The sequence below is a fragment of the Pseudopipra pipra genome, chromosome 15 (assembly GCF_036250125.1).
Source record: "Pseudopipra pipra isolate bDixPip1 chromosome 15, bDixPip1.hap1, whole genome shotgun sequence".
Lineage (NCBI taxonomy): Eukaryota > Metazoa > Chordata > Aves > Passeriformes > Pipridae > Pseudopipra > Pseudopipra pipra.
Genome location: NC_087563.1, coordinates 1,431,390 through 1,566,947, shown reverse-complemented (window position 1 = coordinate 1,566,947; position 135,558 = coordinate 1,431,390). Strand labels below are relative to the sequence as shown.

The 135,558-nt window shown below is 52.1% G+C and overlaps 2 protein-coding genes and 1 non-coding gene across 3 annotated transcripts; all 3 read left to right on the top strand.

The window, feature by feature from the left end:
* Positions 1-79,434: 79,434 nt before the first annotated feature.
* HSPA9 (heat shock protein family A (Hsp70) member 9) lies at positions 79,435-101,714 on the top strand. The gene is made up of 17 exons (XM_064671409.1): positions 79,435-79,590; positions 80,893-80,951; positions 82,485-82,572; positions 82,661-82,842; positions 83,423-83,547; positions 85,397-85,470; positions 85,553-85,659; positions 86,456-86,618; positions 87,250-87,342; positions 89,001-89,210; positions 91,539-91,766; positions 92,566-92,670; positions 93,747-93,864; positions 96,144-96,238; positions 98,025-98,117; positions 99,946-100,086; positions 100,947-101,714. The coding sequence occupies exons 1-17, from the start codon at positions 79,510-79,512 to the stop codon at positions 101,004-101,006; spliced, it is 2,022 nt and encodes a 673-aa protein (XP_064527479.1). The 5' UTR covers positions 79,435-79,509; the 3' UTR covers positions 101,007-101,714.
* Positions 92,015-92,086, top strand: LOC135422838 (small nucleolar RNA SNORD63). The gene has a single exon (XR_010434606.1). It is a non-coding gene; the product is annotated as a small nucleolar RNA SNORD63 (small nucleolar RNA).
* A 5,755-nt stretch (positions 101,715-107,469) lies between the features above and the next one.
* Positions 107,470-134,790, top strand: ETF1 (eukaryotic translation termination factor 1). The gene is made up of 10 exons (XM_064671407.1): positions 107,470-107,729; positions 122,520-122,695; positions 123,449-123,588; positions 126,903-127,041; positions 127,886-128,076; positions 128,593-128,722; positions 129,077-129,232; positions 129,789-129,853; positions 131,012-131,159; positions 132,761-134,790. The coding sequence occupies exons 1-10, from the start codon at positions 107,644-107,646 to the stop codon at positions 132,841-132,843; spliced, it is 1,314 nt and encodes a 437-aa protein (XP_064527477.1). The 5' UTR covers positions 107,470-107,643; the 3' UTR covers positions 132,844-134,790.
* Positions 134,791-135,558: the final 768 nt, after the last annotated feature.

Genomic DNA, 135,558 nt, shown 5'->3' with positions numbered 1-135,558 from the left:
ACTCCCTCCTGCCTGCCCCACGGGAGGGGATGTGGGACGAGGGCAGAGCCTCGGGGCTGTGGCAGGACCTGCCACCGGGCTGCTCAGGTGGCTTTGTCCCCTCGGTGCCGCTCATTGTCACTCGGAGTCTCTTGGTAAGCAGTTTCCACAGCAATGCTGGCCCTTCCCATTGCACTGTGGAGTCCAGTCCATGGCCAGGCTGCACCAGACTCTGTGTCCAACAGCAGCCCCCCAGGGTTTACACTGTGAATCCTCCCTCCTGGCACGCTGTCTGCATGTTGTCCTCCTCCCTGGCTGGATGTGCTGCTCCCCTCCACTGCTCCCAACAAGGCAGTGCTTCCCCAGCCCATCCTGTTAGGATCCCTGAGCACCCTGTCCCCAGCCAGCAACAGGAACAGCAGCAGCTGAAATATGTCCTCAGGCACAGGGAGTGCTGCTGGTCCCCAAGCCACCTCCACTGGCGGTGTCTCCAAGCTCTCCTGAGGTGCCAGAAAGCCCTACACAGGCTCTCAGGGCCTTTGGGGTGTCCTGGAGAACTGTATCTCTGGGAGCCCCTGTGGCAAGGATTTGCAGCTGATGGCAGCTTCACCAAAGCAGTGCCTAAAGTCTTTTCCCATCCTTCAAACATCTCTGCCTGAGGCCAACACCTGCCCTAGTGCCTACATGGAGATCATATCCCAAAACTGCTGGCAAAGGGGAGACAGGAGGGTTGGCAGGGAGCAGGGTAGCAGGCATGGGCAGCTCTGCATGGGGTGAGAGATTGTAAACCTCATTCTCCACCAAATAAAGGTACCAAAAGGGCAGCCCTTCCCTCCTGGATATCACCTGACTTATCTACTTTGCACCTGAGCTCCCCTCTCAGCCCCAGCCAGGCTCTGTGACAGGTGTGGGGGTCTCAGGGCTGCCTGGGTGCTGGAAGGGCTGACCCAAGCAGAGCTTCCTCTTGGGTTGGACAAGGAGCATTTTACTTTTCCTGCCCCATTTAGTCCCTCTTGGTCCAATAGCTGCAGGTGTTGATTTGTGTGGCTCCATCCTGCCGTGCCCTCTGCCTCCATTCTGTGTTCTGGGTGCTCTGGGAGGTGCTGTGTGGTGATTGCAGCAGTCATGCTACTTGTGAGGCACTTGTGTTACTGGGATGGCAGAGGGCTGGGGCTGGGACCTCTCCTGCAGTTTAGGATCTTCTTAAGATCAGCTCCAGTGTGGAAGTAGGATGGTACCCACTGCATCCCTGCTGTGGGTGATGCTCACCCTCAACCCAGCATCTCACATGGGGAGGGGGGGGGGGGAAACACCTGCAAGGTCCTGGCAGATGCTGTCACCCTGCTGGGCCTCTCCTGATGTCAACCACTGTGTTAGTCATTGTCATGGAAACCAGGAGCTGGTAATAAACAACACAAACCATCCCCAAAAAACACCAGGACAGGCCACCTGGGGAGAGGTGACTCAGGGTGAGATAGGTTGGACCTTTGTGGAAAAACAGCCCAGCAGCTTCCCTTGGAGTAAATTCCTGTCAGTGCCAAGGGACAAGCAAGGAAGAGTGATGACCTCAATGGATCACCTTGTCATGCAACAGCTCACACGGGCATGGAGCCACCAGTGAAACCCCAAGACCATGTCACCCCTCCCCACGGGGTCCAAAGGCTCCCCTGCGTCAGCTGTACCTTGTGCTGCAGCTGGCATTCCCAGAGCTGCTCCACAGGGACGTGGCTGGGACCCTGGAGCCACTGCCAGCCCCAGGAACCTGCTCTGCCACCACCACGTGGCCAAAACCTCAGAGCCTCAGGACAAGGTGTGTGCCAAACCCAACCTCTTTGTGTCATCTGCAGCCTCTGGGAGGTGAAACCCCACCAAACCTCCTTCAAGGGTAAAGGGACACTGTCAGTGACGGGGGGGGGGGCAGCTCTGCCAGTCCCCATCAGGGTGTCACAGACAGGGTGACACAGGGAGGGGTGGGTAGGACTGCTGACACCGAGCCAGGCTGCACGTGTTGGGGGGGGGAAGCAATGCCAGGCAGGAATCTGTCTTTGGCTTTATGTTTTGCCTTGATTTAGCAAGTGGAGATGGAGCAAGGGAAACCACTCAACAGCTCTGCTTGGGCAGAAAGAGGCAATGAGGACACTGTCACCCTCACAGCAAACCACTCCCACCAGGGATTCACATCCTGCCTTGTTTTCAACATTTCAGAAACCTCCAGGTTGGGTTTCCTGACGCCTTCCACAGGGTTTCGGGGTAGAAAGGAAGAACATCTTCCCTGTCAGGCACTCAGGAGTCTGCACCACATCCCCAGGCTCCACATCCATGAGCCCATGAGTGTGGTGCAAGGAAAGTTTTCTTGCAGAAACTCTTTTTCCACATCAACTTTTAGTATTTGTTTTTTTACTAAGAGCCCAAATCTCCTGCTCGTCCCTCTTAACTTCTACTGAGTTTCTTTGTGTTGTCATTTCAGAGGCAGTTTCAAGGTTAGAGCAAACTCCTCATGCTGCAGTGACTGCAGCTCTCTGGGGGAAGGTTAAAGGATGCAAATTGTTGACAGAGGGCTTTTCAATTTAGCATGCAAAGATCTGATGGTTGAAAGGTGAAGCCAGACAAATCCAGGGAACAGGATGGGTGATCGGCAATGGGAACAGTTTGCCAAGGCTGGTGATGGATTCCCCTTCACTGGTGATTTTAAAATTAAGGTTGGATGTTTTCTAAATGATGTGGTCATGTTCAAAAAGCATTAATTCATGGAAATGCCTCAGAGGAGCTCAGGCTGGTCCTACCTATGCAGCCACAAGCCCTGAATCCCTCTTGGGCTTTTCCGTATCACCTTTCTCAGCCTTGATCATACAGTTGTGTGGGGCTGCCACAGCCAACTGGCAGAGGCTTGCTCACCTTGCTGGTGCCTCTGGATGGCCTGGAGTGGTCCCAGCCTGTTTCTTCAGCCCCCACCCTGCCTCCCACTGCCCTGAGTCAGTGCCACTGTCACACCACAGAGCCACCCCCGGTGTGGTGCCTCCCCAGCTCCTCCTGCCTTGCCAGTGCCTGCTGCTGCCAAAGCTCCAGGAACGCCGGCTCTGCTGGGCAGGGTGAGAGCTTCGGGAGCCCACTGTGCTCATCAGAGGTGTCTCGCCTCTGCCTGGAGCTGTTCCCAGCTTCAAATGATGTATGGCAGCTCTGCCAGGGTCCCTCTCCTGGTCTCATCTGCTCTCCTGAAGTGCCAGCAGCAAGCACCAGCATTCCCCGTGGGGATATCTCTGTGTGGGAGGACAGTGCAGAACATTTTGGCTCAGCAGCCCTGGTGCACGTCGCTGGCAGCCTCCCCCCTGCTCACTCACACTCAACACTACGAGGAACTCGGGGACTTCTTACCTGGTTTTTATTGCTCAGTGTTTTCAGTGCTTGGGCTCCACAATGACTGTCCCCTTCCCTCCACTGTAACTCAGATGTGCCTCCTGGGCTCACTTAAACACTTTGCCTCGCTCTTTCATTTCTTTTTTCTGCTGGAATTCAGGGTCCAGCTGACAGATCTTGCAAAAAGCCTCCAGTGCTCCATCCTTCCAACAGTGCCTGTCCTGCTGCCTGTGGCCTGACGCCCTGCCCAGCCCAGAGCCACCACTCCAGGGGGAAAATGTGTTCCTCCTCATTTATCACTTCTATTTTTGTCTTTCCTACCTGCCTGGGTTCTTAGCATTAGTGAACACTGATTCTCCATGCTTGAAAATCAGCAGGACAACCACATCTAGTAAGTGTTGTTGTTATTTATTAGCAATAATTGCACATTACAATGTGCAATTGGCATCACCAATTGAACATCGGCATCACCTGCCAGGCAGTTCAGCCACTCCTGCAGGTGTGGCCAGCTGAGCTCTGACAAATGACCTCACATGAAATGCAACAGCCAGGGAGTGAGGATCTTTTTTCTATTTCTTCATTTTCTTGCATTTCATTTAGTGTGAAGCTGTGTCTCTCCTAATGCTCAGACCAACCACTGTGTAGCCTTCTTGGGCATTCTGATCTGAGAGATCTGAGATCCTTGTTTGGGCCATGTGCATGGAAATAAAATATGAATGTCTCTAGTTTAATGGTCTAAAAGTCTTTCTTGCTCTGCAAAAACCCAGCATCCCCAAATCCATTTTCATTTATAACACTATGAGTAATTCTACTGGCAGCAGTTTTTCTTTCCCATATATATTTATTAGAGGGAGAAATTCTCCATCCTGAAATGATGTTCTTACTTGGATCAAATAGTTTTCAAACTCAAACTCTGTGCTTAACCCTTTTGTTGCTTCCCATGTGCTATTTTATCCCATACTGTGAGGGGCAGTGTTCCTTTCAGAGAAGGCAACCCCCAGAATGCAGGAAGCAGAAAACAAAATTGGAGCAGTTTCAGAACAAGCTGTGTCATTTTTTCAAGAGCAGGAAGCCACAGGGACTTGCACCCCTCTCCCCAAAGAGCAGAGATCAACTGAGGACCATCAGGTTGCCATCAGGGTATTCCATGTGCACACAGACACCCTGAGCTCAGCTGGGCTGCTGTGGGACAGGGCTGAGCATCTGAGCCCAGCTGAGGGGACTCTGCAGGGTGGGATGAAGGTACCTCTGAGCTTTTTTGGACCTCAGTGTGGTGGTGGTTACAGGGTGGTTCACAGCTTCAATGCACAAGAGTCCATAGCTCCTGAGATCAAGTCCTCTGCAGAGGAGCCCCTCTAAAGGAGGGGATCCCCTTTGTTTTCTGATAAAATATTGTGACATCTATTTCTGGCAACATGGAGAGGGAGAGGAGTGGGTGTTGCCCAAAGGAGGAGAGTGAGGCCACCACGGTCGGGGGGGAGACACCTCAGCAGTGGTGGTGCCCTGTGGTGGTGCCCTCAGGCCGTGTGTTGGTGACTGGGGGCACTGTCTCCTCATGAGCAGGGGATTTTTCATCGTGTCGGTGACAAATGGCTCTCGGTTGAGTAGAAAAATGGTTTATTGATTAGCTGGCAGAGGTGCAGGCAGGGACTGCTCTGCCAGCTGCTCTCTGCGGGGAGGGGGGCCTGGCGAGGGTGGCCTCCTCCTCCTCCTCCTCTTCCTCCTCCTCCTCTTCCTCCTCCCGGGGCCGTGGGTGCTGCAGGGGGGCTGTGGGGCTGGGGGCAGCCTCGTCCTGCTCCTTGCTCTGCTTCCCTTCTGGGGCTTGCTAAGAAAGGACATGTCACTGTCCCCAAGGCAGAGGGGGCTTCCAGGGACTGTTGGTGACCGTCACCACCACACACAGGACCACCTTCAGGGGTTGCCTCTTGGCAGTCAATCACTCAGCTTTCCCATGTTTCTCCTTTCTGTGTCCCCCATCCAAACCCAGCTCCAGCAGAGCACTCAAACCCTGGGTTTAAAACAGGCAGCAGTGCTGCTGGACTTGGTTGGTCTGCTCCAGCCTGGTGTGTTTGGATGCTGCAGGGTAGGAAGCCACCCCAGTTTCAAAACTGCCTTTTCCGGTTTTGAAGGATTTTTGCCTTTTTAGAGCTTCATTGCTGGAAAAAAACAGCCCAGTTACTTTGTTTGGCTTTTTTTTTTTCTGCTTTAGCCTCTGTGTATCTACCCACAGCACACCTTGAGCAGGCTGAGCATAATTAATCACAGTTTGCTTCCCCGTGTTCGCATGGGATTCCTAATCCGCAGTAAATCCTTTGGGGAACAGATGCAATTATGAAAGAAATGCTTGTTAAAAAGAACGATATGTGCCATAAAAAAATGTCAGGACAATTGTCCTTTAGTTGTTTGTACTGTTGTCAGCTATAATATACACTCCCAGTGCCACGTCCCAGCTGTCCCTGTCCCCTGGAACAGCGGCTGCACTGACGGCTCGTGCTGGATTCTCTGGGCAGCTGCACCAAGCCTCTGGATTTCAGCTGTTCCCTCTCTCCCCATCCTGCAGGCACCTATTCCCAGCAAAATCCCATCACAGCAAGCACTGGATTTGATCTCTCCTGAGTAAAATGGATGATGAGCTGCCTGGAATTAGTATCTTCTGCACGTGTCAATGTGACCAGCCCCTGGAAGAAGATCTGTTTGACAGTGATTTGTTGGTGTGACTGGCTTGGCAGAAGACAGACCCCAACAACTGAGCTGCAAGTGTGTACTACACTTTTCCATTTTTTTCGCCTGGCAAAGAGTGAAGAAGGAGGTTACAACCAGAATCCATGTGTTGGGACCTTGTTCAACATTCCTGGGGTGACCGAGTCTAAGGAAATGAGGACTCTGAGGTTGTGCTCTTGGATTTGGTCAATCATTTTTTCACTCAATGGCTCAGCCTTTTCCCCAGAGGACTGGTGAAGTGCTGCCAGTCCACTTCTGTAGAGACTTTGAAGGAGCAGCCAAACAAGTATGGACAAAGAGATCTCCAGGAAAGCTCTTTAATGGCACAGTTGGGGAGCCCATGACTGGGCCAACTGATCCATGTGCATGGGATGGTGTTGGGAGAGGGAGTAACTTGTCTTGGAAGAAGAAACAGAGGACAAGGGAGATGGTTTTGCTGCATGTGTTAAGAATGTCCATGCTTTCTGAGAGCCCAAGAGACCAAGGGGATGTGGGACCTACTGACGAACTCGGGGTGGTTGGTAAATATGGTCACAGGGTGAGGCTGCTGATCTACGTGTCTGATCGGGGAACCATGGGGTCATTTAGGCTGGAAAAACCCTCTAGAATTCTTCGAGCCCAACTGCTCCCCCAGCAGTGCCAAGGCCACCACTAAACTGTGTCCGTAAGTGCCACATCCACATGCATTTTAAATCCCTCCAGGGATGGGAACTCCACCACTGCCCTGGGCACCCTGTGCCAGCCCTTTCAGTGAAGAAATTGTTCCTAATATCCAAAGGTCTAAAGGTGAAGGAAGTCTTATTGTGGGCAAATAGAACCATCCAAACCTTAGGAAATAGGACAGGAGCAGTAGCAGGGGCTACCTAAGTTCAGTTCTAACTCCTCACTGACCTTTAGGAGAGGAGGAAAAACTGCAAGAGCTAAAATCCAGGTCACATTGCCAAGGCAGGAGCAGGAAGGGACAAAACCAGGCAACTCAGTGTGTGAAATGCTGTGCCATCAACAGGGATAAAGGGCAACAAGGATCAGTTGCAGATAAGTATTTTCAAACTGACCAAAGCCAAAACTTTATCCTTGCTTAGTCAAGGAGTGGGCAGAAGCCATCTGGGCTGTTACGGTGCTCCAGGAGATTGGCAGAGGCAAAGGTAAATCTGTGTTTACAGAGAGATGAAAGGAGTAGACACAGAGGATCATTACTGGCATTATAATCTGACTGGTTTAAACTCAGGTCCCAGAAAAATATCACTTCTAAATTATATTTTCTAAATGAAAAAAAGAGAAGGATCCTCCCCAAAAGAGAAAGCCAATCTGATTTCCCTTTTTTGACGAGACTAAATATTTTGGATTGAGAAGAAGCCAGAGATGTCAGAAGCCTTGGCTTTGCTAGGATTTTGCTGTGTTTCACATGACATTCCTTTTAGCAAGGTTGGTAAGCAGGTCTCCCTAACACTGCTGTGGGAGAGGTGCAAAACACGGTTGGAAACCAGACAAGAGAAATCAATAACTTGCTGTCAAACGAGAGGATGGATTGAGTGACTTTCTGCAGGAATCCATCCTCGCTCTAATAGGAGTCAGTATTTTCCCTGACGATCGGAATGATGGAATATTCGCTGCTCATCTGCAGAGGTTCAAGATGGGAATTAGTGCTGCAATTGCAGGAAAGGCAATTTCTGGTCGTGTAACAGGAAGGACAATTAAGAGCTGGGTTGTTTTGCCTGGGGAAGGCTGTGGAGTTTCTGTCGTTAGAAGTGTTTAAGAAGAGTTTGGAGAAACATCTCCTGGGTTTAATAGACAGCTAACCCTACCCTGAGGCAGGGCAACCCCAGGATCCATTCCAGCACTATTTTCTGTGATTCTGCGTCATTCCAAAAGCAGTGTTGCATCTCCTGTGGCTTTTAGGGAAAAGTGTGAAAAATACCACAAAAATCTGAAAATACGTGATGAGTTTTAAAATAAAGCATTGTGCTTTTGTTTACCAAAATCCCAATATTTTAATCCAGTTCTTCAAACAGAAAATCAAGTAGCCAGGCTTCTAAGCCTCGTTGTCTGCAGGTCTGCTGGAGCACCTTCTGCTTCCTCCACCCTCCATTTGGAAAGCCTGGCTCAGAAGGTCTTACCACGGTGGAGAAGCATTGGATTTCTGAAACTGAAACACGAGCAAGGGTATTTACATGAAATGGGAATGAATATTTTTTTATTCCATCAGTTCCTCTGGCAAAGACAGCTGGGCATTTGGAGTGATGGTGTTTGAAATGCAAAATGCACCTCATTGGAGAGTTGTTTCATGCAATTCATCTTCAGAGTACACTCTTAGTGCTTGTTTGCGCTGTGCAGCCATAAACCAGTGCTGGTTGGCTCAGGGTGAGCAAGAGGGGAAGGATGGCGATATCAGGCATTTCAATCCCCACTGCAGCCTACATTGCTCAAAGCAAGATGACTTGCAAACATCTAACAGAAATGAGGAAGATGAATCGTATGCAAGGTCAGGCGCAATGCCAGGAAACCGATAGAGGCAAAAGCAGTTAATTGCTTTAGATTCCAACAACCCCAAAACGTGCCCTGTGTACAGACAGCCATTCCTTGCACGGCAGTGGACCTCACTGTCCAAGCCAGCAAATGAAATAGGCAATGGAGGTGCTTGTCATGATTTTTAATGTCAAAATTAGATTCACGGATGCCTTATGGTCTCTGTAATTACTAGACATCACTCATCATTTTTCCCAGCTCAAGGGATACTCTGTTATTGACCTCACTGGGAAGATATAAATACATTACTGAATGGAAATATCACCATTTACTATTGTGGAAAGGTCTACACCATAGCTCAAAGGACTCAGAAATCTTTCTCTCAGTGTACCTACAGCAGAGGAGAATGCCTGATACTGTTGATACGAAGCCAAACTGCTGCTACTAAAGTCTTACCTTAGTGAGAGAAACCTATTACAGGTTATTAAAGGAGAGCAATAACAGCAAACTACAAGTTCAAAGGAATTTACTCCAGTCAAACAGCTAAAAATACCTTGTTGGGCCAGCATGGAGCTGCCAGAGATGGAGTGCCCAGAGGCCATGGTGGCCTCACTGGTCCCAAGCTGGTGGGGCCTCAGAATTTCTTGGGAGCATGTCAGGACCACAGAGAGCCACAGAAGATAAAAGAATGTTCCATCTCCTGAACGTGATGAGGACTGAATGCAGGGAGAGGCCAGCGAGGTGCTCTTGTGAAGCCTCGTGTGGATCACGGTGGTGGTGAGGAGCTCCCGTGCACGGAGCATCGTGGTGATGTGCTCTGTGGGTCACCCCGAGGCTGCCTGGGGGAGATGAGTTACTCACCAGCTGGTGTTTGTCACTCCAGAGCCTGTGCTGGGAATGCTCTGCCCTTGTGTCCCTGATGGTGGCAGCCCCGGGGGTCTGGCAGTGCTACCTGAACCAGGACCCCTCCTGTCTTCTGGGGCCAGGAGCCTCTTAGAGACCATCTCCTCCTCGAAGGACAAGGTCATTGCAAAGGTGGTGTGTGCCACGGGGTGCCAGCTCTCACCAGGGAGGCTGCCAGTGCTCCCTGGGACCTGCTGGGTGAGGCCATTGCCCACTCTGAGCCCCCATTGCCCATCTCAGCCCTAACAAATCTAGGTAGGGATCTCTGGAGGAGATCAGCTGTCCTCATCCATGGGAGTCACACACTTTTGCTTTCTTGTCTTTGGGCAGCTGCAGAGTAGGTGTCTGTGCAGGCAGAGCACGTGTTCAGCAGGGCACACCTTCCTCCCCGTGCTCTGCAGCACCCTTCAAATGAGAAATCATGACTGATGATGCTCAGAGCTGAGGAGGTGTCTTTGGTTTAGTCCCCAGGAGCAGCTCCCCCATCCCTGCCCGTGACACCCCTGGCAGGGATCTTGCCCCCCTGGCTCAGCTCTCAGCCCGGTGCCTCTGGGATGAGGAGCAGAGCTGCCCTGCCCCAGGCAGCCCGTGCTGATCCACACGATCCAGGAGCCCCCAGCAGCAGGGCCGGGCTGTGGGAGCCAGCTGGCCTTGCCGAGCCCGGCTGACGCGCCAGGAGCTGCAGGGCTGTCAGCAGAGCCTCGCTGGGGCAGGGCTGGCACAGCTCCCTCACGGCTCCCAGGCTCTGTAAGAGGCCCCACAAAGCCCCATGCGTTTTGCAGGGGCAGTGGCTCTTTGCAGACAGGCAGGGCAGTGACAAAGCAGGGATGGGATCCACAGACTCTTGCAGGGACTCAGCAGCTGTTTGGTTGTTGCTGGTTTTCCAGAGGTTCATAGCTGTCATCCAGGAAAGATCAGTAGCTATGTGTGCTGGGCTAAAGTGGGTCCTGGCTGACAAGGACAGTGGAACTTGACAGAAAACAAATTTTTAATTTAATTTCATTTAATTTCTAGTGGCTTGGGTTGGAAGGGACCTTAAAGCTCATCTCATTCCACCCCCTGCCATGGGCAGGGACACCTTCCACTAGCCCAGGTTGCTCCAAGCCCCATCCAGCCTGGCCTTGGACACTTCCAGGGATCCAGGGGCAGCCACAGCTTCTCTGGGCAACCTGTGCAAGGGCCTTCCCACCCTCACAGGGGAGAATTTAATTTCAGTATCTAATCTAAATCTACTCCCTGTCAGTGTGAAGCCATTCCCCCTTGTCCTGTCACTCCATGCCCTTGTTTGGGTTTTTTTATGGTGCTTTATGATAGAACCAACCACGACTGAGCCCTTTGCACTATGATTGAGCATCTCTGGTGTGGGGAGCTGTAAACTGGAAGTTTCTCAGCTTTGGGCAGGGACAGATGACATGGAGCAGACTCTGGGATGTGGCAGGGCCCATTCTCCAGCCTGCAGCAGTGGTGGGGAGAGGAGCAGGACACCTCTGGAGAGCCACTCCAGGGCCAGGCTCCCTCTTCCCATCCTTGATGGACCAGGATGGGGGGATGCCAACCAGATCCCAGCCAACCCTGCATCTCATGGGGAGAGCTGGCCCTGCAAATTACAGCTTCTCTGCCTGCAAGTGCTCATTATAGTTTATTGAGCTAGGGAGGCCTCTCTGCTTTCTATTTTGGGCCAAGCTCCCCTTGTATTTATTTACAATCAGCAGAGAAGCTTGTAGCCACTGAAGTTGAAGAAAATTGCTGTGAAAAGCAGGAAATTGGCTTCTCACCTTACGAGAGTGGGGGTGGCTGTGCCCAGAGCTGTGTCTGCCCGAGGGTCCCCTGCCCGGCCCTGCCCGTCTGCAGCACGGGTGCCCTGTGCCATGAGGTGGCCCACAGTGTTGGCACCTTCTCTTGGTCCCTCTGGATTCAGGTCTCACAGGTGTGCCCAAAGCAACCTCCAGTGCTGGCTTGAGGGGATGTGGCAGCAAAGCTGCCCTGGGTGGTTGTTGCTGCATCTCACCCCTGGACACACGTTAGTAACCACAGTGGCAGCTCAAACGTGGCTTTGGCAGGTACCTCAAGTCTTTCAACAGGGCAGTAATTCTCAGGGATACTCCTTGGGAGGTGGAAGGAGCGGGGAAAGCCTCCAGAGAGGTCTGTGGGATGCACAACCCCATGTTCTGTGGGGTTCTGGGCTCTCCTGTGCCGCCAACTGCCCTTGCTGGTGCTCCCCACCAGCCCAGGCACCACTGCTCCTAAAGGCATTGCAGTTTCCCAGCTGGGAGATGAGAAAGCTGCTGTGTTCTGGGGTGGCACCCCCAAAAACCCCTGCATTCCCTCCAGTTTAGGGAAGGAATCACTTATTTGGCATCCCCATGCCAGTGGGGTGCTGGGCACACAGCCTTCCAGCAAAGCCCAGCTCCAAAAGCAGAGGGGCTCAGCCTGGCTCTGGCTGTCCCCAGCATAATCAAGTTCCTTGGAAGAGGAAACACTTGTGAGTGCCTGTGCAGCATCTCTCCCTGGCCCTGTTGTATCCACCATGGCAGTGCCTATAAGTGGTCTAACATATTAAAGATCAGGCAGCAAGGGGAAGGATGACCTTTTGCATTTTGCCCAGAGCAGGCACGGGGAATGTAATTATAATTTCATATAATTCATCTCCTGACACTGTAATAGCTGAGCTTCCTTGGCCAAATCAGGAATGGAGGGGAGAGGGACAGGAGGAGGGGAGCACCCCAGCCCCCAGCTGGGACAGCCTCCCCCAGGCAGAGCCCTCCACTCCCACAGGGCTCAGCTGCCATCACAGGGGTCCTCAGCCTGGCCTGGGTGCAGATGGAGCCTCTCTTCCCTGCAGGAAGCTGCCAGGGCCCTTAGCTCAAAGCTACTGTGTTTGCAGGCCAGCAGCTACAACACTGCCCAGCCTGGGGGAGCAGCTGACACAGGTGAGGCCACTTGCTCTGCTAGCCTCAGTCTGCTCCTCTGCCTGCTTTAAGCCCTGCCCTTCCCTTCCCTTCCCTTCCCAAACTTTCTCAAACCTTCCCAAATCTTCCCTTCCCAAACCTTCCCAAACCTTCCCTTCCTAAACCTTCCCTTCCCTTCTCAAACCTTCCAAAAACTTCCCAAACCTTCCCTTCCTAAACCTTCCCTTCCCTTCTCAAACCTTCCCAAAACTTCCCAAACCTTCCCTTCCCAAACCTTCCCAAACCTTCCCAAACCTTCCCAAACCTTCCCTTCCCAAACCTTCCCAAACCTTCCCAAACTTTCCCAAACCTTTCCATCATGGTTTCTGGGGTTGTGCTTTTGGAATACACCAAGCACAAAACCTCTCTGGCAGTGGGGGGAGATAAAGGGTTTTGTCCTCCAAGTCCTAGAGGATGGAGCAAATCCACTGCCAACGAAAACCAGCCACACTGGTTTTACTCTTGTCCAAACCTGAAGCCCTTGTTAATATTCTGGGCTGTCCCTGGGCTGGACCAGTTCACTGGGATCTGCTCTGCCTTGTCCTTAGGGAATGGAGGGATGGACCAGGGCACTCACAGCCCCTCTGAGGGGTGCAGGGTTAGCAGGTCGTGTCTGCAGGATGGTTTGTGAGCAGAGCAGGTACCGTGTTTTCAGAAAGAACATTACACCTGTTTAAAAGCTGCTGCCACCTGAAATCTATTTTTCAGCACTAACTGATTCAATTCTGCTAGCTGGAGTTTCTATCCTGGAGAAATCCTCCAGGAAGCTCTAATAGCAGAGTCAATCTTTATAACATCGGGGACAATAAAACAAGAGGCCTCGTTGTGCCGCAGGTTTTATCTGCAGGTGTGTGGTGCCGACCAACCCCATTATCATCCCAGCACCCAACAGGAGTCATTAAATATTTATTGAAAAGGTTTTCATTCCTGAACAGTGAAATACAAACCAGCAACAATTAAATGGGCTTGTTTAGATAAACAGTTTGGAGGAGGGAGCACTGTGTCGTGTAGCCCAGGGGACCAGGTAGTGGGGTGCAGGGGCTGGGGCTGGATGCTGTGTCCTTCCACGCTGCTCCAGGGAAGATCCCAAGGCAGCATTGGATAAATTAACCATGGGCTTTCATTACTGGATGAATATGAATATGAGCTGTGGGAGGAGCTGTGATAAGGGGACCTGGTACTCAGCACTTGTAGTGTGACAGCCATGGTTTGCTGTGGCCATTTGCCATGGGAGAAAGAAGCAAGGATACTGGTTAGGGAATTTTTGTCCTTGAGATTGTGGCACTCTGGACTCTCAATGGCCAGAAACATGCCCCAGTCCAGCTGCCACAAAAAACCCACCTTCATCAGCATAGAGCTGCTTGGGCAGTGCTGCAACAAAGGCTCCACCACCGGAAACAATCTCATCAGTATCAGCCTCTAATTCATCTCCCACCTAACCCCATGTGCCTCCTGCAGATCTGTCACAATAGTCATCTTGAAGCTCTCAGTAAATGTATTTTTTCATATTAAAAATGACCCTGACCTCAGTTAGATGAGAGATTTGCCAGCATTTCCCACCCTGCGCATGCTCCAGGTTTGCCTTCCTGGTGGCAGGGCGGGACATCCCCATTTTACAAGTTCTCCAGGCCCTGCATTAAAAAGCCTTTTATGTCTCTTAAAAAGACCCTGATGGGCTGCCCTCCTCCTCCAGCTTTCCTGTAACAGCAGCTCCAAGGGGCAGTAGACCCATGTGGGTGAAAGGGGCCCTGCCTTGGCACTGGGGTTTGGCAACTTTGGTGCTGTTGTGGGAATTGGATTCGCACCGGGAGGTTGGAAAGTGGGCACCCCATCCTTTCTGCCAGGAGGAGCTTCTGAGTTACACCCCAGTCTTTACCGACCCGTAGAAAAGCAGGCTGGTGTTGGGGTGGGCTCTGGCAGGTTCAGCACTGCTGAAGCAGGAACCAGCCCCAACCTGTTTGCACTCCCCCCCTCCCACCCCAAGCCCCTTTAAATGCAAAAACAGAAGCTCATGTTTCCCACCTTGCTGCTGACAGTTGAACTGATTTGCCTTTCCAAATCTATATTTGGCTTTTATCAGGAATTTTTTCTTTGTTTGAGTAGGCTAAAGGTGAAAGCATAGTGATTGAAACAACATAGTTCCTCCCATCCATGGATTGGATATAATACTTACCCTATTGCTTTGTAGCATTAAAAAAGGAAGTGTCTGACTTATTTTTGAAGTATAGATTTTTCTGGATGATGAATGGGAAGGAGTTCTTTTGGTCGATGTGATTTAATTATGCTACAAAACACTGAAGAGCTGAGCTGCCCTCCCTTGCCTTCCTGCTGCCCGCAGCTCACTGGGGAGGACGGAGCACACAGGCCAGTTTATTACCCTAAACACTTCTCTCCCCTGCTTGAGGTTCTCCAATTTCTTCCTTGTTGCAATTTAGAAAACATTTTGCCAAATGCCCTTGATCCCCCAGCCGAGCCCTCATGTCCCACAGAGCTGATCCAGTTCCCTGCGGGCATTTGATCCCCTGTGGCCACCACAGCCACGGCAATTTGAGCAGCTGAGTCCCACGTGGGTGGGACTCCCCAGTTCCCTCCTGAGCTGATTCCTCTGTCTGATGTAGGAGCCTGACCCTCTCATCCCAGCAGGACATTGGTCCCAGCTGTCAGGGACCATGAAGAGCCTGAAGCCCGTTTAACCTCCAGCAGGACCAGCAGTGCTGGCACCAGTGATGCACACACCAGAATCAAAGGGTGCTTTGAATGCCTCAGAGCATTTGCATTCAAAAGTTTTCGAAAGGTTTGGGATTTATCTCCATCCTGGGAGGGAGCCTTATTAGTGGCTTTTGGGTACACTGCTCCTGAATAATGAGGACAATCCTGTCTCGGGAAGATAAATCCCCATATAATGATGCCATTGTCTTTCCTTATTATAACTCTCAGTCAGCCCCTCATTTAACTGCTGGTTTACCCAAAGATTTTGACAGGCTGTTTTAGCACAGGAAGATAATACAACACTTTTTAATTGCCACCCAATCTAAAATTAGCCCTTTCTTCTTTGGCAAATGAGCCACAGCGCAGTCCCTTGGGGACCACGGTTTGAGCGTGGCTGGTTGTGTTTCCTCATCCTCTTTCTTGAGCATTCTGGATCTCCCACTGTTCTCCATGTCCCGCCAGGTCCAACACGTAACCCAACCCACCACAGCAGTGGATGCTCTCTGCTCGAATCCCTCTTTTCCTGTGCCTGCCTGCTGTGCATGGGAACAGTAATCCATGGGGAAAGGTTCTTTCAGCTTTGCAAATTCTCCTACAATTATCACATGAAAGAGGGTGGTTGAGAGAAACAACCTCGGGACAGAAATTCTGCTTGGAAATACATTTGTGCCGTGAGAGGCCCAGGGAGCGCCGGAGCCGGACTGAACAGGCGGGAGGCTCGTGGGTCATTATGAGTTCGACTCAGTTACCAGGGGGATGCAGAGGCAGACGGAGATGGATGTATTGTAAGAAGGTTTTCTGGACATGATTTGAGCAATTTCAGCTCACTGCCATAGTTGGGATCGACTTGGAAGTTTCCTAATGAATTTCTTTGTCAAGAGGAAATTGGGCTGTTGAGTGGAGGAACACTCAGAATAGAAAAGCAGGCTCTTTCTGTTGAAAACCCACCAGTGAAAAATCCAACTAAAGCTAAAATTCCTTAACCTCTTGGTGTGGATCCTCTGGGAGCTGTAGTTTGTCGTCTGTAATTCTCCTTGGGCACTCGAGGCAGCAGCAGGAGGAGCAGTGGGATGTGAGGGCAGAAACCTGCCCCAGCTCAGTGCAGAGGTGTGGAGGGAGCTGGGTCTGGAAACCACTACCATGCTGGGATGTGCAGGACACAGCCTGGGTTTTCCTCTGCATGGGGCATCCCCAAGACCTTTATCCCCGGGGTAACAGGCCAGTGACACGCTCACCTGGCCAGCAGCATCCCTGAGCTGAGGGCTCTCGGTTCCCAGGCACTACACCTGCAGTGCTCAGCTCACAGCTGAAAAGCCATGTGTCCCTGAGGAAATTTTGGAGAGTAATTTCAGTTTTCCAGAGGTCTGCAATCAGTGGTCAGCAGAAGCCTGTGCCCTACGAGCTGTCCCTGTGGGGAGTGTGGAGGAGCACTCACAGATGTTGGACCAGTATCCAGAAAGGGCCCGAACGCTGGTTCCCTCCCCTCTAATGTGATGTGCTGGTTTCATTTTGGTTTTTCCCAAGAGATTGGTGTCCCAGTGGAGGAGATTCAGAGCAGCCTTGCAGGGATTCACACCTTTCCCAGGAATGTGTCTTCAACTCACCAATGAGGTACAGCCCCGAAACCAGCTGATAGGAGTGCTGAGGTTATTGCTGCTGTGTGTGCAACCTCCTGGTCTCACAGGAAGAAAAGCCATGACCTGGCTTCTTGGTGTTGGAGTCCAAAACCTGCTGACCCTTTGGAAAGGGTTGTATGCAAATTGTGTGCTTTGGATTGGGATGGTAGTTGGTTAAAGGAAGACCCCTTGAGATTCTGAGCCACCTTCTGTATTTAGTGCAGCTTTAGTGCTTTCAAAGCACTTCAAAGACACTGTTTTCCTACTTGTGTCTCCACAATCCGTGGTCAGCAGGGATGGGTGATCAGAGAATGCCGCTTGCCTGGCGATGGCTTTGCTGTGCAGACACTCACAGAGCAGGGGTTTGTGGCACCTCTCTCGTACAGAGGCCCCATAAATCAGTTTAAGCAGTGTGATAATCTCTGTACCTTGGTGTGGAAGGTAACGGAGCCAATGGTGCATCCATGGGATGCTGTTAGTGTGTGGGAGGGTCCCTGCTGCTGTGGGAAGGTTGGGATGGACCCCATGATCCGGTGTCTGGCCCGGTCCGTGCCCGGCCTGTCCTGTCTGTGCCACGAGTGCCGAGCCCAGGAGAGCAGGTGTGATCCCTGCTCAGGGTGACGGGATCCAGGTGCTGAGGAAGGTGAGGAGCAGCCCTGTACCCACACCCTGCCTGTCTCCCTGCCCTGCTCACTGGCAGATGGAAGGGCTGCCAGACACCGGCAGGATGAGTTCACGGGAAGGAGTAGAAGTTTGTCCTCAGGATGCAGGGACAGCCTGGAGGCTCCTTCTGCCTCTTTCCCCCTCTAGTGTGATGCTCTATGAATCTTGCAATGAACACAGCTATGAAAAAAGAAAACTCATATATTTATGAGGCTATTTGATTTCGTCAGAAATGCCTCATCTAGCAGTCCCCCTCCATTAGAAACCCTCTGAAGCTGTGCAAGAAAAAAACATGGCTTATTATTTAAATTAATAAAGCAGCTGCAAATTTTTGCTTCATTTTAAAATATTACCATAGAAAATATTCTTCCATGGATCATTTTTTCAGTGGTTTTCTTCCTGAATATTCCTAATTACGGCCATAATTAATTTTAACGAGTCATCCACCATCAATTCCATCATAACTTGTAAGTGTCCTGCAGCTGACTTAAAAAAAAAAATTCCAAGCACTGCCTTCCTCCGGCTGCCTCTGTAATGAAACCTGGGATTACTTAAGGAATTGGCACTTGGCCCCAGCAATGCAAAATTGCCTGGTCCTCAGTCAGAGCTGCTGCTGTCCACCCGCTGATGGATGGCATCATTCAGAGCTTTTATAGGCCCAGCAAAAGAGGCCAATCTGTCCAAACTGATAAATCTAAATCTTCTGTAATATTTCACAGTTCTACCAGACATATGTATGAAGCCAAAGTGATGCTTCATTTTCCCAGGAAAACAGCTTCTCCCAGGCCAGTGGCCAACACCAAAGTCCTTGGACAAACTCTGATCTCTGGGGAAGGACATTGGGAAGGTCTGGGAAGGACATTGGGAAGGTCCAGATGGAGGTTGGGAAGGAGGTTGGAGGGTCTGGGAGGGAGGTTGGGAAGGTCTGGAATGAGGTGGGGAAGGAGGCTGGGAGGGTCTGGATGGAGGAGGTGGATGGAGAAGAGTGGAACAGTGAATGCTATGGAGCCTCATCTCCATCTCCCACACCAGGATCCCATCAGATATCTCTACAAGAAGAGATTCCAGCTGCTTGTAGACACTCGAGAGCATCTCAAAGTGCACCTGAGACTAAACTTCACCATATTGGTCTCATAAGAGCAAGGAAATAAAGTGAAATACCAAAGTCAACAGAATTTCGGAGCAGGGCTGGCAGGGTACAAAAGGGAAGGGAGGGGTCTGCAGAGCCATCTCACATCTTCCCGAGGACAGCTGCAGTGGAGAGCCCCGTGATGGCCCCACTGCCCAGGCTCCACTCCGTGCCAGGGCCTGGGGCACCCTTCCCTCGGCAGTGCTGCCTTCAGCCGTTTGTTTTACTAAAGAGCATGGCTGATGGCCTCGTTAGAGCCTCGAGCCCACAGCGAGGGCTGCAGGCCAGCAGTGCCTGCCCGCTCCCGGGGCTGGCTGCTGACATTTCCCAGCTAATCAGCCCTGCTGCCTCCAGCCAGGGCTTTGACACGGCAAATAAAAAACCAGGTAGCAACAAGATCCTCCGTATTATGGCATGGCTGGGGGCCAGGCCTCTCTTTAATTCCTGTACAAGTGTATTCCTGGCGTTACTCTCCTTTGATTTCCTTGCAAGCACAGCCAGTAAAGGTGGCCACACGTTTGGGCCTGTGGCTGTAGAGTTTGGGATGTGTTCATGCTTGGACCCACAGATCCAAGCTTGGGCTGTTGCCACAGGATGCTGCTGCTGGGAAAATGAATTCTTCCTGCTGAAGTGTTGCTGTGATCCTCCTGTGATCCTTGTTTGATCCCCACTACAGCCAAGCTGGGGGTGATCCCAGGTCTAACCACAGGAGCAGGACTGTGCTGGTAGAGCCATGAAGTTCTGCAGGAAGGTGGAGCTGGGAGGTGAATGGAAAATCCTGACCTCTTACGGCAGCTGTGCCAGCCATCCCTGTTAGAGCCTCTGGGAAAGCACTTATTGCTGGGTCTTAATCTTCAGGAGCTACAGAAAGGATAATGTGTCTGTCTGAGGGAGCACCAGGAGGCTTATCAGTGTTTACAAAGAGCAGCACAGAAAGAGAAAGGGTTCAGAAACCCTGTGCCTGTCCCTGGTGTTCAAGGGACTGGCTTGAAAATTGTGAAAATGTTGAAATATGATCTGTTTTTTATCTCCTGGTCCTCTGCTGCCAACTGTACAGGTCGTGTTTGCAGAGCGCTGTGCGCAACCAAAATGTTCCTGGCTGCTTCCAAATGACGTGCTGAGGTTTCTCTGCACTCATGGCCGTCATCCTGGGGAAACACTTGTCTCTCCTCTTGGGTTATGTCTGATACAGGTGCCTCAGGATGGCAACAGTTCCTGAAGGACAAATACCCGGGTTTACACTGGGAGATCAGAAGTAAAAGGGGACCCAGAGCCATAATTTCACTTCAAATGCTTGATTTGCACCACGTTTGATGTCTGCCGAGGCCTCCGATGCCCGTCTCAGTGGCATTGTGCCCAACTCCCAAGCACAGGGCAGTGCATGCTTTAGCATCACGAGCAAGGAAAGCAGGGGAGGGACCACATTAGAAGCATTCAATTGACTGCAAAGCCCACGAGGATGTGAAATACGCTCTTTACATACACAAGGTTTAGCAATGATAGCACAAAACAGTGAAAAACACATTTCCTCTTTACTGCAGCTTGAAAGGGTGAAATACGGGCTGACCAGCAGCCACGGCAACCGCTTTATCCTCCAATTTACTGCTCTCACTTCCAGGCTGGCCCCGAGAGCCCAGCTCCCTTTGTACCGTTTTTCTATTACGGGTTTTATTTGTGGCCGGGAGCTTTGTACTCGCAGAGCAGAGCCCGTCTTTGCTCCCAGAGCATCCTGCCTGGGCACCGCTCCAAGGCCCCGCGCCGGGGCTGGGAGAGCTGCGGTACCTGGTGGGGTGGTGCTGGGTGGTGTGACCATGGGAACTCTGCCAGGTTACAGTGCAGGGTTGAGCAGGGTTGAGCCATGGGGAGGTTTATGTTGTACCGTCATACCAAGAATAGGTCAAGGAAAGCAACTGGGTCCAGCAGTGCCTCAATTTCCCCATCCTGATTACCTGCCCCTGGAGGCATCCCGGGTTGAGGAGGGGTGCGAGAGGCTCAGAGACCCCATGCTCTGGCATGGCCACCCAGGAGGCACCCCACCAGCCCAGGGCACCCCGGGGCACCTGGGGAAATCCTCGTTTTCAGACAAGCTCATTTTTCCAACAGGCTCTGGTGAGATTTGCTGGAGGTACCAGACTTATCTCTAAGCATCGTATTCCAGCCTTTGCCTGACCTGGGGTCTTCTGCTCCTTTCCCTGGCCTCATTCCCAGTCCTCCCATTCCACACAGAACAAACCCAGTTGAAGTTGCCTTGTGCTTGGCTGAAGGCATTTAATCACTGTCTCGACGTGATGGAAATATGAGCTACTCCTGTGCCAGTCAGGACACGCTCCTCTTGCACAGGCGAAGATGAGCAAGTAGCCATCCGAGCATGAAATAGTTGTCAGGCTTCCAGAGGGTCACAAGATATATGGATTATGAAGTAGAGACTCCCACAGATCTCAGATTATCAAACACAAAGACTGCAGAAGATTGCTTCAACGTGTTAGATCGCAGGAGTGCTGTCCTGAATTTAGAGCTGGGCTGGAGCAGCAGCCCAGGGGCTGCCTGAGTCCATGGGGCTCTGGCTTTGGATTCATCCCAAATTCAGCCATCCCCGCACAAAACTCCTCAGTCATCAGAATCACCTTGTGGTTGTTTCTATCTGCAGCTCACAGGAACGGGTGGGTTTTGGGCATGGGTGTGCTGCGTGGAGCAGAAGCCACCCAAAGGTTAGAGCACTTGAAGGACTGGAAACTGGAGTTAAGCAGGACACTTTAGGAACAGAAATGAGCAGGATTAGCCGTGTTAGGTTCAGTGGGAGCCCTGTGGTGCGTGTGGATCAAGTGCCTGTGGAACAGGCAGTCACCAGGGGAAACCTGGCGGAGATGGGGAGCCCTGTGTGCCTGAGATCCGAGGGGATGTTGCTCAGGGAGGACACCTCTGTGCCCCTGAGCCTCTTTCCTAAGCCCAGAGCTAAGGAGTAGTGATGCCACCACAGGTGTTGGTGCGCAGAGGCTGAGGAGGCCTCCTTGGGATTTATCACAGCACTTGGCTCTGAGCCATGTAATGGCCTCTTATGGGTGACCACTGCCCCATCCCCCTTTTCCTATAACCTTCTCCAGGTTACAGGAGATTCAGTTGAGTGTCACCTCCCTGCCCTTGTGTCTCTCAGTGCCCCATGTGCATCACATGGCCGGGAGCATGGCCTTGGCCAGTAAAGCCACGGCTCGCTGGGCCGCTTTCCCCACTGACACAGATGGTGCCTGTGAGGTGCCAGGGATGCAAGAGTAGGGCTTGGTGACCCAGGAGGTCCCTCCCAGCCACGGATCCATTTGTCCCTGATGGCCAAATCCTGAGGTGACCCTCAGGCAGTCCCTGTTCCAGATTTGGGGGAAACAGAGGAAAGGCTGGATGTAAGCCGAGGAGCCAACAGAGAGGTGCAAGCATGTCTCCCTCTCCCTGACTCTGTTCTGCCCGTGCCCCTCTCTTTATTCCTCCAGCCCTCCCTAAAGCTGAGGAGTTTCCCTGATACATTTCTACAGGTCCTGAACACGACTTTTCGTTAAACCCAGCCCTAACAAGGAGCACAGCCACACCACCCTCCAGCTCAGTGCACGACTGCTTATTCTTCCTTTCACCACCGCCCACCAGTTATTCTTCCCCAAAGCCCAGGCTCAGCCCAATTTGAATTAATTGCGAGAGTCAGACGTCAGCTGCTTTTATGTAACGCTCCCGTGTAATTCCATCTACTCGTTTCCGCTCCCCCACTAATTTATTCACTCCAGGTTTCTTTAAATCAGCCCAGGCTTCTTTTCTTTTTTTTTTTTCCCTCACAAGGTCTCTTTGTCAATCGTGTCTCTAATCCAAGGACTCGGCATTCCCTAGGTAGCTGGGGCGAGCAGGAGCAAGCCCCAGGAGACTGGAAGCGCCTTCTTGTGGGTTTCGCTGTGCTGAGCTGCTCATGATTCCCTCCTTCCCTAATTACTTCCATTTCACTGTTTTCTTCTACTGCTTCAGCAAAGAGACAGGCTACACTTTTGAAACAGCCCCTCTTGCAGTGTTAACATATATATTTTATTTTTATTTTAATTCTTTTCAACGATATATTGCGGATTTTTCTAGAACTGTTATTGTTCTCCGATACAATACCATGAAGAACTATCCTATATACTTATTGATCTCCAGTAGGTCCAATACTGAGAAAAACATTCCTACCAGAGAAGTGGGACTTGCCCTTCACTCCCTCTCCCCAGCTCAGCCCCACTGTGCAGAGAGGTGCTGGGACACGCGGGCAGTGCGGGGCTGTAGCCCACAGATGCACCAGCTCACCGGCAGAGCCGCGATGGCTGCAGGGCTCAGCACCCCACTAACGAGCTGAGGAGGGCCTACGTCTCTCTCAACACTCCTTCTAACAGACACGGCTCTTCATTTAGCTCTTGTGTTGACAGGGCTCAAATTAAGAGGCAATTGAGGCGGCTCTCAGAGTGAGAGATGCACAGGAGTCCTTCAGAGCAGGCAGCGGGGCTCGTAGGGAACCCAGCACTCCTAATTCCTGCAGAACTCAGTGGATACCTTAGAGCTTCATCTCCACATCATGGTTCTCCCAGGCAACCAGCAGTAGGACAAGAGGGCTCGATCTCAAGCTGTGCCATGTGAGGTTTAGGTTGGATATTAGGAAGAAAATTTTACAGAGAGAGTGATCAGCCATTGGAATGGGCTGCCCAGGGAGGGGGTGGATTCTCCACCCCTGGAGGTGTTTAAGGTGAGACTGGATGTGGCATCAGTGCCATGGGCTGGGAACCACGGTGGGGTTGGATCAAGGGTTGGACTCGATGATCTCAGAGGTCTTTTCCAACCCAGTTGATTCTATGGTTCTATGGTCAACCCAATCTTGTACTCACAACTTAACCCACCTGTCAGCAAACATCCCAAGCAGAGTTAGGCATGGGCTATCCATCACCGTGCTGGAAGAGTCTCAGAGTGGGTTCAGCAACACCTGGGTCCTGCAAGAAGAGCTATGGAGGTATAGGACCAAAAAATCAGCTTATTTGTTTATTGATTTCCAATAAAATCTAATAATTAGAAAAATAGCCCTGCCAGCTTGTGTGCACCGTGCCTGTAGAGGAAGAAGTCAAAATCACTCAGGGGATGACAGTGCTTCAATACTCACCCTGCAACCCCTCTGGGCTGACAGACAAGGCCCCCTGCAGCTGGCATTAGTCAAGGGAGAAGCAGAGAGTGCCGGGAGCCTGGAGCATCCCTGATCCAGGAGAGAACTTCTGTGAAGTGAGGACTTGGCGCAGATGGGAGCATGAGGCCAGTGCTGTGGTGACACTACAAATATGTGTGTGAGCTCATCTCTCCAGCATCACCCACAGCTCCTGTTTGCACTGGTGGGAGATATTGCCATGAAAATAGCTGGTGCTGTGTCTCTGAGTGTGTAGGGCAAGGCTGGTCCTGCAGTGAAAGGAGCATCCCCTCAGCCAGTGCCAGCACAGTGGTGATGGTGATGCTGCCGAGGATCAGCTGTGCCTCCTGTGTGAATAAACAGAGTATTTTGCTCTCTGCAGGTTCCTAATATAGTGCCTTCTATCATCTGTAAATAGAATACTGAAATAGTGGTTATCAAAACCAAGTCTTGGGGAATTATCTGAAATCAGCCTGTGAGATGAAAGGTGACGAGCTGGAGGAGGGACACATCCTGCACGAGAGGTGGAGAGCTGGGGTATGACAGCAGCACTGAAGTCAGAACACATTTGCTGCCCTTTGGTTTTGTTCTGCTGCCCAGACAGAGCAAAACAGCCCTGAGGCACCGACAGTACAGTGCCAGGCACAGTCAGGGCTGTAACCCACAGCTTTGCATGGGATCAACAAAGCAATAGGGAGGTTTTTGCAAGTCAGCTGATATTTTACCTTTTGAAAATTGAACTTTGTAACATTCTCATCCCAAACACCTGGTTGGTTGCTTTTTTTCTACTTCCCAACCTTCCTGCCCTACCCAATGGCTCCTCACAGCTGCTCTGTTGCACTTCCCATGTTGATGCATTTGCTTCTCTTCATCTAAGCAAGATGAAGCATTAATGCTGGAGGGCATAACCCTTGCAGGAGATTTTGTGAATCTCCAAAAGCTGGCACCCAGCAGGGGTGTGCAGGAAGCACAGGGCTCCATGCAGCACGTGTTAGCCCAGACAGGACAGGGCAGGGCAGGGTGTCAGCACCTCCAGCGATGGTGGGCACCATCCCTGGCCTCCAGGAACCACCTGTCCTGTTTGATAAGGAGGGCAAAGAGATAAAGCCTCATGGTTAGATAATGGACAGGTGGGTTCCCAGTCCATGGTTGTCGGTGGTTTCACACAGCAGGACAAGCACCACATCCTGTTCAGCACATGTGCCCCTCTCAGCCCCAGCCACCCATCCTGGCCTCTCAAGGCTCTCCTGTGTCCTTGCTATTTGTCAAAGGAGCCATAACCAGGGAAGGAACTGGGAAGAGGCTCTACCCAGTGGCTGGCCATGCTCTGGGACAGGAGCAGAGTCATTTGCAGAGAGACAGGCTCTCTGCACACTGGGGAAGGGAGGCTCCTCTCCTTCAGCTCGAGTTAACCCTTGTGTGGGTCCAGAGCAGTAACTCCCTCTTGCCAAGTCTGGCCTATTAGCATTCCGCACCAGTCTGGCTTTCATAAGCTGGTCTGACTTTGTAAGATAAAAAAGTAATAACACTGCCCTCTATTATTTATTAGCTGCCTTTATGCCTCCCAGCAAAAGTCCTTCCTCCTCCCTGGTTCCGTGCTGGGTTGCTCCAACAAGATGTGATGTTGTCATTCCACAGGGTCTGTCCCCCAGGGTTTCACAAGGCTCCAGAAAATCCATCTCGTGGCTCTGGAGTTGTATTCCAGAGATGCCAGGCACTTGTTCAGCTCCTGTCCTGCCTTCCTGGATAGCCAGGTTGGCCTCATGCTCCTGGGACAATTTCCTGCACTTTGCAGGGGAAAACATAGCAATTAGGATGCACCTGGGTGGGGTCCCCAGAGGAGCACTTGCCTTTTGCCCCAATTTCAGGGCTATTAAGCTCTTGCATTTAAAATTATTTTGCCTCCAAACTCTAAAATTACCCCAAACAAAGCATGTGTTCGTTGTTGAACCTGGGCTGCATGAGTACATCACACGGCTCCTGTTTCTGTGCTGGGACCTTTGGGGTCCTGTGAATGTTTTTTGGGTCTGTAGGAGTATCTGGTGCCATGGCCAAGCTTTTTGAGGGTGTTGTTTCCACTTTGGAGCTCTGCAGTGTTCCCCTCTGCAGGGGCACTCGAGCTGCCCGGCACGGCACTGCCGTCCCTGCATCACCCATGACTTGTGTTGACTGTATTGACTGAACTAATTACAGCTGAGGCTCAATATTGAAATTACTCAGACCTCCGGATGGCCAAGCTGAATCAATTAGTTTATTAGTGAGAGCCAAAGCCAGCTGAACAGCTCAGGGATGGAGAGGAGGCAGAGCAGTCGCCCTTCCTCAGAGATTGCCCCACGCTGCACATTTAAAGCATCCTTGTGGTTTTACCCAACCCAGTAGCTTTATTTTAGCCCTAATACCCCAGACCTGGTGAGTATGTGATTTAATCTGCTGGTTGCTGAGGCTGAGCTGGCTCCTCAGACAGCTCTGAGGGAGCACACAACATCCTCACGGACAGCTGCGGGCTGGGGGACTGGAAACTCAAACAAAGGGAGGCCTTGGTGTCTGGGATGTCTGTGATTCACATACATGATCTTTCTATGCACCAAATATGGATGTGGATAACAACAATATAAATATATCACTAGCTAATACAAAGGTGTAGGACTGGGGTTAGCACGTGGATGTGTGCTGTTGTCATGCTTCATCAAACACCCTGCATTTCCAGCAAGGAAAGACTCTAACATGCAAACACTACGTTCTTCTTGCTTACTGCAGCATACCCTGGCCGTGACAGTGGCAATTAAATGACTCTTTCCAGTTCTCTTGAGCTCCAGGCATGTCTCTGCCAGCAGGTACCAGGTGGGATTCGGGCTCTGCTTGGTGCACAGCCCATACTGGCTTTAAATCCACAGTCACTGCTCTCACGGCAGAAACAGTGGCACCACTGCACGTGCAAACATCTGACTGGAGATTCCCTCCGTTTTCCTGGACAAGCACCTGGAGGGCTGGCTTTGCTGGGGCACAGCTGGTTCCTCGCAGGTGGCAGGGGGTGGCATTGCTATAGCAGTTGTCACCTGGGAAACAGAGAGGTACAGACATGCCAGAGCAGTGGTGTTCTCTCACTTCCCTTGGGTAGGTTGTCTCAGTTTGGCTTCCAGCCCTGCTGAGGAGACCCAGAGCAGAGCCCAGAAGTAGCCCCATCTCCATGTCCCATCCTTGCAGTTGGGCAGGGGGATGGCACAAGGCACCCCACAGCAGATGGTCACCACAGCCCACCAGGTGTCTCTTGCAGGTGTAGAAGAGGCTCAGGACCAAATGGAATGGGCTGTGACCAAGGGAATAGATCCCAAAATAGAGAAGGCTGAGCCCCACTGAGGTCAGGACTTCAGCTCCTTTCCAAGCTTAGCCTCCTGCTGTGGACCAAAAAGCCTCTTTCCTCCTCCTGAAACCTCCAGGAGCAGAAACTTTCCAACACCCTAAGCTGTCAATGTGTGTCTCACTTAAATAAGATCTTCACAGGGATGCTCTTCGGATCCTTGCAGTTTTATTTATTTAGTTGGTTTAGTTTAAGATTAATCATAAATGGGGAAAGTGCCAGGGACATACAAAAGAGGTTCTAAATAATTCTGAGTGATTGAGAGCACCGTGATTAATGGGATCTGCCGATGCCATTCGGGTGGAAGCAGCCTTCCGAAAAATAGATTTATGTTAAATGGGAAAATACAATAATGTCATTCACAACACAAGAAAACATGAGGCGGCAGAACCCGCCTTGAACGGCCGTCACATACAATTCAGGCTCACAATGAACAAAACTTAACTTCTCTAAGCCATGTGTGCCCTGATTCTAAATTCATTCATTATATTTGATTATCTTCAGTCCTCCCCAAGTGTAATATATTCTTTCTTACAGAATTCACCATGCTTCTCATCAGGCATGGTTTAATATTTCATACAGTTCATTAAATAACACATTCAGTTCAGATCACAATGCCTCACTCGTGATCCCACATACATCCCCCTGAAACCTCCGAGAAACAGAAAAAATGGGGTTGGGGAGATGGAGGAGCAAAGTGAGAGGGTTCTGTGGAAGGACTCTTTGGAACCCCACCTGTTACAGGAGCTTTGCCAAGGGAGTGGGAGAGAGGACGATCCCAGGCTCCTGCCTGTGTCTTGAGTGGTGAGGCAGGGATGGGAAGTGTGGCCGTGGGGCAGGACAGCTTGGAAGAGGGTGTCTGGATTCTCCTTTGATCTGGTCACCTGAGCAGGGTTATGATTCCTCCCTCCTGCCACACTCCACTCATGAACCAGAGAGAGCTGCTGCTCGTCCCATGTTCACCTCACAGATCTGAGTGAAGCCATAAATACTGATACACCATCTCACTGGAAATGACCTGGGATGATGGTGAACTGATGTCCAAGCTTTCTCTGGGGCTGGGGGTAGTGAAGGCTTTTTACAGGCCCTGGGTGGGTTTAGACACCTATTTTGGTTTGGGGTATCAAATGAACCACTCTGAGTGAGCTGTACCAGCACAAGGCACTGCCTGGCCCCACCAACACACCAGGTTTGAATCCCACTTTCATGAACTTCAGCCCAAGGACAGCTCACCCACAGTGTCCCCCTGGAGCTCCCCTGCAGTGGAGGGGGCACAGGTGGCAGTGGGACCATGGGCTGTGCTGGCACAGGGCTGTTTGGGAGCACAGCAAAATGTCAGTGCTTTCTCACAGGCTTCCCCACAGCAAGCAGCATCTTCTCCTAAAGGCAGTTTCCTTGATTTCAGGGCAGGACTTTGACAGGAGGAGACTCAGGGGAGACAATTCACTCCACACACGAGAAACCTATTTTGTCAGACAGTTAGACATAGCCAGCAGTGGGTGAAAACTTCTTCCCTGCTCCAGAACATGGCCAAATAATCTCTCAGGAGGGTGAATCTAGTCCTTGCATCCACAAGGATGCTCTGTCTGATGGGCAAAGGCTGGTGTGCAGAGGAGTCTATTATTTCTTCATGTGACTAAAATTAATAATTTACTCGGGGTAGAAGTGACTTAGTTGTAATTTCTTGTTAACTGTGATTCCTCCTCAGCAGCTACAGGGATTCCAGAGGAGATCCAAGGAAGAAATAATGGGAATGGATGAAGATGCCCCTGTGAAGGGCAGAGGGAGCAGCCCTTGTCCTGCTTCCCCATGAACACGTGAGCTCTGTGCTGGGACCAGACAGTCGCCCCAGCAATAAATATCCTGGCTCACCCGTGCATACCGAATGAAGATACACATTACACCCAGCCCTCAAGAGCTGAGAATGTCATCAATGTTCCCCAGGTTTGTTCTGTCCTTGTCAGAGGGACCCTGTGTAGTGCCTGAGCTGAGAAAGGAGGACCTTGGGGACACATTATTCAAAGGCCAGGAAACAGCAGCACACCAGGCTGGGACTGTCCATGCCACTGCTCGGTGGGTGTGTTCTTGGACATGTCTCTTCACTCCTGCATCTCTTTTTTCCTCTCCAAGACCTGCTTTCTCTACCTGTGCACAAGCTGTCAAGGCGAGGGTGTTGTTCATTGTGTTGGCCCCAGCAGAAGGGGACCCTCATTCTGTGGAGGCCTGGGTAGTTCCCTCTCCCTGGAATCCTTCCTGAGTTCAGCACACCAGCCTGCCAGCAGTAGATAAATCCAGTCCTGTAAAACTGCTGGTTTGAGCTGTTTGTTTATGTCCATGTTCATGTTCAGTGCATTTTTCTCCCTTTGCAGAGGGAACCTGTGTCCCTGCTAGTGCAGGTGTGGTGGCAGCAGCAGCGTGAATGCAGGGGATCCCCTGGGGTCATGACACCCTGGCTGGGGACAAGTCCCCAGGGTGCAGCCTCAGGGGAGGCTTGTCCTCCTCAGTGCTGCTTTGCACTGTGTACCCTTTGCACAATTGTTCCCTCACTCTCATCCTTCTGCCTTTCTCCATCTCCCCCTCTCTTTTCAGCCACTGCCTGCCCTGATCCCAAATGCCAGGAGGTGTCTGGTGATGGGTCTCATCCTTCCCCTCTAGAAAGACGAAAATTCCCCCACTGGTGTACCCAAGAGTTAGAGCTGGGAAGAAGAATTTGAACTTGGGTATTTCAAACAGGAAGGGATGGCTTTAGCCCCAAACTCTCCCTGCTTTTTTTTCTTTCCAGTGCAATAATCCTGCTTCCATCACTGGGCTGGATCTCTGCCTTTTTTCCCTTTCCTCCTCCCACCAGATTTGCTAGCACAGAAGAATTACAAGAACAGAAGGTGAAGCTAGATCTTTCTCCACCCCCCCCCTTTTTTTTTTTTAATTTTATTTTGGCATCCATCACTTGCTTTTTGCCAAACTGCTCCAATTCCTCTTCCCCAGTGCCCACGCTGCCTGCCCAGCACGGGGGACACAGCACCAACAGAGGACAGTGCTGTGCGTGGTGTCCATCAATTCCCCCATGGCAAGAGGAGGGGGTGGCACAAATACCAACCCAAAACGCAGGGGAAGCACCTGTGGGGGCTTGAATCACCCTCTGATGAGGAGCTGCTGCATCAGGAGCAGAACTGTGGTCGCTGTGGGTGGGAAAGTCCTGTCACCATGGGTGGAACACCATGGTGGAGCTCAAGCCTTGGAGCTCTCCACCTGCATCCTCATTCCTTCTCCTAGAGCCAGTCAGTGTGTTGAATCATCCTTCCCACCTTTCTTCGAAGCTTTCCCAGCTTTCCTACATCCCTCTCCACCTGTGTGGTGTTCACTGTGTGGGTGCGTGGGGAATTTATACAGCGGCGGCGTGATTGGGGCTGTTTTGCTCTGTTCTCCTCTGAGTAATCCCTAGCATTCAAGATGCTTCTTTTTTCTTTTATCTCTGCTGAGCAATGAGCTGATGTTTTCGGAGAACTATCTATTATAACCCCGAGATCTTGTTCCTGAGAGTTAATAGTCAGCTCAGAGCCCATCATTTCATTTCTGAAGTTGGGAATGGCTTCTCCCACGTGCGCCACTATTTATCTGCACTGCATTTCTCTTGGCATTTTCTTGGCCAGTCACTCATCACAAGGTCCTTCTGCAATTCCTCACAGTCATCCCTTGTCCTTAATATCTTAAATAATTTGGGAGCATTAACAAAAAGCTCTCGTTTCACTCCCCACTCCCTTCCTCTCCCAGGGAGCCTCCTTATAGAGTCTAGGATAAATTTTTGGGGAAGCCTGTGGAACCACAGAAAAACTGACCCATGGAAGGGGGTGGGAGAGAAGAACCCCTATGGCTGCCCATGGTCCCAATGGGCATCAAACATCTGGGGTTCGAATGGGCTCCAGGCAATCCAAGTAAGAGGGACAACTTGTGTTTGACAAGTTGCCCCCAAGATTTATCAGTAAGTGGGATTGAAGAGCCTTAAATGACCACAAAGAGGAAAAAATTCCAGTGGAGGAACGGCCATGGTTTTCCTGCGTGAGCAGATGCTCGGCAGAATTGGTACTCTCCAGGGAATTGTTCCAGAAGGTGGATGGAATAAAGTGATTCACAGTATTAAAAAAATAAAATAAAAAGAGAGACATCAGAGCTCCTGGAAGCTGTTCAGTTGGCATCGCAGAGTCTGTGAATAACAGACGCCCAAGGGAACTAATGTTTTAAGCCAAAGCAATTTGGGTATCAGGACAGGCTTGGGGGGAAAAAACCCACAGTGCCAGATTTCGGATTATGCTGCACATCAGTGCTAAAAAAGAAGACACACATGTTGTGAATGTACAGCCGAGGAACACATTTTGTAAGCATATTCCTAATGAGCACGTGGTGTGCTCGTTCCTGTTATTGATAATAGCTAACTACAGCTTCTCCTCCTGCTCTTCCCTGTTCAGCCATGGAAAACAGGTGATCCAGATACTGCTAAACAGCTTTAACAATTTCTAAGGGAACATATTGGCTATTTTGAGGGTCTGCCTTGAAATGGCAAGGCTTACATTGCAGAGCAGCTGTGTCCAGGGAGGGATGAATCCATTTGTTTGCAATATTGGCATATAAAAGGGAGGGCTGGAGAGGCATGTTCCATCCAAGTAGCCCTGGCATTGGCTTTATTGGATCAGTAAGGCTGTGTGGCAGCAATGGCAGGATTCAATCTGACCAGAAGTACTTCTCTTAAAAATGTTGGATGACGCTTCAAGCCCCCACAGAGCTGAGAGTGTGTTTTCCTTCTGCAAACCAGAATCAAACCTCTCTGTTCCCCTTTATCTGTAGTGAGCCCAGAGGAATCCCTGGGAAGCTGATAAACCAGCTTTTCTCTGGGAGGAAAGGAAGAGATGTTCTCCATGCTCCCCTCCCCACCCCACAGTCCAGGCTGTGTGCTCTCCACATTTCTGTCTGTGTGGAACGACGAGGGGCACGTCACTGCTCCCACAGCCATGTCAGCTGGGCCCACAGAGCAATCCTGGCAAAAAAACAGGACATTTTGTAGCTCTGAGCAGCCCTCAGTGCTGCATCTGCTGGGAGTGCAGCAGTAAAAATGACTGACACCGGCCAGTGTGTCCCGTGATCCTCTATCACAGAATGGTTTAGGTTGGAAGGGACCTTAAAGCTCATCTCATTCCATCCCCCTGCCACGGGCAGGGGCACCTTCCACTAGCCCAGGTTGCTCTAAACCCCATCCAACCTGGCTTTGGATACTTCCAGGGATCCAGGGGCAGCCACAGCTTCTCTGGGCAACCTGTGCCAGGGCCTCCCCACCCTCACAGGGAAGAATTCCTTCCCAATATCCCATCTAACCCTGCCCTCTGGCAGTTTGAAGCCATTCCCCCTTGTCCTGTCCCTCCATCCCTTGTCCCAAGTCCCTTTCCAGCTCTCCTGGAGCCCCTTTAGGCCCTGCAAGGGGCTCTCAGCTCTCCCTGGAGCCTTCTCTTCTCCAGGTGAACCCCCCCAGCTCTCCCAGCCTGGCTCCAGAGCAGAGGGGCTCCAGCCCTTGGAGTATCTCCGTGGCCTCCTCTGGACTTGCTCCAGCACCTCCATGTCCTTCTGATGTTGGGGACTCCAGAGCTGGAGGCAGCTCTGCAGGTGGGGTCTCACCACAGTGGAACAGAGGAGCCTGCTGTGATTCAGGAGTGTGTTGGTCCCATTCCAGTGTAACATTTCTTGGGTGGACAGTAATATCCTCAGTGACCTTTCCATATCTGACATCAATTCTATCTAAAACTTCTGAAAACTTATTAAAGATTTTGGGAAAGTTTCTCAGGCTGGTAACACAACTCCATCTGTGTCTGTAATTGGGGGACCCGGGAGATTGCTGCCTGGAATGCAGATGGTCTGTCACCACTGGGAAAGCCCACATCAATCCTCTTGCCACTGGACTGTGCCTGTCCCTGGAGCTGCACTGTCCCCATTCCCCAGGGAGATCCAGTGCTGGAGTTTGGTGATGATCTGCCCACAGCCAGGTCTTGGTGCAAACTGATCCTTGGGGGTTCCCAGCCTTGTTGCTGCCGGTTGTGTCCTGGGGTTGTCAATACAGGCAGTTCTTGTGGTGTTTCTCCTGAAGCTTTCACACACAAACATTTCTTTCCACATTCACAGCAGTGTCCACCTGCTACAGTCCTCCGTAGCATCACAGGCTCTGACCCTGTCAGACACCTCAGACAACAAAAGTCAGTTCTCTCTGCTCCTACCCTTTTCCAGAGCATCCCAGAGATGTGCTGGGTGACTTGCAGACCAAACCCAATGAGTTTGGTGGTTCTGGTCCCCAAGAGCTGATGCATGAGCTGATAGAGTGGTGAGGGAACCCCGAGGAGCAGCCCCTTGGCTGGCCACAGGCAAAGTTTTGCAGGTGGGACGATGAGTTTCTCTGGGGACTGAAGGAAAGATGGGAAGATGGAGCAGAGCAATAGGGACAGAGCAACTCCAAGCTGAGTGTACATGGTGGATGGCAAAAACATCTTCAGATTTCAGATTATGCCCCAAATCTCCAGTTCCTCCATTTTTCATCACCCTATGTAGCAGCCCACCCCATCTGCTTAATCAGATGTCACTCTGGGCCACCATCAAGTCCTATGAGGAGAGGCTTAGGGGGCTGGGGTTGTTGAGCCTGGAGAAAAGGAGGCTCAGGGGAGACCTCATCACTCTCTACAACTCCCTGACAGGAGGGTGTAGCCAGGTGGGAGTTGGGCTCTGCTCCCAGACACCAGCAGTAGGACAAGCTGTGCCAGGGGAGGTTTAGGTTGGACATTAGGAAGAAGTTCTTTATGGAGAGAGTGATCAGACATTGGAATGGGCTGCCCAGAGAGGGGGTGGAATCACCATCCCTGGAGGTGTTTAAGAAGAATCTGCATGTGGCATCAGTGCCATGGTCTGGGAACCACAATGGTGTTGGGTTAAAGGTTGAACTTGATCTCTGAAGTCTTTTCCATCCTCGTTGATGCTGTGACTTTGTGATTCGGTGATTCTGTGATTCGGTGACTCTGTGATTCGGTGACTCTCTGATTCGGTGACTCTGTGATTCTTGATCTCCACCAGCCACGGCCAGCTGGGGCCGGACACCCCTGTCCCAAAGGCAGCTCCTCCTGACGCCATGGGAAAGCAGCCTGGGCAGCAGCTCATCCCGGGAGGGGGCGAGGAGCCGGGCGGGGGGACGGAAGCTGCGCTCACCCCCGTCCCTGAGTCACGGCGGGTCCCCGCGGTGCCGCGGGCTCAGCGTGACAGCTCGGCTGCCTGCGGTCGTCTATGGCAACTGAGCCACCTTGGAAGGCTGCGCTGCCTGTGTGGGCTTGAAATTGTGGTTGTTTTTGTTCCCTCTCGGGGGGGGGGGGGGGGGGAGAAAAAAAAAAAAAAAGACAATCTGATTTGTATGTAACTCCGAATAAATTCGCTGTTAACCTTTACAGCCATCTGGAGGGAGTCACTCCTCGCTGCAGAGCTCATCGCGGCTGTGGAGGGGAGCGAGGCTTCTGCCGGCAGATTTTACAGGGGCTGGCACGGAGGGAGCTGGAAACACCGCGCTGGGCGGGAGCCGAGAGCCCCGAAACACCCTCCAGAGCCAGGAGGTGGAGGATGTTGGGCTTTGGAGTGGCCTGGGTTTGTCAGGAGCCAGGTGGTGTGCTGGTCTGCCCCTTCTACTCCCAGTCTGGAGCACAGGGGGATGGAACAGCTTCTCACTGCTTGTCTTAGTTATGAACAGAGATGGAAATCCCCTTTCTGAGAGAGGGGTGTCCCCAGGCTGACGCCACGCTGGGGGTCCCCATTTACTCTCTGGGTCACCACACTCCCTGTGTGTCACTAACCTGAGCTTTGGGGTTTGAACTGAGGGTTGAGGATTCAGGTCTGCTCTGGGTAATGTTCTGCAGGAAGGGCTGGATCCTGCAGGAAGGGCTGGATCAGACCTGAAGGTCCATCCAGTCCATCCACAGTCCCAAGGAGCATAATTCAGCTTTGCAAAGACTTCTGCCTCCTCAGAACTCTCTGCCTTGGAGAAGTCCCTGATAAGTCAGCTGTGAACCTTCAGGGCATTTGTTCACCTCCAAATGCTTCTTGTGGAGGCACCTCTCTACTGGCACTGGTCTGGCAGTCCTTACCTGTGTCTGGCAGTCCTTACCTGTGTCTGGCAGTCCTTACCTGCCATTCTTGCTATTCTGTTGACTTTCTGGACTGACAAGACTGCAGAGTTTATCACCTCTCAGCTGCAACTGCAGCATCCAGCCAGTGTGACTGGTGTGAACCTGGTGCATCCCTTGCAAAGCATGTTTGGTGCCATCTCCTCCCACAGACAGCTCAGCACCCACATTTTACCCCTGTGTAGGTGACAGCTGTGAAATCCTTCCTGTGCTTTCCCCCTGGCAATGCTTGCACCCTGGGTGCAGTGTTGTCCCAGGGACACGGGGCAAACCAGCAGCTCCTGATCATGGCTCTGTGTCATGTCCCTCAGCACCCACCAGAGTGTGGATGCAGACACTTAATGGGCATTTCTGTAACTCCAAAAGCTTTCTTGGTTATTCACATCTGTGTCAGGCAAGAGGAAAAGACTGGTCTTCCCTGGTGTTCTGGGGTAGTGAAGGGCTGTGGGTGAGCAGAGGACCCCGTGTTGGAAAGCTGTTCATGCAATCACTGTGGGGGATTCTCTGGTACAGGGGTGTCCAACACCTCCTCTGGGATGTATGTGCCTGGGGTTGGAGTGAGTCCAGAGGAGGCACCAAGATGATCAGAGGGATGGAGCAGCTCTCCTACGAGGAAAGGCTGAGAGAACTGGGATTGTTCAGCCTGGAAAAGAGAAGCTTTGGGGTGACCTAATTGTGACCTTTCAATACCTGAAGGGAGTCAACAAGAAAGATGGAGAGAGAGTATTTCCAAGGGCCTGGAGTGACAGGACAAGGGGGAATGAACTCCAGCTGAGAGAGGGTAGGTTTAGATTAGGTATTAGGAAGAAGCTTTTCCCTGTGAGGGTGATGAGGCCCTGGCACAGGTTGCCCAGAGAAGCTGTGGCTGCCCCTGGATCCCTGGAAGTGTCCAAGGCCAGGTTGGATGGGGCTTGGAGCAACTTGGGATAGGGGAAGGTGTCCTGACCATGGGGTCAAGCTGATCTTTAAGGTGCCTTCCAACCCAAACCAGTCAGTGATTCTGTGATTTGTGTCTGCCCAAAGACCTCAAAGCACTTCCCAAAGCAATACAGTCACAACAACCCCCTTCAAAGAAGACCCTCAAGGTGTGGGTCATTGGGCACAGGGGTCTCTGATCCTTGGTGTGGTGGCTCTAACCCCAGTGCAGCACCTCATGCTTGGCTGCATCCCTGCCTGCTCCCCTGGCAGTGCTGCCAGGCAAGGAGGGATGAGCAGAGGGGAGAGGGGGCACTGCCATCCACCCACCTGCCAAAAGCAGCCCCGTGGCAGCCCAGATATTGGGAGGAATTACAGTTTCTGCAGATGAAAAAGAGCAGGGGGAGTCACACAATGCAACTTCATTTTCTTTCTTTCTCTGCTCCTTTTAAAATTTATAAATATTTTGAAAACTTTCCAAAGGGAGGGAAAAAACAGCAAGTTGCACATCAGTGACTCAATGCAGTGTCACTCTGTTCATTAAGAAAGAAGGAAATCAAATCATTACTGGAATGAATAAAGAAGAATCTCTTGGTTGAGTAGGAGAGGGGGATGCACTTTCAATGGGTGGGATATAGCAGGAGCATGGCTGCTTTCCAGCCGTGCTGAGCTGTCTGAAGGTCTTAATTATAAGCAGCTCAAAAAAAAAGCCAACAAGAAAAGGAATTTACAACACAAAAGAAATAAATTGGATCTCAGATGCCTCTATACATATTTAATCATTGGGATGCTGATGAAGAGGAATCTTTAATATTAGCTGCCACGATCCAGCTTTGCTCACAGAGGGCTCTGGGGCGGGCACTGTGCCTGCCCGCCAGCGGGTTTGGCCCGTGGAGAGGATGCCACAGCAGTGCATGGCTCTCAAGGCATGGCTGAGACTGGCAGCCAGAGAGGAGAAAAAACTGACCTTTGGGTCTGGAAACTTGGCTGGAACAACGCTGGGATCAGGCACCTCCTTGGAGCACTCTCCAAGCACGACGGCTCGGCCTTCAGAGACACTGAAGGTCAGCGAGATGCTCGCTGAGCCCAGGAGCATCTAAAGCCGTGCAGGCAGGGCACCCGAAAATCCTGGCTGAGGCCTCTGCCACTGGGAAGCACAAGGGATGATTGCAACCCTCTCTCATTTTTCTGCCAGCCCTTCTCTCATTTTTAAGCCAGTCTCACTAAGTCCTCTCTAAACTCATTTAATTCGTTTTGCCGTCTTGGCTCTGATAGCCGCAAAGATTATTCGCCTTTACCCCATGGCAAATTCTGACTCTCCTGAACCTTATTCCCCTTTATTGATCTCCCTCAACCTCCTGGGAAAATGTTTTCACTGTATCTTTTTAAGGCTGGGTTTAGATGTTATCTCTCAGCTTCTATTTGTGTTTGCATAGTGCATCCTCATTAATTAGGATGTCTTGTCGGACAGAGTGTAGTCTTCGGGGAGTTCCTCCAGTGATTTGTTTACAGATGTCAGGTTAGCAATAAATTGGGAGAAATAATTGACCTTTCCTGTAAGACTTTGCTAATCCTGTTTCTTCTTAACTGTTTCCAATTTTTAGTGTGCAGCGGTGTTTTCCTTAATCAATTGTTCAGACTGTGAGAACATTAAGGGAGATGCGATCAGGAACACGGCGCGGTGATGCAATTTTAATGATTCATTCTCCCTTTCTCATTAATTCATTGCATTTCATATTTCTTCAAGTGCTGACTTTGGAAGTTTTCAAGACTTAAATAGTTTTTCTTTTTTTTTTTTTTTTGACAATTGCAGTAGCCTCCTTGGTATGAGTTGTGTTGCTGTAGCAGGCTGTGTGCAGGATCACTCAGTGGCACAAGGTGGGCACGGAGCAAGGAGCTCATCCCAGCCTCCAGGACCTGGAGTGCCAAAGCAGATTCCATCCAGCATGCAAGGAGAACAGTCAGCAGAACATTTCTATTAAAAACTGTTACTTTTAAACAAGTTAATTTCCCCCATGAATCAAGCTGTTGTAAAGAGAAGTCCCGTGTGACAGTCTAAGTATAATTGTGATATTCTCATTAGAAGTGCTCAGACTGAATTCCTTTCATTTTTTAAATTATTTTTTTTTAACTGAAGAATTCAAACTTTTGGAAGTTAAATGACTTGGAAGAGATCCAGCTTTTGATTTAAAGGAAATTGTTCTGTTGTTATACTGCATTTCAGAAATGATAAAAACACTTCAAGTTTTGGAAACAAAATCCGCGGTAATGGAACATTGTATTCATGAAAAATAAAAATATGAGCCTTTTCCATGTCAGTTGTTTCAGGAGAGTGATAACATCCTTGATAAAGCAGCTGCACTAGCATCTAATGCTGCTATTAATATGCAACTGTGGGTCCTTACTCCCGATCCTTGGCAGTTAGCAAAACAGCAATGAAGTGTTCTGCAAGGAAATCCTTCTCCAGCTAATCTCCTGATTAGAAATTCAGAGATTGACTTAAACTGATCACTTACAGTCAATTCAACGCAGGAGCAGCAGCGATAACCCACAGCCAGGCGGTTTCTACTGTGGCAGGGCCAGATGTGATGGTAGATCAGGCACATTCACCCCTAATCTGCCTTTCCCCGGCTCCCACGTTTAGAACACCGTTAGACCCATCAGTTTATAAATTACACGTTCATTAGTACAAGCCGTTATCTTGTTTCACGCGAAGTTGTCAATTGAAGGCAACATTGCGAACGAGGTGTTATCTCCCGGCTGTAATTGCCTCAGGGATGCTCCGTTATCCCTCCGCCAGGTGGGGGATCCCGGCAGCGTCCTCTGCCTGGAGCACCGGCATGAGGAGGAGTGACGAGGAGGAGGGGTGCCGATGAGGAGGGGTGCCGATGAGGAGGAGTGACGAGGAGGAGGCGTAATGCATTTCCCGGTCCCTCCAGTTGAATCACGATGCCCGTGACTTTGGGCATCGTGGGTGCAGCTCAGCCAGGAGCAGGAGGACACATGTGAATCTCAATAATTCAGTTGCTTTAAGCCAAGTATGTTCTCTGTGATAGATCTTTGAAAGAAAAGCCAAGCCAGGGGAACCTGCCATTCATCAGGTGCAATGAGACTCCGGTTATTTAGCTTAGAATCAAAAAATCATGTGTATAATTTAAAAAAAAAAACACCTCTCCATGCATTTCAGGCAGTCTCTTGCCAAAGGCACTCTTGTACCCTTGGGTTTCCAGGCAAGTCTTGTGAAGAGGAATCAGTGGCTGAGCCTTTGTAGCCAGGAGAGAAATCTAGTTTTCTTGTTCTCCTTCAGGAGTTTTGGGCTTCAAGGGTACAATTTTTTGAATGTCACTCCCCGGAGCATATAAGTGTCACACAGACAGGGACCAGGCTGGCATGTCCAGCATGCACTGGACTCAGTCCCCAAAGCACGTCCTTAACTGGTCTGCACGGGGCAGTACAGCTCTGTGTGTCTGTCTGCACACTCACAGTCCACAGAAAACCAGCCCGAAGGTGGCTGAGCACTGGTGCCTGGGCAGAGGCTGCTCTCTGTGCTGCATCCTCAGCAATCCCTCAGCCAGGACTGCAGTTAGGGACCAGGGGGAGACAGGTGCTAGTCAGCTCATCTTGCCTGGCTGGGCATTTTATTTTATTTTATTTTACTTTATTTTATTTATTTTATTTCCTTTTCCTTTATTTTACTGTGGTTTAGTTTAAAGTTTTTCCCTTCTCTTTTTTTCTTTTTCCTTTTCCCTTCTCCCTTTTCCCTGCTCTCTTCTCCCTCGTCCCTTGTTTTTCTCTTTTCCTTTTCTCTTTTCCTTTTATGTTTCCCTTTTCCCTTTTCCTTTCTCCCTTTTCCCTTTTCCTTTCTCCCTTCTTCCTTTTCCTTTCTCCCTTCTCCCTTTTCCTTTCTCCCTTATTTCACTTCCCTCGTTTTCCCCTTTCCTTTTCCTTCTCCCTTTTTCCTTCTCCCTCCTCCCTTCCCTTTCTTCCCTTTTCTTCCCCTGTTCCCTTCCATTCCTCCACATTCCCCCATCTCCACTGGCAGAGTTTTCCAGACACCGTCCAATCAAACCCGGGGCTGTGCCAGCCCCTCCATGCCGATTGTTGCCACTTTGTACAGGGAAAATCCCTGCTCTGGGAATGTTTTTGCCCGTCCAGCTCCGCTGTCACCACGCGGGTCGGCGGCACCGCTCCCGCTCCCCGCCCCAAATCCCCGTGGGGAGGGACGGGCAGAGACACATCACCAGGGAGGCGCTCGCAGGGACAGATGGCACCATCGTCACCGAGATCTGTGCTCCTCGGGACAGAAAACAAACAGCTAAACACGTTTGAAACGAGGCCATTCCAGCTGTCGGGATAACGGAGCAAATCCCTCTGCCTTCCTCCGGCGCTCACGGCTCCGTCACGCCGCTCCCCTCCAGCAGGAACGAAACTCCCCTTCACTGCAAAACAGCCTGGAGAGGATCTCCTGCTCCCCCCCCTGTTAAAAGCAGGCTCTCCCTCCCATCCAAGAGGGTGAGTTTAATTATAGACTAAAACCAGACCCATCTGGTTGGGTGGGTGTGGGTGGTTTTTTCCCCAAACTGATGGGGTTTGGCCATTTTTCTCCTAATTTTAGGCACAAGGAAATGAAAAATTATTAAACTCTGGCATGGAGAAAGGCTACTGCAAACTGTCACCCACTCAGCTGCTTTCCTGGCAGTGACATCTCCGCTGCTTTGGGAGCAGAGAGTAAAACAAAGGTAATGAAATTCCAGTCCCACATCCCCATGCCTCTCCCTTGGATTAATTCTCACCCTTCCATCGTGGTGCCATGGTGAGCCATCAGGTTCTCATGGGAATTGTCTGGAGGAGCACAGTGGGAGCCATCACCCTTCAGTTTTGGGTTCATTCAGGGTTACTTTTATAAATTCCTAGTCAATACCTGTGGATGGATTAGACTCTTCACTCTCCTGCCTGGTCTATGTGTCAGTTGTGCTGTGACTATTTAGGTTAGTTTGAATTTCCCTCTGTACAATGGGATTTCTCCAAGGGAGGGGAAAGTCAGGCAATTGCACAAAGCTAAACAAAACCTGAGCTAAAAGAAGTTGTTAATAATATCAGTGAAATAACCCCAAACCAACAGGATAGACAAGAGGTATCTGAGTGCCATCACAATTTGGACAAGCTGCATGAGCCATCTGATCTGGAGAAAATTGCAGGCACAGCAGAAGGCCCTTAAAATATTTTGGATGAAACTATTACAGCTAAAACAAGTATAAAATATGCTCAAAATCAGACAAGACCTGAGAACTCCTCAAGCTGGCCTGACTAATTTCTGAAGGCCCCTGGCTGGGGCAGAGTGCTGAGTGTCTCAGAGGGTGCAGCATGAGGTGCCAGCCCCAGGCACAACACTCTGACTGGGGCATGGCAGAGACACGGGGGGGTTCAGACCCAAACCACACAAACAGCAGTTTGAAATGGGGATATTTAATGGCAAAAGCCTTTATTCACAGGGCTGGCAGCATTTCCCTCACATATGCATCTGAGATCTTGGCTGTATCCAGCTGCTTTCACTTGCAAACTCCATGATCCTGTAGGGTTATTCCTGTGTAAGGACCTTAGTGCCAACTTGCCAGCCTAAAAGAATGTCCAGGAGTCATGATGAGGAGGACTTTTTGAAGGAGGCCATTAAGCAGTGCAGGTGAAGGGATGGCTCCATCCACTCCAGGCTTCCCAGCAGGACTGACGGTGCTGCTGTGTGCTGTAGGATCCTGATCTCCCCTCTGACAAATGGAGGACCTGAATTAAGGCAACTGGGTTTAGAGTTCATTTTCTGAGATTGATCATATAGTAAATCTAATAGTGCTGAGCTCAGCAGCCTTCCCCAAGCACCTCCTGGTGCCTCCAGAGCAGATACAAGTGCAGCCCAGTGCGACGTCTGCGAGGCTGCAAAAACAGAATGTGCAGCTGTAAAACCCGTGGTGAGCTGGTGGTGGGAGCCAGCTCCTTGTCAGGAACTGTGAGCAGACCTGGGAAAAGTGCCTGAAACTCTGTGTCTTGCACGGTCAAATAGAAAGAGAGAGGGATGGACCATCCTGGGTGATGTTCAGCTGAACAGTCAGACCTCCATCCCCCCAACTCCTCCTGGCCATCTCCATCAGCGATGACACTGAGTGGAACCAGGGCCTTTCCCAGCAGTGGTGACACTGTGACAAGTCTCCATGTAGCGTTTAAAACCAAGGCCACCTCCAGTGCCTTGGGGTGCAGCCTCCCACTGGGATGGCCAGAGCCTGAGCACAGAGCCCTTGGAGTGACTCACTCTTGTTGGGTTGACACGATGCAGCTACAACAGGTAGGAGAGAACAGAAGAAAGGACGGCCCTGAGGCATTGCCATTGTCTTGGGACAACAGCCAAGGAACACCAGCTCCACGCCACAGCTCCTCCATCCCCCTGCAGAGCCCTGTTCCATGGCAAAGGCTGTGCCCCCTGCAAGGAGCTCTGCTGTCCCACGGACGGCCCCGAGGGGACCACGGCACCCGTGCTGGCTCTGCTCCCGCCTGCTGGGGGTGAGGCAAGGCCAGGCACATCAGAACTTGGTTTTTTTTCTGCTGCCTTAGAGTCCAGCAAAATTTTGGGCTGACTCAGTAGTGTTTTGGGTTGGATATGAGGGGGACGACCCTGTCTCATCATACCTGTGATACCTGTGCTCCACAGTGCCTGCTCCCCAGCCAGCCCCACCTGAGGGGGCAAATGAGCTTGATCTGCTGGTGGATCTTCTGCTGTTTGTTTGGAAATGACTTTGTCTCCTGGTAGTGGTGGTGGCAGGAATTGTGCTGAACCCCTCCCATCTCAAAATGTCCAGAGGCCTTCAGTGGGATGAGTGTTGGGGCTGTTGGGGCCGTGAGTCCCATGAGCAGGGTATGCACATGGCAAGGGGCACTGTCTGCATCCTGTAATTGGCTTTCTATTGTTTTTCCCTTTCCTTGTCACTACCAGCATCTGTAGGATCAAAGAATGTGAAAGAACATGGGGAGATTTCTGCTCTAATCCTGTCTCCACTGAGGAACCCATGTGTGGGTTTGGACACCTCTCCATTGCTTCTGCTCCTGCAGGCTTGGACCCCCCCCAGCAATGTCTGACATCTGCAGGTTTGCAGATTGATGACACTACAGACTCAATCCAACACTGTGCTCCAGGGTTCCCCTCCAAGGAAAGCAGGAAAGCCTCACACAGCTTTGCTGAGGGAGACCTGCCCTTCCAGGAGCCAGGGTGGACCATTCCCCGGGACCAGACGCTCACTTGGTGAACCAGTGCCCTGACCCAGCACAGCAGCAACCTCCTGGGCTGTAACATCATGGTGAGTGAGGTCTGGCCAAGGAAATGCCGAGTCCAGAAGGAAGAAATAAATTGGGAAAACCCAGCTACCCTCTGTGCAGAAGTGGAGGGCACAGCAGGGCTCCTCCCTGCCTCAGTGACAGCTTCTTCATTAAGGAAAAGCACCTAAAACCCACATAGTATCTACCAAGACATGATGATATCTATATTCAAAATCTAACAGGCTTCCACAAGCTTTTCCAATCTAAATTTACCCATTTATTCTTCTGAGTGCTGGCAGTCCCTCGTGCCAGTCACTCGTGCTGGAGGAGAACGAGTCCATCCAGCACATCCAGTGCTCAGCCAGGAGCTCTGACCCTGCAGAAATAAGAGAATTGATGCTCTTTGGTTTGCTCTGAGCCCGGCTGGGCGATGCCATGGCCATCCCTCTGTGTCACTGGCAGGAATTGTACCAGGGTGTTTGGCAGCAATCACCCCGTGCTCCACGTTTTCCATAAGCACTTGTGAAAGAAACGATCCGTTCGTCTTCTCGAGCTCTCCATGAGGACACAGGAAGCTGCAGGCAGCCTGTGCAAGCCCTGGAGCCAAATGCCCGAGCCCTGCTCCTTTGCCAGGGGTTGGAGGAGCCAAACCCAGCTGGCACAGGGTCAGTGGGTGCCCAGAATCACAGACCAGGGTGAGATCACCAGCTCTGACCCACCTACGTGTTATTGAAGGATGATTTGGGCAATTGTGCCTCAAAAAGCAAGATGATGGGTCTGTTTTTAAGGGCACTAGTCAATAACTGTTGGAATAAGTCCAGAGGAGGCCACAAAGATGATAAAAGGACTGGAACACATCCCCTATGGAGACAGGCTGAGAAAGTTCGGGCTGTTCAGCCTGGAGAAGAAGGATGGAGACCTGAAAGCAACCCTCCAATGTCTAAAGGGGCCTGCAAAGAAGCTGGAGAGTGATTTTGCATCAGGAACTGGAGTGACAGGACAAGGAGTAATGGGTACAAACTGAAAGAAAGTAAATTGTCAGGAAGAAATTCTCCCCTGTGAGGGTGGTGAGGCCGTGGCACAGGTTGCCCAGAGAAGCTGTGGCTGCCCCTGGATCCCTGGAAGTGTCCAAGGGACACTTGGGGCCTGGAGCAACCTGGGATAATGGAAGGTGTCCCTGCCCCTGGCAGGGGGTGGGATTGGATGGTCTTTAAGGCCTCTTCCAATACAAACCATTCCATGATTCTGGGATTAACAGACTGGTGCTGACGCTTTCCTGGAAAATGTGAAGATCCCCTGGTTATATTATTTTAGGCATATTGGGTTTTTAGTGTTGAGAGTGTGTTTATCTTCTGTGGACATGACAGGACCACTCCAGGGATGTTTTCATCTAGCTAGCAGAGAAGCACCAGGATTCCAGAAGGTCCCTGAAGCCAAGACTCCTTCCAGCTCCTCATTCTCACGTGCTTTGCTACCTTTGCAGGACATTCCTGGCTGATGGATGACCCCAATGCAGGCTCCACAGCACAAGCTGAACTCTAAGCTACAAGAACGCTAAGAAATAAGATTTTTTTCTTGAATCAGTCATGTGTAACCTTTCAGAGGTGATCTGCCTTTTGGATTGCCTCTGCCCCTCCATCCCTGGTATAGCAGTGGATGAAAATTAGAAGTTTAAGGTGTCAGCAAAGTTAAAGTGTATTTCTGTAGAAGCAAAGCTGGACCCTGAATTGTGCAGAGTAATCAGAGACAGCTTTTCTCTTTGCACTCTGCATGGTCGTCTTGCTTATCCTTGCAGCAAAAATGGAAACCAGGGCACATTTTATTACCCTGCCTCACCTCACGCACTGCACAGAGCTTTGGCAGAAGGGGCAAATGCCTCTTGTTTTTCTCATACAAGGCTGGATCTGAGATTGCCAGGAGCAGTGCTGTGCATGGCTTGTTTTCCTCACCATTCTCTCAGCTTTTCTCTTAAGACTCACCCCAGACCTTGGGTGAGCTTGTCCTGTTCATCCAGGAGAGGACCAGAGAAATGGGGTGGAATTCCTGGTTCCAAACAGTATGACCTGGAGAGGGATCCACCTACCTCTGCCCCTGCCCCCTTCCTTCTCCTTCTGAGCTCCCTTCTGAGCTGTGAAGACCTGCCCACCATTCCCTGGTGCAGTAGAAAACCTCAACACCAATCTGGAAAACCAAAAAATAGCATTATATCCATGCAGGCAAATGCTCCCCATGGAGCAACCCGGGTATTTTTTGGTTATAAGTGGAGACAGTGCTGCATGAGGTGCTTCACTTTTCATTCAAAAACATGTGAAAGTGCTTGAAGGGGCAGGGATGCCACACAGTGACTCACGGTGGGGCACGTGCTCTAGGAAACCACAGTTGCAAACAATTTGGGGCTCCCCACCCATTTGGCCACAGCTCCCTGGGGAAGGGGAGGTGTCTATCTCCAGCAAAAATGCTCAGGATGACAGATGAGCCCTGGGGTTTTCAGGAGTCCTTGGGCAGGTGGACCAGGGGATGTGTCTGCAGCTCAGCGCTGCAATTAATTTGCAAGGAAGCAACTGCAGCAAGAATGTGGGCACGGGGAGTTTGCAGTGCTCTGGCAAGGACAGCACATCTCTGGGCTGCTCAGAAGAGTTTCCACCTGAAGTGCTAATGCTCAGCAAAGCCTGTGTGTCCCTCTTCCCTGCCAGTGGGATTGGGCTGGTGTAGAGGACCTGGCGTGTCTTGTCCTCAGATCTTCACTTGTCACGGCCACATCCCAGACAACGCGGTCACATGGGCACAGAACACGGGCAGGGAGCGGGGACAGGCACCACTTGAAGGCTTCAGTGGCCAATTTTGTCTGTTTGTGAAATCTCAGTGCCTATTTTACCCCTTTTTGCTGGAACATAATAATCCTACATTGGCACAAAGGGACCCAAACCCAACTTTTTTTGTTGCATAAATCAAGACTGACACAGGACATGCAGAAGGACACAAAACACCAGCAGTTCCTAAGATCCTGGGTCCAGTATTTTGGAAGGAGCCTGGGGGAGATGTGATGCATTACTGGCACGTATCCCCCTGAGCAGGTTTTAAAATCCTGGCTTTAAAACTCAGCTTGAACAAAGTGCTCTGTTAGTACTTTTAGTAACAGCAATAAAGATGTTTTTATTGTTGTTTCATATCGGAATTTCACAGCATGTCCCTATTGTTATTTTGAGGTTGGTCCTCAGATCCAGCTGCTCCAGCTGCAGTAACAGAAGTGGCCAAGGCATTTGGGATGGGCTGCAGCCATCTATAAAAAGCTCTACTGGGGCAGGGAAGGATGTTCACATTCCCTTGATGTGGAAGTGCCTGTGGCTGCTTCCAGAGAAGGACTGAGCTCTTGGGAAGGAGCTACAAGGCTTTAGGCAGTGATTTCTCTAGCAGGGGGCCAGGAGTAATATAAGGCAGATATTGAGCCATTAGAGAGTGTCCAAAGGAGGACACGGAGATGGGGAAGGGCCTTGATCTGAAGGTGTGTGAGGACACTGAGGGCACTTGGTGTGTTCAGCTGGAGCAGAGGAGACTGAGGGGAGACCTCAGTGCAGTTCCAACTGCCTGGGCAGGGGCAGAGGAGGGGCAGGGACTGAGCTCTGCTCTGGGGGGACCAGGGACAGCACCCAGGGAATGGCTGGAGCTGTGTCAGGGCAGGCTCAGGTTGGATCTCAGCAAAAGGTTCTTCCCCCAGAGGCTGGTTGGGCACTGCCCAGGCTCCCCAGGGCAGTGGGCACAGCCCCAAGGCTGCCAGAGCTCCAGGAGGGTTTGGCTGATCCTCTGGGGCACAGGGGGTGGCTGTTGGGGATGGGCCTGTGCAGGGCTGAGGGTTGGACTGGATGATCCTTGTGGGTCCCTTCCAGCTCAGCACAGTCTGTGGTTCTGTGAGTGCAGAGGTGAGTGCCACAGCCACGCTCCCCATCGGCCCCTGTCCCCGCTGTGACCCGGGGGGCCGGCGGTGGTGGCACAGTGTTCACCCTGCTCCCACACTCCTTCACCAGCGGGGTTGGGACTCTGCATGAGCTGTTTTAACATTCCTGAACACAAATCCTTCCCCTGACACACTGACAGTCGACGTGCACGCTGTTCCTCCCGCAGCTCTGCCGCGGTCCCATCTGCCGGGGTGGCACCGAGCCCACGAGGGTGAGCCAGGAGCGGGGCTGAGGTGCCAGCGGAACAGGCGCGGGGGGAACAGGCTGCGCCACGCCGGGAGCCAACACATCCCCCTGTTTGCAAACAGTGCCAGCTCCGGGCAACTGGCTGGGCTGGGGAGGTGCAGCTGGAGCGGCTGCGGGCGCGGCACCCCTGGCACGGCCGGGAATGCCTGGCCGGGAATGCCCGGCCGCCTCCGCGGGCTGGAGCTGGGGGGGGGGGGGGGGGGGAGGGAAATGTGCTGCTCGCTTTTCAGACCAAGGGCAAGCGATAACTCGCTGCAGCACAGCGTCGCAGCCGGATCCTGCCAAGAGCTGGCTCGTCAGACGTTCCCGGTGCTTTTCCCGCCCCGTTTCCAGTTGCTCAGCTGCCCGTGCTTGGTATTCACTTTCACCAGGAGATTTTCACATCTGGGAAAGGGGAAAGGCAGTCCTTGGAGACCCCCTGTGCAGGCTTTGCAATCAAACGTGGCGTTCACCAGGAAGCAAGTGTGGAACCCACTACCTTTGAAATGGTGGGGAGGTCGCCAGGGTCATGGTGCCAGGAGCTGCTGCCTGCCCATGGCTGGGGCACTCTGGAGACCAGAAGGGGAGGCAGAGACAGCTGATGCTATTTCAGTGGAGACTTGAATTTCCCAGTGCACAGATACCCTCTTAAGTTCCAGATAACTGAAAGGGATCATCTTGCTGATGGTGCTTGTTCCTGGTGCTGTTCAGTGACAACAGGAGCTGAAAGGAGTCAGAGAGAGGATTTATTTGATATTAGGTATCTGTCCCAGATTATTAGTGCATTTGCACTAACCATGACTTCCCAGAAAGAGGTTATGCTATGTGGATGTAACGATGTTCAGATCATAGCTGGACTTAGGGAAATATTTGCCATCATGAAATCTATTTTACACGGGCACCAGTTAGTCTGGTCTTATTGCTGAAAGGCATGAAGGATGAGTGGGAAAGCAACTGTGACTAATGGGAGCTTTCCTCAAATGTATGTAGTCACAGGAGTTAATGAAAAGAGGGAGAAGAGCCAGTGAAGTGTAACACTATGCAGAAAAAGGAGCTGTCATTTTCAGATTTCTTTCCAGCAATTATTTTGTATTTTCAAGTCTCTCGGAGCTCCCAGCTCAGCTCAGGAAATGGTGTTTTCTGAATATTTCCTGGAAAGACCCACCACTGTTACAAGAAGTCCTTGCTCTTGCCACATTCCTACTCTTCCTTTCAGGAGCAGCAAGTGCAGGGGAGACTCAGCCAAACTCCTGTCCTGTGGGATGCTTATCCCAAATGCACCATTGGATCCCCCCAAGCCTGGCTCTCACACCACTCCTGCAGTATCTGGCTGCCCCTTCTGCAATAAGCAGCTCAGCTCCCAGTTCCAGTCACCCTTATTTATTATATTCTGCAGCATAAGTCTGCGTGGGTTAACTTCATTGCAGTGGGAAAGTTTGCAGGAAAGGCTCTTCTATGAAAGCAACTGGAAAAACGCCGGGTTTTTGTGGAGTTGCAGCTGGATTAATTATTTCTGTCTTTTTGTATGAGATTCCTTCATGTTGTACAGTGGATTTTGTGCTCTTGCAAAGTACAGCTCCCTTCCTTCTCTTCTTTGGAATAAAGTTTGGAGAATTACTGTTTCTCCATCCCGGGATTATTCAGCACTTGGTGGAGGCTCTGCCCTCAGAGGGTTGCTTGGCACAGGGGCCGAGCACAGAGCCCACACCCCAGGAGCAGCTCCACTGCTTCCCAGATCCTCTGGCTCAGGCACACGCTGCACATGCACAGTGCTCATGCCACACTGATCCCTCAGTGGGCATCTGTTCCAGACATTTCAATGGGAAATGCCTCACATGATGCATTTCTTTGATTAATGCAAAATACGTCCTCCAAATCTGAATTCAAACAAGCCAACTAGAGCTTTGCAGCAACCCCCAGGGGCAACACAAGCCTTGGGAGCTTCTGCTTTCCCAGACTGGAGGCAAAGCACAGTTTCCTCTGGTCTGGAGGGAGAGGAGCACTCAACCCACCCAGCACTGGGTGGGCTCTGCACCCCCCAGCCTGAACCCCCAGAGCTGCTGCTGGGGGACCACAGTGCAAGCAGAGCTCTTGGCACATCCCAACACTCCAGCCTGTGGCAGGGCAGGGATAAATTTAGCTTTTCCTTCCAGTTATATAAAGCTCTTACCCAGTTTAGCTGGCCTGTACCCTGCTGGCTTCAGCTTGTGTCTACCCTGACAGATGAGAGCAAAGACAGATGCCTGCTTCCACCCAACAGCAAACAGCCTCGGGACCACAGGGGTTTAAAATACCTGCAGGAGGAACATCAGAGAAAGAAATGAGGGGCTGATGGGGGGGCAGGCGATTATGGACTGGAGAAGGGCAAGGACAGGAGCTGGAAGGGCTTTTATGGGTGGGGCATGCTTGGGCAGGGTGGAAAGGACTGGGCTGGGATGGTGCTGTGCTCCCTGGCTCTGTGTGAAGGAACCATCTCACTGCTCCTCTGTGTAAGCTGAGCCCTTGGGCTCTCTCAGTCCCTTTTATCTCCCCTTGATCCCTTTTTCAGGTCTGGAAGGCAGCATGTTTGGAACTTGCCTGCCTGGGGTGCTGGTGTGAGAGTAGGGAGACCTACAAGGGCTTTCTACCTGCTTTAATTAAGCTGTTTTTTAACAAGAAATCTCCTTGGGTAAAATCCAGACTTGATAACAGTTAAAAGCAAAACTTTATTGGCTATAGAGGAGCTAGGCTTGTCCCTAATTAGTCTTTTATAAGGCTGTTATTTTTTTCCTGGTTCTCTGGGCCCAAGGGCTCTGACTGAAGAGCAGGGCTCACTAGATCCTCCCTACAAGACAAGCTCTGCCTTTGCTGAGGCTGCAGGGCTCTGGGAATGCACAGTCCCAGGTCCTGTCCCCCTCTGTAGCTTGTGGTGCAAGTCCTTAGGTCTGTGCTGCCCTCCCCTGAGCCTGGGGAATCCCTGTGGATGTGCTGGGAGCACTGGGACCCCTCAGCTCTGCAGCTGAGGCACAGCCAGGCCAGAGGAGATCCCTGTAACGAGGAACTGCTTGAACCCATCCCTTGTGTTTCCCCCTTCTGTGCCATTACAGTTTTTAACCTGCCTCTTGGTTGGAGTTTTGGCTGTACAAGCAGGATTCCTGGTGCTGGGAGGCAAGTGGCAGCAGGAGCCGTGGGCAAGTGATGGGTGAGGCTGTTTTGGGGAGGGCAGGGCTCCAGCAGGGCTCCAGTTTTACATCTCCCTTTGCTTCCCCTTCTTTAGTGCTGCTGAAAGAGCCAGGCTGAGCAAGGCTGGGGTCTTACTGCTGAGAGGTTTTGAGTGCTTCTTCCTTTTCCCCTTTTTATCAGTAAGATGGCTTTGAAGCTGAGGCAGTGAGTTGCCCAGCTGGGTTCTTTGGGGTACCTTGGTGACTGCAATAGCTCTCAGACACTTACACAGTCTTGTGTTTGTGTCCCTGGGCCTTCATCCCACTGCATGGACCAGACAGTGTGTTACATTCCATCTGTTTGTGTCATATTCTGGGTCTTCCTTGTTTTCTACCTTGCAAACATGTTGGAGATGCCACTGAAATCAGCAGCAGCATTGACAGTGTTTTGCTGTGGATCTGTTGCCCAGAGAAGCTGTGGCTGCCCCATCCCTGGAAGTGTCCAAGGCCAGGTTGGACGGGGCTTGGAGCAACCTGGGCTAGAGGAAGGTGTCCCTGCCCATGGCAGGGGGTGGGATGAGATCAGCTTTAAGGTTTCTTCCAACCCAAACCAGTTTGTGATCCTATGATTTCATGGTATTTCCCACATGCATCTCCTGTATATTATAGTCTGGAAAGCAACAATGTACCTTTGGGGGTCTCAGTCAGCATGGGAGGAAAAAAATCCAAAAAACATTCTAGTCCCTAAAATGAAGGGGGAATTCCTGGCAGCACGACATTCATGGAGCTCAGAGCCAGTGAATGAGACCCAGCATTTCTTTAGGTTTCAACATGCTGATATTTCAGATCCTCATTTTTGGGGAGCTGGCTGGTCAGTATTGAACACCTGGTGTCAGACACTGCCACCAAAAGCCTCAGTCCCCCGGGATCACTGGCTGGGGTGGGCTGGCCAGGGATGCACTTCTTTCCTGCCCTCTCCCATGGGCAAGGGGGGGTTGTCACCCCCAGGCATGAGCTGTGTTGGTGTCAGTGACTCTGCAGAGGAGCAAAGCAGTTGCTGGTCCATGGGCCCACTCAGTGTGTTCATCCTGGTGCCTCTGGGTGGCTGCAGAACTGGGGTACAACCCTGTGGTTCAGGAGGTGATGGCCTGGCACGGGGGGTGGGTTTGGAGAGCTCGTTGTTGCTGCCAGTTGTTCCAAACAATGCTGCCAACCTGCCAAGCCTGCCCAGCAGCAGAACCAGCAGATCTACAGAGACCAGGAATAAACTGTTTGGCAAAATGCCAACGTGAGCCTTAAGGACATTTCAGCCCTCTGCCCTGGGGGGATATTCACAGGCTGTTTGTTTGGGCAGCAGTTGATGCTGTGCTGGCCCAGCTAAACAAGCTGCTGAATCCAGGCCAGAGCTCATCACAGAACCATCCAGCTCTGTGAATCTCTGCACTGTCCCTGCAGCAGCTCTGTGGGGTGGGCAGCACACCCGGGCTGCAGCCAGGCTCTGACCACACACTGAGGGACAGCTAAAGCAAGACCCAGCTGGCTCCACACAGACCCAAAACTCAGCCCACTGAGCCCCAGAGGAGACTCGTCCGTGCGGGTCAGCCCGAGCAGTGCCCAGTGGGGTTTGCTGCCCTGAGCCCTGGCAGGGTGTTTTCCTGCAGGCTCTCTCCTGTGGAGAAGGAGTTAGTTCTCTTCACAGCATCACCCACGGTAGGTGATGCCCTCGCTGGGACCTCCTGTGCCCAGGAACGATGCCCCGAGCTCACTGGTCAGCCCACGTGTTTAGAGAGTGATCCCTGCACAGTTCTGTCCCTGCCAGGCAGCCCCAACACACTCCTTGGCTCTCTGGAGGTGATTAATGAGATCACTCCAGCAAATATCAATCTCACTTTCACATCTGCACGTTCTTGCCAAAAAGACTTTATTTCTCACAGTGGGTTTGGGGTATCCTGTGAAGGCTGAGCTGGGCTGCAGGGGCTGAGCCTGCCCGACCCAAATCCCTTGCTCTGGGTGCTGCCTTCAGCTGCTGAGTGCAGGAGAGAGCAGGCAAACAACAGAGACCCCAGGCTGGCCTGAGTATCTGCTGGGGTGTGGGGCAGCACAGGGAACCCTCTGCAGCTGCCTTCTGGGACAGGACCTGCATCAGGCTGCAGTGCTGGGGGGGTGAAGGCTGCATGTGAACAGCAGGACTTCAGTGGGACAGCCCTCCTGGGCTGCTGAAGAACAGACAGGAGATACTAAGGACCTCTCTAATGGAAAAATTAAGAACGCTCAAATCCTTCACAATCATCAAGTGCCTCTGAGACCCATGAAGATGTGTTCCTTTATGGCACACTGGCTGGGACACTGAGACAATCCATGTGACAGCCTCTCACTGAGCCTGCTCAGGCTCCAGGCCTGCCCTGAAGGTCACCTTTAGACATTTCCTCCTAGAATTCTCCCAACAACTTCATCCAACATACTGTAGCTGAACTACAACACTTTTGTCATGGATCTGCAGGTCCCTGATGTCTCTTGCCCATTGGAGACAGATGTTTTGGAATCACAGACTGGTTTGGGTTGGAAGGGACTTTAAAGATCATCTCGTTCCTACCCCTCCTGCCATGGGCAGGGATACCTTCCACCAGCCCAGGTTGCTCCAAGCCCCGTCCAACCTGGCCTTGGACACTTCCAGGGATCCAGGGGCAGCCACAGCTTCTCTGGGCAACCTGTGCCAGGGCCTCCTCACCCTCATAGGGAACAATTTCTTCCCAATATCCCATCTAACCCTGCCCTCTGGCAGTGGGAAGCCATTCTCCCTTGTCCTGTCCCTCCAGGTCCTTGTAAATAGTCTCTCTCCATCTTTCTTGTTGGCTCCTTCAGGTCCTGGAAGGCCACAATTAGGTTTCCCTGAAGCCTTCTCTTTTCCAGGTTGAACAATCCCAATTCTCCCACCCTCTCTGGCTCTTGAGGTTGCTGGTGGTTCCAAGCTGTGATGAGCTGTGGCCTTTGGGCTCCACATGCAGGTGAAGCAGGTCACAGCAATGACAAAGGATCCTGGTGGCCAAGAGCAGCCTCCTGTCCTGCCCTCACTCCCTGCACTGCTGGGAGGGGGCAAATGGGCTGGGAGAGGCCATGGCCAAGGCAGAAAAGTCTCCTTTCCAGTGTCTTGTTGAATTTTTAGGGTTTTAATAAGGAAAGCAGGCAGGGGCATCAGAGGCATCTTCAAGAGAGGAAAAATAGATTTTGTGCTAAAGAGAAAAAATTACAGATACCAAAGGCTCCTAAAGCTCCCTCTGGCCACTCCAAAGCCTCTGAGATGGCACTGTCATTAGTTACACAGGACAAGCATCAGCTCTGCCATCCCCAGCCGAGTCATCCAAAGCCAGAGAAGCCCCAGGAGGTGATCCCAGGTGGGTATTCCTGCTGCTGAGTCCTGCAGTGGGAGATGATGGGCACAGCTAGCCTTTCCTTGCTGTGGGCTGCCCTTATCCTGCTCTCCTCACCAGCCCTCAGTGTGAAGGACACTAATGCTCTGTGGTCACAAGAATTATTCCTGGTTTTTTCCCAAATTCAAAAGCATTTCAGAGGTTCTCAACTGCAAATCCCAATTGCTTTAAGGACTGTTTTTCATCAGTACCTGCACAGGCTGGTTTGGAGTCTCACGGCGTCTGAACCAAGGGGCTGCCTGGGAGAACGTGCCCTGCAAATTTGGCATCTGGTGTGCAGGAGTACAGTAAATATTTAAAGCCATCAGACTGAGGTTTCCAAAGGCCTCTAAAGAGATTGATTTCCCCAAGCCCCTGTGACTGCAAATGGAAATTTTGTGCCAGCTTCCCTTCAGCCAGAATTTCCCAGGAAGTCTAAATGCAGATCTCGGCTGCGCTGGAGGACGTGGGGACTCGAGTTCCCTGTTTCTGCTGTGCCGAGATCCCTCTGCTCCTCAGCAGTGGCTGAGGCACGGGGGCTGCTAGCAGAGACCTGCTGTTCTGCTCAGACATGCCATGCTGGAGCTTTTCCTGTGACAGAGGATGTCTGAGTGTGCTTTTCCTCTTGGCTCCCTCCATCCATCCTCCGTCTCCATTTTTTTCTGTCTAAGAGTAAAATCTGGTGTCCCCAGCCAAGCTCAGAAGTGCTGAGATCTGGAGACAAGGCTCCACCTCTGTGTGTTTGTGGGAGGATATGCTTGGCAGTCAGGATTAATGGGCAAACCCCAGGATCAATCCAGACTGGGGATGAGCAGATGGAGCAGCCCTGGGAGAAGGACCTGCAGGGGCTGGTGGGGGAGAGGTGGACATGACCCAGCTCAGAACCCCCCGTGCTCTGGGCTGATCCCCCAGCGTGGGCAGCAGGGCAGGGGGGATTCTGCCCCTCTGCCCCCTCAGGTGAGACCCCCCTGCAGAGCTGCTCCAGCCCTGGGGAACAGCACAGGGAGGACATGGAGCTGCTGGAGAGAGTCCAGAGGAGGCACCAAGATGGTCAGAGGGCTGGAGCAGCTCTGCTGGGAGGAAAGGCTGGGAGAGTTGGGATTGTTCAGCCTGGAAAAGGGAAGCTTTGGGGTGGTGATCTAATTGTGGCCTTCCAGTGCCTGAAGGAACTGACAGGAAAGATGGGGAAAGACAATTTATAAGGGCCTGGAGTGACAGGAAAAGTGGCTTCCCACTGCCAGAGGGCAGAGATAGATGTGATATTGGGAAGAAATTCTCCCCTAGGAGGGTAGTGAGGCCCTGGCACAGGTTGCCCAGAGAAGCTGTGGCTGCCCCTGGATCCCTGGAAGTGTCCAAGGCCGGGTTGGATGGGGCTTGGAGCAACCTGGGCTAGTGGAAGGTGAATTAGATGAGCTTTAAGATCTGTTCCAACCCAGGTCATGCTATGATTCCATGATTCTGTTACTAGTAACCCTGAAGTTCACTGCCACAGACAGGAACAATTGCTGCCATCACAAGGAGAGATCCAAATCCCCATGTGACATCTCTTCAGCTCAGAGCTGAGTTGGTCAGGGTGTCCCACACAGGCAGGGTGTCTGTCCTCAGGTCCTCATGTGCTGCCTGTGCTTGGAAAGCCTGATAAGCTCCCTGGCACCAGGTCCTTCCTCCCCAACATTAATACCCAGCCCTGGGCAAACACCACAGTTACACAGAACACAAATTGTCTGGGCAGGGACACAGAGGGGTGTGACAAACCAGAGTGGGAGGGAGATACCATCATCAAATAAAGATTTTGGAAATTGTCTCTCTCCATCTTTCCTGTTGGCTCCTTCAGTCAGGCCACAATTAGGTCACCCCAAAGCTTCTCTTCTCCAGGCTGAACAATCCCAACTCTCCCAGCCTTTCCTCCCAGCAGAGCTGCTCCATCCCTCTGACCATCTTGGTGCCTCCTCTGGACTCTCTCCAGCAGCTCCATGTCCTTCCTAGGACCCCAGAGCTGGAGCAGCTCTGCAGGTGGGGTCATGCTCCTTCCCCTCCTCGGGTGCTGGAGCAGACAGCACAGTCCTCGTGCAAATGGGGCAGGAAGGATGTGCTGACTCAGTCAGAGCTGGAGGCAGCTCCCTGTTCCCAGCTGGACACAGCCCCTGCAGCTGCTCCTGTCCCAGGCTCGGAGTGTTTGCCCATCTCAGCCCTGGAACACTGATCCAGGCTGTGCCTGTGCCTGCCCGAGGCCAGGCTGTGCTCCAGAGCCGTGGCACGCCAGGGAGTCAAACCCTGCAGTGAGGGCAGGGAGCACCGACCCCAAACCCTGCCAGGGAGCCTTGGAACAAGCGCTGGCTTGGAGGAAAACTGGGCAGGATGAAGAGAAGAAACATAATGATGTCAGTGCAAATTTGGGCTGAAATGATGTGAGCGAAATCCCCAAAGATGTGATGCCAAGAAAAATCAAACCCAGTAGAATGTCAGAAAACCAAATTACAACAAATAACATAGGGGGGATGGGGGGAGAGAAGAAAAGGGCTGATGGAACAGGCAGAAGCAAACACAGACAAGGGGCAGAGGTGAGTGACGTGAAACCAGGTGGTGCAAATGCCAACACCAGCCAGTGTCCATGAAAAAAATGCCAGAGGAGATGGTGGGACCAGGTGGGACCAGGCAGAGACGGGACCATGGGGAGGGACAACAGGCTGGGAGTGACCTAACCCAAACAGTGACTCAGGGGCAGGGAGAAATTTGTCTGAAGGGCAGCAGGTGACCTGCAGAGCAGGGCAGTGTCCTGCCAGGCACAGCCAGCCAGGGCTCCTGGAAGTGCAGCTCTCTGGGGTGGATCAGTGTGTTGTGCCAGGGATGGCAGAGCTGGGGGGTGCTGGGCACAGGAACCTGGCTCCCTGCACACCAGGGCATCCTGACTCCTAGGGCAGGGCTTGGGAGGTGCCTTTGCCATGGGGTGCCAAACACAGCACCCACCTCATGCAGCCACCTGAGGGACCTGAGCCACCCCACACTGCAGGTGGGGACACTGAGGTACGGGCAGGGCAGGCAGCACCACTGCCAGGTGCCTTCCCTGATGTACATGGACATTTCCCTCCCTGTCCCTGCCATGAGCTGTCTCCTTCCCTTGCAGTAGCAGTTGCAAGGTGTTTTCCAGTCTCTCCCACCCTGGCACAGCCACGCACACTGTGGGATTCTTGGGGTGTCCTGTGCAGGGTCAGGAGTCAGATTTGATAATCCTAGTGAGTCCCTTCCAAGTCAGGATATCCTGTGATTTATGAGTCTATGTTCTCCCAACCCTGCTGTCATCCTGGGGCCAGGATGGGAGCTGGAGCATCTCCCAGATGTTGCCCTAATGTCACTGTCCGGCCCCTGCCACCCCCTCCCATGGCTCTCCTCCAAACCTCCACCTGCCCCTTACTGCAAATCAAAAGCAAATTATAGAGCAAACCTTGATTTCTGCACTTGCCCTGGTGAAAGGCACCAGTAAGGGCCTGGCTGGAGGTTGGGCAGCACTGGGAGGTGGGAAGGGCAGTGTGGATGCTGGAGCCATTCCCACCTGCTCCCTCCCACAGCGCTGGAGCAGCACAGGCAGCCCCCAGCACCGAGCCCTTGACATTGAATTCATGCTGCATGCAAACACTGAATGGAGCTGCAGAGACAACAGCAACCCTGGGACATTTAGTACATAAATAACTTTAAAATATCAGTACTATGGAAGGGAAATCTCTGTCATTTCACTGCAGTACTTTTCCATCAACACCGAGCTGCCTGCCCTGTGTTTGTGCCGGCAGGGAGGGATGCACGGGAAAGGGGTGCAGGCAGGGAGGGAAGTGCAGGCAGGGAAGGATGATGTGCAGGCAGGGAGGAATGTGCAGGTAGGGAGGGATCACAGAATCACAGAATATCCTGAGTTGGAAACGACCCACAGGGATCATCCAGTCCAACTCCTGGCCCTGCACAGACACCCCGACAATCCCACCCTGTCCCTGAGAGCGTTGTCCAAACACTCCTTTGAGCTCTGTCAGGTGACCACTGCCCTGGGGAGCCTGGTCAGTGCCCAGCCACTCAGGCAGGGCTTGCACAGGCAGGACCAGGCTGTTTGAGTGTGACCAGGGCAGCCAGGAAGGCCATGGCTACATCTTCCAGCAACTTCATCCAATCTTTTGTGTTTGGGTTTATGCTGGGTTAGTTTTGCTCTGTTGCCCTGTAATGGGATGGGGAGAAACCCTCACCCCATTGGTGAGAGGGATTTGGGCTTTGATGAAGCCCTGGTTTGAAGCTACAAATATATCAGTTTTCCTTTTAATTTCATCTGGAAATCTTTGCTCTTGAGGGCTGAGTAACAGCGTGAAAGCTGAGAAGTCACCTGGGAGGGATCTGAACTGATGGGACAAAGCCCAAGGGAAGCCACTCCTCCTGTCCATGTTTTTCCTATGCTCCCACCAGCCTGTTCCTGGGAGTTTAAGGACCAAACCCTCCCTGTCCCTATCCCATCCCCTGCCTCTTAACCTCTTTGCAGTGGGGACAGACTCAAATTAGTGCTACCCAAGCCATTAGTCATGCAGGGAACATCAGCCTGCAGCAGGATTCATCTCTCCTCTGTAAATAACTCCTTCCTGCAACCTCAGTTGGAGGATTATTTATATCTGGCACAAATCATCCCCAGCAGGAGAGTGATGGGAGGCCACGATGCTCCAGAGGACACCTCGGTGTGGTGGCCCTTGCCCTCCAAGGGCAGATGTGATGGGGTGACTCTGGGCTGGAAACCCCCTTGGCTCCAGCATTGTGGGCTCCAGGGCTGAGCCTGCCTGGGGTCAGTGCTCCAAAGGAAAAGCCTCTCACGCTGCCAGACTTCCCAGAGCTCCAAACCCACCTTAAGGACAGGTTTGGGAGCCACAGCTCTCATCCTGCCCCAGTCTGGATGTGGGGAAATGTGATGAGGGATCCCTGCAGTGCTGGCACTGCCAGGTCCTGCTCCACATACACTGCTCCTCGAGTCACTGCTGGGGTTTGGAGTCAGTGCTGCCTTTCCACACCAGGAATTTCATCCCCACGGGTCCCCAGTCACCCAAGTCTCTCTTTAGGAGACAGTAGGAGATGTAGCTGTCACAGTAGCCAGGGAGAGCTCGGGTGGGGCAGCATCTAACAGCTGGAAATTACTGCCCTTCCCTTTAAATGCTGCACCTTGAAGCTTCTAAACATCGTGGCTTCTGCAAATTAAAAAAAAATAATCGAGAGAAAAGGAATAAATATTTAAAGGCTAAGAAGCCCATTTAGCCTCTCACAAACCTCCACATCCCGGGGCAGTGTCTCGGTGAGCAATTTGCGTTTCATTACCAGCAGAGTGGACATGTGGTAGCAAATGCATCCCCTGTTTCCACTTCCCGTGACCGCGCTCGCAGCCTGCCTGGCTCTTTACAGCCGCCTCCCACCAAATCAACTCGCTCCATGGCCCATTACAGCCTTTAATCAGCCACCTCGGCGGCAGCTGAAACACAAACAAACCCCACCAAGGTGTCAGGAGGACCCGGCACCAGGATTTTGGGAATGACTCCTGCCCCCAGCGGGGTTTGGTGTGATGGGGTCCCGGCAGCATCGCGATCCCCCGGTGCTGCCCTGTCTCTGCCTGCAGGGATGAATGTGATTCCCGAGCCCAGTGAGATGGGAGGACACATCCTCTGTGGAGCTGTGCTGGGATCAGGGAATTGTGGGAGGGGCTGTGGATTTCCCCTGGGAGTGAACCCTGTGGCCCAGGGCTTGGGCATGTCCCACTGATGCCAACAGGTTGGGGTGGAGGTTGGGCAGGAGCAGGTTCACAATCCCATAGGGTGTTGGATCTGCCCTTCTCCTGGTTCTCAGCTCCCAAGTGCAGAGTGATGCTCAGGCCAGCAAAGACTGGGACCCAGCCCAAATCCTGCTGTGGGGGAAGCAGGACTTGACCCTGTTTGTCTTCTGCAGCGAGGATGGAGAGGTGGGAGCGTGGCTGGTCACAACCCAAACACAGCTGCACTCGTCCCCAGCCAACAGCCCGTGCCTCAGCAGAGCCCCAGGGGAGCAGGCAGATGTTCCCCAGAGCCCGGATCCTCTGCCCCAAACGAGCAGAGTAACCAGCCCTGTGCTGCTGCCCACCTGCAGGCACAGCCCCTGCACACAGCTCGGCTCTGCCTGGCTCTAATCACCCTCCGTGCTGAAGGATTAACAGCAGCAATCTTGTTCCCAGACACCCTCCAGATGATACAACATAATAAGACATATAACAGCCTCTTGGAAAAGAGAAAGTTATAGTTCCCACAGCAACTGTAACTCAGCCATATTACACATATATATATATATATTAAGGCATAAATTTAACAACATATATTTTAATGCAAAAGACCAGCAATGCACACAGGGACAAATAACCGTGGTTGAGGGATCCATAACGTTTGGCTCTCCCTGCTTCCCACTGCTGGAATCTCCCCAGCTGCAGCACGGCGAGGAAGATGAAGCCATCCCAGCCGTGGCCCTCTTCCACCCTCTGCCAGGTTTGGCAGGGACACACCCACAGACACCCCCACGTGTGCCCCTGTGGGTCACCCCCGTGCACAGACACAGGACAATGTCTGGAAAAGGTGCACAGTGTAACAGCACATCCCACACGCCAGCAAACACGCCTGGATGCAGCAAGGATTTCTCCAGCTGCTCATCAGGCTGAATGCGGAATGAGATCCTTTTGACAGAGTTCTGGGGTTTTTTTCGACTATCTGGTGGAATTGCACAACGGGGATATAATTCTCGATTACATTTTATGAAATGGCTCAAATCCGTGTAGTTTCAGCTCATTTTGCCAGGCAGCTCCAGGTCGCCGGCAGCAAGGCATGCGCCGTGCTGTCCCTGCTACTGCCACCCCAGCTGCTCCCACAGGCTCCCAGGGCCAGCTCCAGCGGCAGGAACAACAATGCTGTGTGCTTCCTGCCTCTCTGGGTTCCTTGCAAATGTGGGTCCCTTGCTCTGGACCCCACAAATGGGGTGGTACAGCTGGCAGGATTCATCCTGCAATGCCATTCCTGCTTTCCCTCCCAGCCACATGAAACCCATCCCAGAGGAAATATTTCCAGCTGGGTTAATGCTCATCATGCAGGTGCCAAGAGGCTCTGGGCATCAGGGTCCTGACATGGCCCAGCTGTGCCCAGGGCTCCTGCTGCTGGGGCTGGTAGGTGCTGAGGAGGTGGGAGGAGGTCACTGGGGACACCCCCATTTCCCTGGGGGGATAGGGGATTTAGGGGATTCAGGCTGAGCTCCTTGCTCCCTGCCTCAACAGCCCTGCTTTGTGGCCAGGGCCCCCAGGTTTGTCCTTTCTTCTGCTCCATCACTGTGGCCTGGTGATGGCTGGGCTGGAGCATCCCTGCTCACCTCCCACAGGTACTGGGGGTCTGCACCCTGGGAAGGGGGGCTCTGCTGCTCCAGGGGGTCCCTGAAGCAAGGAGGCTCCTGCTTTCTCAGCTTGCAGCATTTTATGCCTCTGGCTTAACTCAACATGGCTTTATATCATCTTGGTATCGAGAGGAGCTGAACTGCGGTTATGGCTGGTGCTGCCTGGCAGGTTGTGGTAGAAGCACCTACATTTGCACTCCAATTAGTTTGCTTAATTGCTTCGTCCCCTCTATGGCTGCGTTATGGGCAGGGCTGGCCTGTGCTGTGTTGCTTTGCTGGCTGCTGTGCCCCCTCTTGTCTCCTCCCGGGGAGGCAGAGCCGGGATCTTGGCAAGCTGAACTGCATTGCCTGATTTAAAAATAATGTGTATATGTATGTATGTATGTGCAGTGTTTACAAAGCAATCCCAGCTAATCTCTCTATCCAGACAGGGCTTTAGGATGTCCTTTCAGCAGGGATTTGTGGAGTTTGCTACAGTTATTTCCCAAGAATGTATTACCCGGGGTTTCGGATGAATAATGTAGGTCCTTGTACAGCAACTTACTTACAAATGTCGAACCTTAAACCACTGAAGTCAATGGATCTACTTGTGCACTTAAAGTTAGGCACAGGCTTAAGTGTGGCAGTAAATCAGGGCCCTGCAGCCTGCCCTGGCACAGCTGGTGGGTGCACAGCCCGCCCTGGCACAGCTGGTGGAAACAGCAAACAGTGTTAGAATCATAGAATCACAGGGTTGGAAGGGACCTGAAAGCTCATCTCATTCCAATGGGCAGGGACACCTTCCACTAGCCCAGGTTGCTCCAAGCCCCGTCCAACCTGGCCTTGGACACTTCCAGGGATCCAGGGGCAGCCACAGCTTCTCTGGGCAACCTGTGCCAGGGCCTCCCCACCCTCACAGGGATGCATTTCTTCCTTACATCTAACCTAAATTTCACCTCTTTCAGTTTGAACCCATCACTCTGTGTCCTACAGTTCCTGACAAATAGTCCCTCTCCAGCTTCCCTGTAGCCCCTTCAGACACTGGAAGGGGCTCTGAGGCCTCCACACAACCTTTATCTCTCCAGGCTGAACATTCCCAACTCTCTCAGCCTGTCTCCATAGGGAAGGTGCTCCAGTCCCCTCAGCAACTTCATGGCCTCCTCTGGCCTCTCTCCAGCAGCTCCATGTCCTCCCTGTGCTGTTCCCCAGGGCTGGAGCAGCTCTGCAGGGGGGTCTCAGCTGAGGGGGCAGAGGGGCAGAATCCCCCCCTGTCCTGCTGCCCACGCTGGGGGATCAGCCCAGGGCATGGGGGGTTCTGGGCTACCAGAGCACATGGCCAGGGCATGTGGAGCTTTCCATCACTCATCACCCCCATGTTCTTCTCCACAGGGCTGCTCTCAGTCACTTCTCTGCCCATCCTGTAGGTGTGTCTGGAATTGCCCCGACCCAAGGCTGTGCACTTTGCTTTGTTGAACTACATGAGGTTCGTACAGTCCAGGTCCCTCTGGATCCATCCCTTCCCTCCAGTGTGATTGCTCCACACAGCTCAGTGTCATGGGTGGAACTGCTCTGGGCTGTGTCTGCAGCATCCCATGAGACCAGAGCTGAGGGTGACAGCGACAAACCCGACACGTGTGTGTGGCTCTGCTCGGGTGCCCTCAGCGGGTCCGTGGGGACCAACAAACACCGGGTACACCCCAAAATGCTCCCGGGCACTGGGCTGTGCTTCAGAGCCCTGGGGAGCTTTTCATTTTAAACCCCACTGTGAGGAGAGGGAGGGAGTCCCCCACTCCCCGAAGGTGATGGATACGGGTGCTGAGCGCCCTGCCAGGGCAGGGGGATGCCCCGGGCCGGGGGCTGGCTGTGCCCGGGCCCCTCTGCGCTGTGCGCTGCTGTTCCTCTGCCGCGGGGACGGGGCTCTCCGGGAAGGGTTTCAGTGCCGGAGCTGGGCGGATGTGCTGCAGAGCCCTTTGGAAAAGTGTGCAGGAGTAAAATCCCATCTCTGCTCCCTGCAAAACCTCGGGGTCAGGGTGCCCTGGCAGGGGGTATCCCCACTCCTCGACCACTGTGGTCCCACTTTGGCAAGTGCTGCAGGAGGGGATCGCTGGGCTCGCCCTGACACGTGCAGAGCTGCGCCCCCGGGAGCTGAGCTGGATAAATGGGAAGCGCAATAGATCTCCCTTGGAAGTTCCTGGCTCAGTGCCCTCGGCAGGGCTGTGGCTCTGCTCGAGTCAGCGGTACCATGACGGGAAATACTTCAGTCTTGTCAAATGACTTCTTTAAAAATTCTTCTTCCCTTTTGGCTCGTGTGTGTGCAGCGGGTGTGCTGCCGGTGGGGTGGCACCGGCACAGGGACCCTTCGGAGCGGGAGGGACCGCGGAGCACAGCCCGCGGGCACGGAGCAGAGGCGGCGTTTCAGCAGAGATCCAATTAGCAGTTCTAATTAGCCTCGATTTCCTTGTCACCTGCAGGTCTCTTCTACTGCTCAGGCTGCATTGCAGAGCTAAAACACCAAGGGGTACGCAAGAGTGGGGGATCCCTCCCGGTAAGAGCCCTCGAGGATGGCACAGCCCTCCTCACCTCCCCCTTTCCAGGTGCCCCGCTCGCCCTGCCCGGCTTGGGGACAGCGGTGGCCGCGGGGAGCAGGCGGGGAGGGAGAGGAGCACAAAATAAACTCTCCTCAAACCTCTGCCGTGCCTTGGCTGGCAAGGAGTGCTCCGAGGGGAATCGAGAGCATGGTAGAGTAGAAAAATGAGGGCATGGGGTAGAGGGGTAATAAGGCATAAAATCACAGCTGGGCAAAAAAAAAAAAAAAAAGGACAGAAAACACTTGCAAGCTGTGAGCTTTGCTCTCTGATTTTGCCTTCCCTGAGCGGCCCTGGGAAGTGGTGCTCCCAGGTCACAGCCAGCCCGTCCCTCCTGGCACAGCTTGTCCCCTACAAGAAGCAAGAACCAAAGTCATGTCTTTGCCTCAGAGCTGTTGGGAAGCAGCTGGGACAAGGTGTGTGGTGACCCTTTGGACAATGTAGAGTGGGAGAAAGCAAAGGCAAGCTTAAAGCATGTAAACCCATGGTTACTCCAGTGAAGAGGGAGTCACAGGCATGTCTGTGCCCCCCTTGGAGAGGTGGGTGGGCTCTGGCAGCAGCACTGGGAGCCTGCTGGCAAAAAGTCTTCATCCTCCATTACGCTCTCTGGAGAGACTTGTGCTTCCCATGATTGCTTGGACAAATTCTTGTGCTCGAGCCAGCAGCTCTCCTCTTGTCTCTTGTAATTACTGTCCCAGTGTTCTCCTTGAGAGAGACCATCTGCTACTCCTCCATCACCAGTCATCTTCCCATTTCCCCGGCGCAGCCCTTTCCCCGGAGAACACGGATAATCGTGCTGATGGTGCATGTCCCGGGGTCCCGCGCTGCTCGTTATGCTCAATCACATCAAAGGCTGCTGCTCCATCAGATGTTGCACCAGCCACGAGCTCGGGGGGCCCTGCTGGACCCCCCAGCCTCCAACAGGACACGCTGGCCAAGAAAAGAACAGCCAAGCTGGTGCTCCTCACCACGGGCAGTGGGAGCTGGTGGCCCCACAAACCCTTGCCCCTGTCTCTCCATGCCTTGCACAGCTGCTGAGCGAACCCCAGAAACTTTCTGGAAGTCAGCTGGAGGGTGGGATATCCCAGGAAGGCAGGGGCTCGTGAGAACGGGCAGCCTGTGGTGGACATATGGGGACCAGCCCAGTGCAGGGTAACTGGGAGCACTGGGGTGACACTGGGCGCTGTTTGAGGGGATAACAGCTGAAACAAGCAGTTTCTGGGTCAGAAGGAGAATGCATTTCAGAGAGCTTTGGGGCTCCCAAGAGCAGCAGGGCTGGGCTTCGAGGCGGAGCAGCGGTGTGGGGGAAGCGACACAGTGCTCGGCTGTACCGTGGTGCCCTGTGCTATTAGTCTCTTGCTTTTAATCAACAGCAAATGAGTCTCTGGGGACCTATTCTCTCACTGCAGGATACCAGAAACTTTCACTGAAGTCAATAGAAGTTACTCCCACCCTTAGGCAGAAGACTGTGGTCCTGGGAAGTTGCTAGGGAGCCGTGATTTATGCTGCGTGTCGCAGGCTCAACCAAAGCTAGCGCCTGCTTCTTGGTATAATTCACAACTAAATGTACATTTATATAAAAAATACAGTAAAACCATCACATTTTATTAGGGGAGGGTGCACGATAAATTTTTACGTCGAAGCTTCCAGCAGCCAAAGATGAAAAGCGTCTTCAGGAAAATCACTGCCATGGAGACAGGTTTTCATCCCGCCGTATCAGGCGGCTCGTTTGTATTTTTAAGGCATCTCATTAGAGCATTAAATGATCTGTAAAGGGTAAAACAGCGTTTTTCTCAGTGGCTCTGGTGCTCACCAAGCTTCGAGCCCCCATGGAGCACGGGGAGGTGGACATGCGGTGCTGGGCACACGCTGAGCCCACCGAGGCTCTCTCTGCCCCCAACCCCATTCCCAGCCTGTCCCCAGGGCCAGGCAGGAGTGCTCGTTTATTCATGCTGGCAGACGTCCTCCTAAAAGCCCCTATAAAACTGATTTCCTGTCTGTTAACCAAAATTATTGTCTACAAAAATAGACGTGCACCTCCTGCAGAATTTACCCAAAGCTTTAGCTGTGTATTCCCATCCCCACGCCCGCGGATGAGCCGGGTGCCAAGCTCCTCTGTCTGTCTTGCCTGTGGCTTTGCGCTGGCTTGTAAGTGTTCCCATGTGCTGGCTCCCTGTGGGCAGCCTCCAGCCCCCCAGGCTGGGAAGCCCTGCTCCTGGCTGCAGCTCCTGTGCTCTCCCCCAGCCCTGCTGTCGTCGCTTCGCTCTCTCCCATCCAAGAGCTCTCGCGCTCTCCCCTCGTGGCAGCGTCTGCTCCCCCATCTGTGAGGCTCCAAGACAGGCTTGCTGGGCTCTGAGTGGCCCTTCTGCTCCAGCTCCTGCTCTTCCTTCCCAAATCCCACACCACGGCTCTGTAAGGCGATGGAATGGTGCAAATGAATGATTTTTAGAGACAACCAATCACCTGTGATCAGAAATCCTTGCACTGTTCCAAGGCCAGAAATAAAACCTACACCTGAATTTGTGGTTCAGGTTTAAAACTGCTGGAGAGCTGCAAGGAGGGTCTGAGCTTCTACAAGCCAGTTTCCTCCAGTATGAAGGAAGAAATAAAATGGTTGGGACAGCAAGAGATGAGTGATTTTGCAGACATTTGTCCCTTCTTTTGGCAGCGTTTCAAGGACATCTGGCACCACCTGGACGTGAGCAGCTCAGTGAGCACAGCAGCTCTGCAGAGGAGCTGGGGGGCCTTCTGTAGCAAGATGATGCACCAAGGGGATATGCCTGAAGAAAGGATCAGTCCTGGAGCAAGGAAACTCTTCGCAATGAGCCCCAAAAGCTCCTGTGCATCCCAGTCCAGAGCTGCTGCATCCCCAGCAACTTGGGGCCACTGGCAGGAACCAGCACAGCTGGGCCAGGAGAGGCATGGGCAGGGACCGACCTGCAGAGCTCTGTGATCACTGTTATCCTCCCCAGCTCCCAGCAGCATGAGGGTAATTCCCATGAAAGCTTCCAATTCATTATTTCCTAAGAAGATTGGTTTTCACAAATGAGCAGCTCTGACTGTACCTAATCGGAGCCTCCCAAACTCAGCCGAGGTTGGACGTAAAATAAAGGCGTGTGGTTGCTTTGCTTGAACACATACCATCTTTTTTTAAAAATGAGTAATTCACAGAAAATTATCCCCATCCCTGCACAAGAAGGACTTGCAGAATTTGTGAAGTGCTCAATATTTTTTATGAAGTGTTTCTAACCTCTTTTTCTGCGAAGAAAAGCTTGGCAGGGGAGCAGCTTACCTGCTCATAAATTAGCGGGCAAATTAAAGAGGACGTACAGCCTTTTTTTTTTTTTTCACTACACTTAACCCAGCTCATGCTTCTAAAATATTTGGGAGTGGTGGTGCTGCAGTGGTGCTCCCGGAGGGGAGATTTGGAGCAAGCAGCACATCTGGCTGTGCCTGACTGGCCTCCATCACCCCTTCCCTGACCTGCATTTTCAACAGGGAAAGAGCAGTGCTGCTGCTGAAGCGCTGACTGAGGGAGCCCAGGAGCGTGAACCAAGGGCAGAATCACTCAATATGTGGCCTGGATCCTATATTTTTCCCCTGGCTTTTGCTCCCAGGCTCCATGACACTTGGCCAGGCCTGGCTTTGGCAGCCTTTGTCCTCCAAACATTGAGTGGTTGCTGGCGCTGCCCGTTACAAACTCTGTGAACTGGCATTTTAGCCTCTCATTAAAAAGGAGGAGGAGGCTGGGAAAAGGAACCTCAATTAAGTGAGGTGAAAGTTAAAGCATCAAGAAAAGCTTTTAATTGAAGCGCAGCCCTGCAGGGAAATGCAAAGGCAAGTCGCTTGTTTGGCAGTTTTACAGATGGTGATAATGTCACACTCTTTGGAGAAAGGAGAGGGAGAAAAGGGAGCTGGGGTGGTCAGGAGCTTTGAAGAAGTAGGACATGTACAAAAGGAATGGGAGGGAAGGCAGAAAGCACTGCTGCATGTTGGCTGCTGGCAGCCTGCCTGCCGGGGTGGCCCTGTCCTCCCTGCCAGGGATGGCCCTGTCCCTGGCATCCAGCATCTCCACCCCTGGGGTCCAGGAGCGCTGCTCGGAGCCTCCCACCTCAGCCAGCACACAGGGAAGCCCCCTTTACCCCACTGAGTGTGTGCTACTCCCCAGGCTGTAGAAAAGTTTCCTGTAATTAACTCAAAATGTTATGGGAAAATGCAGTTTCCTATTCATCATATCTTGTGTGGGAGCCCCATCCAGTTTGCTGTGCCTGCCTGGATGGCACCTTGACAGCAGGGACCCAAGGGAGCAGGACCTTGCAGCTCTTCTCTTCCCTGTTTTCATCTGACTTTTTTAACTTTTTCCTCTCTTTCCCAATTCTATCTGCATTTTCTTGTTCCCTGTCCTGTCCCTGGGGGCTGCCCTGAATGAGGAGACAGCAGTGTTTTGTACAGAAATATCATCCATGTCTCTAGTTTGTGACCTGGAGGAACAATCAAAGGAAGGCTTGAGTCCTCCCTCTACATCCTTAAAGAAACCAACCCAAAAGCTTCTTCCCTTTGCAAACGGGGTGGGAACAACATCTCTGGATTTTGGTGAGCTCAGATTTTTGCCTGCAAGGTTTCCCTGTTATAATAATTCCTGGTAGGCTCTCAGCTTTCCCTCTCTGACATCCCAGATCCCTGATTACCAGTCCCAGGAGATGTTACCCTCTGCAGGGGCAGAGCCCCTCCAGCAGTGTGAGGAACAGCTCAACCCCAGCTCAGTCAGCCTCGAGAACACCACCACTCCCAGAGGGAAGAGTTCCAGCAGGGAAGGTCCTGCAGCTCTGGAGAGTCACCGAGGTTTGATCTCGGCCCCGAACCGCCAGGAAGCACCAGCTGCTGCTCGAGTCAGAAAAAGGTTTCTCTGAAGGGCACCTCGCAGAGAGGAGGTGGAAACCTTGGAGCTGCTGGAATGGAGAGGGATGATCCCTTTGGCAGTGCCTATGCCCAGGGCTGGGTTTTCATTCATATCCTGGAGAACTGGTTTGCAGGCAGGAGCGTAACAAAACCGGGATGCTTCACCAATCTGATCCTGCCCTGAGAACCACGAGATGGGTGAAGATTTGGGAGGAATAACACCGAAATCCCAGAAATCTCAGGGCAGGCTGGGAGCCAATCCAGTGCCAGATTAGCGGCAAGTCAGATTTTAAGTCATCTTTTCCAGATTTCATGCTCATCAACTCAAGGGAGGAGACCTTCACATCTGCCCAGAACTAACCAGTCTGGCCCAGATCTCCAGTTCTTGCTGGCACACACTTACAGTGAGATGCTGAGGAACAACCTGCAGCTGGGGAGTTAATAGCAATAATTATTCCTTGAGTAGTTTGGAACAAGGAACAAACCTCAGAAACTTCGGCACTTGTTGGCTGATCACAGGGATAATGAAGAGAAAGAGCTCGGTGCCTGAATTATTTGTGATGAGTTAATTATGCTGGAAAAGGATGATGGAAGATAGAACAGCAGTCAAAATTTTCTGCCTTTTTTCACCCACACAGTTTTCTCAGATCCACTAAAAATTAATGTGGAGTTCAATATCAGACCCTCTCAAGTGCTGGGTGACTCTGAGCCTGAACACTTTTTGATTTACTACTCTGTCTAGTAGTACTGTGCCTTGCTTGTTTGGATCTCTCCAAGATGTAAATCTGGTGGGAAGTGAAAGGCTTTGATAATCCAAGGTCCTGCTTCTGCAGGGGAGGTGACAACCCTCCCTAGATGACCCTGAACACTTGGAGATAGGACAGAGCTTCCACCTTTTAAGACTAGCCTAGAAATAATGGGGTCATACAAAACCAGAAAGCAAAATGCAAAGACCAGGAGATGGTGGGAGAGGAAGATGAGGCACAAAAACCAAGAGCTGGGAGCTCCTGAGGACGTTTGGGCTTGAGAGACATGAAGTCATGAGGAATATCTCCAAGCAGAGTGATCCTTCCCACAGCCCTGGGCAGGTTTATCCTTGTTCAGCCCCTCGGGATTAACACTGTGGGAAGGTTCTTCCCAGATACTTGCAAGATTTACACAGCTCCAATTTTCCACCCCACTAAAAATTGCAGATCTCCCAGGAAAGATGCTTTCCCATGAGACTTCCCACGGAATCTTGCACATCCCAGGGGGCTGCAGAGCACCCAGCAAGCTCTGGGGTGTGTAGGCTAAGCTAAATCCAGAAGCACACAAGGTATTCTCCATGGGAAGTGCATTACCTGCTCCTGTGCACACAGCAGCTACTGCTGGAGTGGTGATGAAAACTCTGCTGGGATCAGCACACCTTTAATTAATGGCAATTTTGCAGAAAATACTGTGTGTCCAAAATGACCCTGTGACGAATTGAGCACGCTCTCTCACTCTGTTTTCTTTAATCACATGCATCAAGATTTATTGAGACATCCAGGCTGTTTTCTGAGCTTTAGGAGGCTCTTTTTATTGCAAATCCATGGATTTTTATGCATTTGGTAATGGATTTCTGATGGAATTCTGAAGCTGGAGAGAAGCCACTAGCGGGGACTCTTCAGGGCACCACTCTTGGCACGTAAAGAAGGAAAAAAAAATGGAGAGGAAAAAACTTAATGAAAATATATATTTGTATAAACAATCAATGAAGATCGTGTTTGTGTGTTAAACAACCACCTTGAAATTGGTCTGTCTCAAAGGACTGAGCAATTGCAGACTACCTTAGCATGAATGATTTATGACATTCATGAACTTGGCAACTGCATCAGTTTTCCTAAACCTGGCAGCAAACACCACCTGCATATTAAGTGAAGATTTATGATTTATAAAACTCACCTCATTATGCAGAGGAACATGAATTGTCTTATGTGTGCAGTCTATAACTCCTGGGACAGATGAAAAGGCAGCTATGACACACAATTTATGTGTTCTTGCAGCCGAGGTTGGTGAGGGAAAAGCAGGGAGAGTAACTGGGGCTTTGAGCTGGGTACCTTCAAAGCTGTCCACGTCCCTCTCCCTCCCCCCAGAATGCTGCCGTGGCTAAAATTGCCTGTTCTCTTGGAGGAATTAAAAAAAAAAAAACAACCTTGCAAAGATTAATGGTGGAGGTCATGTGAATCAATACACTAAAGTGTGCCCTCCCTCCAAAAAACACAGGGATAGGAAGCATCCCAGGTGCCTCCATGGAAATCATACACTTGGTGTTGAGCTCACTGCTCTTATTTTTCCCCACCTTGTCCTTTTCTGATCTTTCTCACCCAAGGACACAGATTCCTGGCTTCAGGGAGTGAAGGGTTTTGTTCTGGAAGAGGCCAACATGTGGCTCATGGTCAGGGATGGGGCTCATGGCCCCCAGAAAGGAGTGAGGCAACAAACACGTGAGCCCAGGCTGCAGCTGGTTCCCCTCACTGCAGGCCAGAGAGCATTGGAAAGGCTGTTTGAAAGGCAGGGCTGATGGACTGAAACAGGAATGACATGATCCAAGGAGAAAACACCTCAGGGCAGAATTTACCCCAATCAGCCACAGGAGTTTGAGCGAATCGTGGCTTGTGTGTCCTCGTTTCCTCATTTGCTTTAAAAATACACCCAGGGAGCAGACTGTGGTGCAGTTTGCTCGGCAGTGCTGTTGGGGGCTGTCAGAGGGTGCTGAGCTCTCTGGTTGCTGCTGAGAGCTGAAAAGCCACAGCCCAGGGTTCCCCTTGCATGCCCAGGGCACCATAGGACACAGACACCTCCTCCTTCGCTGCCCTGCCTCGAGTGGGGCTCCCACAGGCTGGCCAGGGGTGTCTGTGCTGTCCCCAGGCTCCTGGACCTGTGTCTAGGGAGTGGTTGCTGCAGCAGGGCTGGGACCTGCAGGGACAGCAAGGCAGGGACATCATTGCTCAGGGTCAGGGTGTGATGCCCACTGGCCCCACCAACCCCAGGCTGCTCCTGGACATGGCTGGTGGGTCACAGGCAGAACAAGAGTGCAGTGGGGACTTCAGGCTCCTGCACAGTAGGGCAGCCACGTGTGGGTACCTGATCCTGCCAGGCAGCACCTTCCCAAAACTCAGCAGAGCCTCCTCCTCCTCCTGAAGGAAGGGAGGTGATCTGGGAGCAGCAGTTCAGAGCATCTGAGCTGCCCCTCAGCCCTGAACCAGCTGCTAATTACACCCAGGGGTTTTGGCCTCTCCTGCAGGAGAAAAACATATGTCAGGACTTTGGGTCCCTAATTGGCTGCAGCGCTACTTAAATCCAATTAAGCTGCTTCCATCCCTGGCCTGGCTGCCTGTGCCCACCCTGGGCTGCTGTTGGCTTGGGAAAGTGCAAGGAGGCTCCAGCAATCCCAGTTCCCACAGCCAAGCATCCCCTGCCCCCAGGTAAGCAGGGACTGCAGGAGCTCCCAGAAATCAAGATATAGAGGTCTTGGATGTGTTCCTTTTCAGCAATGAAGGGGTTGGCTTGTGCCAACATGGCTGTAGTGTGGCTTGGTCAAGTGGGAAAGCTCAGCTGGAGGTGAGGAGCTGAGGCTGGAGGCAGTCAGGATGTTCTCCTGCTGCTGTCTGGGGGGACACAATTCACTGTTTATTTTCTGCAGTAAAAGCCTTCACTGAAGCTTTTCAAAATATATCTTGGTGCTGCTGGAGGGAAGGGAGTCAGGAACGTGAATGATTTTATGTTTTCCTCCCTCATTGTTTTACTGCCAAGGTAGCAGAGAAGGAGAATTTCTTCTGTCTGAGCACAAACCGGGAATTCTTCTCCTCCAAATGTTACCCCTTTGTTCATGCCTGTCTCATGAGGCTGATTTCAAAATGCAATTATTGTAACTGCACATATTAAATAAATCACAGGCTCTACCTGGGCTGGGTGTGTTGGCAGCAGCTGATCCAACAGGAGCTTCCTGGCACAGGCCCTGCCAGGCAGGGAAGAGCCTTTCTCTCCTGGCTCTGCCTTCAGACAGGGAGCACAAAGCAAAGTGTTTGCACAGAGGAGCTGCCGAGGCTCCCGGCGCTGCAGCTCACAAAGGGAAGGACAGGTACGTAGGAAATAACAAAGGGAACAGCGGGTACGTATCAATGGAGTGATTTATATTGTTCCCAGAACAAAAAGCTGCATTTTTGCTCAAAAGACAAAGACGCTGCCTCAGGACTTATGCGCTGGCTCGGGAGTTTTGCAGCCTCCAAGCTGCATCGGGAAGGGGGAGTGTGATGGTTCTCGCCGGGTGGAAACTCGGAGAGCAGATTAAACCAGCACAGGTCAAAGGATAGCAAGCAACAGGCACTGCAAGGAACGAGCTCAGAGGGAATTAATGGTGTGGTAACACACCCTTGTGATGGCCTGGAGGAGGGAGCACAGAGCAGTCAAACTTCCCCCAGCTGTACATGTGGTGATTCTGCAAATGCCAGAGAGGGCAGAAAGAGTGGGGAGGACAGGAGGCCAGCAGTGAGGGATTGATTAGTGCCAGCAGAGGCATGTGTGTCACAGGGGAGTGATCCTTCCAAAGCCATTGATAAGGGAAAAACTAGGGAAGCAGAAAGAGGGATGTGTTTGTGTCTCGTGCTGGGATGGTGTAGGGTATGTGAGACACCAGGCCAGAGCACAGGGCTGGTGTGTGCTGGAAAATCCCACTGTGAGCCAGCGAAAGTGGATGAATCCAGCCCTGCTGGGCAAAGGGGAGACTTGTGCCAATGCACATCAAGGTGTGCCCCCAATGGAGGGGCCCCCAGGGCCCCCCCTGCCCACAAGGTTGGCTGGCTGAGCCCTGACAGCCTTCCCACAGCTTGGCTATGGGTGACCTTCAAGCCAGCCCATCCTCTCAGCAGGGCTGAGACCAGCCTTCAGAGCTTTCCCAAAACCAGTCTTTGTACCTCAGCTGCTTCAGATCAGGGTAAAAAAAACATCTGCAGAGTGCAGCAATTGGAAGTTTTCATTTGTAGTATGCTAATTGCCCTCATTATTGTGGTTCCTGGAGGTACCTCGGATCCTTGTTATGGCAGCTGCAGTTGTGTAGGGGTCAGGTGTGACTTGCTCTCCCTCCAGTCAGCTGCATCCTCGGCTGAGGGACAGGTCTCTGCCACCTGACCTGTAGGAAGGAGGTCTGGTGAGCTCCGGCAGACTGGCAGGCAGCCCTCACAACTGCCTGCTTGCTGCCTCTGGGCTGCTTTCTGATTTGTTTTGTTACTCTACAGGCTGATGCTTGTTGCCAGCTCCGCTGGAATCACAGAGGTGACACCAGGGAAGCTTGGAAGGATGCTGTGGGGTTGCCCAGCTCTGTTGAATGCCCACCCCAAACCCTCCTGTTCCTGTTGTGATTCCCCCTGAGATGATCACCTGGCCAAGCATCTGACTGGTGGTTCATCACAACACTGGAACATACGAACTGTTAAATACCCGAGTCAAACAGCTGCATCCTTCCCACCCCTGCAACAGGCTTATTTTTGCCCTGCCTGCTGCAGCCCACCCTCCCCCAGCCAGCCCTTCATTAAGCATTTGAAGAGAACCCTGGATTCCAACAGGGCTCTCCCCTCCTGCACAAAGCACGGTGGGGCTCTGTGATCCAGCCTGGCTCAGGGAGCAGACTGATGTCGTGCTGTGTTTGATCCATCACTGCTTTTTCCATTAGACTCCCCTTCAGTGAGCAGGAAAGCAGCTGAAGTGTGGCTGTTTTGGCAGCTGCCTTGACGAGCCTTTTCACACCCAGTCACCTAAAATCACACAGTGATGGCTCAGGGTAACCCCAATGCACTTGGGAGCCAGAGAGCAGGAGCTGCCCTCAAATCCCTGCGCGTGGGGAACAGTGAAGGTGGAGGAGTTAATGTGGAGCTCCCTGCAGGCCTTGTCGTGCTGCCGGCAGCCCCGGATCATCAGATGCCTCTGATGTGCTTCTTCCACTGAAAACTGTGGAACTCCTTGCAATTTTGTCATTTGCAGTGACATCCTTCTGAGACAGATGCCCATGGAGCTGACAAATGCAGCCAAGTGGTTTGAAGGTTTGTAGGAAAGGACTTGCAGCCCCACTCTGCTCATGCAGTCAAGTAAATGCTCCAGTGTGGATCCCTGTGGGAGTGTGGACAGGACATCCCCATGGAACCCTGCCTTTGCACCCGCCAAAGGGCTGCCCTGCTGGCAGACCAGCCTCTGCAGTGCTGCAAAGCAGCCCTGTGTCTGCAACAGTTAATGGGGAGTAAAATTAATTGAGCCCCCCATGGCAGCTCCTCTGTCTGTGTCACTGTGCTTGTGCCCTGCTGCAGGTGGCTGGTGCCTGTCCTTGCTGTGGATTGTCCCAGAGGAATCTCACTGCCTTGCCCTGCAGTCCCCTCCCTGCCAGCCCCTCACAGATTTCCCCCTTTCTCTTGGAAGGCTTGGGAGCTGATCCTCCTGCTGCAGAGCATTCTCTGGGTCACCAAAGGCAGCAAGTGGAAGCTCTGGAGCTCTTGCAGGGGGTGCTCTGTGTGTCAGCCCACTGCCACCACGGGGGGCTTTGCCAGCTCTGTGGGCTGTGGGCACAACATGGGCAGCAGAGGGGAACACAGGGCAGGTGGGTCCTGAGGGATCAGTGTGTGTGGGAAGAGGGGGGAGAGCAGAGGACACTGCAAGTGGTGCAGTTGAGGGCAAGAGCTAACGGCCATCTGGAGCCCAAAGCTGTGGCTCTTGGTGAGCAGGTGAGCTTCTTGCACCGCAGGAGTGGAGGCTGGAGTTGTGTGCTGGCCTTTACTGGGGGGTCCAGAGGGACCTGCTGCCTGGAGTGTGGACACATGGGCACTGACACCCAGAGTCAGCCAGACCCCAAGGTGCTGTGCCCAGGGCCACTGCAGGTCACATCTGACTTAGAAACAGCCGGGGGGGATTTTGTGACCTCCAGAGCAGGAGATTATTTTTATTTTTTCCTCTTTTTACTATATCTGCAGAGACTGCTGAAACATTGGCTGTTGCTCTGTTGGCAGCTGAGCTGCTCCTATCCAGAGGGGCTCAATGTGGGATGGGACACCCACTCTGCTCACCTCGGAGGGGACGGACGGAGCTCCCAGAGAGCTGCCAGCGCTTGAATCGCTGCCTCGCCGAGAGCCGGGAGCTGTCAGTGAGGGAATGAAGCTATCACTCTCCGGGCTTAGAGCAGCCGCCGGGAAGCAGCGCAAGCACGGCCGGCTGCTGCCCCTGCCTGGCGAGGGGAGAGCCTGGCACCGGCACTGGCACCCTCCCACCCTGCGGGATCGGAGCTGGCCTGGCCAGGACTCCTATTTACACAGGCAAAGGTGGGATGAGGTCAGGCCGGTGTGAGCCATGTGGGAACACTCGGGTGGTCACGGGAGAGCGCTGGTCCTGCCCAGTTACACCGGCTGGGACTGACCCCGTGGGATGGACCCGCTCAGGCAGCACCAGGCAGGGCCATTCCTGGGGTGCTGGGTACAGTTCTGGTGTCCCTGACACGAGAAGGACATGGAACTGCTGGAGCAAACCCAGAGGAGGCCATGGAGTTGCTGAGGGGACTGGAGCACCTCCCCTGTGGGGACAGGCTGGGAGAGCTGGGGCTGCTCAGCCTGGAGGGGAGAAGGTTGTGTGGAGACCTCAGAGCACCTGCGGGTGTCTGAAGGGGCTACAAGGAAGCTCGGGAGGGACTCTGCATCAGGAACTGGAGAGACAGGACAAGAGGGGATGGGTTCAAACTGAAAGAGGGGAAACTTAGGTTAAACACGTGCTGGTTTAAAGGTAAACCGGCAGGAGAAATGAACCCAACTGGAAAGAGATTATAAGTCAGAGTTACAATTTAATAAAAATAATACAATAAATACAATTATATAGACAAACAAATGGTTTTAACCTACAAAACCCGGATGTATAACCCAGCACCCTGGGACACAAACAGAGTGGTGTTTGTTGGCACCTGCACTGAGCTCCACATGGTCCTGAGTCCAAAAGTAAAAGGAGAGGAAAAAAAACCTGTTGGTGTGAGTGATGGTCACAGTCCGGTTGAAAGTGGTGGTCTCACTCTGGCTGAGAGTGGTGGTCGCAGTCCAGTCCAGGTTCTGGTCCTCCTCTGGATCCAACGAATGGTACCAGAAGTCCCAAGACCCCAAGATCATATACACTCAGGTTTGAGTGGGAATGCCCAGCACCTCCTCTAGGGCAGGGAGTTCCGCAATGGGTGGTTGTCAGTCCTGAGGTATTTTTGGAATCCTTGATGTCCCGTTAGCAGACATGACCCCTCAGGCTGGGTGTGGAGGTGCTAATGACTCCCTGGAGGGGAGTTAACATCACCCATAACTATAGCCTGAGGGGTCAGGTGTGCTCTGGGCAGCTGCTGCAAATGGTCTATTGTTAACAGTTCCTGGGAAATGTTATTATAGAATGCACAGTTTGGGTTACACCCACACAGTGATGAACTGCTCCTGGCTGCTCTAACTAGGACAAGACATTAGGAAGAAATCCTCTCCTGTGAGGGTGGTGAGACTGGCACAGGTTGCCCAGGGGGGCTGTGGATGTGCCAACACTGAAAGTGTCCAAGGCCAGGTTGGAAGGGGCTTGGAGTAACCTGGGCAGGTGGAAGGTGTCCTTGCCCATGGCAGGGAGTAGGAACTGGATGATCTAAGGTCTATTTGAATCATGCAACATTCTATGGTTCGCTGTCCTGGCAACCCAGTGCCAGCCCAGGGGCACATCCCAAACCTGCAGCCACAGCTCATGTGTGGGGTGGGCTGATGAGCTCCCTGTGCCATGTGGGAGTCCCTGACAAACCCAGAGGCAGCCAGCTGTGTGAAACTGGGAGCAGTTGGAGCACCAGAGCTGGGCTCCAGGCTTTCAGGTTCCAGCTGTTAGCCTGAATGTGCCTTTGGGAAAAGGGCATTAAACCAACACAACTGGGATGGAGACAAGGATGTGCTCAGTCAGAGAGTGCCAAACTGACACAGCTTTTCTTCTGCTGTGCCTCTGGCATTGCCAGGAGCTGTGTTAGGGCTCAGCCCCTGCAGGGAAAGGCCTCACAGATGCCCTTGACCCACATTCCTGAGCCCTGGGAGTCTTTTTAGCCAAAGCACAGAATCATCAAGGTTGAAAGAGACTTTGGAGATTATCCAGTCCAACTATGTACCCACTGGAATCACTGACCCATCACCCAGATCCAGACACCTCCTGAACACCTCCAGGGATGGTGACTCCACCTCCTCCCTGGGCAGCCCCTTCCAGTGCCTGACCACCCCTGCAGTGGAGAAATTCTTCCCAATATCTAATCTGAATCTCCTCTGTCTCAGTTTAAGGCCATTTCCCAGCATCACAGAGTGGGTGAGGTTTGAAGGGCCCACAGTGGCTCATCTGGGCCCACCTCCCTGCTCCAGCAGGGCCATCCCACAGCACATGGCACAGGATTGTGTCCACACAGCTCTGCAAGATCTCCAGTCAGGAGACTCCACACCCTCTCTGCTCTCTCTCCAGGGCTGGGTCACTGCCCAGCAAAGAAGTTCTTCCTCCTGTCCAGCTGCAACTTCCCGGGCATCAGTTCCTGCCCGTCCCTCCTGGGCCATTGCTGGGCCCCCCGAGCAGAGCCTGCTCCAGCCTCTGCCCCCTCCCTGCAGCCCCTGACACAGCCTGGGGAGGGCCCCTCTCAGGCTCTGCTCTGGAGGCTGAACAGCCCCAGCTCCCTCAGCCTTTGCTGCTCCCAGAGCTGCTCCAGCCCTTGGGCATCTCCGCAGCCTGCGCTGGCCCCGCTGCAGGAGCTCCCTGGCCCTGCTGTGCTGAGGAGCCCGAGCTGGGCCCAGCCCTGCAGATGTGCCTGCCCAGGGCTGGCCAGAGGGGCAGGATCCCCTCCCTGCCCTGCTCCAAGGCTCTTCCTGATGCCCCCAGGATCCCTTTGGCCTCCTTGGCCCCTAGGACACACGGCTGGGCAGGGACAGCTGGTTGTCCTCCAGAGCTGCTCTTCCCAACCCTCCCCACACACATTCCCTGTTTCCCGTTTCCCGTTCCCGCTCTGAAGGTCCCGCCCTGACCCCTCCCGCCCCGCATGGCGCATGCGCGTGGCGATGCCCTCGCGCAGGTGCCGCCCCGCGCTCCCTGCGCATGCGCAGCGCCGTCCCTGACGCAAGGCCGCTGCAATCGCTGCGCTTTATCCTGGCCGACCTTGAGCGCGCGCCCGCCGTAGGACCCGGGCTGCCCCGCTCCGCGCCGGTGCGCCCCGCGCCGCTCCGCCGCCCCTCTCCCGCCCCGGCGCGCCCCGGCGGGCGCCGCGATCTCTCCATCGGTGCCGCCGAGGCCGCACGCAGCCGCGCCGCGGAGAACGGCGGGGCGGCAGCGCGCCCGGAGCGAGCGGCGGAATCGGGCGTTCCGTGGGGCGGCCCAGGGCGGAGGGTCCTGCGGCGCCCTCTCGCCCCCCCCGCGGCCCACGTGTGTGGAGGGTTCCAGAAGCGCCGCGCGCCGTGTCCGTGTCCGCGCGGGCTGTGCAGCCATGCTGAGCGCGAGCCGCGCCGCCACACTGCCCCTGCGCCGGGCGCGCGCCCGGCCCGCGCACCCCGCCCCGCGCGCGCAGGTACCGCGGCGGGGACGGGGGGAGAGACGGGCAGGCCTGAGGCGGCACCGGGGGGGCGGCGGGATTAGCGAGGACGGGGTGTCCGGGGCGCAGCAGGGGATGCTGTGGGGACGTCGCGGGGCTGTGCGGTCCCGAGGGGTCGGAGGGAGCGGGAGAGAGACGAGCAGGCCTAGGGGAGGGCCGGGAGTAACGGGCTGTGGGACATGGGAGAGCGGGAGGGGCTGTGGGGGCTGCAGGGGACCGGGGGATCAGAGGGGACGGGAGAAGCTCTGGGGGAAGGCCGGGGGATGCTGTGGGGACATTACGGGGCTGTGAGGCCTGGAGGGACTGGGGCACAGACAGAAGGGCCTTCGGAGGGGGGTCAGGGGACATTGCGGGGCGGGGGCGAGTCCCGATCCCCCCCGGACAGGCCCGGGCCGCGGCCCCTCAGGTGCTCAGGTTTTATTCAGAAAATATCACTGTGGGCGCGGCTTGGAGCAGCCCCAGGGGGCGCAGAGGGACCTGTTCGCGTGGCTGGGTCTGTTTTGTATAAAGTGAATTTGTGGTGGGAGTGGTGGGTCCCTCACTCTCCGAGTGACGGTGAGAGAGGGACCGCGCTGGGAAGGGCAGGATTTACGGACAGGCAGGGATGGCACATCCCACAACACTGGCCACAGCAGCCTCACCCACCCACGGGCTGTACCTGCGTCACAGGTCCTGAAAAATGAGCAAAATATTCCTGTCGTGTCCCTGTTTGTATTGAGATGTCTCGTTAAAAGCTCATTCTCAAACAGAACAAGGGCTAAAGCTCCCAGAGCCTCTAGGATGCTGGTTTACATGTGCAGAGGGGTGGCCACTGCAGAAGGGCTCAGAGTGGCCAAGCTGCTGGAGCTGTGCAGCAGAATCTGGAGCACAGATCCCTCAAGGGATGTAGGAGGTCGTTTGCTGCTGACCAGGCACAAAGCCTCGAGAAATGGGGTTAATGTTTATCTGGTGCTGCTGCTCACTGGAAGCTGAAGGTTCAGAGTTGACTTGCTGAAATGTCTCTTTGCTGGTAACACGTTCATAGGCTGTCCTGTCTGAGGGAAATGCTCCGTTCTGTCATAGAAATCAGGGGTATGGCAGATGAATTGGTGCAGTAATTGGGGTTTTTTAAATCAATTTGACTCTTTCTCAAATCCCTCCTTAGTCTGCGCCCAAGTTTTTAAAGATAAACACTGTAGTGGGACAGTGTAGCTTCAGACACTGCTTGCCTCTGAAAGCCTTGGTTTGAAGACCACTTGATGTTTTAAACTAAGTTTCCATCGATGTGTCTGTTTTCAGACGTTCTGGAATGGCCTCAGTCAGAATGTCCTCAGAGCAGCCTCCATCAGGAGATATGCGTGAGTATTCCCTTGGGGTTTGGGGTTTGGTTGCTTGATGTTGATATTTACTGTCCTCTTGATACCAGAACTGGTTGTTGTAGCCAGAGATGGAGTAACAGAGCAAACCCAGCAAAATAAAACCAGAACCTCCGCGTGGAACTTTTCTGAGGCTGTTTCTTTATCTCCAAGGGAACTTTGAGAACTGCTCTTTGCCTCTTCTCCCACAAAATGTGGATTGTTGAGATTTGTTTGATTAAAAACAAACAAACTAAAAAGTACCCTGAACATTGATGGAACAAGTTGTTTTACACTGCCATGGAATGAGTGATGCCTGGCTCCATTGCTCTGGGGATAAAGTTCATTTCAAACAGCTCATGCATTTGAATCACTTATTTTTCCTGTTCCAAGGTAGTGGGAAATGAGTAGCAGTTGGTTTTGCCTTAGTCAAACATTTGTGGCTGATGCTGATTTGGGCATTGGCTGGGAAATCTGCCTTAGGAAAACTGGTTCTGTTTGATGCAGACAACCTGAGCAGGTGGACATTCCAAGATCACTGCTTTGTTCCTGGAACTGGTGTTAGAGCCACTGACAGCCTGGGGAGGGAGATGATGATGTCCTGGTGATAAACACAGTCCTGCTCTGCCTGCAGAATGCCTTCCCCATCCCAGAGCATGGCTCTGTAAGGCAAAGCTGTGATTCAGGGTTCTCTGAGCCTCGAGAGGGCTAATATACTCTTCCTAGAAAGGAGGAGGAGGTTCCAATTTTTTTTTAATCCCATTTTCCAGACTTAAATTAACTTGTTGCTCCTCAGGATCAAAAAGGTGATTTCCTTTGGCTCTGGCTCAGAGAACCCCACGTGGGCTGAGCAATTTATCATTGTGGATCCTTCTCCCCATGCTAAGCAATGATAAATAAACAAATACCATCTATTTAGTAGTATTTTGACTCCAGGTGGCTGTTTTCAAACAAGTTGAAACATCAAAGTTGCCCAGAGAAGCTGTGGCTGCCCCTGGATCCCTGGAAGTGTCCAAGGCCAGGTTGGACAGGGTTTGGAGCAACCTGGGCTAGTGGAAGGTGTCCCTGCCCATGGCAGTGGACACCTCAGTGGTGTCCTCACCTCAGTGGAATGAGATGATCTTTAAAGTCCCTTCCAATCCAAACCAGTCTGTGACTATGATCAAAAGTAACCCAAAACAAGTCCGGTCTGTGTAGGGACAAAATTAGTTATGATTTTGTTTTATGTCAAAATCACAAGAGTTGTTGAGAAAATAAATATATATGTATATAGTAAAGATATTTTGGTGAAGAGGAATATTTTGGATGTTTATTCTAACAAACAAGGATTTACCTGTAAATGATCTGATTGAGAACAGAGGCACAAGATTAAATTCCAGTGTAAGAGTTGGAGAATGCCTTAGGTCAGGATGCAGCATGGATTTGCTTCAGCATCAGCTGGAAAATTGCTTTTGTCCTGTCTTCAGGGCTGGCAGTTTTTTTTACTATCTAGTTCTCTTTAGCAGTAATTTCATTTTCCCCCACTGTGCTTTGCAGTTCAGAAGCCATTAAAGGGGCCGTCATCGGGATTGATTTGGGCACCACCAACTCCTGCGTGGCCGTCATGGAAGGGAAGCAAGCGAAGGTGAGTGAGGAGGGAGCGTTGTTAGGATTGGAGTGTCCAGCTCAGTGCCCCCGGGGCGATTCCCTGCTCACGCTGTCCTGTGTCCCAGGTGCTGGAGAACTCGGAGGGAGCGCGCACCACGCCGTCGGTGGTGGCGTTCTCGGCGGACGGCGAGCGCCTGGTGGGGATGCCGGCCAAGCGCCAGGCGGTCACCAACCCACACAACACCTTCTACGCCACCAAGCGCCTCATCGGGCGCCGCTTCGACGACTCGGAGGTGAAGAAGGACATGTGAGTGAGGGGAGCGACCCCACTGCCAGCAAGGGGGGCAGACAACACCAGCCTCTTTGCTTTAAAATATGACCCTGTTGTGGGTGAAGTGGTTCTGCCCTCGGGTCTCATTGCTCCTGTCTGAGGGCCAAGCTTTCCAGGTTTTCAGAGCTTCAGAGAATGTCCTGAGTTGGACCCACAAGGATCATTGAGTCCAACTCTTAGAGGAATGGCCCTTCCATTGAACTCACAACACTGGTGTTGGTAGCACCATGCTCTGACCAACTGAGGTCATCTCAGGATCTCTTAGTTTTTGATCACTTAAGGCTTTCAGAGAAGAAGTAAAAAAGTCTTCCTGATGTGGAAGGAAAAAGTGAAGACTTTTCTCATTCTTGAGGGTATTTCTAATCAAAGCTGTAAGATCATACCTCAGGTTTATGATTAAATGATGTATAGCTGATTAAAAGCAGGAGCAGCATATTGGTACTCCTGGGCCTCTGGATCTGAGGCTGCTGCTGGCAAGCTCAGTGTTCTTTGTCTAGAGCTTGTCCATGTTACCTGGTGACAGAGCAACTGAGCGTGGAATGCTGGTGTTTTGCAGTAAGAACGTCCCGTTTAAGATTGTCCGTGCCTCCAACGGGGACGCCTGGGTGGAGGCCCATGGGAAGCTCTACTCTCCCAGCCAGATCGGTGCCTTTGTCCTGATGAAGATGAAGGAAACTGCAGGTTGGTACAGTTTGGTCTTTGTTGTCTGTGTGCTTTGTAAATGGAGGTGCTGCAGCCAAAAAGGTGCTTTTTTGGTACCAAAACCTCACAGAACAGGGCAGGTGGGGGGTAGGGTACAGAGTGGGCTCTTAGGAAGCCTCAAGGAAGATCATTCCCTCCTCAATCCCAGACCTTTGGCAAGATATTAGTGCTTTACTTAAAGGGTACTCTTACCAGAATTAAGTACTGCCTGAGCTGATCCTCACTGTGATTGAGTTCACACTCACTCAGAAGGGGGAGCTCCGTTTCCTTGGAAGCCCAGTCCTTGTGCCTCCCTGGCTGCAGCTGAGCACGGGCTGGGGCAGCCAGGCCTTGCAGTGGCTTTGTTCTCCCTCAGCTGCTGGGTGGAGAGCATGTAGGGAGAGAGGGAGTGTTAAGGGACCCCATTGTTGGGCTCAATGAATGGCTAATTAGCCAGTGGGGACTTTAAATGATCACTGGGGGAAAAGAGCCATTGACCTGGAGGATTTTTTTTTTTCTATTTCAATTCCTATAAAATGGTTTCTGGGGACACTGAGTGATACAGAGAGGGAACAGTCAGTGGCTGTCTTCTTCATCCTCATTGGTAAATATTGTGTCCAGTGATAGGTGTGAGGAGGGCAGGATTGAAGCTTCATCCAGAGGTTATTGTTTTTCCAGTGTTAGGTCCTGGACATTTGCCAAAGCTCCACTCAAGAATGTGTGGTATGTGAGCATCTAGAGATGATAATTCTGGCTTTTATTTGGAGGATGGTGTGCCTCTGCCTTAGACATAAAGGTGTTGGCTTTTGGCCTGGGTGCTCCATGACTCCACCTATGGAAGGATCTGGCTCTGCAAGCAGCAGAGAACAGTGCAATGGGTGAGCTCTGTGCTGGGGTAGTGCACAGCCATGAGTCCTGTCAGGGCACCCTGCACATTCTTTTCAGCAGGTCTGAATCTGCATTTCCTGGCATCCTTCTCTTTTTACTGAGAGCAGTTCATGACCTTAAATTGAGGTGTAATACGTGTTTTTCTGACTTGCTGTCTCAAAAATTAAACACAAACTTATTTTAATAAGTGTTCTGAAAATTAATTTAGTAAGTATTGAACTAATTAAATGCTTATAAAGTTAGTATATGTACATTATTTGTACTGTGTAAGTTACCAACAGCAGATTTGGTAATCAGGATGAAAAAGAGGAAATTTGAAATGCATCACATGTTGAACCCTCAAAAAAAGTGGAGAACAGCTTCAGCTTTGCACACTAAATAGACAAGTTAAGGTCAAAGATGAATTCACACCAGTGCCATCCAGTCACTGATGGAGTTGTGGAGGTGCTGCCAAAATAGGGCTGTGCTGTCAAAAGTCTACAAACTATTCCATGTTATGTGAAAGAACTGAATTTCTGCACAGCTCCCTCTGCATCTTCCCAGAAAACAGCAAGTCTTTCTTGTGTTGTTAATTCAGAAAAATGATTTCAAACTACTTAATAATGGAGAGAGACTATTTGCAAGTGCATGTAGTGACAGGACAAGGGGGAATGGATTCAAACTAAAAGAGAGTGAGTTTAGATTAGACATTAGGAGGAAGTTCTTCCCTGTGAGGGTGGGGAGGCCCTGGCACAGGTTGCCCAGAGAAGCTGTGGCTGCCCCTGGATCCCTGGAAGTGTCCAAGGCCAGGTTGGACAGGGCTTGGAGCAACCTGGGCTAGTGGAAGGTGTCCCTGCCCATGGCAGGGGGTGGAATGAGATGGGCTTTAAGGTCCCTTCCAGCCCAAACCATTCTGTGATTCTGTGAATAATGACTTGGTGTTCTTACAAGGATAACCTTCTGTTTTGTCTCCTTTTTCCAGAAAATTACCTGGGGCACGCAGCAAAGAATGCTGTGATCACAGTCCCTGCTTACTTCAATGATTCTCAGAGACAGGTACTCATCAAGCTATAAGATTTGGGGGCTTATAAATTGCATTTAACTTCGGTAGTCAGCACTGTTCCTCTTTATCCCTAAGGCTACCAAAGATGCTGGGCAGATCGCTGGCTTGAATGTTTTGAGGGTGATTAATGAACCAACAGCAGCTGCACTTGCCTATGGTCTGGACAAGTCAGAAGACAAAGTGTGAGTGCCTGTGCATTGCACCTCCCCTCTCCCAAATAACGTGCTGGGATTTGCTTTGGAAATGCCTCTTGTTCTTCCTGGTTTTTGGAGCGTTGGTTGGAGTTGTGCCAAGGTGGACTCACAGCCATGAGTCAGAGCTGTGCAATGTCACCTCTGCTCTGTGCCAGCCAACCTTGTTACAGAAGGAGAGTTCATAACTTGCAGCTACAACTTAATTATCAAACCTGATGTCAATTTAATGATCTTGCCCACTGGTGGCAGTGCTGGGTGTGGCAGGACAGCTGGGTGACAGCCAGTGGTGCTGCAGGGCAGCACAGGAGGTACCCTGAGCTGTGGCAGGTACCCATGGCCTGCAGCTTCCCTGCCTGCGTTCAGCCCTCTGCTGCTGTCAGGGCTGGTTACGTAAATGCAGGGCTTCTGTTAGAGATTGTGTATTTCTGATGGAGATGACAGTGCTGTGAAAGCCTCACATTCTGAAATGTGTTTCATAATAGTTGTGGTGTCCCTGCCCTTGTCATTGGATGTGGGTCTGGTTTTGAAGAGGGAGGAACTGCCCTCTCTGAAATAACGGGCAAGGTTGGGCATTGTGCAGCACAGCCTGAGAAACTGCCCCGTGGACTCACAGTGCTCAAAGGATTTGTGCACTGTGAGGTTTGTTTACTGCTGTCTTTAGAGGGGCTGTTAACTTCTGTGGGCAACAGAGTGAGTTCTGCACACTGCATCTTTTGGGGAGAGTGAGTTTTGAGCCACACAACTTTGTCTAGAAAGTGATGTTTTCCTGCCTTTCTCCCTGCAGCATTGCAGTCTACGATCTGGGTGGTGGCACTTTCGATATTTCTGTGCTGGAAATCCAGAAGGGGGTCTTTGAGGTGAAGTCCACCAATGGTGACACTTTCTTAGGTGGAGAAGATTTTGACCAGGCTTTACTACAGCATATTGTGAAAGAGTTCAAGAGAGAGGTAAGGTGTCTCTTCAGAGCAGAGTGTTACCCTGCTTTTCAAACTCACTTCTGTAGAAGAATGGAATCTTTAATTATTAGGACTTGTTTTGTCACTTATGGCACAGTTAAAATTTAAGAGTATTAGACACCTGTTGGCCCAGCTTCCAGTTCTTACATTTGTCTTCTTGAGGTGGATTATTCATCTTCTGGAAGACATGGAATAGCAGGACTTCTGCCTTTTTTCTCTCTTGTGTAGCAGGACTCTCCTATGCATAGTCTGCTTGCTTTTAAAAATCAGTATCTGGTGCAGTTGAACGTGATAGCACAGGTGTAAGACAGGGTTTGCTGGAGGAAACTGCAATGGTAATTCCAACTCCTTTGCTAATTCAGCCTTGTCTTTATATTCTGTGATGCAGCAGCTTTTCCAAGCTTTTAATCTGTACCTTACTGTATAATCACTTGCAGAGCAGAGAGGGCTGGCACATTTGAAATGCTAAATACCTCTGCCAGAAGTGAGAGAGCAGCAGAAGTGCACGTAGCAGGCTGTATTCTAGAAATATCTTTAGAGTCAAGAGTGGTGAGAAGGTGAACTGCGGTGAGGTGACTCCTGAGCAGAAGCTGAGTCTGTTAACCTGTTGTTTGTCACTCAGACGGGTGTTGACCTCACTAAAGACAACATGGCCCTTCAGAGAGTGAGAGAAGCATCAGAGAAAGCCAAGTGTGAGCTCTCATCATCTGTGCAGGTACGTGCCTGGGTCCAGAGCAGTCTGGTACAATGTTGTGAGATGCTGTGAGTTTTGCATTGGCTTTGTGTACAAAGCTCTGACATTGCTGATTTTTCTTGTGGCAGAACAAGCTCTTCTGTGTAACCAAACAGTGTCACTGTCACAGCAAGTCCAGTACCAGGATGAGCTGTTCTGGAGCACAGTTGCTTGTTGGGAGCTGAGAATGGTGCTGGATTTTGCCTTTTTTTCTGGCAGTGTGTTTTCTGATCCTATAGGGAATGTGACCTTGTTCCCAGCTTACTCTGTGTTTCAGAATTTCCCTGTGCTGCAGGGAATTCAGCTGCAGCCAGTGCTGCTGGGTTACTGGAACCACTTATTTGTGCAAGCTCTTCGAAAGCCTTGGAAAACCTTGATGCTACTCATTCCATTGAAACAGCTAATTTGTGTAGTGATTTCTATAAAGAATCTCAACTTACTTGCCTATAGAAGAGTTGTCCAGACATTGGGCAACATACACCCCCTTTCCTTTTTCCATCCACTTTGTGTATTAATGCATTCAAGCGTGTCCTTTATTCACTACTGAATGAGGAGCTTGAGAAGGAGCAAGTTGGGAGTGTAATAGTCCTGGCTAAGTGAAATTAAGGTCAATTATATAGTAATTGAAATGGGGACTCTGCCAATTTCTAGGTTCTGAATAAACATTTTTAATTTTATTTGATGGTGGTCTTTTTGTTGGCCAGTGGGGAGCTCATAGCAAGGAGTTTAGGCCAGTCACAATGGATGCTTAGTTCTGCCAGAGACATAGCAGGCTCTGTTTTATGTGCTCAAGAGCTGGCAAATCCAGTTTGTTCATAGCAGGAAAAACTGAATTCCTTAACTCTTTAGCAGTGAAGGGAAAACAACTTGCTTTTGGCCCCATTTTCCCCTCATGCTTTTTACCACACTGTTTGTAAAGTGACTGCACACCTCTAGTCAGTAACGTGGCTTTAGTTCTTGTTGTGTAAACTTAATCTCTAGAGCTTAAAGCACTAATGTTTTAATTGCTTTGATTTGTAGTGTCTTTTGATGTCAGCATGACTCAGCACTTGAATGATTTCAGTATAAGATTTGCTTTAAAAATCCAGCATGTGAATTTGTAAGAGATTCAGAAATAGCCATAGGAAGTGGGGATTATGGTCCCTTGCACTAATTAACTTTGGCTGTGGAACATGAGTTATTGGCATTTAGAAAACAGCCATGAGTTCTTTTCTTCAAGGAGCTTACCTGATATGGAATGTTAGTTGGCAGAATCTTTGGGAACTCTGAAGATGGGCTTTTTCCTGAGTTGTGCTAAAGGAACAGGATTAATGTTGTCACTTCCAGTGTTTCAGCTCTTACCTCTTGGCTATGACTAATGAATTTGTTTTTCTTAACAATGCAAAACCTTGCAGTAACACAGTATTAAAATGGGAGCTTAACAGTTGTAACCGTGAGATGTGGAACAAAATAACTGTCTCTTCTCTGAGAGAAGAGACAAACATAAAAGTGTTCCTGCTGCCACCTAAGGCCTGGGCTGTAGGGTGAGCAGTCATGCAGATGCTTCAGGACAGGCCAACAGAAGCTGTAACTTGATCTGACTGTGGAGCAGCCCTATTTTCCATTGCTGTGTTCACTCCAAGCCTGTTTCTGTGCTGCAGACTGACATCAACCTGCCCTACCTGACCATGGATGCCTCCGGACCAAAGCACTTGAACATGAAGCTGACTCGGGCACAGTTTGAGGGCATCGTGGCTGATCTCATCAAGAGGACGGTGGCACCGTGCCAGAAGGCCATGCAGGATGCTGAAGTCAGCAAGAGTGACATTGGGGAAGTCATCCTGGTCGGTGGCATGACCAGAATGCCAAAGGTATGAGCTCAGTCCCTACTCCAGGCAGAGCTGGCACAGCTGCCCTGGGCTTGCAGCAGAAAAGCTGAGGGTCTGGTGGCTTCAGAGCCCCAGCAGCTGAGGGCCCCCAGAGCAGAGCAGATGTGCTGAGGAGTCCCATGGAAACAGTGCTGAGGGACTCTCATCCTGTTAATTAGCTCAGCTTGGTCTGGGGGCTGTAGCTGAGTTGCACTTCACAAAGTGAAGCGGGACATGTCTGGAGTTGCATGTCCAGCTGCAGCCTGATGTTCTGGTATGGATGGACAGAGGCAGCACTGTGGAGATGTACAGGGTGTTTCTCTTGCTGTGGCCTCAGTGTGTGATAAAGGTACACTTCAATGACAGTCACCTGTCAGTAATCTTTGCCCCCCATGGGCTTTGCTCCCTGTATAGAGCACTTACAGCAGCTGGGAAGAAGCTGCAGGAGCAGAACTGCTCTGATACCTGCTGGCTGTGTGATCAGATACCTGTTGGAGGCTGGGTGTTGGCAGGCCCATTTCCCTGTCTGTTCCAGACACTCCTTATCTAATGCCTGGCCCTTCTATTCAGTGCAGATAAGCACCAACAGGTAACTTAAAAGACTGCTGTGCTGACATGCACAGTCTTGTAGATAAGGTGCTGTCTGCCGGTGATTCACTGCTCCTGTTCCAGCCAGTCAGGCTGCTGCTCCCCAAACCAGAGCTGAACAGGGATGTGCACTGCTCTCTCCAAGGGTCAGCGTGTCCTCTCCTACAGAGCATCAGAATCTCATTCCAGAGGAATCAGTCAGGCCTGGACTGTTTGTTTGCTGTTAAGATTCGTGATTTGCAGGTCCTCTCTAGGGCAGTATGTGTGTACATGGTCCTGCTTGGGGTTCATTTGGAGTTTGGTGAGAGGGTTTTTCCTCCCTGTATTAAATGACCCTGATGGCTGGAGGTGATATTTGTGTGAGCAGAAGGTCACCCAGAGCAACAAGATAAACAGAAGCTCCTGATCTGACCAAAACTTAAGTGGAGTAACTCTGCTATATGTTCCCAAAATCCTTGTTGTTCCAGCTGGATAAAGGAAAAATGGTGTGATTACTTACATATAAAGTGATGACAAACACTCAGTGGGAAAGCCTCTTCTGAAACATTATGTATCCTTTAGGGGCGGAAGACGGGACTTAAATATTGATTTTTATTTTTTTGTATTTACTTTTCCTTCCCCCCTCCTTTATAACCCCCAGCATCTGTGGCCTTATGCTTACAGAATGCTTTCCTGAGTGCCTGTAGTTACAGCTCTGGTTCTGAAATCAGTGCTGATGTGTTGTACACAGTCCAGAACCTTCTCTTCTGTATGTTGTTCTCTTCTCTTCACCCTGCTAGGGGGGAATGTGGCTCCTTTGGAGCGCTTCCATGGCCAGTACTCAAGGAGAAGTACCGTGGGTGGTTAGAAGTAATGTTTCTGTAAAATATGCCTCCAGAGGGAAAGACTTGCACTTAATTATATGCTCACACATAAAGAGTGTTCCTCTGTAATGAACACTCTGGGCAGGTGTCTCCTGGCTGCAGTGCAGAGCTGGGTGTTTGCTCCCAGCAGTTTTCCAGGCATGTTGTGCTCCCCTGTGCTGGTGTGTGCCCAACAGCTGTACTCGGAGAGGAGCACAAGTCCCACACCCTTCCCCTGTGGGGCAGAGCAGGGGAGTTCTGGGCTGTGCTCTGGTGCAGACCCTTGCTGCATTCCCATGTGGATGCCTCAGCAGTAAGTCTGTTGGAATCATGGGCACAGTCCTTCCAAAGGGGCCGAGCAGTGCAGTGCTAACAACGCCTCTCAGGCTGCTGACACGGCACATCTGCTCTGCTGAAACAGCCTGTTCAATAAAGAGTTGGAAAATTCTGGTCTTTACACAATTCCCTTTTTTTTCTCCTTTATTGCACACAAACAACATGAACTGTGCTTCTGGATTTGTTTTACCTTCCCTGTGTGTACCTCCACAGCTGTGCTGTCCTTGACAGCTGTGTTCTGCTCAGCGTTGGCTTGTGCGAGTTCCCAGGGAGCGTGGAGTGATCCCTTCTGAATATGGCTGGGCTACATAAAAGCACTGCTGTGAGTTGACTTGCAGCTGCAAACTTGATGGCACAAAAGCCTCCAGAGAAGGGGTTGTCTAGACTGAAACGAGTGCATTTCATAGGGTGCATGGAAGATGGGGCACAGACCTGAAGCTCAGTGTCTCTGTTGTGCCACAGGCTCGTGTGGCAGCAGGAGCCCAGGGATGCCAGGCTGAGCCCAGGCTGGCACGTTCTGTGGCAGTGGTGGTTCCTCCAGTACAGCTGTGCTGTCTCCATGCAGGTGCAGCAGACTGTGCAGGAGTTGTTTGGCCGTGCTCCCAGCAAAGCCGTGAATCCTGACGAGGCCGTGGCCATCGGTGCAGCCATCCAGGGTGGGGTGTTGGCTGGGGACGTCACTGACGTGCTGCTGCTGGATGTAACCCCCCTCTCCTTGGGCATTGAGACACTGGGAGGTGTCTTCACAAAGCTCATCAACAGGAACACCACCATCCCAACCAAGAAGAGCCAGGTACGAATTGACTCTGGATGGGGGACTTTCAGGGTGCTCTTGGACACCCAGTGAAGGCTTCTCAAAGCATCCCAGTAGATGGTCTTGTCTCCTCCTCATCTGGCAAGGAGAAGCAGTTGTAGAAATGAGGTTGAATGTCAGTCAGTGAGTATCTCTGTTGATTATTAGTGTGCCCAGGAGTGGAGGGGAATTGAATTAAAGGGTGCCAGGATAGCCCAGGATGATAGCTCAGGGTTGTTGCAGTGTGTGTGCCATGATGTCAACTGTCAACACATCATTCTGAAGAAGAATTGTGTGGAGACTTTCTGCAACTGAGCACCACACCCGCTGAACACCGCCTTTCTTGGGCTGCATGCCTCAGGAGGAGTTATCTTCTTTCCTATGTTTTAAGGCTCTGACAGACTTGGGTGTGATCCTTTCCTTCCTTGGCCTTGTCTGGGCCTGCTGCTGTGTGCTCACTGATAACCCCGGAGCTGCCTGGGGCGTGGGCTTGGGGCAGAGCCCAGCTGCTTCAGGGGGAGATGTTCTTGGGGGGGTGGCTGCCATGGAACCTGCTGCTGACACAGCATGGCCTGTTTTTGTGCCTCCAAGTGCACACAGGACAAGATGCCAGTGAGCTTGGCTGTTGCTAGTCTTGATGCCTTGAAATTTTGTCAGAGGAACAGGAGAACAATGAACATTTAGTGATTCTTTCTGTTCCAAGTAGCTTCCTTTTATTCCTTCAGTCAGTTTGTAACTGCATCAGTTCGTGTGTTCCAATTTATTAGCTGTACAGTAACACACTGTTCCTTTTCCATAGGTGTTTTCTACAGCTGCTGATGGGCAAACACAAGTGGAGATCAAAGTGTGCCAGGGAGAGAGAGAGATGGCGAGTGACAACAAACTCCTTGGCCAGTTCACACTGGTATGTGGGCTACTCTGGTCATGACCTTAGGCTCGACCTTCTTTGAGACACTCAGAGCCTTCTCCATTTCAGTTGACCCCTCAAGGCAGTGTTGAGGGGGAGTCACTTACAGAAGACATTTGATCCCATTTGTAGTAAAAAAGTAGCTTCCAGAGGTACGGCCCAGCTCTGGGACAGCCTTTCTGTGGCAGGGGAGCAACTAGCATTTAAGATGGAGGTGAGAGTCTCTTGAGCAGCCTTATGTGGCACAGGGGCTGCTGCAGCTTTAGGGCCTGCTGACCTAAAAGGGCTCTCTGGGCACAAAAGACCTCTGCAGTCCCAAGCCTGTGCAGCAGATAAGCTGAAGGCTGGCCTTTCCTCTGGTGTTGCAGAGACAGGACTTGGAGCAGGCTCCAGGATACCTGCAGTCCCTGTGAGCCAGGGTACCCTGGGAGGTTTGTGGCCTGGTTGGGATTGCGGTGTGTGTGCCATGATGTCGACTGTCAGCACATCATTCTGAACAATTGTGTGGAGCCCTTGTGAAGCTGAGCCCCACGCCCTGCTTGACTGGACAACAGATGTGCTCCAGGGATTGGTGTGCAGTGTGGGGCTGCGTGACAAACTCCCTGCCCAGAATGGATTTGGTCAGTGCTGGAAGAGCCCTGCAGAAAGGAAGGGCTTTGCCTTTTGTACTTTAGAAGGAAGCTGTGCTGCCTGTCACTGTCTTAAAATGGTTCCTTGGAAGTGGTGAGTGAAGTCTGTGTCCAGAACTGAGGAAACAGAGCATCCTGCCATGCCCATGGAAGAGGGGCTTGTTTAGCAGTAAAGCAGAACCTGTATCACTTTGAAACCAAACTTGGGGGTTTTCTCACATGGTTTCTGTGCAGCTGTCCTGGGTAGAAACCTGTATCCTGTTAAATCTGTCCAGATACTGATGCACCACATGATGCCAACAGGTGCTCAGAGGACTCAGCTCTGAGGGTTGGTTAATAGCTGATTCATTGTCAGATGACCAGGGTAACGTGCCCAGCCCTGGAGCCTCATGCCCTGAGCTCTTGTCCCTGTGGGAGCTGATGGCCAACCCTTGCTCTTCCCAGGTTGGGATTCCCCCTGCACCACGGGGAGTGCCCCAGATCGAGGTCACCTTCGACATCGACGCCAACGGCATCGTGCACGTGTCGGCCAAGGATAAAGGCACCGGGCGTGAACAGCAGAGTGAGTGCTCTGGGATGCCAGGGATGGGGAGGAAGGCCTGGAGGAATCGTGGCGGTGCCATGGCATGTTGGGCACTGAGGGGAACACCCAGTGACTCCATAGGTCATGGAATGCTGCCTTGGTGGGCACCCCACAGTCAGGTGGGGACTGCAGCACTGGTTTGATGAAGAGCAAGGATGACCCAAGCAGTCTGTTGTCAGTGCAGCACAGATGCAGTTGAAGTCATCTTCGGCTGAGTGCCTCCCCTGGAAAGGAGGGCAGAGTGAGCTGGGGAAGGGGAGAAGTGACAGAAGTCACCTGTAGATCCATTCTAAGGTGGTAAAGCTCCTGTGTGCACTCAGCACTGCCCTCTCCAGCAGCCTGCTGACAGATCCTGCCAGGGAAGTTCTCCTTGCACGTTAGGTGGAGATGAAGCCCCTGCCTATGCCAAGGTCAAGGCAGTCCTCACTGGCAGGGTTTTCCCATGAGTCCTTTTGCCCTGTGTGACAGTCCTTGCTCAGTCCTGCCATCTCCTGGGATCGCTACTCCAATGTTTCGGCAGAGTGCAGCTGTTTGTTGGGTTTCCTGCACAGGTCAGCCATGCCTCAGTGCCCAGAGGTTGGCTAACTGAGGGCTCACAGGTGTTTGTGGGCCGTGCTCCTGCTGCTTCCCAGGGTGTCCTGTGTCACTGAGATGCTCAGAGCAGTGACATCCTGCCCTGAGTTACCCTGAAGGGACAGAAAATCCTTGCTTGGCAATGCAGCACTAGTTGTTCTTGAGCTGTGCTGCTGGGCACACTGTTCCTTTGGGAGTGCCCTCTGCTATCACAGGGATTGCTGTCCCTGAGCCTGTCTGCTTGAAGGGAGAAATCAAATTACGAAGATCTCTGAGTCCAAGGTGTGTAGTGTATAGCTGAACAACTCAGCTCTTGCCAAGACTGTATTTGTTTGTCATTACTCCATTACAAAGGTCTGGAGAGTCAAGTATTTTTGAGCAGCAGGTATTCCCTGTAACCACCTTGTTCATTTTCATCCACTTAGGCTGGAAGTCTTGAACTGGCAGGAGGCTCAGGGACTTCAAGCTGTCAGTGTGTTTTGCTCTGTGGTGCAATGAAATGTCAGGCCTGGTGTTCCAGGGTAATTAATGCCACAGTTGACAGTTTCTAAAGCTCTGTTGTGGGCTCAGAAAATTAATTTGAAGCATTTACGGATTCCCCTGATAGAAAATAGATCTCTCTTGTTCCTCTAACTGGGAAGCCTCTGTACTGCCCTTCAGTTGTTTCTTGGAAACAACCCTTGAGCAGTGGAATGCACACTCAGCTAAGGAAAGTATTAACCCCGTATGCACAGCTCAGAGGTATGTGCTGCTCTTAATCACACTCTGGCTTCTCGGCAGCAACATCTTACCAAAACCACACTGCTTGTTACTTGATTTCCTTGTAGATTTTGGGGGTGTGGCAGCCTTTTGCTGCTAAGTAAAAGGCTTCTGATAATAGGCAACTAGAATGTTTTTTAGCTGCCTACCTGTGTGCAGATGTGGTCCTAATTACAAAGCTGAATTGCTCATCCCACATCTGTATCCAGAGGATTTGTGTATGTGTGTCCTTGTTCAGGGTTTTGCACCACCGGCAGATTTTACATAGAAAACTTACTTCATATGAGGATTTTAATAAACCTGGATGTCCTGGATATTGGTCCTCCCTTTCACAATGAAATTAGGCATTACTGCAGAAATTAGTTAAGTCTAGACTATGTTTTTTGACACTAATGGAAGGGGGAAAAAGGGACCTTTAAGAGCCTGCTCATAGAATCTCGCTACATTCCCTTATTAAGGGCAGTGTAAGGAGCTGGGTGGGGAACTTGTCTTATCCTGCCACCAGCCTGGGCTGTTTTCCAACAGGGATAGGAATCTTTGGTAAAACAATTCCTTCTCCTTGGATTTTTTTGTTAGTTGGGTTTTTGGTTGGAGGTTGTTTTTTTAAGTTCCGTGTTTTAACCTGGGATGCCCCTTTGCTTTGGGGGCTTTGGTGCTCCCTCACTTTCCAGGAGAAGTAACTGAAGACCAGCCGAAGTGACTTGCAGACCAGACCAGTGGGCAGGTTGTGGAGTTTGTAGATCTGAGAGATCAGGTTTTTACCTTGCCAGCAGCATCTCTGCCTCTGCAAACACCGGCTGGCTTTGTGCTGCCCACAAGACCTTCACAGGAGCAGCGTCCCTGAGCGAGGCTGCTCTTAGGTTTGGGAGATAATCCTCTCCTCAAGGTGAGAGCACATTGTTCATTGATGTTCCTCTGTGCTGCAGTTGTGATCCAGTCCTCGGGCGGGCTCAGCAAGGATGAGATTGAGAACATGGTGAAGAACGCGGAGAAGTACGCGGAGGAGGACAGGCGGAGGAAGGTAACGGGGGGCCACGGGGTCCCTGCTGCCTGTCACCCGTGTGCCAGTGGCTGTGCTCACCTCTGAGGGGCTGGGGGCTCTGCTCTGTGACCCCTTGAGCTGTTACCCCCGTATCTGCTTCCTTCCTTACAGTCAGTTCACACTGAGTTGCAAGAAGGTGTCTGCAGAAACATCTGGCTCTGGGGTTTGGGTTGGGTGCCTTGCCCTGTGTGCCTGGCATTTTATTGGCTCCCTGAGGAGTTCCTGGGCCATGGAGGCAGCAGTGGGCAAACTCACCTACCTGTTGCTCATGACTAACAGCTTTGCAGCTCTACTTATGTTTTTGCCATCACTGCTCTTTGCTGCCCACCTGCCTGTGCCTTTGGAGCCAGCCCCCTGCAGCTGGGTGCTCACAGCAGTGCTCTGGTTAGATGGAGACCCTGTGGGGGTAGTTAAGCTACTCTGAGTTCATTTGAAAGCTTAATTTATAGAACCTGCCAAACACAAGTGCACCTCAGCCTCTTCCTTGTTAAAGTGGGAGGTTGCTTTCCATAGTGGTTGAAGTCTCACTGTGGCATGTGGAATTCCATATCCATGTGAGCACAGTGTCCCCTCAGTGCAGGGGAGGCCATCAGGAGGTGCTGGAAATCCTCACTGGCTGTGTCAAGGAAAGACTGACACTTGCCAGTCAAGTGACTGGACCTGTGATACACACAGGATTGATGGTTGGAACTAATTGCTTTAATGAGGGTAATACTAATGAATTATCCAACTAAATATAGAGCATTGATTTTTAAGTAGACACAGCACAGGCTGACTCTGGGATATGGCATCAGCATATGATTAATGATTGCAGGAACTGGCACATGGGATTGATCCAGTCTGTGCTCTTCCAGTCTGTAGGAAGCTGCCTCAGGTGTTCAGGCAGTGCTGTAAATCTTGCCCTCAGTAGTGAAGGGATCAGAAAGGGACTGAAGGGGAGAAGGCAGGGAATAAATTCACAGGAAGCAGCATCACCTCAGAACTTGTAAAGCCACAAAGCACTGGCTGATGAGCATTTGTGGGTTAGATGGAGAACCATCAAAGAGCTTGGTGTGAAAGTCCCACTGTTAAATAACCTCATCATTACCATGAAGCATAGGGGAGGCATTGAAGAGACTGCAATGAAAACTTTCCTGCTGCCTTACTTTGTATCTTAAATTGCTGGATAAGTTCTTCCTGTTGTAGTCCTGAACTGGGACTCACCCCTGTTCAGTGAGCTCTAGAGGAAGGTGATTAGGTTACTTTAACACTTCTCTTGACTTGACTTGTGTAATTGTAATTGTCAAAATTCCCTCATTAACTTTTCAGATCATGGTTTTACTGCTGTGGAAATCTCATGAATGCATAAACGGGAGGTTTTGTGATAAGGGAACACAGCTAAAACAACCAAGCATTTGAGTTGTCTCTAGTGTCCTTGTTGCTGAAGAAGCTTCAAAAGCTTTTCCAAAAGCTCTGTTGCTTTCCCAAGGAGCAGAGTGTGCTGTGCTGTCCCTGAAGTTCCAGTGTGCCAACAGTGATACTGCTTTAGTACTTCAGCCTCAGGGAAGTGAGTTTGAGTGTGGCAGTGTGAGGGCTGACTGGCCTCTTTGGGCCTCTTGGTGCCAGAGTGCATCTAGGAATTGTTTGCTTGCGTTTCTTGCCCCCTTGACACTAAGAAGGACCCTATGTGGGAACTAGAATGGAGCTTGGCAGTTTGGGCAGAGAAATGTCCTCAGGTTGTGTCAGCAGTGGTGTTGCAGCAGCCCCTGACGAGCTGTGTCCCCAGGAACGTGTGGAAGCTGTGAACATGGCTGAGGGCATCATCCACGACACCGAGTCCAAGATGGAGGAGTTCAAGGATCAGCTGCCAGCAGATGAGGTAGGGAGTTCCTGACCCTGTAGTGTAAAGCAGGTAAGGTTCCTTATCCAGTCTTTGCTCAGACTCTCACTTAACTCACAGCTGGCTCTGGCCCCTGGCACCAGCTCCGGGCATGTTTCCATGCCAGGTAAAGGTGGCATAGTCCTCAATCTCTGCTTTTGGGACTTGGGATGAGTGTGGCTGGTGGGAGGCTGTACAACAAACTTAGAGGAGCAGGGTTTGGATAATGGCAAATACCCCATTTCAAAGTGTGAGTTCAGTGTCACTGAGGATGTCAGAGCCTGGGAGGCTGCTCGTGAAAGGTTTCTGCACGAGCTCTGTCCTTGGCTTGGCCTTGCAGGGGTTTGATAAGAACTGTGCTGGAGCTTGTGAGAGAGTTTTGCTCCAAAGCTGGAGATCCTGGACAGTGCCTGCCAGTGTGTTAACACAGGGAGAAAGGCAGAGCTGCTGTGCTGTCCTGGCAGTGCATGCACAGCACCCAGGAGCTGGGGGGCAATAAAAATTGTTGTATCAGCTTAGCTCCAGTTTTTCTCTCTTGGGAATGAAACGGATGTTTTAGTATCAAAGAGTGCTTTTCACACCACTCTGAGGTGGTGCACTGTGGATTTCAAAAGCCAGGTTCAGAACAGAGCGCCCAGTCTCTGGGAAGCAGAATAAAAAGGTTTCTGAGGCTCTGGGGTGTTTGGGGGACATGATTATAGTTTATTGGTAGTAGCCTCTGGTCAGTTAAAAGGCTGTTTCTCAGCCAGCAGATAGTGACAGGACAAGGGGCAGTGGTTTTAAATGGACAGATGGCAGGCTTAGATGGGATATTGGGAAAGAATTCTTCCCTGGGAGGGTGGGGAGGCCCTGACACAGGTTGCCCAGAGAAGCTGTGGCTGCCCCTGGATCCCTGGAAGTGTCCAAGGCCAGGTTGGACGGGGCTTGGAGCAACCTGGGATGGTGGAAGGTGTTCCTGCCCATGGCAGGGGATGGGACTGGATGAGCTTTGAGGTCCCTTCCCCCACAAACCATTCTTTGATTCCATGATACTGGCTGGCTCTCTGGGGTTATGGTCACTGGAGTTTTCTCATACAGGAGCACAAAGCCTATATCCCTGTTCCCTGCAGGGACTGTTCCCTATAACTTTTTTTGGGAGGAATACCAGGGGGAGGTGGGCAGCAGTGCTTGGAGCAGCCCTGTGCCAATGGGGGCTGACAGCAGCTGTTGTTCTCCTCCCCTCACCGTGGTGTGACCAGAGCTCTGCCTGTTCCTTGCACAGCTGTCCCCAGGAGCCCCCTGCCCCTCCAGCACCCTGCCAGGCTGGCAGGGGAATGCCAGCCTGTGTGGGGGTTGACAGATGGCTGCAGGGCTGGGATGAGCCCACACTGCTTTGGTTTGCCTCTCTGCTTCTCCTCCCACGTGCGAGGGGATTAACCAGGGTGGTGAGCAGCCTTACTCGTTGGCTCCCTGACAGTGCCTTAAATATCGATGAAAACCAGCTTTCTCTCCCCTTCCCCTGGCTCCTGGGGTGGCTGACTCATGGCTGAGGTGTGCCAGGCAGAGACACGGCTGGCGAGCTGTCAGGCTCTGCAGGGCTCTGTGTCCTTGGCACCTCTGCCCAGACAGCAAACAAGGCCCCATTAACGCCAACTGGGACACGGTTAGCGAAGTGGACAGGTGCCCACTGGGAACTGGGCACAGTCCTGGTCCCTGCAGGCTCAGTTTGAGGCTTAACTTCATGATTTCTGGCAAGGAAAGGTAGTTTTGCTGTGGCAAATAGGTGGGATGGAGATTCTCAGTGAACCAAGTGCAGCATTTCACTGTGCTTGTTGTGTCTTATTTGCAGTGCAACAAACTAAAGGAAGAAATTGCTAAAATGAGGGAACTTCTGGCTCGTAAAGATTCTGAAACGGGGGAGAACATCAGGCAGGCAGCAACCAGCCTGCAGCAGGCCTCCCTGAAGCTCTTTGAAATGGCATACAAGAAGGTAAGTCTGGGGGCACTTCCATCTCAGAGCCCTGGGATGGGGAAAGGGGGGGTCGGGACCCCAAACTCCAGGTAAGAGCTGGGCTGGGAGGGAGTTGGAACACCAGATTCCAGCTAAGGGCTGGGAGGGAGTTGGGATCCCAAACTGCAGAGAAGAGCTGGGCTGGGCTGGTGCTGAGCCTTGGAGCAGCTCCCTCTGAGTGACACTGGCTGAAGGGGCAGCTGTGGAAGGTCAGGGAGAGCTGGAGGCCTGAAGTCGTGGCCATGCTGCCATAGGTGCCCTGCATCCAGGCCAGGGCTTCTGGTACTGTACAGCATTCCATGGAGAAGTGCTGGGATCTCCTCATGAGGAGCATCAAGAAGAACACAGAGGGGGCTTTTCCCTCAGTGCGAGGGGTGCCTGAAGGAGAAAAGCAATGCCCGATCTTATTTTCAGGATGACTAAAACAGGCTTCCTGTTCAGTCTGCCCAAAGCCACAGTAGTAAGGCCATTGGGATTTTCTTCTCCATCTCCTTCCCAGTGAAAGGCCCCCCCATTTGAACCCTGTTACCTGTCCAGGGAGGTCTTGCACTGCCCAGGTGACCTTGGGGGTGCTGAGCTGTCCTTACTGTGGAAAGCTGCTTTCCTGATGTCAAACTGCAAATGTCCAAAGCTGCAGTATAAGCTTGTTCCATCCCCTGGGAAAGCAGAAATAATGGGAAGATCATTCCCTCCCTCTCAGAGCTCCTGCACAGGTGAGGTTGGTTCTGTCCTCCAGTGGACAGTTGCCCCTTGCCCTGAGGGAGGGGCTCTCCGAGCTGGGGAAGAATGTCCGGGAGCAGTTTGGTGTTACCACGACTAACAAACCAATGTTTTCACAGATGGCCTCTGAACGAGAGGGTTCTGGAAGTTCAGGGGATCAGAAGGAAGAGAAGCAATAAGTCTCTGTCTTGCCTTGGCTGGAGTACGATGAAGAGGTCGATTTTCTTGATGCTTGGGAGAGAAGGGACCTTCCTGAGCAGAAAGGGGCAGAATTCAGACTTACTGTGTTTTTGCAGTATTCTATATATAAAATTCTTTAATGTATAAACTTAGTGATGTGTCTGCTAGATAAATTGTCACTTGATGAAAGTTAATTCGTGCCAGACAGAGTTAGGCGTTGGGCCCTGGGGCGTTCACCTGAGGCACCTGGGCACTCGCTGATCATTTAATACTTGACACAATGGTGTATTAAATCTGAGATCCCAGTTTGGAAACCATGTCACTAAATTGAGGGTGGAGATGGAAGTCGTGCTGGAACAGGGAGGAGAAGAACTGCATGGACCCTCCTTGTGCATCTGAGGACCTGTGAGCAGGTAATGAGGCCTGTGAGCAGCAGGGCAAGGCTGGTGACGTTGGTAGAGACTGTTCAGCCCTGAGCTAGGCTGGTACCCTTGTTCTCAAGGAAAGGGGGTACTTCAAACTCAGCTGTAACAGTATTTCTTACACAAGAGGCTATGTGGAAGTTAAATACTTTGCTTGTCTGAGCCTTCTGCTCCATCCTGTGTCTGTTCTCTGCTTATGGTAAAACAATTTCCTTGATAATAAAACTGTTACTGGATCCACTCTGGATTTTTTTAAAATAAAAGCAGAAAAGTGTCCAACATGGAGTTCGTGGTATCCTGGCCTTTGATGGAGAACACGAGCCTGTTACTGCCTGTGAGAGCTCCAGGGGAACAGGCAGCCTGACTGGAACTTGGGCTTCATTCACAGGAAAAAAGGAGGTCTCTGGTGTCAGGTTGGAGTTGGTCCCTGCTGAGAGTGTCTCTGCTGCACTCACGAGATGCCTGAAGTCCTGTGACTGCAGTAACTGGGACTTCACCCTCAGGCACTCTGTGCTTGGGCTCAGCCTTAGCAAACCAGGTGTAGGCTTGGAGCAGCAGTTGCCCACTGTGGCCTCTACAGCCCACTCTTCCAAGGAGGTGTGTTCTCCTTGCCACAGTAAAGGTATCTGTGTCTCCTTTTTCCACATCTGTGTCTCTCTGTGTCATTGACTGAAAAGGAAACACAGTTTACAGCTGCTTTGTCCTGACACCTCAGCTATTTAGGAGGGAGGAAAGGATTTTTTTTCTGGCTCTAGACAGTTTCCTAAATAAGAGAAGCTATGGGGGAAGGCTACAAGTGCTGATTCTGTGAGCTTTCTGTTAGGTTGCAGACTGGAAGGGACCAAGGCTGGGCAGTGAGGGGGAGCTTGCAGCCTTCTGTCCTGGTGTGGAAGGGGCCCGGGGCAGCCAGAGGAGCAGGGGAGGGCAGTGCCCAGCGTGGGGTGCTGTGGGGGGCAGGCAGCTGTGCAGGGGGGTCTGCACAGCACTCGTGTTGTGCTGCCTTACTGCAGGGGGACTGAGGAGATCCAACCCACACTTCGGTGCTTTGCTTTCAGCAGGGGAGCTGGTGGGGCCTGGGGACCCTGGCTCTGCTGTGGCTGATTCCAGGGTGGTTGTGGGGTATGGTGCCAACTGCCAGCCCGTGGGGCTTCCACCAGGCTGGTGGAGTGAATGCGGGTCTCCCATGAGTGTACAAGTGACACAAAGGGTGTGGGTCCAGGCCCTGTTCTGTTGGGTTTTTCAAGGGGCAAGTCTGTATTTGTCCCAGTTTACTTGGATCACGTGGCTGGGGGCTTTCCTGGAAGTTTTGAGGAACAAGTGGCTAAGGACGTTCATGTCCACAGTAACTGCTGCTCCCAGGAGCCGTGTGTGTCATCGGGATGGGCGGCTCTGTGTGTCCTGAATGTGCTGTGTCCTGTCACAGCACCACCCTGCTCTGGGCTTGGGCAGGAGCACGTGGCTGGCCATCTCCTGAGAATTATTGTTACAAGGCTTGACTGCAGGTGACTTCTGTCCTGAATTCCCTTCTGCTGCTGCTGCTCCTGTCAAAAGTGATCCCCTGGATAAAACCACAGTCCGAAAAAGAGAAGGAATTCTCTGGCAGAGCGAGGTGGGCGTTTCAGGCGCTGAAAGGAAATGTCCTTAAGTGAAACAGTTTGCAAAGCATCCTCGGTGGAAGCTGTTCCTGCTGCCTCCCCCAAAAGGCAGCCAGCTGTTGCCAGAGCAGGGCTGGGGCAGCCCAGGACAGGGGGCTGCTCTGGGAGCTGCTCACGCGCCATTTCCTCCCTGCTGGGCTCACGGAGCTGTGGACGGATCCTCCGCTGCCTCCAGGGTCCTGAATCATTGATCAGGATTGGCCTTTGCTTCTTCAATGAATTATTTTCCCTGTCGTAGTTTAAATACATCTTTCAAAGATGTTTTTTATTTATTAATGTGCTCTTCTTAGCTCCTCCTTTATAAGCTAAATTATTGAACTGGGGAAGGAGCAGTGAAATGAGGTGATGTGTGTCATGCTGAGAACAGTTTCTTGCTGGCAAAACCTGCCAGGGAGGCAGGAGGTGCAGCAGCTGGGCTGTACCTCTCGGGGAAGAGTGACTGCTCTCCTGAGCCATTGAGTGTTGCCATCCCACCACTGGGAAGGCACTGGCAGCACTGGGACAGGCTGTTGGGGGTTTGTTTTCCACACAGGCCGATACTTATTTCAGGAAGCTCCAGTGGTGCTGCAGCTCTGGAATAAATTACTGCTCTGTGGGTGGTAGTAATCAAGAAAAATTTAGTAAAACTTTGGGGAAAATGCAACAGGATGATGTTCCCACCTACCTGTGGTGGGAGCTGGTCTGTGCCAGGCACAGCCCTCGGGCTCTGTCAGCCTCAAACACCATCCAGTGACACAAACAGGACTGAGCAGATCCCAGTCACAGCTCCTGCCTGACTAAGAGGGGAGGGGAGGCTGAGTTTCCAGCCAGGCACAGGAATCTCCATGTGCCTGCAGTGCCTTCTTTCCCTTTCCTGGGAGCCTTCTCCCCCAGCTCAGGACAGTGTGACCTGTTTGGGGAGTGTGCCTGGTGGGGATGAGGCTCTGCTGTGTTCCTCTGCAGGCAGGCACTCAGCTTCCTTGGGGAAGTACTTGCAGCACTGCCCAGGAGGAAAGAGAGAGTAGAGTCCCTGGATGGAGCTGGAAGGGCAGGAGTGCCTGGGAAGCACAGAGTAAGTTGACCTCCTGCCCCTCTGTGCACACTGTCCCTGGCACACTGGACACAAAACTTCTATCTCAGCAGATCAACTCCTAAAGCCACACCTAATCCACTGTCTTCCTGCTCCAAGGAGGATTAAAAAGGGCTGTGTGGGACTAGGTGCATGTGGAAAAAATACCTCTGAGGGTTGAAATTGGTACTTGCTCAGCCCCAGAAGAGAAGCAGGACTTTAAATCCGACCAGGTAGTTCAGAAATTCACAACATCCTCCCAGCACAACCCTCAGGGTAAAAAACCCAGCTTTGGGCTGAGTCCCAGCCCAGCCTCTGTTTGGGTGGCTAGGCTGCCCAGCTGGGCCCAGCTCCTGGCAGGGCTTCACTGGCGCTTTCCTGGGATGTGTCCTGTCCTGGGGAGCTGAGAGGCAGCACAGGAGGGAGAGGAGGCTGCAGTGGGCTCGGGCTGTGGCAGCACTTGCTGTCCTGGGAACACGATTGCCCCCTGACATGGCACAGCACAGGTGAGAGCCCAGGGGCAGGGCAGGGTAGGGCCCTGGCTGATGGCAAAGGGCAGAGCTGGCACGTCCCAGGGAGGCAGACTGGAGCTGGGGAGACACCACGGCCATGAGCCCCCCGTGCTCAGCATCCCCAGGAGAGCATCACCTTGGTGGGGAGGCACAAGGGAAGCAGCCTCCTGCTACACTTCATGAAAGGAACAAGGAAATGGCTTCAGTGTGCTTTCATCGTTGTGTTTCCAGCTAGTCCCATTTGGAACTGTCCTGGAGGCAGAATTGGCAGGTGCTCCCCGGTCCCTGGCACTCCCAAACCCCCTGCCTGGCATCTTTGGGGCAAAAAAGGCAGGTAGTGGGGTTACAAAGCTGCACACTGAGGCTGTGGGGGTGTTTGGCTGCAGTCCTGGACCTGTGCTCAGGCAGGAGAGGTGGGTGAGCTCCCCACAGTGCCACAAGGGTGGGCTTGGTGGCTCATCACTGCCATGTGCTCCTGAGAGCCAGGGACTGACAGCTCCAGTCCCCCCCACTAACAGGAGAAGCCCCAACCCAGGGCCCTGCAGGGGCACAGGGGAGCTCTGCTCCCCAGCCTCATCTGCCTGGGGTTGGTGTGACCTCCTGCCCTCCTGGGCCCAGAAGGGGGTCAGGAGGATGCCCTGGCCGAGCAGGGCTGTGGGGCTGGGCTGTGGGGCTGGGCTGTGGGGCAGGAGGCCCTCACCCCTCCCAGCCAGCCCAGTGCTTATCTCCCCTGTGCGGGGCAGGGCTGTGGGGCACAGTCCCCCAGCCAGCCACTGCCACCTCCTCCCTGGGCTCCTTGGGCACTATTCCAGCCTCTCCTGAGCCCCTGGGCCTTGCTGCCCTTCTCTGGACAGTCACCACTCCTTCAGTGCCTCTGAGGCAGTGCCTGGAGCACAGGGGGGCTTGGCCCAGACCCCTGTGGGTGACATGCAGACACCCCCAGCAGTGATGGGGCAGCAGGAAGGTGATGCTTCCCAGGAAAGGAGAAATGGGAGATAAACCTATGGCTCCATAAAACCCTTCCATCTCCCCCTGTCTCCCTTCTCCCTGCCTCCTGCCCTGCTTGACCTCCTCCAAATGATGTCCATGGGCCAGAAAGGGACCAGGGGCGTTTCCAGAACAGGGGCTGAGGGCTTTGGCTGCGCCTGGGACAGCAGCTGCTGCATGGACAGGGCACAGAAGAGGGAGGAAACACCTGGAGTGTGAGGGAGGCTGCAGCCCCCAGTACAGGACCATCAGGCACTGCTGGGTGGGGTCTGGCCCAGGGGAGCTGGAGGGGGCACATGGTCCATGCTGTGGCCAGGTGAGCTGGCAGGGGCTGGGGAAGAGGCACAGGGGTGGTGTGGGGTGTAGAACAGGTGGCCTGGGGGGACTGAGGTGGCCCAGAGTGTGATCAGGAGTAGTCAGTGTGGGTTCACTAAAGGCAAATCATGTTTGCTCAACCAGATTGCCTTCCAAGATGGAATGATTGCCCGGATGGCTGAGGGGAGAGCAGTGGGTATTGCCCACCTCGACTTCAGCAGGGCCTTTGACACTCAGGCCATGTGGGCTGGATGGGCAGTGGGCTGGATTGAGAACTGGCTGAGTGTCATATCCCAGTGGGTTGTGATCAGTGGCACAGGGCTTGGTTGGGGGCCTGTCACTGGTGGTATCCCCCCAAGGTTCAGTTCTGGGTATTGTTTAACTTGTTCATCAATGACTTGGATAAGGGGGTTGATGCCTCCTCAGCAAGTTTGCTGATGGCACAAAGCTGGGAGGCGTTGCCTGTGTACCCCTTCAGGAGGGTCTGGACAAGTTGGAGAGATGGGCAGAGAAGAACCCTCTGAAATTCAACAAAGGCAAATGCAGGGTCCTGCACCTGGGGAGGAACAACCACGGCACCAGCACAGGCTGGGGGGGACCTGCTGGAGAGGAGAAGGCCCTGGGGGTCCTGAGGAACAACCAGCTGTCCCTGCCCAGCCGTGTGTCCTGGGGGCCAAGGAGGCCAAAGGGATCCTGGGGGCATCAGGAAGAGCCTTGGAGCAGGGCAGGGAGGGGATCCTGCCCCTCTGCCCAGCCCTGGGCAGGCACATCTGCAGGGCTGGGCCCAGCTCGGGCTCCTCAGCACAGCAGGGCCAGGGAGCTCCTGCAGCGGGGCCAGCGCAGGCTGCGGAGATGCCCAAGGGCTGGAGCAGCTCTGGGAGCAGCAAAGGCTGAGGGAGCTGGGGCTGTTCAGCCTCCAGAGCAGAGCCTGAGAGGGGCCCTCCCCAGGCTGTGTCAGGGGCTGCAGGGAGGGGGCAGAGGCTGGAGCAGGCTCTGCTCGGGGGGCCCAGCAATGGCCCAAGAGGAACGGGCAGGAACTGATGCCCGGGAAGTTGCAGCTGGACAGGAGGAAGAACTTCTTTGCTGGGCAGTGACCCAGCCCTGAAGAGAGAGCAGAGAGGGTGTGGAATCTCCTCACTGGGGATATTCCAGAACCGTCTGGACACAATCCTGTGCCATGTGCTGTGGGACGGCCCTGCTGGAGCAGGGAGGTTAGACAGGTGATCCACTCGGTCCCTTCCCGCCTGTCCCCTCTGTCCATATCTCCGGGTCGGTGTCACTGTCACTGCCCCCCCTATCCCCTCACGCTCCCGGCCCCGCCCCCCCGGGCCCCTTTAAGCGCGCGCGGGCGGTGCCGCTCAGCTCTCGCGAGACCAGCCGCCCCTCCCCGGGACTACGCTGCCCAGCGTGCCCCGCGCGCGCGCGGAGGGGTGGTGGCCAATGGCACTGCGCCCCGCCGGCGGCGGCCCCCCCTCCCCGGAAGTGACGCGAGGGGCCCCATGTGAGGCGATTGCAACACATGGTGCGCGGCGCGGGGGAGCGCGAGCACCGCGTGCGACGTCAGCGCCGCGCGCCGGGGGGAGCGGGCACCGACCGCGCCCGGAGCCGCCGGGCCCGCACGGCAGCGCCCGGCACCCGCCCCGGCCCGCCCCGCCGCACCGCGCCCCGGCCCCGCCGGACCCGCCGCCGCGCAGAAGATGGCGGACGACCCCAGCGCCGCCGACCGCAACGTGGAGATCTGGAAGATCAAGAAGCTCATCAAGAGCCTGGAGGCGGCGCGCGGGTGAGCGCCGGGCCCGGGGCCGCCGCCCCCGCAGCGCTGGGGGGGGCCCGGCCCGAGAGCGGGGCCGCGGCCGGGGCGCTGCCCGGGCCCGAGCGGGGACGCGGCGGGGCAGCGCCGGGCCGGGCCCTTTGTGCGGCCCTTGGGGGGGCCGGGGGGAGCGGGACCGCGCTCCCCGCACGGGAGGGGCCGCGGCTGCCCCGGGCGGGGCGGTCCCGCACCCGCTCCCCCGCTTCTGCCCCCGCACTCCGGGCGGGCGAGGCCCCTCCGCCCCGCGGGCCGGCTCCGGTGCGTGTCCCGACCGGGACCCCGGGCCCGGTGCGGCCCCCATTCCCGGCCCAGCCGGCCGGCCGTGCCAGCTGGCACCGCGGGCGGGCGGATTCCAGCCGGAGGAGACGCTCCCGTGCCCCCCGTGCAGCCTTGGGCTGCTCCCAAGGGACCAGCTGGGCCAGGGAAGGAGCGGGGCGAGGGCAGGGAGCGGGGGCTGAGGCAGCGCTGACTCGAGTGCTTCTCTTACTGACACTCACTTGATCTGTCTCAGCCCTTCCAGGGAAGGGCTCGGCTCCATTCCCCTGAAAGCAACCTTTTCCAGAGTTTGGGTAGTGTTAAATTTCAGGTCTCTAATCCCACTTATATCCTCCTGGCACTTTGATTTCTTTTTTTCCCACCAGAAGTAAAATTGCTGGTTGTTCCTGCAGCTGCCTCATGCCAAAAGTGCCTGTTTGGGTGGGTAATTCAACAGTGTTTGGTTACATTGGTCGAGGACCCACTTGGGCTCGAGGAATTGTGAGATCTCAAGGTTCTGGGGCTGTAAAATAGCAAAGAAAGTGTGTCTAAGGATATACTTTCATAAAATAAAAATGAAAGGTTACTCCTTGGCCAGCCCAGTGGCTCCAGTTTCCACAGGCTCACCTGAGCAGGTGTCTCTGTACCTGGGGCACCACTGGCAGTGTTCTGTGCCCCTCAGAAGCCTTGGGACAGGCTTCTTCACAGAGGCCCAGCTGCCCTTCTGCCATTTCCTCAGTGCCGGGGCTTGTTCTGTGTGGAGCAGGGTGGGGAATCAGTGACTGAAAACTAACCCAGGCAGGAGGGGAACTTGAGCCACAGGTCTCCCTAAATATATTTTACTCTGATATATGATGCAGCTGTGCAGGGCTGGGGCTGTGGGAGAAGGGAGTGGGGAGCCTGGGCTGCCCTTCCCTGTGGCAGAGTGGACTTTGGCTGCCAGAGCTGATCACTGGGCTGTGCCTTTGAACAGCACAGGTTGTGCCCACAGGGGTCCCAGCAAACACAGAGCTGCTGCCTGGAAGTACAGAGGGCTTGAGAAGCCACGGGCACCCACTGCAGCCTGTGAAATAGGTGTCTGTAACAGCACTGGGGGAGGCTGGGGGGGAGTTGGGAAGTGTAGACTTGGCATTTTGGGTCTCCCTGATTAGGAATGTGCCCGCCTCTAGTATTGTTTGGGATAGGAGAAGGTTAAGGTATTGGAGAGCTCCTGGCAGAGGAGAGGCTGAAGGGCAGTGGCCGTTGGGGGTATCAGCTTCCTGGGGCCACAGCCCAGGTGCCTTCCCTGGTCCCCATCAGTGACCCCTGGCACACCTGCTTTGTGGTAAAGGTGCCATGGGCACCGTCAGATCCGTGTGGGAGGTTTAGCTGAGCCCCCTGGATCCAGCACCTCTCTTAGGTGTTGTGATCCTGCTGTTCCTTGGTTAAATATGTGCCAAACCACCACCTGAGGAAGGTGCTGACGGCAGCAGTTCTTAGGCTGCTTGTGTGGGAATGCGTGTCGTGCTTCCAGGGAGCCCTGGCTAAAATTAGTCTAGTTTGGGTCCAGTAAGGAGAAGAGATGCTGCAAGTTGTGCCAGCTGCCCTGCACAGGAGGTGTGAGCAGTGGAACAGGCTTTTCCGGCCTTTGGGAGAGTCGCTTCCTCTTCCTGTGGAGTAGGAAGACCTGTTCTGGGGTGGGTTAGGGGGCACAGCCTTTGAACAGGGTGATGTGGAGGGCCAAGGACTCCTTGGCGTCTCCACCTTCCCTTACTCATGTCCTCCTAATAGTGACCCAGCAGAGTGTCCCAGTTTCATGTGCTGGTTGTTCCTGCAGTGGATCAAAGGGACAGGAAATGGAGGAAGCTGGAGTTAGACATTCCGTTGGCATGTGGTGGTTGGGGCACCTCTGTTCTTATCCAGCTGTTTTGGGAAAATCCCAGTGAAGTCTGCAGGATGTTAACAAAATGTGAAGTGGGCAGGAGAGCAAGGAAGTGCTTTTATGGAGTGTGGGATAGATGAGGGAAGGGGCAGTGCTTGGTCAGAGCACTGAGGGGGAAGATTGGAGCTTCAGCTTTACCAGCTGGTCAGCTGGAGGCCAGCGAGGGTGGGACTGCCTCAGACTTTGAGGTAACACTCTGGTGGGAATGCCCTGGATTGTTTTCCCAGCCCTGCTAAGGGAAGCAGGCTCTTTCAGTGATGTCTATAGAAAGAATCTGTCAAGTCAAAATAATGAGAAACAATTTTTAACCCCCCAACCCCTGCTCAAAGCCCTGTCTCTGCTGGCAGGACTAGAAGGAGCTGGTATCTGTGACTTGCTTCCTAAACCAGAAATGTGTCTTATCTGCTCCCAGCTCTTTCAAAGTTGACTTGCAAATTGTCTGACCCTGCGCAAAGTTAATGAGTTGATGTTTGTGATTTGGGGAGGTGGGAGGGAAGTAGCTGGGTCCCTGCAGAGATGTGTGAGGGACAGCACTGAGATCCAAGTTCAGCACTGCAGGCAATTAACCTTCCTGGCCAGAAGAAGATGAGGTGAAAGGCTGGTCATGAGCCTGTTATGGCCTTGACAGAAGTCCAGCCTTGTCATTCATCTCTGAGAGCTTGGAGTGCTCAGACTTTCATCAGACATCTCTGCTTCTCCCCTACACAGGGATTCATTCTGCTTTCAGTCCGTAGGCAGGTTTTCCGGAACAGATTTGGTGAAACACTGTGCCCCCAGAAGTTGCAGCTGTGTCTTCCCAGGTGGAGGTTGCAGCAGCCCAAGTAGAGGCAGTATTAGCCACTGTTTTCCCCTTGTCCTCTCTCAGAGCTTTTCTGCTGTTGCTTCATGCAGTTTTCCAGTGTCAGTGCTAAACTGACAATCCCTTTTTGTTCCTTTGGTCTCTGCAGTTCTGAATAGTTAGCTGGGCTATGGGCAGGGTTTTTTGCTAATCTAAGCTGTAAATGCTTGGCAAAATCAAGTATCAGCAACAACAAGCAGTCTCTTTGCTAGGAGAGGACCTGGGGTGTCACATCTGAATTGTGTTTGGAAAACTTCAGGTCTTAGAAACAGGGGCTTTCTTTGTGGAATCAGAAATGGTACTGACACCTTCAGAACAGGTGGGCATCCTGACCCCAGATGAGCGTGCAGGGGGGGCTGGTGCAGCGTGTGGATCTCCCTTACAGTGGTAAAACCTTCAGGAACCCGTTCCCTGGAGACATCTCCTGCACCTGAACTTGCTCAGAGCAGTAGCCCTTGATTACTTCACTGAAACCAGGAAAGAGGAGGCAAAAAGCAGGGTGTCTCTGAAGGCTCTGCCTGCAAACACAACTGAGGCTGACAAACTGTGTGTGGAAGAGTATTTTTTCCAAATTAGGTGTTTTGGAAGGTGGGGGAACAGGGCAAATGCAGAAACTAAGTCTGAACAAGTAACTTATTCTGGTTGTAACTGGAAGAAATGTTTCCAAGCAGGAGAATGGTGAAATGGGAAGAGAAAGAGAAGTTTTGGTGTCTCCAAAGCTGTGGGAAAGCAAAGTAATGCTGTTTCCTGCCTGGGTTTGGATTCTGCCAGGTTGAGACTTGCATCTACTATGTGGGAGAAACCAAATGTGAGAGATATAAAAAGTCACCAGGAAGGACAGAGGGCTGAAAATACATGGGAATTCCTGCAAAGTGAAACGTAGTTCTGCTTGAGGGTGGACAAGCTTGTGTGTTTTTTGGACATAAAAGATTTGCCCAACTTGCTTTGCCCAGAAAGCATCATTTGCAGGTGAGTTCTCCTGCAGTCCATCTGGAGTCTTGCTGGTCCTGATGGAAAGGGCCCAACCTTGAAATTAGCCACACAGTGCTGCTGTTTCCCAGCCTTGTGCAACAGGGACAGGAGGCTGTGCTTCTGCACACCCTCCTCTGGGGTGTCCTGGGACGGTGTCGTTTTGTGACCAGGCAAGCTGGCAAGACTGAGAGCTGTCTGGTGATTCTGGAGAACAAACAGGATAGTCTGGACCTGTTCCACCGATGGGCCTTTCCAAAAGCGGCCCGAGAGCCCACCTTCCTGTGAGTTAACACCACAGCACCAGCTGCTGGGCTGCACCTGGGGGGTAACTGGGGCCAGTGACAGCCATGTCCTGTGCTGGTTTGCCTTGTTCCCAGTTTCTTTTGAACAAAAGCCTGGGAAACTGCTGGTGCTGGGGTTCTCTTGTGCTGCACTGGTGAGCTGGATTTCCCCCCTGGATTAGGCAAGGCAAATTCTCAGTCACTCCTGGGAGCACCTGCAGCACTTGCCTGTGGATGGATTGTCCTGCTGGTGGCAAGTGCTGTGCAGCTTCATGGTGCTGAAGGTGCAGCTGTGCTAGAATGACTTGGACTGCAGAATAGTTGATGTTCAACTCTGATGTGGATTCTCCTGCTCCATCCCAGGCAGAGCACCCTGGGTGCAGGGGTGTACTCTTGATTCAGTGTAACACCACCACCGGGTCCAGGCAGGTATCAGTGCAGCTGTCTTGGCTTAAAGGGATGTCATGTACCAGGAGGAGCATTTGGTGTGGGATTTCATCCCTATGACTGGCTTCTAGCTGCACTGCCAGAGATGTGTTGATCCAGATGCTCCCTCCCCTGCTCCCAGGCTGCCAGCAGATCTTTTCTTTATCAGGATGTGCTTGTTGTTGTGGCTGTGCCTCAGGTCTGGGCTCTCTTGATATAGGATCTGTTTCTGCAGAGCTGGAGATTTCACCTTAGGACAGGGAGTGTGATGGAGACCTTGCTGGGTGAGCTGGTCCATCTGGGAAGGTGCTACTTGGCTTTCCAAGTGGTGCTGTGTGGTGGTATGTTAAGCTAGTGCCAGTCATGGCATAGCCTTGAGGGTCTCTCCACTGCAAACTGGTGTCTCCAGTGGACCTCTCTTTTAGGAAAGTCTTGCTTCAGCTGGAATTTGGAGTGGGCCAGCGCTGGGGTAACCTGCTGTTTGTCACACTGCTGGGAATGTGGGACAGATGTGGGGCAAGGACTGGAAGAGGAGGGTCTGCAGAGTGGCACGTGGAATTTATCTTTACTGACAGTGAGTTTTCTGCTTTGACTTTATGATCTGCCATTACAGTGTGGAATGTTTAGGGAAGAGGTTGTGATTTAAGGTCTTACCTAAGCCAGATTGCTTCCTCAAGGTGGTGCTTTCTCAGCCTGCTTCTGTCAAGGGAGTTCCTGAAGGAGGTAAAGGTTATCATTAATACTGAGCCTTTTGCTTCTGGTAGTGTGAGGAGAGGGAGATGTTTGCAGAGAGGGTGGAATAGAAGTAGTCCCAGGCAGAAGGGACAGCTGAGGGCTGTGGCAGCTGAGCAGGCAGGATGTGCAGCAGCTGCTTCCACGCTGTTCCCCTGCTCTGACTGGTGGAGTCTCTCCAGGCTGCCAGTCTCCATAGTGCTGGGTTGGAAGCTGAATACGCATTTCATGTGAGCAGGGCTGGTCACACCTCTCAGGACCAAGGCAGTGTCTCTTGTGTTTCAGTGGTGCTGAGGGTGGGTGGTCTGAGAAAGCCACCCCGTTCCTGTGCCAGGTGAGAAGGCAGCTGGAGCCAGGGAGAATGGCCAAGGGGTTGTTGATGTCCTGCTGGTTGCCTGTGTCTAATTGTTGTAAAACATTTCCTGGGCTCTCACCTGCCTGCTCTACCTGTTCCTTTTGAATTACAGCAGCAATTAGGAAGTGCTGTTTGGAGAGAACTTGCCAGTGAGTGGCTGAAAAGAACCCGAGCTGGGAGAGCAGCTCCACGTCAGAACTCAGCGAGTGTTTGACAGCCCTGGGTCCTTCAGCAGCCTGGTACCTCTTTACAACTGTGTGAATCATTAGTGAGCAGTGTGATTCATGCACAGATCATCATTCACATCGAGCTAATGAATGAGCCCCTGAGGAATGACGTGGTAGGAGATGGGAGCAAGCACCTCAAAAGAGGACAGACTTTTTTGGCTTGGTGGCAATGATTTCTTTTCCCCCCTGTTAGCCACCTATTCCCATGTAGATCTGAGGCATTAACATCTTAACAAGCAAATCTGGATTTGTTGTTTCAGTCCCTCAGTGTACATCTTGTACCCAAATGGCCCATTAGCATAATGCAACAAGTCTTTTAAACTTGGAGCATTAATAATTGGAGAGGGAGGAGGGAGAGCAGGGGAGCAGTGGCAAAACTGAGCCTCCCAGTGAGTCACAAATGTCTGAAGCGCAGAAATGTCTGTTCCACTTACCAGTAATTGGGTATCCGGGCTTTCCACATGAGGTCAGATGCAGCCAATAGGGCCTATTCCAAACATGGCCCTGCAATTATGTTTCGTGGTGTGTTTCCTTAAATCCAAGGATTTCGGGGTGGCATTGATTCACCTTGTCTGTGGGGTGTGCAGGATCTGCTTGTGCTGATTCAGTGCTCCTCAGCAGTAGGGGATGAGGTTGGGCTCTGCTCCTGGAGCTGCACGAGTGATTTTGGGATCTGGGTGCTGGTGGTGGCCTGAGCAGCAGCCACAGTGTTGGAGCTGCTCCAGTTGGGGATGGGGGGACTGGGAACATGGAGCTGCCTCTGTTGACCTCTGGGCAGGTGGTGCATGGTGGACCAGTGGGCAAGGGCTCACTGTTACCTGCTCCTGTGCACCCTCAGACACATGATAGCTGGCCAGGCTGTGCTGTGGAGCAGTAGAAGTCCGTGACCTGATTCTTCCCTCACCTCCATGCTGTCCCCGGGGAGGGAGGCCAGTGGAGCTCAGGAGGCAGGTCCTGGCAGCAGGCCAGGCTGGGGGGAAGCACTGCCTCACCTGACCCTTGGTGAGCACCAGCCAGGCCTGCCTCTGCTCCTGCTGGAGCAGCCATTTGCTGCCTCCCTGTGGGAAGCTTTCCCTGGCTGCTGGAGCAGAGCACTGAGGGGATTAGACTTGCTTTTCTCTTGGGTTCTGGCTTGGTGCTTCTCTTCCTAGCTGGCACTCAGTAAGCTTGGTGGCATCTAGGGGTTTTTCCTCTCCGAGAAGATCAATGGGTTAGGGTACAAGGCCAGGATACCTTTCCAGGACAGTCTTAATGTTTGTCTTCAAGCTCCTCTGGCTCTTTCTATCCAGTCTGCCAGCATTAGCAGAAAATGGTGTACAAGATTCCTGTCTTGGGCTCTGCAGGGACTACAGCAGGAGAGCTTGGCATTGTATGAGCCATGGGGGAGCAGCTGCATGGTCTCATGCTGTGCAGCTAAATGGTTTTCCTTTGTCCAGGGTAGAGGTGGCATTTACGGACTGATGAAGGAATTTGGTATCTGGGGTGTTTCCTCAGTTCAGAGGAGGGGGGCTCAATTTCTCCAGTTAATGCTTGTGCTGAAAAGGATTCCTGAGGAAAGAATGGCTTGGTCTCCTGACTCTGCAGTCCCCTCCTCATACCCACCCTGCCCCCATCTTGTGCTCTCTCTTTGCTTCGGAGGCGTCACTCGATCCAGAGAGGTGAACTCTTAATTTTGCTTGGGAACTGGACTCTTTGTTATCTTCATACCCTTCTTTGGATGACTTGGAAACCTTTGAGGAACAACTTGTGTTGGTGTTGCCTTTTAGTAGATGATCCAGAGTCCTGTGCAAGCTGTGGTGAAATGCAGAGCACCACTGAGGTGCGGGTTGTGAGGTTCTTGCTGAAATTGTGCTGTAGGAAGTTCTGCCAACAGTGTGGCTTTTGGCCCAACTTCACATTAAACTTGAGTGGAGCTCTGGTAGGTCCCACTCTGAGCTCACCAGTGCTGTGTGTTCTGTCTGGGTGTCTGTGCAGCACTTGTCTCCTGCTGAGCTGTGCTCTGAGCCCGTTGCCTGAGCAGGGATGGGAGTTCGTGTTTCTGATGGGGACATCACAAAGCTGTTGCCTCCAAGCAGCAGTTAGGTTGAGGCATGTTGGCTGTGTTTGTTGCAGAGCAGTCAGCTGATATTTTCACAAGCAATGCATCCTTTGGCTTCCAGGTGACATTGCCTCTGAAGCACTGGGAGGGATCTCAGACTCCTGAGAGTCCCTGCTCTTTCCTAGCAGGCTGACAGGATTTCCAGGAAAAGTTGTGCAGCTTTTGCATCTGCTGTCGTCTCTCTGGATTTGGCATCTCAAGTGGACTTGAGCCACTTTCTATTTGATGAAGGCTTTGTCTTATTAAAAGACATTAAGTTTTAAAGGGCACAGCTGTGACCTGTTTATGTCTTCACAGCCATAATTCATAAGTTGTGAGAGCATGTGCTTCCCTATGGCAAGGTCAGAGCTGTTGCCTACAGGGCAGGGATGGATCGGGAGTGTCCGATGGCCTGTGTGTTGTAAGAGAACCCAAACCAGCAATTTTGTATTCTCCTATACCAAAGGACACTTACTTTTTATAGCACTCCATTCAACATCTCTGCTCAGATACAGGATCAAAAAATATTTTTTACTTACATCACTGATTCTGTGGCCTGTGCCCTCGACTTTGGTGAAGCATCATGTGCCTGCAGCGCTGGGGATGTTTGTTCAGAAGCAGTTCTGCCCTTGGACCTGTGGCGTGTGCCTGATGGAGTTCTGCCTTGGATTACATGGATATTGCTGGCAGCTGTCTTGCAGCTGGCTGTGGATGTGTCAGTGATGGAACTGGTTTAGCCATCGTCTGACTTGGGTGGTCTTGGCTGTCCAGGCAGCTTGGGCTTCTGGGAATATATTGTGCCTGCCCAGTAACTCAGTCCCCTCTGGATGGAGACCAGCAGAGGTTACCTGGGGAAGGTAACATTGCTTGGAGCACCGTGTGGCAACAGTTGTTTCATGGAAAGCTTCCTAGCTGTGGAATGTGGTTAGGATCACGGTATCTGAAAGCTGTTTGCTCTGTGCTCCTGCCAGGCCTCATGCTGCCCTTGGTTCCTGGGGAAAGCAAGATGCTCATGAAGCTGTGCCCTGTAAAAATAGGCTCATTTTGAGTCCTAGAGAATGACTGGCCTCCCATGCCTCTGTATCCCCACATTACACAGTGTGCTATCACACAGTGTAAAATGTTTCATTGTGGAACAGCTACAGCTCAGCTGCTGTTTGTCAGGTCTCTGATACCACAGGGCAGGCCAGTCACTGCTATTTATATAGCATGTCTGTGAAATTACTGCTCTCCTGTGCCAGCAAATATCCCAAATTGCAGGAGACAGGTTGACTGTTCTTCTCACACTTCTGGCTGTGGCTGCTCTTGTCTGCCAAGTTGAGGGGAGCTGTGGCTGGTGCTGCTGGTTTGGTTTGTGTGGCATGTTCAGGTCACCATTTCACTGACACAACACTGTGTAAGGTAGTGGGAGCCTTTTACAATACAAGTTCTAGTTTCAGCTGAAAGCCTAAGGGTCTGCTCAGCTGTTCCTTCTGATGGGCATGGGAGTAGAAACCAAACCTCTGCAGGTGAGGATGGACACCCAGAGCAGGAGGCTCCTGTGCCAGCTGTAATGGAGCACTCGTGGCAGCTCATCTCTAACATGGGGCACTGCCCACTTTGGGCACTTGCCATCTGCTGACAGAAACACAGAATGTGCTGAGTTGGAAGGGACCCACAAGGATCATCCAGTCCAACCCCTGGCCCTGCACAGGTCCACCCCCAAGAGTCACCCCCTGTGCCCCAGAGGATCAGCCAAACCCTCCTGGAGCTCTGGCAGCCTTGGGGCTGTGCCCACTGCCCTGGGGAGCCTGGGCAGTGCTCAACCAGCCTCTGGGGAAGAACCTTTTGCTGAGATCCAACCTGAGCCTGCCCTGACACAGCTCCAGCCATTCCCTGGCTGCTGTCCCTGGTCCCCCCAGAGCAGAGCTCAGTCCCTGCCCCTCCTCTGCCCCTGCCCAGGCAGTTGGAACTGCACTGAGGTCTCCCCTCAGTCTCCTCTGCTCCAGCTGAACACACCAAGTGCCCTCAGTGTCCTCCCACGCCTTCAAATCAAGGCCCTTCCCCATCTCTGTTGCCTCCTTTGAACACTCTCTAATGGCTCAATATCTGCCTTATATTGTGGTGCCCCAAACTGCCCTAGCATTGCAGGTGGGGCTGCCCCAGTGCAGTGGATGATCCTCTGGGGCACAGGGGGTGACTCCTGGGGATGGGCCTGTGCAGGGCCAGGGGTTGGACTGGATGATCCTTGTGGGTCCCTTCCAGCTCAGCATGTTCTGTGATTCTGTGGTTCCTCTTAGACAGTGCAGGAGGACCTTGCAGGGAAAACAAGCTCCTTGGCTGCTGTAGTACCTGCTTGCAGGTGGAGTGGCAAGACTTTTCCCTTCAGCTTTTTGGGCCTATGTCAGCAGGGATTCAGCGCTGCCCACGCTGCCACTCGCTGTGATAACTTGTTAACACTTGCTCTGAGGTCTCTCTGTCTGGGAAAGCTGTTTGTTTTGTGATACAGTTGCCTGAAATTCCTTTATTAACGTCAAAGTTTTAATGATAAGAACAGACTGTCCTATACACAAAACTTGATTGTCTAAAGAACTTACTGTCTTGGGAGAGCAAAATATGCTTGTTCTTACTTCCCCTTTTTTCCCCAAACAACTCTATGCCAGGCTGTAGGAGAAAGTTGGAGCCTACCTGCAGTGCTTTAGGAAAAGTTGGAGGCTGGATCCTCATGTTCTATCCCAGAGATACCTAGTGCTGCTCATTCCAGGCAGTGATAAATCTGAGCTAATTGCCAGTTCCTGGCAGGGCTGGCACAGTGAGCAGTACCCACAGTGCCAGGCAGCACAGGGCTTCTGCCTTCCCAGAGCTGGCACTTAACTGCCCCCGTGGTTCTTACAGTGTGTGGGCTGGTGCCCTTGGTGCCCCTGATTGTTTTCCCCTCCCCAGTCCCACGTGCAGTGGCACACGTTGTGCTGGCCTGTGTCTGGGATGCCCTTTCCTGCAGAGCAAACATCCTGGAGCATCACGTCCTTGGATTACAATGGCAGCTCTTTGGCTGCTGTGCAGGCACTCCTTAGCCCAGAATAGGGACAGCAACTGTCTGGAGCTGCTGCCATCTCCCTGGCTCAGTTCTGTCGGGAAGCATTAGCTTCCAGCTGCTCTGGCAGAGCTTGGCTGGCTGTCCTAAACCAGGGGGAAACCTTAGCAGTGCTGTGAAACTGGGATTGTGCTGAGCAGGATATAATCTGGAACTGGGTCCGTCCTTCCTTCAGGAGCACTGGGGGTGATCCAGGGAAGAAGCAGCTCATTCCATGCTGGATCCCAGGTGCCAGTGTGAACACTGCCCTTAATCTGGATTGGATACTCAATTCACCACCGTACCGGGTGTGTGGGGCCGGGCTGGGAACATCCCCTGTGCCTCACACTCAGCAGAGCCCCCTGGGTTTGGGGTCTGCTCTCTGGAAAGACCCATTTTGGGAGGCCTGAGGATGATTCAGGGGAAGTATCTGACTCATTCCCAGGTTCACCTGCTGAACCTGGTGGCAGCTCATCTCCCAGCTGCCAGGGGGGCAGGATGGGATTTGCAGAAATACCTGTTGTCTTGTTGAGGCTGCAAAGACCCAGAGGAGACCTGGAAATTGTCTTCCTCTGCAGAATAACCTACTTTTTTCTGAGTGTTTTTGAACAACAGCTTTCTTAGAAACTCATTGCTGCGTTTTGTCTCACTGTGGTGAGTTCAGCAGATGCAACCACAGGGTTTTTTAGACCTTGCCATCCTGCAGGAAGGTCAGAAGGCACAAGCTTGCTTGGAGAGGGGAAAAATGCCCTTCCATGGTAGGATAGCAAGGTGTTAGTGGTGTGTGAGGGAGTTCTGCAGCCATCCTAATTCCTGTTGCCCATCTGCTTCCGCTGGTGTCTTGCTGGTCTCAACCATTCTGGGATGTTTAGTGTTTAGTCCTGACCTTGTGCTTGTTGGAGCAAGAGGGAGACAAGCAGGGGGTGCTGGCTGTCCCCTCAGTTTCCTGGCTGCCTAATGAGCCTCTGGGCTGGGTGGCTGGGCTGTGCCCAGCGGGCAGTGGCAGCAGCAGCACGTGGCAGGGGCTCCCCCCTTGGGTGTCCAGGGACACTGGTGACATGCTGGCTGGCTCCTGGTGCTCTGGGCTTCCAGCAGCCTGGGATGCCACGGTGTGCTCGGGCTGCTGCTGCTCCCGTGGCAAGCTGCACACCAGCTGTGTCCCTGGATTCTGCAGGAATTGGTTAGAGCCAAAAATAGCTTTGGCTCTGTAGTGGTGAAAGCATGCCAAAGCCAAGAAGTGCACTTGATGTTGGTAGTGGAAGGTGCTTTTGGATATAAATCCAGGCTGGAATTTGCTGAAGGGTTAGACCAAGCACAGTGCTGTGCTGTGTTGAACTAGTTTGAGATTTAAGTGAGGGGGAGGGAGTGCAGCATCTGAGAGACCCTTCTGGTTTGTTTGTTTGCAGTAATAAGTCACGAGGGCTTGTGAAGGCCACTGTGTCACCTTGGGCAGGGTGTTTCCAAGGGCCAGGGATGTGTCTCTGCTCTGTAGTTAAGGTGCTGTGTGTGGTACAAATAACCCCCAGTCTGATCCCACGGGTGCTCAGTGCTCAGTTCTGGGGCAGTGGAACACAGCACGGGGCCAGGGCTGGGATCTGAGGGCTGCCCTGCATTTAAAAACTGAAGGTAGCTTTACAAGGCTTTTTTACTGAAGGGTTGATCTTGGGAGGGCACACCCAGCCTTCCTTCTTGCTGTTCACAAAGCTGGAGAAGGGGCTGGAGCACCAGGAGCAGCTGAGGGGTCTCAGCCTGGAGAAAATGAGGTTCTGGGGGGACCTTCTGGCTCTGCAGCTCCCTGACAGGAAATGTAGGTGTCAGGGCTCTTCTCCCAGGCAGCCAGTGACATGACTCTGTCTGCTCTTTCCCCTCCGTCCTCAATTCAGGAAGAATTGTATGAAATCTCTTCCTAGCAGGAGAGCCAGGGAGCACCCAACTGCCACACTGGGATGCCCTTAGTTAATGCAGGAGGTTGTGATAGTCTAATCTCTGGGAAGTCTGAGACTTTCTTTGTTCAGAGGAAGAGATGAGTGCTGCTTTCAGGGAAGTTAGGAAGAGTTGCTTTCATTCTGATCAGCCTCTTCCTCAAAGGAGCCTGCTGGGGATGATAGGCCATTATCTCTCCCCTAAGGCTGGCGCCATTCTCTGGGGTAGCCAACTGCTTTAATTGAGCAGGATCTGGAGTGTTCTTGGCTGGTGTGACCTGGAAGCCTGAGAGCTGTCAGCATGGCTCAAAGCTCCTTCTGGGAATAACACGGGCAAGTGTCTCTGTGACTTTCTTGATTAGTGTGTATGGGGATCTTGGATATTAAAACCAATTAGTTGTCTTTAAGGTCGGGGACTTATTTGACCTACCAGCATCTGTTTCAACTTGGCCCGGATTGAAGATCTTTGGGAGAGGGCTGTCCAACTTCTGTAAAGAGGCTAATGAAGTGATGCTTTTTAAAGCACTTCCCTGCTGCCTCTGTAGCCCAAACACTTCAGGCAGGACATTAGTGCGTGACAGTCTGGAACAGCAGCAGGCAGGGGCTGTGTTAGTCTTCTCCTCCCCTAAGAAATGTAAAAGAGCAAAACCCCATTTTTTTGATGTCTGAAAAGCACTTTGTTGGTTCTCTGACTCAGAATCCTGAGAAGAGGTTTTTTCACAGAGCTTAGCTGGTTTGCCCTTGAGAGAGGGCTGGAGGATATGATGAGGTATTTGATTTTTTTGCCATTACTCTAATGGGAAGCATGAGGTCTGGGTTAAATTTGAGACAATGCAGAAGCAGCACTTCAGACATCTGAGATACTTCAATGGCAAATGGGAGGTACCTGCTGGAAGGCAGATGGGAACTTCCCCAGTTTTCCTTCTGGCTTTGGATGGATTTGAACCATGAGGCGGCTTTGGGGATTAAGACCTCTGCAGGATCCATCCCAAAGCCGTAGGAGAAATCAATATCAAACTTACTTATTTTCATGTAATTTAAGCCTTTTCTGTGATTTGTGGGGTCTTATCTCCTGACTCCATGCCTGGGGTTGGTGCTTGTGAACCAGCAGTCATGTACTTAAGCACAGTTTAGTTAAAGCAGCTGCCAGAGCCGGGGAGATGCTCTGGAGAGCAGAGTGCTAGTGGGGAAATACAAAAGGCTGACTGAGGCAAAGGGATCCTTCCAGTTTTGTTTTCTGTATTAATCTGAGGAAAACAAAGTGTTAAAACAGCACTTGGGCTGCCGGGTGCTCCAGCTGTCTGAGAACAAATGGAATGGTCCTTAAAGTATGTGGCTGCACTGTTTGAAATAATCTCTGCTGGGAGCTGCTTCCCTGCCTTCAGCTCCCAGCCCTTAGCCTGCACGGGTGTTCTTTTTTTCCCAGAGTAGCATCCCAGGTTTAACAAGCAGCTTTTGGAGGACGTGCTTGGTAGTGGCAAACCTGAACACTGGGTTATGGAGTCAAATCCTCTGAAGAGCCTGTTTTATTTTCTTTACTGTCCCATTACTGTCCAGCAGAAGGGGAATTACACTGGTAGCAGTGAAGAAGCATCCTTGGCGGGGCGGGAGGGATGGGAGACAATGGCATGTGTGGAATATCGTGTGGGTACACTTGTTGCTTTGGTGGCTGGCTGCTCACAACCCTTCTCTTTTCCCTTCTCAGCAATGGTACCAGCATGATATCACTGATCATTCCCCCCAAAGACCAGATCTCGCGAGTGGCGAAAATGCTGGCGGACGAGTTTGGCACTGCCTCCAACATTAAGTCTCGAGTGAATCGCCTTTCAGTACTGGGAGCCATTACATCTGTACAGCAAAGACTGAAACTCTATAACAAAGGTAACTTCTAGCTTGTATGGATGCTGGCACACTTCCCTTTCTTGGAAGCAGCCTTAAGTTCCTGCACTATGCAGTTTTCTGCTAATCAAATCTGTTGGCCTGTGCTGCTGTTTTGCACTGATATTCCAGGTATGTTGCCCTTGGATGGCTACTACAGGGGTGGACTTTGGGACTAGAATAGTGTGGTGGTCCTTGTCTTTAATAAGCAGGCTCATGATTCTGTCCTTAGCAGTGCTGATTCTGCTAAACTTGGCCAGATTTAGGAGCTATTTATTCCACAATAGTTCATTTGCATTAAAGTGATTTTGCATCAAGCAGAAACTTCTGTGTGCCTTATGCACTGTGCAGCTGCCATCATTTGGGAGGGAACAGACTCAGACCATCTAAAATGAGCACTGAAAGAGTTCATCATTATTGCCTTTACACTGGCATGTGGCCTTCCTTGGGATGGTCAGTCTGTAAATCACTGTATGAGCACTAGGAGAGCTCCATGGGGCTCTTCAGCCTTTCTCTGGGTCCTGTGAGTTTGCAAGCTCCTGGGTTTAACAGATCATTGTAGGCATAGGTGCACTAAATGAGTTTGTTTTCCATTGTAGAGCTCTGGGAGGGAATGAGGTGGGGAAAGGGAAACTTAAAGATTTGGGAACTTTAATTTCAACTTTGCCATAAGTCTCAAGGTCTGGCAGTTAGTTTGTGATGGGTGCAGCTTGCCATGTTTCTTAGTGAACTAAAACTGCATTGTGTTGTTTATAGTACCTCCAAATGGTCTGGTTGTTTACTGTGGAACAATTGTGACAGAAGAAGGAAAAGAGAAGAAGGTCAACATTGACTTTGAACCTTTCAAACCAATCAATACGTCGTTGTATTTGTGTGACAACAAATTCCACACAGAGGTAAGAATTCTCCTGTTGCAGCAGCCAAAGTCAGCCTGCTTTGCTGGGCTGCCTGGGCCCACCTGGGTGTGCTGAGCCTGTGGAACAGCAGGCTTCTGGGAGCACATGCTCTGGGGAGGGCTTGTGACTGGCCACAAATGTGTGATGTTTGCTGAAGGGAGTTGAGACGCTGCCAGCTCCTGCCACACTGATGTCATGGCCCAGCCCCTGACTGCTGAGTTGGTGTCACCCACAAACATAAGCTCCTCTCTGTAACTGGAGGCAGAGAGCTTTCTTCTTAACTGCAGAGGCCCATAGATCTTATTCCAAGCCAGGCCTTAAAGTACTGCCAAGATAATTATCAGTGTTGCCAGTCTTGATATCAGATGTGTTAACTGAGACCCTTGATGGAGAACTGGCATGTGCCTCATCTGTCTGGGATAAAGTGAGATTATTTTTATCCAACATCTAATTAAGTTAAATGAATGGTTTGAGGCATATTTAAAGTAATGTGGATTATAGCAGTCAGTTTGTTGCCTCTGTTTTGGCTCTGGCAGGTGCAGAGGTCTCAGTGTTTGCAGTACACCATTCCCCCCATGTCCAGGGTGTTCACCACAGTAGATCTGTGGGCTGAGACTTAATTCTGTTGTCAAACCCATGTGACATGGGCTTGAGAGGCCCTTCAGTGAGGTAGTTCTGCTTGTTTGCTTGGGTTTTTGGAGATCCAATCCATTACTGGCTTTCAAAGGGTAGGATTACAGGAAGGAACAGGTGAGGTACATCCCTGATATTCTGTGTCCCCACAAAGGATGAAATCCCAACACATCTTTGGCCTACCAGCAATACAAACCTGTGCACAGGTCCGGGTTTAGAGTTCTGCTGAGTCCATGTGTCCACAGGCAAGTGAAAGCAAGAGGTAGATAAGAGAATTCAGGAGAGAGCCAGGGAGGTGTTTGTCCCTGCCATTGTTGGCAGTGGGACAGGGGTGGGTTTCCTTCTGCCTTGTCAGGAGAGGGATTAATTTGGTGTCCTCTGCTGAGTATATTGCCTCAGGGCACTGACTCAATCCAAAAGTGTCCAGCAGGCTGTTCCCAGGAGGCAGCTCCAAGTGCACTGGTGCTGGTGTGTGGCAGTGACCTGAGAGGACTCTGGTCGTTGCTGCTCCGGGTGGTGTGATTGCTGACAGGCCCTCCCTCTGGGGCTGTGTGCTCTCCCCTTGGGAGTAGGGGATTATTTTACTTCTGCAGAATCAGATGGAGCTGTAAAGCCTGCTGTGTGATGTGAGCACCGAATTCTGGGCTTTGTCCATCTCTTTGGTTGTAGAGCAATGCCTTTAACCCCATGGTTCCCCCAGCATGCATCCTGAGCTAACAGACAGGGCAGCTGGCTCTGTGCACTCACAGATTTCCTAGGAAATCTGGAGAAGGGGATGTGAAGGAGCAGGGAAAGGAGGTGATCTTCACCTTCAGGCTAAAGCTGCAAAGAGGAAACTCAGTCCAGGCTGCAGGAACAGAACAAAAGCAATAGTCTCTTTTTGGTGCTTGATAGGTCAAACAGTGGAATTGCTGACAGAGGGGAGACTGAGGGAATCACTGATCACTGGATACTGTATTGAAATAAGAGGGAATCAAGACCATCAGAGCCGCAGTCATCTGCTCCCTGGCAAGAGTTATCTGATAAGAATTCCTCTGGATGTTTTATTGCCTGTGTGAAACCAAAGCACCTCCCCGAGGGGATCGGAGCCCGATGGGTCTGAGGGGCAGAGCTTACAATGACTTATTTTGATACCTTGGCTGGAGTGTTCATTCCAGTCACATGATTTGCTTGGCTCTATCCCAGTTGCAATGTAATATGCCACTTCCTCCTCTCATTCATCCCATTGCTGGGGAATTAATACAGAATATTTATTTTGGCCAGGAGATTCCATTAAACCTTAGTGCCTGTTTCTTTGAAGCTCGAAAGCTGTAGCTTGGTTTGTGGATTTTGGAAGAGGATGACTGATGGTTTTTATCCTTTCAGTTCAGCCCAGTAATCAGGCAGGCAGGCTAAAGGGCCTGTGCAGTAAACCAGCACCATCACTTTCAGTATTAAACTGGGGACTTAAAGCAATCTGGAGTTTGACAAGTTCTCCATCCTGCTGATGTGGGTTTGCCAGTTAGAAAGAGGATTCTGGCTATTAGTTTTTTGGGGCATGTATAAATGAGAAGGAGTGTGTGTGCTGGATGTTTCCACCTGCTCAGGTGGCCCTTGAGGGAGCAGTAGCTGACAGATTCCCTTGAAATGGGAGTTTAGGTTGGGGTGCTTGGGATGTCCCACACCACCAGAAGCAAGGCTGGGCAGGAAGGTGGGCAAAAGTAACTCAAACCCCTTGATGCTGTGCAGTGCTTTAGTTGTTGGTCAACTTAAATGATCTTATGGGATGAATTCAGCTGCCTCCTTTACAGGGAAGAAAATGGAAGGATAACTTCATTTTGCAGCAAATGTCACGGCTGTCTTCTCCGTAAGCAGTTATGCACAGAACAACTATTGCTGCTGTGACTTGTGTTCTGTAAGGCTGAATCTGCCACAGACACTATAGATTTAATCATTCTGCCTGTGGGGCTTGAAGTCAGCAGGTGCAGCAGCCCGGTAGTTGTGGTAGAGGTGAGTTGAGAGGCTGTGTCAGTGCTTTGGAGTGCAAAAATGAACTGACAGTCAACTGAACAAGTTCTGCTTTCCTGGCTGGAGTGCTGGGAAAATGACTCTTCCATCTGTGCCAGGCAGGGAGGTGCTGCAGCCTTGTAGGTGTGATCATTTCCCTTCTCACCTCCCTGAGCCCATCTCTGGGGCTGTGCTGTCACACCTGCCCATGATCTCAGGTGAGGAACTGGCAAGGCTGTGAAATAGTGATCAAAATTAAACTCGAGTTTCCTTTATGCTCTTGACAGTGTTGCATGAGATTGGATTGTATATGGAAGGAATCCTTCCCTGTGGGGGTGGTGAGGCCTTGGCCCAGGTTGCCCAGAGAAGCTGTGGCTGCCCCTGGATCCCTGGAAGTGTCCAAGGCCAGGTTGGAAGGGAGTTGGAGCAGCTTGGGCTAGTGGAAGGTGTCCCTGCCCATGGCAGGGGGTGGGAATGAGATGATCTTTAAAGTCCCTTCCAACCCAAACCATTCTGCAGTGGGCTGGAATAGTCACAGCTTCTGAATCTGCTGCTCTTCCTGTAGTTTATTTGTAAAACAAACAGCAATGACCACCTACAGAACTAAAACTGGTTGAGCTGTGCTGTCTGTGGTGAGCTGTCTGAGCCAGGGTCCCTCACCCCCTGTGCTCAGTGACACCTCTGCTCTGTTCCAGGCCCTCACGGCGCTGCTCTCCGACGACAGCAAGTTTGGCTTTATTGTAATAGATGGGAGTGGGGCACTCTTTGGAACCCTGCAAGGAAACACACGAGAAGTCCTGCACAAATTCACTGTGGATCTTCCAAAGAAGCATGGTAACACACTAGTCTGCCTCTAGACTGTCTGCAGCAGCATGTCCTGGGGTGGGATGTGGGAGTGGAAGCAGGGAACTTGGCCTGTAGGGGTTTAGCTCTATTCAAGTCTTTGCTTCCTTGGAATCTGACAGCAAAGCCTCTAGTCTGAACCTTCTGTCAGAATTAATGAATCATGGTAATATGCAGCTGATCCTAAAAGTGGCACTTTTTATTTCTTGGTGCATTTGACCCTTTACTTGGTTTTGGGACAGTTTTAATGAAATGTTAGTAGCACAGGTAGTAATCCCACTTGGTTTAAAGTTTGCATCCCGTGGTGTTGTGTGCAAACATCAGTGAAGAGCAGGAAGTTGTTCCCTGCAAGAAGCACAGAAGCCTCATGGAGCAAGGAGAATTTGAGTTCCACTCTATAATGCTCTGTGGTAGTAAGGCACTGACTGTTAGGTATTCCTGGCCTACTGTCCTGTGGAGAGTGGGATGAGACAAAATGAAACAGAAATGTGTCCCGCAGTAAGGTTGTGCAGCAGGGGCTGCTGGGCTCACTGCAGCAGTGCACCAAAGGAAATGCAGAATGTGCACAGATGTTCAGTTTCTATAGAGAGTTGTGAGTCTGTATAGAAAGAAAAGAAAATCACCATATTTTCCTCTATGGGATATGTGGAGAAAAATCTCTTGCTGTGAATGGACTCTCTTTGTTCACTGCCTGTGCCATGAGTGTCACGACTTGGCTTGTGGCAGACTGCTGCAGCTGCCTTGGCTTTGGTTCTTGAGGGCCTGGTTGGGCCCGTGTTCTGACAGCCCTCCTGGAGTGCAGTGGTGCCCAGGCTGGCTCAGCCCTCTCATGCAGGTCGGGGAGGTCAGTCTGCCCTGCGCTTCGCCCGCCTGCGGATGGAGAAGCGGCACAACTACGTGCGCAAGGTGGCCGAGACGGCCGTGCAGCTCTTCATCTCCGGGGACAAGGTCAACGTGGCCGGGCTCGTCCTGGCTGGGTCAGCTGATTTCAAAACTGAACTCAGTCAGTCTGACATGTTTGATCAGGTGAGTGGCCTTTCCTGAGCAGAGCTCCCCTGTTGAAGCTGTTGGTGGTAACGTGGTGATACCGACAGTAGCCCTGAGATGCTTCTCGGGAGGGGTGTAACTTGTGTCTGAAGTGACTGGATCAGAACTAAAAGTGTGGGGTATCCAAAGAGCTCTCCCTTTCCTAATCCCTCCTTGCAGGAGATCTCCTTTTCTTAAAACAGTACCAGTAAGAAATCTGTCCTCCCTGGTTTGGAAATAGCATTCATGTTCTTTGTCTCCCTAAATCTAAAGTAGAAGCTTTATAGGAATTAAACTCCAATAAACCAAATCTTAGTTCCTGTTGCCTGAAAATTGTGGTTCAATATCGTGCATTCAGAGGTCCCTCTGACTCAGAGCTTGTGCTTGCAAGTGAAGCCCAGCAGATGAATGCAGTGACTCTTGCCAGGCCTGTACTCTCGTGGTGGGATGAAGGAATCTGATGGCCCTGCTCTGGAATAGATTTAATTTTTCCTGTCTCCTCTTTCCCTTGTTTAGCGGTTGCAATCCAAAGTGCTCAAACTAGTTGACATTTCATATGGAGGAGAAAATGGGTTCAATCAAGCGATTGAATTGTCAACTGAGGTCCTCTCCAATGTGAAATTCATCCAAGAGAAAAAACTAATAGGTAAGTGCTGCACGTGCAGCCTCCTCCTGAGCCAGACACGTGTGACTGAATATGCTGGTCATGCTTCCAACCTCCTGGTAGTGCCTTTGGGCTGCCCCAGCCCTGCCATGGTGGCTGAGAGTGTGACTTGTGATCCTTTCTGCTACCTGGGCACCTCAAATACTGGGGGGGATGTTTGTTTATTTTTTTCTCCCCATCTTCTTTAGCCTTCTCCAGCCTTTCACCAGAGATTGCCTTAGTTCCAGGCCTTCTGGTGACAGTTTCTTCTTCTTGCATTCAAATGAAGCTTGTTTCAAGCTGAGTGTGGTGGGATGAGTGCTGGTGACAGTCTCTTTCTTTGTGCCCTGGCTGCAGGACGATACTTCGATGAGATCAGTCAGGACACGGGGAAGTACTGCTTTGGTGTGGAAGATACACTAAAAGCTTTGGAAATGGGAGCAGTAGAGATACTGATAGTCTATGAAAACCTGGATATAATGAGATATGTCCTGCACTGCCAAGGCACGGAGGGTAGGTGGCGCTTTGGGAGACCGGGTCCTTGAGGGTTTGACACCTGAACTGTGTCACGGGGAGGGGTCACTCTGGAGGAGCTCCCTGAGGAGATCTGATCACAGGGAGGTTGTGTGGGCAGGTCACTGACCTGCAGCTTCCCAGCTCCGGGGGAAAATCCTGCAACAAGCAGGATTGCCCTGCAGAGAGGGAATTGCAGTGCCAGGGTGGCAGTTTGTCACAGGGCCAGCCTGGAACCTGCCTTCCAGCTGTGAAAGTGTGATGCCAGAGGGGAGGCTGATGTGACCCTTAGGGCCAGAAACACCATTCTCACTGACTGCAGACAAACCCTGTGCCCACAGCAGGGCCTCTCCCTATTCTGGTGTTGGCACCACAGCTGTTCCCTGCTGCTGTGCCCTCCTTGGTTGCTGGGAGAGCTTCAGCTGGAAAGGAAGTCAGTGGCAGTGAGCAGACCCTCTGAGCTGTAATTGCTGGCTGTGCTCAGTCTCTTGCTGCCTTTAACCTGCATCTGGTACTTTTATCCAACCTAATGCTATTTTTTTTTCTTGCTTCTCAGAGGAGAAGATCCTGTATTTGACACCAGAACAAGAGAAGGATAAATCCCACTTCACAGATAAGGAGGTATTCCAGCTTTGGGGCTTGTGGGTTTATTCTCAGTTACTGGTGCAGGGCTTAGTTTGGCACAAGCACATGAGCGTGGTGACCTTCTGGCACTCATGTGAGACTTCAAGGCAGTAACCTGTGGCTCTTCTGTTCACCTCCAGTGTAACCCCTGGACTTGCTTTTCTCCAGTGTTCCCTGCTGCCAGTTCCAAGGCTGTGTAAGTGGGCTGAGGCGACAGGCAGTACAGGGGCTTGGGCCACCTTCAGACCATCTGCTACAGGAGTTTGGTGGCCACCATGCAGGCCAAGGTCCCAAACCATTGCTCCCTGCTCACTGTGCACTGATTTGGTCCGTGCAGAACCACTGTGAGGTTACAGAGCATGACACAGACTGAGGTGCAGGGCAGTGTTTGCTGTGGGCTGTGTTGGATGTGTGGAGCTGTCATTTGCTGCCTGTGCAGGTCAGAAAGCCCTGATGAGGTGGGGGGGGGTCTGTGTTACTTTGCAGAGTAAACTGGGCAAAAAAGTGTGTCCCTTGCCCAAAGGGTAGGCATCCCTGAGTCATCAGAGTTGTGCCAGGGAGGCCATTTCCAGCTGCTTTCCCTGCTGGAGGGAATTGCTGATTCCTTCTGTGCATGGAAGGTCTACAGTGTTACCTGCAGTGATGTGTGTCTATGTCAATAATCACTTGACCTTCTAGTTACAAAACTGTGCTTTTGGCCTCTGTATCTGCATGGATCAGTGCTCCTGACTGGAGGCAGTGCCTCTTTGAGTGGGCTGGAATCTTTGCAGGGTGTAGAACAAGTCTAAAGGAACAATGAAAACTGAGAGTGTAGCATGAGGTGACACTTGAGCAGAAGAACAAACAAGGCATTTTCTCTCTGGCTTTTGCCCCAAGTTCCAGATTAGAGAGGCCCAAAACAAGGCCTGTCAGTGTTTCATTTTATAGCACCAGGAGCCTTCTGCTTGAGCCAGCACTGTCTGACACAGTTGTCAGGAATGCCTTCCACCACGAAGCTTCCTGTGGAGCATTAAGGCTGCTGTCCTTCTTAGGAATGACAGAACCGTGGTGATTTTTAAGCCAAAGCCAACTTTTGGTGTGAATTTTCTCAATACCAAACAGACAGTGACCAGGACAGTTTTTATTATTCATTTCTCCCTTCCAATGTCTCCACAGACTGGGCAGGAACACGAACTGATAGAAAGTATGCCCCTCCTGGAGTGGTTTGCAAACAACTACAAGAAATTTGGAGCAACATTGGAAATTGTTACAGACAAATCACAAGAAGGATCCCAATTTGTGAAAGGATTTGGAGGAATTGGAGGTAAATTGCAAGAGAAAAATGTGGGGGTGGGGGTTTAGTGGTTGATTTGATAGTCTGGTACCAATAGTAGGATTAGTCTTAGTCCTGTCAGTCACGAAACTGGTTCAAGAAGAAATGGTGTTCACCAGGGATGTCCAGGTGAACTCATTCCCTGTGCAGCAGGATGATGATGCCTGGTGGGCAGCTGTCACTGCCCAGCTGTGTTCCTCAGTCCCTCTGTCCTCCAGAGTGCTCAGGGGGGGGCTGCCCTCCTTTCCAGCTGGGCATGTCAGGAGGGCCCTGAGCTGCCTCACTGTGTCTCTGCAGTGCCCAGAGTGCAGGGGGGTCTGACAAACCCCAGCCCAGCTCCTGGGGCAGTTGGATCCCTTACTCAGCTCTCAGACCTTCCCTGTGCTTGGCTCTCTGGTCTTGTGCTTCTTGTCAAAGTAAAAGTGTTTTTAGCCCAACTTCATGGAGCAGTGAGGCCCTGGAAGGCTTTAGTCCTTCTCCTGAGCTCAGTGACCAGGATCAGCAGAGGTGCAGGTGGATCCTGTGCTTCAGGCTGACAAAAATCATTGGCAGGGCAGGGCACAACCACCTGCCACGCTCCATGTTCTGCCCAGGCCAGGGATTCCAGGACAGAGCTGGGACTGCTTTGCTGCTAAGCCAGCTCTGCCTCTGGTTGTGCTTGGCTTGATGGATGTGAACCAGGGATGAATGTATTGGAAACAGGAATTTCTAGGCCCAGAGAACCAATCAGAAGGAAACAAGCTTGGATTCTCTGGCTACATAAGGAGCAACAGGTTTCTGAGTGTTCAGGTTTGTAATTCCAGGAGTCCTTAATTTCCTGCCAGATCCAGCCTCTTCACATGGTGGGATCCTCTTTGCTCCCAGGCCTGGTAGACTGGAAGGGAAATACCCCTTGAAAATAGCCTTCACCTCAGTAAATGGGATAAGGCTTCCCAGAACCCTGGATTGGTGTTTAGGGTGGGAAGAGTCCAGGAATACAGCCACTAAATCCTGCTTTTCCTGCACTGTAAAAGTAACCTCAGTGCCAGCTGCCCTCTGGATTTAACTGACAGGCCTCTGTCGGAGCAGTTACATTGGAACAAGTGATCTGCTACTGGTATTTTTTGGAAATACAACCCCAAAAGAAATATTAAGAAGAAAATCCTTCCCTGTGAGGGTGGTGAGGCCCTGGCACAGGTTGCCCAGAGAAGCTGTGGCTGCCCCTGGATTCCTGGAAGTGTCCAAGGCCAGGTTGGAAGGGGCTTGGAGCAACCTGGGACAGTGGGAGGTGTCCCTGCCCATGGCAGGGGGGGATGAGATGAGCTTTAAGGTCCCTCCCAACCCAAACCATTTCATAATTCTGTGATACGATTCTAGAATGGGCTCAGCTCTTCCAGGAGGAATCTGGCCTGGCTGGGCAGGTGGGCATTCCTTCCTTTTGGCCGTGAGTTCCCTGTGGATTTGTCACTCCAGCTGCATGTCTGCTGGCAGGGCTCAGCAGGAGCCTGAGCTGGCTGCTGAGCGTTAATTGGGAAGCTCTGGATGTGCAGCCAGGGCTCAGGAAACTGTTCAGGTGGAATTTTGAAGAAGCTAAAGCGTGTTGTCTTTGCCAGGTATCTTGCGGTACCGAGTGGACTTCCAGGGCATGGAATACCAAGGAGGAGACGATGAATTTTTTGACCTTGATGACTACTAGGTAGTCGACCTGGGTCCGGCAAAACGTGCCTCGCCCCTCCAGCATCCAACCCAAGGAGCAAACTCATGGTGGAAAACACAACAGATCCCTGCCTTAGAATTGGAACATTTCCAGAACTTGATCCACAAGCATTGGATTTAAGAAAGCAAAACCCTACACTTTGATTTGTCATAGTGTCAGTACAGCAGCAAACTACTAAGTTCCTATATGCCACTTTGGACTAATTTAAAAAAGAATCCCAGTTTTTACTTTTACTCAATGGTGAAATTGGTTGCTCTTGTATTTTATGGAAATGATTTTTTTAACCTTCATGATACATTAACTGCTGTAAACCTCTTCCTTCAAAAATTAATAGAAGTAAGATCCTACTGGTTTGTTTCTTTATACTTTGATTGGAGAAATCAATTGCTGCATTTGGCAGCGCCGTGACCCATTTACATGGCATTCTCAGCTTAGACTGCAGAAGAAATGTAACGAGGTTGGAGCCATTCTCTTCAAAAGCTTGAAGAGGCACTGACCTGAGTGCTAGTTCATAACGTGTGGCTTGCAAATTCCAATGGTTTGGGGAGGCTCACCAGCCAAACGTGCTTTAATCTGTTTGCAGAAACACTGCTCTTGTAAACTAGGAAATGCACTTCATGGATTGCAATGGAAATGCTGCTGAAGTCTCGGGCTTAATTTGGATTTGAGCAGTGCAGCCTTCAGGAATTCTATTTTTTTTTTTTCAGTCTTGACAAAAATAAACATGAGATTTCAGTGAAGTAAGGTACACTTGGCTTTTTGTTCCTCAGTAAGTTTTTCTTTTTGCTTTAGGACTGCGTAAGGTTTCCTTGATTATGTGAATTTGAACCCACAGTTCTTTAAGGGAAGTGGGTATTTTACAGGAATACTGAGTCAGTGAAGGCTGAAACTTTAGTGCTGGGGGTGTGGAACGTTGGATACCAACCCTTGGAGCGCTGGCACAGGCCCTGGGGACACCATCTCCCAGCACTAAGGCAGTGTCTGTCCTGGAGGGGATGTGCCCTTCATGGGTTAAAGCCCCTGGGTGCCCCAGACCCCCAAGGCTGTGTCCTGCCCGTTCCCCAGAGCACAGCCCGACCTGCTCCGGGTGTTGGGGGGTCCTGCAGGCCAGGGGAGCACTGGCACAGATCATGCACATGCACATGCACATGTCCTGCTTCTTCCCGGGGCTCTGGTCCTGCCTCTTCCCGGGGTGTGAGTTCCTGGCACTCCCCTGGGAGCCGGGCCTGTCCTGCCCTCCTGGTGCGTCGCCGGCTGCAAACCTGCCTCTTGTCCCATGATCCTGGTTCACTTGAACGGAGGGGGAGCTTGTCTTAAAATCTCTGCCACGCTGTTCTTTGAGGTCCAAAATTCCTGTGAGCAATACAATTTGTAACCCTGGTCTCTAACCTGGCAGGTGGCTTTGCTGTCGCTCTCACAGCCAAGCTGGAATTCTCACGGAAGGTGGGGCTGGGTGTGCCGTGGCTGTGCCCAGAGCCAGGTCTGAGCACCCCCGGGGCCCTCACAGCGGTATGTTCTGGATTCTGCCATTGTAAATGGGTCTAATGTGACATGACAAGACCACAAAAATTGGATGTAAATTTACATTTTTGAATATACTGCTTGTTGTTTCACATGATACATTAGGGTATGCAGCTCCTTTTTGTAGTTTTTATTTTTACTATTTAAGTTTGGAAATGATGCCAAATTTTTGTATTTCTTTAATCAATGTGTTCTCTTCAGTGATATATATTGCATTATATATTGATGTGTATATCAATATATACTGATATGTATTACACTTACACATGCAAACACGTTCAACGGGGGTGGAAATTCCTAGCCTTCGCTACTATATAGCCTCTGCAGAGAGATCCCAAGCAGTGATATCTTGGTGTTGTGATGTACAGAAATGGAGAAGAGTATTAAACCATATTTAAGAATATAGTATGGACTCCTGATTTATTTTCTTCAGGAAACTCCTGCTTTTTACTCTCAGCTTGGTCCCAGCTTCAGGTCAGTGCTGGAGTGTGGAGGCAGCTCTTTCAGCTGGGCTTATGCTTCTCTCTGAACCAGTTTTTTCCCCTGTGCTGGCCCTGCTGAGGCCCCTCCAGGGCTGTGTCCAGTCCTGGGCCCTCATGGAAGAGAGACATTGAGGGGCTGGAGCGTGTGCAGGGAAGGGAACGGAGCTGGGAAGGGGCTGGAGCAGCAGGAGCAGCTGAGGGAGCTGGGGGGGCTCAGCCTGGAGAAAAGGAGGCTCAGGGGGGACCTTCTGGCTCTGCAACCCCCTGACAGGAGGGGGGAGCCGGGGGGGGTCGGGCTCTGCTGCCAGGGAACAAGGGACAGGAGGAGAGGGAACGGCCTCCAGCTGTGCCAGGGGAGGGTCAGGTTGGACCTCAGGAGGAATTTCTCCCTGGAAAGGGTGTTCAGGCACTGGCAGGGGCTGCCCAGGGAGGTTTGGAGTCCCCACCCCTGGAGGTGTCCCAAGTCCAAAGGCTGTTGTGCCATGAGTGTTACCTGTGGGGATCTCCTGAACACCTGAGGCAGGTGAAGGGCAGCCTGCAGGTGCAGAAACCTGCCCTTAACCTTCCAGTCACAGAACACCTGAGCATTTTTTTTCAGGGGCCTTTCCTGCCCTCGCTCCTGGTGCCGGACCTGCTCAGGCTCCGTGGGCCTGAACTGCCACCTCTGGTCTCTGCAGCCAAGCGCAGTGTA

Bases quoted from the DNA above. Each gene is read 5' to 3' on its own strand.
- HSPA9 (XM_064671409.1), top strand. From the start codon at position 79,510: ATGCTGAGCGCGAGCCGCGCCGCCACACTGCCCCTGCGCCGGGCGCGC. The intron at 86,619-87,249 runs GTAAGGTGTCTC...TTTGTCACTCAG, and splicing joins TGAAAGAGTTCAAGAGAGAG to ACGGGTGTTGACCTCACTAA. The intron at 100,087-100,946 runs GTAAGTCTGGGG...ATGTTTTCACAG, and splicing joins TTGAAATGGCATACAAGAAG to ATGGCCTCTGAACGAGAGGG.
- ETF1 (XM_064671407.1), top strand. From the start codon at position 107,644: ATGGCGGACGACCCCAGCGCCGCCGACCGCAACGTGGAGATCTGGAAG. The intron at 123,589-126,902 runs GTAAGAATTCTC...GCTCTGTTCCAG, and splicing joins ACAACAAATTCCACACAGAG to GCCCTCACGGCGCTGCTCTC. The intron at 131,160-132,760 runs GTAAATTGCAAG...TGTCTTTGCCAG, and splicing joins AGGATTTGGAGGAATTGGAG to GTATCTTGCGGTACCGAGTG.